The sequence below is a fragment of the Girardinichthys multiradiatus genome, chromosome 14 (genome assembly GCF_021462225.1).
Source record: "Girardinichthys multiradiatus isolate DD_20200921_A chromosome 14, DD_fGirMul_XY1, whole genome shotgun sequence".
Lineage (NCBI taxonomy): Eukaryota > Metazoa > Chordata > Actinopteri > Cyprinodontiformes > Goodeidae > Girardinichthys > Girardinichthys multiradiatus.
The window spans coordinates 30,829,660-30,945,260 of record NC_061807.1 but is presented as its reverse complement, the minus strand read 5'-3'; the positions used below and the strand labels follow the sequence as shown (position 1 = coordinate 30,945,260).

The following is a 115,601-nucleotide window of genomic DNA, read 5'->3' as shown; positions in this document are numbered from 1 at the left end:
AAAATGATGTTTCAACTTCTATGCTTCACGGTAGGGATGGTGTTCTTGGGGTTGTTCTCACACAGCAAGTGGAGTTTAGACCTAAAAGCTCTATTTTTGTCTCATCAGACCACATGACCTTCTCCCATTCCTCCTCTGGATCGTCCAGATAATCATTGGTAAACTTCAGATGGGCCTGGACATGGCTGGCTTGAGCAGGGGGACCTTGATGCACTGCAGGATTTTAATCCATGGCAGCGTAGTGTGTTAATAATGGTCTTCTTTGAGACTCTGGTCCCAGCTCTCTTCAGATCATTGACTAGGTCCTGCCATGTAGTCCTGGGCTGATCCCTCACCTTTATCATGATCCTTGATGCCACACAAGGTGAGATGCATGGAGCCCCAGACCAAGGGAGATTGACCATCAACTTGAACTTCTTCCATTTTCTTATAACTGTACCAACAGTTGTTGCCTTCTCTTGCTATTTTCCTGTAACCCATCCCAGCCTTGTGCAGGTCTACTATTTTATCCCTGATGTCCTTCCACAGCTCTCTGGTCTTGGTCATTGTGGAGATGTTGGAGTTTGTTTGATTGAGTGTGTGGATGGACAGGTGTCTTTTATACAGATAACAAGTTCAAACAGGTGCAGTTAATACAGGTAATGAGTGGAGAACAGGAGGGCTTCTTGAAGAAGAACTAACAGACCTGTGAGAGCAAGGATTCTTACTGGTTGTTAAATGATCAAATACTTATGTCATGCAATGAAATGCAAATTATTGACTTAAAAATCACACAATATGATTTTCTGGATTTTTGTTTTAGATTCAGTCACTCACAGTTGAAGAGGACCTATGATAATAATTAAAGACTTCTACATGCTTTGCAAGTGGGCAAACCTGCAAAATCTGCAGTGTATCAAATACTTGTTCTCCCCACTGTACATACACTGTATTAAAAGACACATAACCTTTATTTTTCTCAATCTCTGACATTAAATCAAACTACAAGTTTTCTGCTTTAGGTCAGTTAGGATAACAACAAATATGTAGATTGCTAAATGCCAAAAAAATAGTTTACAGACATTTCCTTAGTATTTGAATTTAATTAAAATCACATTTGGACTCTATGCCTACTCTCTGTTTAGGATTACTGGAATAATTTGATGTTATTTTGACCTATAATGAATTGAAGATTTAATGAATGATTTATAATTGTTACACACGTTATTGATGCATTCATATGAATATTGATACGTTTTTATTTGGTAAATTTATATTTTACACTTTTATTTAAAGTATGGCCCTTCATTAGAAACATATTCACAGAAAATCGACCGCAAAATAGAAAAGTTCAAGGAAATTACATAAAATATATTGTACAAAAGAACAAAAAAAAAAATCCAAGAATGATGTGGCTTATTTCCTTCTTATCCAGCTACATAGTGCTGCTCAAACTGTTGTTTTTGTTAAGAACTGATGGCTCTTTTTGACTTTTAGACTTAAATACAGTCAAGGTAGTCATGGCACAACATATTACAAATGATATTCTCAACATTCAGCCCTCAAAATGTCCCTGAGATCAAAACGTTTTCGAGACGGAGGTCCTGATTAGTTCCTTGGGCCACTTCTTAGTCACACATCTGTTTTGGATAAGATGATCACATTCCTTATCGTGACGTAGAAATCAATCATAAATCAAATCTACAACATATTCTAAAAGAGACAAACCACAGTCAGAATAAATGACTAAAGAGCTCACTCATCAAAAATAAAAATTTATACAGTTATTAATATTGTTACTGTTTAGTTTCTGGTTGTTTTAAGGAGAAAAGCATCTTATATTTGTAATACTGTTACCCAGTTATATGTCTAATTGTAAGAGTAAACTCAAAACACCTCAATGAAACAACATTTTTGAGTCGACAGCACAAGCCAGGGATTTAATGCCAGCTTGCTGTGTACTCGGCCCTCTGCGGCTGCCAGAGCTCAGTGCCTTCGATGACGCGGCGGATCATGGATGCAGAGCTGATAAGCAGGTGTCCTGCGGCCTGAAGGAGGGTGGAGGCGAGGCGCAGCGCTTCCCTGAAAACACAACCAGTGTCGCACAGTTATCAGATTGAGATTGTGCGCTTGGTGCATGTAAGATTTGTACAAGCCGTATGAATTGTATCCTGGCTTTTGCAATTCCTGATTAAAGGTACTGACCAGAATTCAGGTGAATATTTTAGATCACAAACACACAATAGCAGGAATGAAAAACAGAAAAGGTGACAACATAGACTATTTATCTGGCTCACATTTTATGAGCTAAAACATCTAGCATCACCTACACCAAGAAAGGTATTTTCATCAGTCTAACGTGGATTATCAAATATTTCAGTCCTAAGCAGAATTCCTAAGCAAAGTAGCTTATTTTCCTTTAATAAATTACCCTAATACCCTCTGGTTTGGGAAAGACTTGCAGCAAAGGAGCTACACCTTGACACTGTCCATGACCCACTTACCTGAGGACCTTCTTGGGCCCCAGACACTGAAAGTCGGCGCTCACAGAGTACAGGCCTTGGAATGTAGCCTTCACACTCAGGGAGCCAAACACATCCTTAGGGCTTATTCTGTAAAGGTCAAAGGTGACTCGCGCTATGTCTCTGCCAGTACGAGGCTTGTCGTGGTTTTTAAGAACAATTGAACCCTGTGGAGATAGAAAGGATGGATCAAACCCAGAGAAATGTGGCTGATGGTGGAAACATTAAGAAGAAAAATCTGACAGGAGGCTCTAAGATGGCATCCAACATACCGCCTGTGGTTTCCATGTCTGTCCAGTCTCTAAGGCCATGAGCATGGTGTTGTCCGGTAGGGTCATGAGGAACTCATCAGAGTCCACTTCAGTACCGTCCTCCTCACATACCAGGTACACAGACGCTGCAGAAATGGTCAGCAGCAAAGCCTGGCATACCTAACAGAGGGTAGAAAAATCTCAGACAGAATTAACATTGAGGCTGGGTATAGGCATCAGCAAAGCTCTTCAGAAGATAAACTGCATATACCAGTTAGATCCACATCCATTGAATTAAAGTCAGGCAGGGAAATTACATTCAAGCCTACTGAAATATTTAAAAACATGAAATTTAAAATGTAAATGTTTAGACCAACACTCCTTGTGTGTTTATGTCACTAAAGCTAAATATCCAGCCAACATCCTAAAATTCAGTCTAGCATGGTTGGTGTTGTAAAACCCAGAAGAATGGACTCCAATGACAAAAAACTAAAGTTTAATTATTTATCAGATAATAAAGACATTTGTGAGCCTTAAAAATAATTGAAAAGTGCATTTAATTGTCCTCTCAGGGGTCAAAAGAGTAGGAATAGTAAAGATGGGATGTTTGGTTGTAATAGGTTTAAATTTGTTTAACAGCGGTGTGGAAGCTGAACGTGTCTCTGAGCTTTGAATTGCTGTGAGTGCAGTTTAAACTCATGACTTTTTGTGATCTCATTTGACATCAGCTAGACTCAGTTCATGACAAAACCATGGATTTGACTTTTAGGAATTTTAATTTTGTGGAAAGTATCTTTTGTACGACAAACATTCCTCCCTACAAACCTACTCACGGCTGGTTGTGTGTTCTATATACGGCTTGTTTCTCCAGCTGCATTGTACATTTAATATCTATATATATGATTAATGTTGTAAAAACACACGCTGGCAGTGTCTTTTTCACAGAACTGTATGTTGTAGTTGCAACAAATAGTTTTGAGGTAATTCAAATGTTAAATCTTTCTCTTAATTTCTTTATCATTTCTGTCTATTATTATGTAACTGCTGTTATTGTCACCCTCTCTTTCAGGTCCTCCAGGGTCCCTGCTGTGATCCCTTTCTTGGTCTCCCTTCTGTTACAGCAGACTCTGAAAGGTCGCTGAGGCGGGGACCAGACCCGCCTGGTCACAGATCTGACAATAAACGAGCAGGAAAAGCAAAGAAATCATTTTCATGGTGTTTTTTTATATATATATATAAATTAGGTTCTGACATTTTGACTTCAGTAATTTTAGAAAGCAGAGATCTTTTTATCACATAAAGCCTGACTCTGATCTCCCAGTAAATCAGAGCCATACCTTAATCCTAACATTTATACCACTATGTTTGTTTTTTCAGTACTTGTCCAAAAAATATTACAGACTTACACTATTGTGTATTAATATGGCATCAATCAATAAGAAACAAGTCTTAACAAACTGTGAACTTACTTGAAGAATGAAGATGTGGAATCCATTCTCCGCACTGTCTTCTTCTCTACTCTCTCAGCCTTGTTGGGTGTTTTTCCAGTGACAAAATGTCTGAGCTCCTCTGTGTGACCTGGGAGCTGGACTTTGCCTCAAACCTGTCGATAATGCAGAAGCAGAACAGAGAAGGGCAAAGTTCATGCAGGCAAAATATAAGACCTCTGATAATCGATACTGGGGGGCAAAGCTAATCATGTCTTACAGTCTATGTTTTATTAAAGGATCCCACAAATGTGGACAAACTGACTTCGGTTTTAGGTCTGTTTTCTATCTAATACAACTGCCATGTAATTTGTATTCATTGACAGATCATATCTTAAGGCAATCTGATCAAGCTCTGCTATTGCTGACACCTACATCAACACCTATTCACAGTTATCTGACAGAAGATTATTCCTAAATGAACCATTTATCAAACCATCTAGAACTTCACGTCGAGAAGAAAAAGAGGGATTCAGGGCGCTGACAAATGAATAAATATTTACACAAACAAGTGGACAAGAAATACAAATGTGACATCCTTCAAGAGCTTATAAAGCAAAAATGGATTAAAATCATGCTGTCATGATGATTAGTGGCTGAGTTTCCTTCCCAGTTGTTTATATTCTCTTAGTGTTTCCATTTTAGTTTGCTCGTTGTTTATTAGGTTCTTAGTTCATTCTTGTATTTTGTAGTATTATTCTGTGTTAGCTTTCTTCCCCGTATTCCTCTGTCGGCTCCTGTTCATGTTCTCTTCTCCATCTGCTCACTCTCCCTTCATTGGTCTCAGCTGTTACTCATTCTAACCTGATTACTCTCACCTGCTTGCCATGTAATCTCCTCACTTCTCTGTATTTAAGCTCTGGTTTCTTCTCTCACTCCTGGATTCTTCTGTTTACTCTGCTCTATTTGCTTGCCTTTTACTCATTCTTTGCTTCTCCTGTTTTTCTTGCTGTTTTATTATAATAAAAACGTTCAGTTCACCGTGCTGCTTCCGAGCTCCTATCGATGCGTTTTGGTCCTGCAGTCAGAACTTGGTTCAGAAGCTGATATCCAGGATGTCACAGTGAATTGCATGATTCTTAAAAAAAAAAAGAAGCTCGACATTGTCAATACTGAGACGTTGCGTAAACCTAATGTATTTATCAATAAACGTATTTATGACACTTAACAACATCAACACCGAAATAGCAAACTGTGAAAAAGAATTCCAATGTAAAAAAAATTCGTCTATACCTTTTATTTATTTTTAAGATATGAAGAATTATTCGTAATCTGATGTATTGTTTTGTAAATATTTGTTTTCAAACTTTTTTTTCCTCAAACAACTGCAGTTTGTTACCGCAGCCTGGCGGGTGTCGTTTCTACGTCATATCCTGAAAATTATTTTAGGTGTGTTCGTTTAAAATATATTAGTACCTACCCGAGCGGAGTTTGAAGTTTGACCCATGTTTCGTATAGAGACTCAGGAAGCACCGCCCCTCCGGCACATTTGATATGATGATTGAAGCTCTTCCTGACAACTTAGTGAAGGCGGGAGCCAGAGAAGCGGAACTTTTGACAAAGGCTTGTTTAGTTTGGTTTGGGTTGGATTTACAACGAGTAGCGCCGCTGTTATTTTACGATAACTACTTTAAAGCGTCACATGACACGGTTAAAGTTACCGTAGCTGGATTTGTTAACCAATTTCGCTAGCATACGTTGCTAACTTTGTGTCGGGTTTCCTGCAGTAACCTGACACTGCTAAGCTAACTTTTATTAACGTCAGTTATATTTAGTGAAACGTATTTATTGGAATGGCTGCAAGAAAACCGAAAGAAAATGGTGAGTAGAAAACTAAACGTTTAAATCTTAACCGCTGATGCTGGTTAACAACGTTGAAGTTTTTTAAAGTTTCTCAAACATGGCCGTCCATTTAAACTGACAGGTCGGACAAGGAGGGCAATAAATATAGAAGCATCCAAGATCTCTGGAGGAGATCAACTCCACAGATGTAACAATCTGTTGACAACTATAAGTAGTGGACTCCACAAATCTGGTCTTTATGGAAAATGGCAGCTGTGTTGAGAGGGGTCCTTATGGTGAAACACGGTGTTGGCAGCATCATGCTGTTTGGGTCCGTTTCTTCATCCGGGACAGGAAACTGGTTCAGGAAAGTCTAGGCTCAAGGGGGATGAATATATATGGATGCCACACTTTTAAGATTTTCATTTGTAAAAACAAATGAAGACCATCTGTTGTTTTTCATCTACTTCAGAACTGTGTGCTAATTTGTGTTGGCCGGTCACATAAAATCCCAATAAGATATCTGGAGGGACTGAATTTGCTTGGTACAGTCCTTACTAGGTATTTAGGACACAACTGCTTGACTGTGTTTATGAGAGCTGTCAGGCCTTAAGCATTCCTGCTTTAGACCGATTAATTGTTTGTATCTAACTTTGTTTCCTCTACAGATGCCAGCCTTCCCTTTGCTGCTCTCCAGCTCCTGGCCCCGCCTGTCCGCCTGGTTTCGGCAGCGCTCTGGAAGGTGCTAAAGCAGAGGGATGTGATGCAGTATGGAGTCGTGGAGGAATTTGTGACTTCAGCCTGTGAGACCGTTCCTGGGCTGCTTACTTTGCGACACCAGGGCAAGCTGGCTCTGGGCCTCAGAGCACGGGTGACTATTTACTGAATGATGAGTGAGGATAATTATTCTTCAGTTAAACTACATTTCTTAATCAGTTTTCCTTCTTTCTTTTCAGTTAATATTAGAATTGTGCCTAAAAGACCCAGATGTTAACGTGATTGCACCACATCTGGAGAGGATCTGTGCTCCTGCTCTTCTTTTATCTTCATCTGCCTCTGCTGTGGTAACGTGGAGCTGGAGTTTGGATTCACACTAAAAATGATGTTTTCTGCTAATGGTTTGCTTTCACTGCTTGCTTCCCACTGATGATTGAAACAAAGGTTAACTGTAACCAAGTAGAGTACGAATTGGGTTGCTTATTTCAATAGAAATGTGCATTATTTATTTATGCATTACATTAAGAGAACCCAATTCAAAAGTGTAGAATTACAGGAGCAGATGAGTGTGAAAATAGGTACACTGGGGCCTCGGGTACAAAGACTTGCATGGATTTGCTACTGAAACCTGACATATGCTGAAATCAAGGAGGCTACGGTATTTCAAACTTTACACGTGTGTTTATTCACATAACTGGTGTAAACACAGCATTTCTCTAGGGTTTTATGATGAAATGTACTAAAAATCTTGTTTAATGAACACAAACAAGAACCACTCAGTTTAACCGCTGACAAGAAATGACACAGTAAAGACAAGACAGGCTCAGGTCCCTGGAGCCCATGGATCCTGTCCGCTCCCACAGGTGCACAGGCTCAATACGCATCGGGCGATTTAATATTGGGAGAAATAAATACATTTACTCGGCAAGACATCAGAGATCCCTTTGTAATGAATTCCAGCCTATGTTGTTCATTAGATTGAATAAATCGTGCCAGGCCACCTCATCATAACAGCGGGCAAAACTGAAGGCCAGTCTGAGACGAGCCGAGATCCAAGCAGACTTCTACTGTCCTAAAATGGCCCCGAGCTCAAAAACTGGTTATGGCAAACATGATTTTATGAACCTTTATACTATTGTCATGTCTGCATTGGTCATTTTAATGTTTTTACCACGTTAATATTTGTTTACATGGTGTTCTGGTATAGATGGTGTCCTTTAGGAAGACAAAGGATTTCAGCACAAGAACAAAGCAAAGTTGGCAGATGCTCTCCCAGTTTGGCTGTTTTCGGGTGTTTATATAAATTGGGAAATAAAAATAGGTCAGGCTATGCTAAACTAATACACTTCGTATAAAACAAAATTGTATAAAAGCGAAAAGCTCTTCAACTAAGCGTTCAGGGAAGCACATATTAACACTTAGCTCTAATAAGCAACATGTTTTCTGTTAATTAAAAGGTCAATCATGTATTTAGACAATATAAGCTGTGTTTTAAATCCTGTTTTTGTGCTAATTTTACACTTTAACTATTATGTTTTCATTTGAGTGTTCTTGTCTTATTTGCTTTCAGACAATTTTGAAAGAAAAACAAACTAATGCCTAAAAAAAACAAAACAAGCATTTTAACAACAATAAGACAGCTTTTTATATCCACTGTTGTAGTTTGTGCAGGTTTCGTTGTTGTTTATAAGTCAATAGGTTGTTTTACACATTTATATGTAAAAAGTGCTACTTGTGTTTCTTTGTCTTCAAGAAGAGGGATGTGAAGATTCTGAGAACGGTGGAAAGTTTCCATTCTTTCGTTGAAACTCTGCTAACAAACCAAGCAGAGAGAGAACTCTTCTTTAAAGTGAGTAGATCCATCCACCAATGGCCCACTGAGGGGAAATATCTGAAACGGTGAGCAGGTAATTATCATTATTTTTCTTTAACAGGAACAGTTTCCCATAGATTATGGCCCAAAGTTTGACCAGGAGCTGGAGAAGCTGTTGTGGGAATTTTTGATCCGACTGGACCAGTTGCTCCCGGTTCCCAACCTAGCTCAGGTAGGTATTAGGACACACATCTGTCCCGTGGTGTTGGTGTTTATATATGTTGGAGTAAAAATGATCTGTTTACAGACGGTGTCATGGCTCAGTGATGCCCCTCCTGTCCTGGAGGAGTGTGCACAAGCAGCCACTCAGCCACAGCTTCTCAAGATCCTCCTTCAACATCAGACGTGTCTGGGTCACCTGGAGTCAGCAGGTAGGATCACGTTGAACAGAAAAACTATAAGATTTGTTTTGACTGTTTTCCCCGCCTGGTTTAGTATGGAAGCGACAGCACTATATTTTTCCAAACAAAGCAATAAGATTAGTTATACTAATTTGTACACTGTCACTTTTCAACTCCATCCCTCCGTCCGTTTTGACATCCATCTCTTTGTCCGTCCAACTATCCACAGTCAAATGTTTGCAGATTCTGTAGAAATATCTCTGTTAAATTAAAAATGAACTTTAGATTAAAAAAGAAAAGAGAAGCCATGAAATTTGATTGTGGAAATCTAGGGAACTTTGAAAAAAAAATAAGTAGGAACCCAAAACTCCTTACAAGCCCTCTAAACAGTGTTGTTTTTGTTCACAGCGTCTCTACCCCCAAACATGGGGGACTCTATCCTGGCTTCTCTTTCTCTGCCTCCATCTGGAAAAGTCCCATCCAATCAACCAGCGGGAGTCAGCTGGTCGGCTGCTGAGCGGACAAACTGCTCAAAGCCAGGAGACGGTACACCGTTTGTTACACCTGTAATTAGACTCATTTCTAATGACAATGTTCCAGCCATGGTCTCTGCCAGGAAAAGAACCTTGCTAGGTGAAAAGGACTCAAAAGATGCAACAAACGATCAACAGGATCCAAGCACAAATTTCACTTTGGTCAAACTGAAACCAAACCCTGTTGGAGTGGACCAGGAACAGGTGGAGGAGAAGAGGAGGTCCTCAAATCAAAGTGTTGGAAGGAAACGCAAGCAGCTAGACACAACAGAAAGTGGCTCCGAGGAGGAAGAGATTTCTGAGAATGCATCTGGAGAGAAGAGGATCAACCGGAACCAGAGAATCAGAGAGACGGAGGAAGACGGATCACGAACTGTACAAAACAGTGGTTGCAATAGAGAACTCCTAAATAGTTATATAAGTAAGCTCGGCTTTGAGAAGCTGCACCTACCTGAAGATCCGTCCCTCTGCTCTGTTTTTGCTTCCTGCCTCAGCAGCCGTCCCAGAGTTGTTATCCAGAAACTGTCGGTTGCTTCTGCTAGCACCAGGTTGTCTGGCGGAGGAGGGAAATCATTTTACAAAGAGCAACAGAAGCAGAAGAGGAAGTCCTCAACAGGGAAACAAACACCTGAAAGTCCTGGCCTGGATGATAAAGAGTAAGGCTCAAGACAATGAGGTGCTAATAGGACTCCATTCTGGGTCTTGTTTAGCATCTGATGATGATCTCTGCCATGGATCCATGTTGTTATCACTTAATTACGAATAAATTTATATTTATTGCAAGAATGTGATTACCGCACTTTAGGGCAGTGATGTACAGAGAAATCGACTGGTGACAGGGAGCAAGAGATTGTCGGGATTCCTGCTCTGTCCTGAAGTCGGGAAAAGTGTCAAATTTGCTTTGAGAATTTTTCAAACCGGGATAAGTATGGAGAAAGAACTGAGGATGGAAAAATTTTAGTTTCCAAAACTTATTCCATATTCTGTTATCTGCAGGCTGACAAAAAAAGAGACAATATTCTAAACAAAAAATGAGAAAGTAAAAATAATAACAAAAAAATTAACATTTTACACTAATTACAATTTAAATTGCATATTTTATCTTTGAGGCATGGCATTACCAACATAATGAAGGTATCAAAGGTCAGAAGATCATTTAGTATTTAGCGTAAAATAGTTTTGACAAGTCTGCCATATGTTTTGAATTAAAGCCGGTCTGAGTTAGTCTAGATGCCAAAAAAGGGAAAAAACTGAGAAATGGTTCCTAATCATGGCCAAATCTAAAGCCTCCTTTAGCAACATGTGAAACATACAGACATCAATTAAATGTTTTCTACTCCAATGTCTAGAAATAGATAATCAGCATAAAATGTAGAGCTCTGATCTTGGACAAGTGCTGGATTTTGAGCTGAAAAACGGATTAGGATCCCTGGAGTTCACGCAGGACTACCTCTGATTGGTCGGAAACCAAAAAAAACCAATCCTCTGTCAGACCAGTGAAAGCACCATAATTAACACTCCTCGGGGTGGAAGTTGTTACTGCGTGAAAAAGACTCGGTTAGTTATTTTTGGAATCAGGTGTTTTAAATATGGAGTCAGAGGGAGCAGAGATGTAAGAAGCGGCTTAGAAAGTAAACGATATTTTCTACGGAGGCTGTTCATTCAGGCTGTTACAGGGGGTGGGACTTCAGCAAGACACAGAGGTGTTAGGAAGGCTTCTTTATACTTACAATAAATATAGAATGATTGAACACTTGAACAGAAAATCTGTTTTATTTTTTGTGCTTAATCGGACACAGTTGTCCCTTATTTCTGAAGTGAAAGTGTCGTACCTTGTGATTATGGTGTGCAAACCGGAAAAAAGGTACGGGTATACATTTTTTGTAAATAAAACATGCTTTTTTTTCATTTATAGATGCCACTCTCCCACAAGCTGTAGGATTTCATCGTATTTTTGTAGATTTTCAGCGATGCAGAGAGATCTCTTTAATTTTGGGCTTTTTTTTGGGGGGGGGGGACAATTCTGTCTTTATTTTTCCAGAAACTTTATTGTTACAACAGTTCAGTTTTCAAGTTACCCAGGCAGTAGAGTAATGTTTATGGTACTAAAGAGAAACTGCAGTGGTTTAAATCATCAGCGGTGGGTCAGAGCTTTACAATATCGATGACCAGGAACCGGCCCTAAAATCTCTGATCGGTGCATCTCTGCTTAAAGAACACTTGGAATCCAAACGTGTTGTGATTCACTAATGTTTAGGACGTTTGACAATTTAAGAGTGTAAATTCTAATAAACCAGAAAATAAACAGGTTTTATTTATACTAATTTCTTTGAGCTTATCTTTCTGTTAAAATGGCACAAATTAGATGAGTTTAAGTACAATATTTTGAGCTGGAATAAAAACAGATTCACTGTTTTCCTGCAGACAAATATTAGCTACATGTTGTCTGCAGTTACCAAACATCTGTTTGTGCTCCACAGAAACCGGCCTGTATTATCCACTGGGAGCAGCTCTTCTTCCCAGCAGAGGAGTCATGCAGGTGACTTCAACACAAAAACGTATTTCTATGGTGGCAACATGTGATTAGTTACAGGAGGTTTCAGCAATCCCTTCCATCAGTGTTGGGTTTATCTTGGTGCTTTTGTGTTTAGAGATGGTGGCTGTGTCAGGAGAAGACTACGTAGCAGATTCTGAGGACGAGGCATCCAAGAACTTCAAAGGGAGGGTATGTATGCTCCAAACATTACTAAATTATGCACAGAAAGTGAATTTTCTTGCCTGCTTTATTTACATTTATGCAGTGTTCCTACAGTCGGCTGTTTCCTAGGTGACTGAAAAAGAGATGTTAAAGGTGGATTAATGAGGATAACGGGGAACTGCACCAGATTGCAGATGTCTCATTTGTTGGGTCTTTGAGGAGACTGTGGCTCAGTGGAACCTGAACCTGGGTTCGATTCCAGCTGCCTCCTGCCACATGTCGATGTGCCCCCGGGCAAGGCACTTCAAGTTGCCTTCCGATCTGCATATGGGTGTGTGAATGTGGCTCGGTTGTAAAGCACTTTGAGTGGCCGTTATGACTGGGAAAGCGTAATATGAATGCAGTCCATTTACTTATTCATCTATCTGCTTGTCTGTCCTTTTAAAGTTTGGGTTTTCAAAGGTTCCTTATTTAAAGCCAGATCACTATTAAACTTATTGATAACTGTTGTGTTTACATTTCATGTTTGAGGTTATCAGGAACATCTGGAAACTGAATTCTGAGAAACTGGAATATTAGAATGAGAAGGAACTCTTTACACTGAGGATCCCTTTTTAAATTTAAAGGTTTCTATTACATCCAGACCTGTTAAAATGTGTTTTTCTTATTGCTGATATTCTAGCAAGTGATCACTGTGGCGCTCTGTCATCATCCAGTTTAAACACTTTCCGAGTTTGAACAAAGTCCAACTGTATCTTGTGCTTCATCTCCCCCAGCTGTTCATGAAGCGTTACTACAAGACCAAACACGGCACGTATGTTCCCACCCTGAGGGAGTTCTGGAAACCCGGGATGACCCGACGGAACCTGCTGTCCGCTGCCAGCAAACGCAGGTGATGAAAGGGACCTTGTTTACTGCTGGGAAGCTAAAATGTTACATGAAGTGTGGAGTTTGGCTGTCTTTTTTTTTTTTTGTATCTTATTATGTATAAAGAAACTGTAACAACCGTGTGAAATGCAGCTATCACTGCAGTTTAGACAGTTTTCAGTTTTAGTTTTGAAGTTGAAGAAGCCATCATGGAAAACCACAAATATCCCTGTAGATGTTTTGTTTTTTATTCATATATATATGTTCTCTTGATTTTCTCTCTCATTAAAAATGTAGCACTTGGGAGGTAATTAGGGCCCTCTATGTAATATTTTCAACGAATAAATATTGGAACAAATGCTTGTTTTGTGGTTTTATTTGACTGTTAAATGTGATTAGTCTGCATAAAGTAGAACGTTTACTGGAAGCATGACTACCACTAGTCTTGGAGATGGCTTTAAATTTAACCCATCTGTTCATAAGTACATGGGTTTCAGATCTTGCACAGATTTATCTGTTATTTAGAAACTGTCTGTCATTTTCTACCGCTTATTCCATAGTGGGTCGCGGGGGAGCTGGTGCCTATCTCCAGCAGTCTATGGGCGAGAGGCAGGGTACACCCTGGACAGGTCGCCAGTCCATCGCAGGGCATGAAACTGCAAACTGCAAATCATTATTTGCAATCAGTAAGTTAAAATGTTGTTTACAATTATTCAAGAAGCATAACGATAAGGAATGAAAATTGCACAATAAGCCCTGATCTTGAGATAATTGTTTGTTATTCAAAAACTTCTCATCCATATTAGCTTTGTTGGAAGATCAAAGTACAATAAAAAAAATAATAAAAAAATCAAATGCTCTAAAGCTCTGCAGCTCTGCAGCTGCCAACAGAGGGTTCAGAGTCGACAGCTCATCCCTCCCGTCACTGCGATGGTCTCTCCTGTAATGTAGGAAGCCTCATCAGAGCACAGGAAAGCAATCGTCCCTCCGATTTCTTCAGGTTCTCCGATTCTGAAGCCACAGATGAATAAACAGAAATATTACACAGATTCAGCAGCTTGAGGACAATGTGTTATACCGAACGTCACCTTTTAATGCTCAGCTGCTTTTTGAACTCATCCGCAACGTCTTTGTTCTGCCACAACTGGAACAAAAATCATTGCCCCATACAGTAAGCAAGAACTGTACAGGACTGAAAATCCAAAAAGATTATGTGTTTGTGTCCTCACCGCAGAACTGAAGCGGGTCTTGATGATTCCAGGGGCCACACAGTTCACTCTAATGTTACCATGAGCCAGCTCAGGAGCCAGTGCCTTGGTTAGACCTAGCAGGGCGGTTTTACTCACGCTGTAGGGGCCCAAGGCCTGCAGAGAGAGAGAGAGAGAGGGTCCATGTTTTATTGAACCCAGAAGATACGCTGTCCTCCCAAATATGCCGACATCTCTAGTTAAGTGGAGTAAAAAGCCTCTCTTATTGCAAAACCATAATTTCACACAACAAAAAATCTACGCTTTAATCTCAAGTATATTTATTCAATGTAGAAAAGCTCACACATTACCAAATCACCAGTACACCACTTTCTGGCATCCCTGTTATTTTATATAAAACAAATCTCATTAAGGAGTCTTAAAAAAATAAAGTATCAAGACTGAGAAGGAACTTTTAACTTGTAGCCTATGACTTCCTGTTTCCCTGATAGACACAAAATTTAAACGCTATACAAAGCATTTTTTTCTGCACCACATTAATGCATTCAAATTAAATGGTTGTGTTTTCCTAAATGTTTCAGAGCTGCAATAAAATACGTATTAAAAACCTTTACTTCATCTTTACCAGGGTATCAAACAATTGTGCAGGACACTGGTTCACACCCATATTGAGTGAAGCTATAGGAAACATTAAACAAAAAAAATATTCTCAAAACTTAACAAGATGCCGTTTGAATCTTTAACACCTATATTTAAGATTATGTATCATCTCTGACCTGCATTGGTTGGTATCCAGCTACCGAAGACACAAATATTATGTTTCCTCCTCTGAAAGAGAAACTCAGACACATCAGAACCATCACAGACACACTTTTATTATTGGTTCCACTGTTTCTGGAACATTTTCCTACAAATACTCTCAGTTCAACCCTCACCCTCTCTTCTCCATATGAGGCACCACCAGCTTAGTCAGGAGGAAGGCAGATTTTACATTTACAGACAGAATCTAAAAAGAAACAAATCAAACCACAGGTTTTTATGTTTGAAAAAGAAAAGTTTTTTTTTTGTTTTCAAATTTGACATATAGTATGTTGCAAAATCACCAACACCTCATGACTTTTCTGATATTTTGTCACGTAAACACAAACTTCAAAAGGCTTTTACTGGGTTTTATGTCGAAGGCAAACACAAAATAGCGCATGATCATGAAATGGAAGGAGAAGTTTACATGGTTTGCAACATTTCTACACAGAAATCTGAAAGGAGTGGTGTGCATTTGTCACCCCTCCTTTGACACCCTTGAAAAATCCAATGCAAACAATTGTGTTCAGAAGTCACCTAATTAGTGGGTAATCCAGCATAAATCCATCTGTGAAGGCCTCAGAGGTTTGTTAGAGAACACTGGTGAACGGGAGGATGAAGATGTGACCTTCCATCTAAACTTACAGGCTGGAAAAGGAGAGCTTCGACCAAAGAAGCAACCGTTATGCCCATGGTAACTCTGGAGCAGCTGCAGAGATGCATGGCTCAGGTGGGGAAATCTGTTCACAACAAATCTGGCTTTAATGGAACTGATTGTTAAAAGAAACCCTTAAGAAGTCCTCCATGGAGTTGGCCAAAAGCTATGCAGGGATCACAGAGAACTTGTGGAGGAAGTAGTGCTCTGGTCTGATAAGAACAATAGTTAACTTTATGACCACCATACAAAACAAAAACAATGTGTGGGGACCAACACTGCACATCGCCCTGAACACATCGTTCTAATAGGTAAACAGCAGCTTTCTGTGGGGACCTCTTCAGAAGGGACAGGAAAGCTGGACAGAGTTGGAGGAAAGATGGATAGAGCAAAACTGTAAGAAAACCTGTTAGAGGCTGCATAAGCAGAAGTTCACCTGCCAACAGGACAACAACCCTAAACATACAGCAGGAGCTGCAATGGAACAGTTAAGACCAAATGATATTCATCTGTTGGAATGGCCCAGTCAAAGTCCAGAACAGATACAATACTCTGGTAAGACTTGGAAAAAGAAAATGTCTTACCAGATTTTTAGAGATGCTCTCCATCCTATCCGAATGACCTGGAGCTAACATGCATAGAAGGATAGGCAAATATTTTAGCGTGGTTTGTCTGTTTAAACCGAAGCTGGTTTAGACATCTAGACAAACTGCAACAGAAGTTCATTCCACAAGGTACAGATTTGGGGTCACTAAATACTAACGTACACCATACTTTTCAGATTTTTATTTGTAAAGTATTTAAAAACCATACATCTTTTCCTTCCACTTCACAACGACGCACTACATTGTGTTCCCATCAACTCCCAATAAAATACAGCAAGGTTAGTGGTTATTATGGGACAAAACGTGTAAAACGTCCAGCTGTATGAATATTTTTGCAAGCCCCCTACTTTTGGTTTATAAATGAGTTCTGATGCTTCTTATTCATGGTGTGTACCTTGTCCCACACGTCCTCTGTGGAGTCTAAGATGTTTCCAAAGAAAGGGTTGACCGCTGCGTTGGACACCAGGATGTCAATGCCCCCACACTGATCCACAGTCTAAATGAAACACGGGCTGATGAGTTAAACCGCAGTGCAGCTGACACTGCAACAGGATACAGGTTAAAAATACTATGAAATGCTTTTTAAAATCATTGATATCCAAGTAAACCCTGGCGTAATTCACAAATGGACACATAAAAAGACAGACAGATTTACATGAGTTTGGAAGCTATTAAAATCTCCTTTTAAAGAGATAAAATAAATTTTTTCTAACTTGCAGATAGACAAACTGTCCAACGGCAAAACGCAGAAGACATGGGATGGTAAAAAGGACAAGCTAAACTAGAATGCCTGTTTATGGCTCTAGCATATGTAAATCCATGGAGATGGTTTCCATGGAGACACTCCACTGAGGAGTCAGGTACTCTCCAAGTCAAGCAGAACTGCATGTTTGAGGTTTTCCAGGATGTCTCTCAAAACTCATCTCTGCTGTGGAAAGTTTTATGGGGCAGCCAAGATTAAACCGGAAGATTTTTGGTCATAACAAATAGGCCTCCAGGAATAATTAAGGTGTCCTAAATATGAAGCGAAGGAAACTTGGAGAGCTTGAGAACACCCATAACAACACTAAACAGCAGTGAAACCATCGGAATGTCTTCAGACAAAGAAAATGTGCCTTTTTCCCCCTCATCAGGCAGAATGAGGCCCCTTGGAATGACTTCACCAGAGCTGTCCACATCAGAGTCTGAAAGAAAGGAGCCCAGCTGAAGCTCCATACGGAGGAATGGGTTTCAAATCCCTCCTGAGCAGAACGTTCTACAGGTCTGATCTGCAGCCACAGGAAATGTCTGAGGTTAATGTGGAACAAAAAAGGTTCTTGCAGTTATTATCCGAGAGTTCGGTCAAATCTTTCCATTGAAGGGGCAAATGTTTTGAGAAATACAGAAGGTTGTTTAATACATCTGATGCTTCTTCCTACATTTTTGGACTATGGCAGAAAGCCTGCATATTTCCATGTATTTTATGGAAAAGTACCACCTAGTACACGAGAACTCACCAGCTGAACCAGCTTCTCTCTGTCCTCTCCTTTGCCGACATTACATGTGGTTCCAGTTACTCTGATGCTCTGGCTCTGTAGCAAAGCCACAGCCTTGTCCACGTTGGCCTGCCGCCGGCTGCTTACAACCACATGGGCCCCTCTTTTTCCTAGAGCCCGAGCTGCAGCCAGGCCGATTCTAGTGAAAAGGGATGAGAGAGCCAGCATGAAAAACAGAGGCTTATCAAGAATGAACAGTGCCTTGCAAAACTTTCCAAAGCCATTGTGTCTCATCCCAACCACAAACTTCAATGTGTTTTGCTGGGATTTTATGTAATAGACCAACAAAAAGTAGAACTTTTCTCAACTAATGTAAAAAAAAATTAAGTGAGCATTTGTATTCAACCTGTTTGATCACAGCATAAAATCAAATGCAACCAGTTGCCTTCACAGTTATCTTAGTAAGCTATAGTCTAGTATGAACACAACAGTGCACCTCACCAGATTCCCACAGGGAAACATGGTGGTGGCAGCATCATGCAGTGGGGGTCCTTCGCTTCAGCAGGGACAGGGTAGCTGATCAGAATTAATATTAATCAAAATTAGCAGCTGACGCTACTAGAGATGGCAGACAGGGTTCTGCACATTTCAGTAACTTAAATTTAGACCCTCAGAATTTAAAATTTCAGAACCAAGGGATTTTTTTTTATTTCTCCAAAATAACTAAAGGTAGCTTAAAACATTGTTAAATCATTGTTAACTTTGCATTTTTTTTTTATGATAATAGTCAATTTTGTATTTAATTTCCATAGATAAGCTTTAAATAAAATAATATACAAATTTATGATCAAACAAAGGGTAATTTAAGACCTTGTCAGGAGATTTAGGCTTATTTAAGATCGTTTTAAAGCCTAAAATTGAGATGATCAAATTTAACACTTTTTAATACTTATCAAAGCGTATGTGTGTTATAATGTCTAACCTTTATAAATCTACTTCAGAATATGTAGACAGACTTCAAAACTGACCTTTAAAGAAACTCTTCGTGCAATCTGACTGAGTTTGAGATGTTTTGCAAAGAATGGGCTAAAGATTCAGCCTCTAAATGTGCAAACCTAGTGGAGAAACACATTGTAGATTTTAGTTGTAATGTGGCAAAATGTCCAAAGGGCAACTTTTGCAAGGCACTGGAAGTCAAGAGGCATCATTTGAAACATAATCCTTGATATACTTTAAAAAAAAACCTCATTATATACTTATTTAAATGTGTTCTACAAACAGCTCAGTGAGTCTCACCCATCTGTTGAGGCTGTAACAATCGCTACTTTCCCATCCAGACTGCTCTGAGACATGCTTCTCTGGCCAGAAACAGGGTTGGTCCTCAGAAACCTGGATACACCTCGAAACATTATCTGTGAACAAAGTAGCACGGTGACTTCATGCAAACACTGGTTAACTAGGGGAGAGGTCAAGGACTCTGACTGGACTTGTTGTTTGATGGGATTCAGGGGTATAAACGGGCGATTACAAAGAAAATGCATTTTACATTACTTGTAACTGAAAACGTAAAGACTCATTAATGCATCAGCAATGTAAATAATGAAATACTTGATCGATGTTCAGTGATACGTTTCACAGTCAGTGCACGAAGGAATGCTGGTATACAAGTGCCATAAAGGGGATCATCTCACCATGTAGGACATGCAAACTTTAACGAAGTCGCATCGGTGAAATCTTTCATTAAAAGACAAAACTCGGTTAAACTCTGACTATAAGACCTTTGGTTCTAGCTACATTTACCATCTTCCGGACAGTCGTGTCGATGTCAAAATAAAAGCATCAAGCAAGCACTTCGCTTTCATTTTATAACTTTTGAATGTGTGTTTTTACAACAGCAATTTCAGTAGATAGAATAGCTGGTAAATGTTAGTATAATGACTCATTAGTAACGTCAAGTGTCTGTAATTATTTAAGCGCTAGAAAGCTCGGTTTCCTGATTAACGGACGAAATCGAGGCCCCTGAACGCACCCACAACACACCAGCCAATCATAGAAGAGCTGCAGTTAAAATTGCGTTTAGCTGTCAGATTTCAATGTGAATGGATTGGACTAAATAATTGTGACCAAACTACAGCTCTAGCTTTAAGATCAGCGGAACATCCGAGCCACTGCAAGACGCGGGGAGACATGTCTCTTCATCAAGAAATCATTTTGGCTTCATTGCCCAATAGAAAGGGTACGTGAGCGCGTCCGCCATTGTTTGAGTGGCACTTATTGCTGAAGAACCAGTACCAAATATGCTATTAAACGTGGTTTTCAGAATAATACACGTAATAAAATTTACAATCAACTACTTTGGGTTTATGGTTTTAATACACAATACTGTGTATTCATTGTAATGCTCATAAGAGGGGACACTGAGGCCAAATTGACACAATATCTGCAAATACTTGCTTAAAATGTACTTAAATATACATTCGTTTACTTCTAAATACATACCAAATCACTCATTAAAATGTAATTTTAGTTTTTATTTCTAAACTATATTTAGTTTAGCAATTTTGTTTATTACAATTGTTATTACTAATGACAAGAGACAAATGTCCAACCATGAAGGTCTTATTTAACGCCTAGTTGTGTAGTTTTCCCGACCTGTAAATAGTTCAGTATCCGAACACCGCTGAAGATATGAATGTCTTGACCTAATAATATGCTAAATGTAACCATGTACAGGTCTTTCTCAAAATATTAGCATATTGTGATAAAGTTCATTATTTTCCATAATGTCATGATGAAAATTTAACATTCATATATTTTAGATTCATTGCACACTAACTGAAATATTTCAGGTCTTTTATTGTCTTAATACGGATGATTTTGGCATACAGCTCATGAAAACCCAAAATTCCTATCTCACAAAATTAGCATATTTAATCCGACCAATAAAAGAAAAGTGTTTTTAATACAAAAAACATCAACCTTCAAATAATCATGTACAGTTATGCACTCAATACTTGGTTGGGAATCCTTTTGCAGAAATGACTGCTTCAATGCGGCGTGGCATGGAGGCAATCAGCCTGTGGCACTGCTGAGGTCTTATGGAGGCCCAGGATGCTTTGATAGCGGCCTTTAGCTCATCCAGAGTGTTGGGTCTTGAGTCTCTCAACGTTCTCTTCACAATATCCCACAGATTTTCTATGGGGTTCAGGTCAGGAGAGTTGGCAGGCCAATTGAGCACAGTGATACCATGGTCAGTAAACCATTTGCCAGTGGTTTTGGCACTGTGAGCAGGTGCCAGGTCGTGCTGAAAAATGAAATCTTCATCTCCATAAAGCTTTTCAGCAGATGGAAGCATGAAGTGCTCCAAAATCTCCTGATAGCTAGCTGCATTGACCCTGCCCTTGATAAAACACAGTGGACCAACACCAGCAGCTGACACGGCACCCCAGACCATCACTGACTGTGGGTACTTGACACTGGACTTCTGGCATTTTGGCATTTCCTTCTCTCCAGTCTTCCTCCAGACTCTGGCACCTTGATTTCCGAATGACATGCAGAATTTGCTATCATCCGAAAAAAGTACTTTGGACCACTGAGCAACAGTCCAGTGCTGCTTCTCTGTAGCCCAGGTCTGGGGAATGCGGCACCTGTAGCCCATTTCCTGCACACGCCTGTGCACGGTGGCTCTGGATGTTTCTACTCCAGACTCAGTCTACTGCTTCCGCAGGTCCTCCAAGGTCTGGAATCGGTCCTTCTCCACAATCTTCCTCAGGGTCCGGTCACCTCTTCTCGTTGTGCAGCGTTTTCTGCCACACTTTTTCCTTCCCACAGACTTCCCACTGAGGTGCCTTGATACAGCACTCTGGGAACAGCCTATTCGTTCAGAAGTTTCTTTCTGTGTCTTACCCTCTTGCTTGAGGGTGTCAATAGTGGCCTTCTGGACAGCAGTCAGGTCGGCAGTCTTACCCATGATTGGGGTTTTGAGTGATGAACCAGGCTGGGAGTTTTAAAGGCCTCAGGAATCTTTTGCAGGTGTTTAGAGTTAACTCGTTGATTCAGATGATTAGGTTCATAGCTCGTTTAGAGACCCTTTTAATGATATGCTAATTTTGTGAGATAGGAATTTTGGGTTTTCATGAGCTGTATGCCAAAATAATCCATATTAAGACAATAAAAGACCTGAAATATTTCAGTTAGTGTGCAATGAATCTAAAATATATGAATGTTAAATTTTCATCATGACATTATGGAAAATAATGAACTTTATCACAATATGCTAATATTTTGAGAAGGACCAGTATATACTATTAGATCCTGTAACTTGATAATTGAGAATGTCAGGAAAAAGTTTAGTTATTTCAATCATTTTATTCACAATGGGAAACTCATATTTTATAGAGTCATTACATCGACTGAATTATGTCAAACGTTTATTTCGGTCAACTTTGATGATTATGGATTACAAAATGTAGTTTGTCATAAAATATTTGCAGTTTTAAATCTCCCCCAAACTTTTGAATGATCTTTGTTTCACAATCCTCCCAAGACTGTGCCCATCCCTGATGCGTGTACACCTTTTTCTTTCACACATTTTCATACACTCAACCTCCCATTGGATACAGCAGTCTGTTAACAGCCAGCTTTGTTGGCCATTACCTTTAATTTGTTATGTGGAGGGTGCCGTACAGCTGTCAAGTCAGCAATCTTCCCCATGATTTTGGTGGTCATATCATCCCATTGCTGTATTAATATGTTTAAAAAAATATGTTTTATGTTTTAAATATAAATACATAGAAATAACTGTTCATATTTGTTTTTCTTGTGAATATGTATATATACACACTTTTTACAACAGAGGAAGACAAGGTTGAGTTAGTGCAAATATGCATGGTTTCGATCTGGAAAGTGTTCATCAGAGAGACAGCCTGGGGAAAGAAACTGTCTCTGTGGTGGTTGGTTTTTGCAAATAGCGACTGTAGCCCCAACCTGAAGGTAAACGTCTAAACAGTTTGTGTCCAGAATATGTGGGATCTGTAAATTTTTTACATGCCTTTTTCCTGATCCTAGACATGTAAAAATCCTGGATGGAGGGAAGGTCCACCCTGACGATTCTCTCTACAGGCCTGATGCCTGAAAAACATAATCCTGTGCAACACATCTATAAATGAGTTTCATCTTTTGAATTTAATCACTGAAACAAATTAACCTTTTGATGAAAATCTAATATATTAAGATAACTTAAACAAAACATTCTTGGAACAAAACTGTCTCCTGACGATGTTAGCTTGAGTTTCATCAAAGAATGCCTCTCACAATATGGCGGCGACGTTGACCTACGACTCAGACGCTCATGCGTCGCCTGCTCTCCTACCCTACGTCTGATCGAAACCCAATGGCCAAAGATTTTTACGCCTGGAAAGAAGCCACTGCTCACATATCCCCCTCAAAGGTTTACGTCGATGGGAAGTTCATTGCCGATAAGAAAGAAGCCAGGTATTTATTCAGTATTTTAAATCGACGGGGTTGTGTGTTAGCGTTGATTATGTTGGTAACAGCTGGGATTTTCTGCTATGCTCCAGGACTATTGTTTTGAATTGAGCGATAGCAGCGAGGGGCGATATGGATAACCAGCGTTAGTGAGTGTAATCCAGTCGGTTAGTGTTTAGGCCTCGCAGCGGTTTGCTGCTGTCTTATTAGCTCATATTTGCATGAATTAACATTTATTTTTTGAAGCCAGTCACATACACGCCGGCTATTAACGTGTTAAGCCTCGCTTTTTAATGTACACCGTTCGCTTTTAAATGCAGCCTATCAGGGTTACTTGAACGTACCAGAACCATCGCTTCTAGGACGTTTCAGTGCATATGTGTGATGTGTGATTTTGAAGCGCCTGAACCGGTTTTGGTGTTGTAGCTCATCAACGTGTGAACAGCGTTTCCTCGTGGATTGCAGAATCCGCATAAAGACGGGGGACGTCGAGGCAACCAGACCATTGAGATGAGTCCTGTCCAGAGCCAGCTGTGCCTCGGCACCCAGTGTCTCTGCTGCCCATCATCACATCCGAGAAGACCCCAGCAGATCTGATCTGGGTGGATGGGCTTACCGAACTCAACGCTTAGGTTTACAGTTTCTCTGAGAAATATCTGATGAGTTTGGAGCCATGTCTGTCTCAGTAAGTACACTTCTCACTATATGCATGCATTCATTTCAAAATAAAACTAGAAGCTCACTGTGGTGGACAGATGAGATGCTAAATGACTAACACAAATTGAAACATGATGCATACTCGTTTGCGTTTGTATATTTTCAGTATAGTGTACAAGGATCTTTATTGCCTCCATTACTGTTTTGGGTCGGGGAGGGGGGTCTCCCACATGGCTCATTGGACCCGTGTGTCCCTGAGGGGGGTATGGTTTAGAAAATGAAAGGAGGTCTGACTCTCTGGCTTTGGGTTGGCAATTAAACCCTAAACAGCGAGAGACAGATGTGCCTCTCATCCCCTCCCCCTCCCTCTCATCTTGCTCATTACCATTAAGCTCCTGTGTCCATTTGATCATTGATCCACCTCCGACTGCTTCCCCTCTTTCTTTTGGCCATCATTACCGACCCAGCTGGGGATTTTGAGATTTGGATTTTGTGTATGTGTGGGTTTTTTGTCTACCAATTGTCCTCCGTTTTCATTCAGATCTCCTAAGCTCTTCACTATTCAGTGTAATTTGCTCTCCTTTTAACCGCTCTAACAATTCTGATTTGCAGGCCCATGTCAGAATGACTGGGTCAGCTCCCCACTTAGTTTCTTCATACTTCCATTACTTACCTTAAATCAAACCTTTTCATACCCATGAAACCATGAAATAACAATTTTTTTTTCTTGTTAGTTTATTATTTTGATTCAAATGCACCTATGAAAGATCTGTGGTTGATCTATAGTGTTTTTAAAGCTTTGAGCAGCCGATACCATTGTTAGCCGATTCCAATTTCTATTTAAAAGCTATAATTGAATAAATATCACAAATTTAAAACAAAGGCAAAGTGATTTGGGGTTGACTTTTAAAATAGTCTTTACACACTTGTATTAGCAGTTAGTGTTGTGCGCATTACTAACTGTATGGGTCAGTTTTTGTGTATTAACACTGAGATTTCCAGAAGACAGCCAACATGTGCTAATCCTGCATGTTTACACAGACAGAGGTTGAGACCTACCTAAAAGGACAAAACAGCACAACTTTTCTGTAATATTTTCAGAATTGTTTTGGCTCTAGGTCAACTCCTTTCCCTCATCGATATGACCAAATGTTCCCAGATTGATGCCTCTTTTGTGTGGCCAAGACAGTTAGGGACGAAATGTCTAACACCGTCAAAAAATGAAATGGAGAAGCGGCAGAATGACCAGCACCCCGTGGTTCATTAAGCGCGCAGAAAATGATCAGATTTTTAAGCTTCTGACTGGCTGGGCATCGCTTAGGGCCAGTCAAGCTGAAAATCCTTTGATTCCAGTCTTCAGCCAATTTCTTTGTACATCTCTTACACTAATAAGTGATCCAAAAAATTGCGGAGTTGAATATATTTTATATTTTGAATGTATAATATGTCTGACGATTTTATTGTACACTCTATTCCTGTTTATTGTAGCTGGGATTCATATGAAATCTGAGAGATTATGACCTCCGAACTGAAAGAAATTTGAGTTTGGAGTCATACAACCACTACAGGAATATAAAGAAATATGTAAAAGCATTGATTGTCAAATAAAGTAAGAAATGCACTCTTTGCTCTCCTAAAAGTCAGGAATGAAACAAGAAAAAGTACAAAATGGACAAAAGGGTGAACCAAGAACATCCCAGTATTATCGTTTGTGGTCTAAACATATGAGACAAAATGGTATGGCTACAGATTAAAGCTCTCTTTCATATGCTATTTGGTGTTTTCATAAGTAAATTATTAAGTGTTACAGGTTTCCACAGTTTCTCCTCTTCTTTTCCAGACGATTTTGGCAAAAGCGCTGTATGACAACACAGCAGAAAGCCCAGAAGAGCTGGCTTTCAGGAAGGGTGACATCTTGATGGTTCTGGAACAGGAGCAGACCGGTGGGCCAGGCTGGTGGCTCTGCTCCCTGCGTGGCAAACAGGGCATTGTTCCTGCCAACCGCCTCAAAATCTTGCAGACCGGCCCACCGACGGGCTCTGACCCTAGTCTCGGACCTAAAGAAGACGCTGTATACCTATCCCCTGGCCTTCCTTTGGCTCGGACCGCTGTCAGTGGAAACACAGAAGATGCAGACGGTGTATACTTGTCCCCGCCTGTCACAGGCGAGGGTCGAGGCAGGGGGGTCGCCACTCGGACTGGAGAGCTACTCAGAGTGGAGGCCGGCCGTCCGCGCTCGCACTCTAGTTCTGGCACTCGCCCCAGACCGGACTGGGATATTGGGTTGGCAGGACGACCGCGATCCCCGTCTTTGAGGGAGCGGGGTTCAGAAATGTCTGGAACTTTTTACCAGAAGCCACTAAGCCCTGTGTCTTCTGCAGCTCTGCATGCAAGGCAGTCTGGAGTTCTCATGGCTTCGGAGTCTATTTACCTTTCCCCCAGCGGAGTGCCAAGGGCTACTGATGAACCAGAGGACACTACATACCTTGTTCCAAGAGAAAAACCAACAGAAGACTGTTACTTGGTACCCAAGGGGACGCCGCTTGCAAGTGATGATGTTTATCAGTCCCCAACAGGAACAGGTGGTGGTGTGAACAGTACTCTCTGCGCTAACGGCACTTCTGGGATCAGTGGATCCCCTCAGCCCAAAGCAAGCCTGGACACACCTGGAATGTACCAAACGCCCACGCCTGTCGGATCAAACCTACATCGGCCGCCTGCCACAGTTCTGGCCCACCAATACCCATCTTCGCTGACCCCCACCCAAGTGTCTCCCCGACCTTTACTCAAGGGAGTTCCCCCAAACTCTGCTGCTGCAAGGGGCAAACCTGGCACGGCCGGTCACCGGGGGTCCCCTTTGCTAATCAGAGCAGGGCAGGTTAGGGTTCCAGGATCACCAAGCTTTGCTCGCAAACCTCCTCCGCCAGCACCTCCTGTGAGAGGGGTCACCAGGAAAGACGCACAGCAAACGGCACCTTCGCCAGCCACCTCTGTCCGCAAACCGACGGCTCAGGCAAGTCCTGCAGGCCAGCAGCAACAAGAGGACAGGCAAATCAGAACTTTCCAGGGTAGTGGAGAAAAGTTGAGCAACGGCCTGGATAGAAGCACCAGTGTGCAGAACAAAGCTGGAGAACAGCAGGATTACTCAGACACTGCAGGTGACCAGGTATGGGATGTGTCTTTAACTCTGCATGGTGCTCTTTCTAGCTTTCATATCCAACAGCAGTTGTTTTTCAGACATTATGATAGATGAGCTTATGCAGATCCAGTCGTAACGTGATGTTATCCTCTGCTGCCATCTTAGGTGTATGACACCCCTCCTAGTGGCAGGTGGCAGCAGCCGATCCAGTCTACTCACACAGAGGACGTTGATGGCATTTATGACACTCCACGCAGTGTCCAATCACAAGTAGACCCTGAGACGGAGGTAAAGCAATTATTTAATTTTTCTAGTGTCCTAAAAAACACGTTATATTTTCAGTTCCTCCGTGGCTCTTTAATGTAAAGTCGAAGCCATTCTTGTGGTTTAAGGTGCTTCCAATGAGATCCTAGAGTAGGTTTTGGGAGTGACTGGAATTTTCTGAGGCTGCATGGACCATAGAGTACTCTGACTCTGCCCCTTCCCCACCTGTTGCTCCACACTGCCAGGGAGCTAGCTGAGGGAAGGCCACTACACTTTTCTCTCACTTACAGGATAGACAAACTTGTCTGAAAATATTTCTGGTCATGAAAAGCGTGAATTGTCATGGTGGGAAAACTAAAGGAGCACCACCGGTCACTCTTATTAAGGTGTTAATATTACTATTATTTTAGAAATAAATGGTCATTTCTATTTGGCTTCAGAGGAACTAGATTACGTTTTAACATTTTGTTTTAAAAAATTGATAACATGATGCTATGATTTCCTGGGATTTTTACTCAAGGTTATCATACCCTGAGAATCTCAGACCAGCCCACGCTTAATGGAAACCTGAACCAAGTTTCCAGCTGTTCATCAAACTACCCTCAAGGAGCTGTATATCCAACAATAACCCCAAAGAGACACTGACCCTTTCTGGGACGGTTCAAATTTGGATCTCATTACAGTTTTGTTCTGAAGGTATTTTACTTAATATTGTACTTGGAAGTTGGTGTTTCGGAGTCTCAGGTTGGAAAACGTATTGTGTATGAAGTTGGAGTTCTGATGTGGAAAGTCTGAGTTCCTCACTTACTCCAGGTTTAGATTAAATATGGCTGTCGGTCATTTCAAACATTATGAAGGTTGCAGGGGTAAGCTGTTCATTTGCACTTTTGATGTCTTCATGTCATTAAACCAGTAGCACTACTAGTAGAGTACAATCTCTATTTGTGAGTTCCTTCTGTGTTTAAATTTATAGAATGGAGAGAAGTATGTTTTTGGCCTGCAATGTACTCACTTGTGCCACAAAAATGCCACTTGTTTGACTTTCCACCTTAACGTCCTCAAGTAATTAGAGATGCACAAATTAGGTTTTTACCGGCCAATACGGATTTCTGGTTTTCTTTGAGGCCCGGCCTGTTTGACTCATTCAGATTTTTTAATTGGAACATTTTGGTTCCTCTAAGGACTACTACAAATAAGAGAACAGTTGCTGTTGGCTCACTGGTACAGGTAGTAGTTCTGAATTCAATGAATAATGAAGGAATTACCAGATAGTAGGCACATGTACCTAACCTTTATCTGATTTTTTAATTATATATAAAAAACAAAACGCATGCTTTTGCATGTTCTGTTTTATTGCATTTATACTGATCACGGTTGATCCGGAGCAAAAACTGTCTGCCTTGGTTTGTTGGGCTTTCCTGCCAATTTTCTTTGATTTAGAACAACTGAAAGAACCGTCCAAGACGCTTCAAAATATTTTTTGAAGGGATCAATCTTTGATCAGCTGTGATTTTCAGTGTCTATACATACAAATATTCCATAATCATTATAGTTTGTTTCATTCACTGCTGTCATTAGTTTAGAAATTGCTGCAAGCAGCTTTTGAATTCAAGTCTATACTAGTGCAGTGGGTGATGAATACCCTGCCACCATTTCTTTCCACATTCCACCATTGCTCTGTCTCCCTGCCCCCTCCAAGGCGGAGCCACACCTGTTTCTGTCTGCTGGGGAAGCCTGTCTATCCAGTCCAAATGTTGTTACTATTTTCTCCCTGACACACCCATGTGTGAGGGCCATGCCATGGGTGTCCCACCACCAGCACTACCACCACCCTGACCACAGTGGCCTCCCCTTTAATCTTAGTTTAAAATGTGTGCCAGCTGTGTTTTCCTTTTGTCCTGGTCCTTCTGGTCCCAAATGCAGATTAGAGACACGGTTTCATGTTATTATTGGCTGTAAGAAAAAGTGGTCAATAACATAATAGGTCAGTAAGGTCATAAAATAGGTCAGTAACTCACATGTCGCATATATTTACAGATCATTGGATGAATTCCTTTTTTTTTGTTGCTAATTTTAATATCCTCATCGGTTTCACCAGACTTTATGTTGCTGTCGAAAGTGCAGCATTTTTCTAATCTAAACTGCACAAACAGTGCATCTAATTAGTGCACCTAGCTTTGTTAAAGGGCCAGTTTTTTATAAAGTATAAAAAAATTTTTCCACCTTTTAATGTGTCATGTATCCAGTACAAGTGAAATGAAAAACAATCTGGAGGGAAAATGTAAGAAAAAAAAATTTTTATATTGTATAAATGTTCCCCCTCCCTAAACTAATACTTTGTTGAGCAGCTTTTGATTTACTTTTAGTATTCAGCCTTCCTGAGTTCACACCTGCCATCAGGTAGAGTGTATCTGATCGACCTGAAATGAAGTTCAGCAGTCCTTTTTTTAAAACCACAGTTAACTGGCAGGTTTCATAACATTAAACGAGCTCATTGTGCAAAGGTATCTGCCAAGAGAAGATAAAGAAACCAGTTTAATTCACTAGGAAACTGGTCTTTAACCAGAAGCACCATTAATTTCTGGTAGGTAAGGCTTGTGTTCCATACTGGACAGCAATCTCCTCTGTTCTCCATATGTCTGGACTAAGGGTAAAACACAAAAAAAAACTTACAATACCAGTGGTGTAACATGGTGGTGGCAGCAGCATGCTCTGGGGTTACTTTTCTTCAGATGGATACAAATTCAGTTTTAACCCAAAGCATTCAGGTATCTGCTAGAAAACTGAAGACTGAGGTTTTTCTTTGTGATTTAAGTGAGTCCAACCACACATCTGATTACCACTAGAATGGTTTCACCAGAAGAACATTAAAGTGCTAGAATGGCCCGGCACGGGTCCAAATCTGAGGAGAGGCGTGAAGAGGGCTCTGGACAAGAGATATTATCAGAATCTGATAGGTTTGGACAATGTTGCAGGGTAAAGTGGGCAAAAATGACCAAGTGAGGATAATGCCTGCTGATGGACTCCTACCAAAGAAAACTGAATCAGAAGGTGCTTCAAAAAGGTTTAAATTAAGGGAGGGGTCATTGTACAACCAGGTTGTTGCTCCGTTTTTTTAGATTTGTTTCTCCCTAACAGACTTATTTATTCTGAAGTCCTGAAATGCATTTTGTGGAATTATTGACTGAAACCTGTATCCTATCACATTATCGGGAAACCTTGGAAATTTCATTGAATTTTGCCTAATTTTAACAGTCCCAAGGTGAGAGTCACATGCAATTGAAAATGTGTTGTTTTCTCCACATGTAGGTCTATGATGTCCCCACAATCTCTCTGAACAAACTCACATCAGAAATAAAACCTGATGAAGAAGAGGATGAAGTCTACAGTGTACCCACACTTCCAGGTGTTCCTCTGGGCCCGGCAGAGTCCACCAGCATCCTCCCCACTGAAGATGTTGCACATGACAAACGAGCCAGCGGTGCAGATCAGAAACAAGACCTGTCTGAGCCTGACTGTGGCATCTACGACATGCCTGCTCTGACCATTGAAGTCCTTCCCCATTCGTCGTCATCATCCTCTTCTGCTTCCACGCGTCGCCACTCAGTTTCCAGTAACGGCTCCGGCGACTTTCAGTGGAAAGCTTCGCTGTTGAACCTCATCCACTCACTGCTGAACACGGCCTCCTCCCTCTCATCACGGGATCTGGCTACTTCTCTAGCTGAGATCCTGTCCACCTGGAAAGCTAGTCACACAGGTGACCCTCCCCCACCTCTTCAGCAAGACTGGAGTCTGCTGTCAGACCTGCTTCCGGCGTTATCCGCCATTGGGAATGCTCCTCCCTCTGAGGGGCTCTTATCAATGGTCCAGCGCTCTCTTGAAGAGTGCACCCTCCTCCTACAGACTCAAGGGCGACCTCGTCTGTCTTCCCAGGAGTCTCTGTCTCGCAGGCCTTTGCCAGCGCTCCCATTGTCGGATGGGAAGTCAGGCGGTATGGGTTCTCGTAAAGGCAGCTGGATCCAAGAGCGGCCCCTGCCTCCGACTCCTCAGCCTGTGTTTCCTTTGCCTCCGGCTCCGACCTGTGTAACCCTAACAGTGGGCCCTGTTAATGGAGAAGATGACCCCAGCAATGAGTACGCAGGGATTGGCTTGATCCCAATCCCAGCCCCAGTACCTACAGGAGACAGTGTTGGATATGTCAAGCTGCAGGTCAGTTTGCTGGTATTGTTTATACCACTATGAGTGTAAAAGTATTCATATTGCCACTGACTGTTCTCTGTTCCTCATGCTAGGGTAAACCAGATCTTCCTCCTGATGTCCTCAATGAGAACGGACAAACTTTCACTGGAGAGACAAGAGTGAGTGATTTCCTCAATGTTGTTCACCAATTGTTGAACTTTGCAGGTATTTGTTTCTGCATAGCTCCCTTGAGGTCGCACCACAGCATAATAATCAGGTTGAGGTCTGGACTTTGACTGAACCATTCCAGCACCTTGACATTTTCTTTTTTTAGCCCCTCTGTTGTCGGTTGGTTTGGGATCAGTGATCTGCTGCGTGACCCGCATTGGCCAAACTTCCTTTGCTGGACAGGTGGCCTCACGTTTCACCCTGGAACACAATGTCATAGAGGTCATGGGTGACTCGATCACGCATTATGTCCAGACATCTCGGTTTTGGTCTCTTCTGTTAGAAGGACATTGTTCTGGTAGGATTGTTAGTTTATTGAGATGCAGCTATGTAAATCTGAGTCTCTTACCTTATTCTTTAGAAAATAGAGGGTTTTTCATCAACCCTCCTCAACAAGCTATACATGTTCAGTCTTTTTCTAATAAAAGACTTTAACCTTTCATATGCTTACTTCAGCCTGTGGATTCAGAGATGGAGTTCTCGTCTGTTTCCAGTTTCTCTGTGCATTGCATTTTCTGGAACGTGTGATCCTTGGAAGATTTGTCAGCTTTCTTAAGTCTTTCTCACTGTATATTAAAAGACTTTAAATGGAATAACTTCCCAGGTTGATGGGCTGCAACGGGTGCTTTGGTAAAATCACTGTTGATATCATTCCATCTTGACTCTGTGTTAACAAACTGCCAACACTTCTGCTTTTATAGAGGTGATGCTGATGAGCTGTTGAACAAATATATATGATCAGCAGCACCTGGCTGCTACTTTCCCTTTTTAAAATCTATGGAAGCAGGTAAAGGTGTTGTGTTTCTGTGAAGTTGAGGGTAGATTTTATTAACTTTAAAACCTGAAAGACTTATTATGCCCTGATCTGTAAAACTCTTCAAATTAGATTGTTTTCTTTTCCCCATGACTGTACCATAATCCTGTTATTGTCACTCTGTCTGCTCTCAGAGATGATTTGTGTAGCTCTACAGCACCAACAGCAGCCCCACTCGGATAGGTCACCTATTCACTCTGAGCTGACAGTGCGCTCTGTTTACTAGTAAGCACTGTGACTCATTAATCCAAATAGCTGTAGCTGTTTGCTTTCCAACACAGTGTGAAGACTCACAATATTCCCCCCTCACATCCCGTTGCTTTGCATCGGCTTTCGCAGCCTTGTTGATTTGCTGTGCTAAAGAAATGCACGCAAACAGAAACCTTCGGCAGTTTTTCTGAGCATCCATCGTCGCACTCTGAGGTCTTGTTGTGTTGCACCAAACTGAAGTCATGTCTTGTGCAAGCAGTCTGCATTTTTTCTGCTCCTTGCAGGGTTCCCTTGTCATTGCGGCTCACACGGAAAACAAGAGTCCACTTGTAAGTCTCAACAATCTGGCCTTAGATAGGAAGGAGGCTGCAGGACAATAAGTGACAGAAAGCACGGTCAATCCCTGAGCAGTGTCTCTTGTTTTGATGTACTGCGTGGAGTTGTGTGTGACACTGTGAATTTTCAAACTGTGAAGTTACATGTGTGATTCTCTTAGATTTAGAGAGAGGAATTTATCAGCACGTGGCAGTAATAAGTCCTTTTCCAACGGATTTCCATGCACTCAAATTACACCTCAATAATTTTCCCACACTTTGAGGCAGTTCTCAATAAAAATGCTTGCCTTAAAAAACAGTAGTTGTTGTGGTACAATTCTAAATAAAATGGGACATCGTTGGGACTGTGCCATACAGCCTTGCTTAGACATGAAACATTTTCTAGGCTGATCCCAGATCTCGATCTGAATCCAGGATTTCTTTTCCTCCTGCCCCTTTTTTGTTTTTGTTATCTGCAGTATAAGGCTGTTGGGATGGTTTTTGCTGTTATTAGGAGAGATATTGTGAAGAGAGTATATTGTTGTTGTTTTTTTTTATACCTTGGTTAACTAAATAACCAAGAACAGGTAGGACGCACTTACAAGAAGATATTTTGGAGATTAGAAGTAAGAACACAATGATAATAGAATATATCTAGATTTTTTGTGACCCACTCTGGATTTTCCTTTGGGGTTGTTTGCATTTCTTCCAAATTATGTAATCCAACATTTCTTTGAAGCCAGGAGTACCTTGGAAAATATTGCTGTCCCCTTAAATTCTGCATATTATGCCAATTTACCATAAATTTGAATGTATTTGATTAGGATTTTATGTAATAGAACAACAGCATGTCGTGCATATTAATGTGAAGTCCAAGGAATACCTTGTTTTTAAAATGTTTCCAAATAAAAATCTGAAAAGTGTGGCATGCATTGGCATTTCGACCTCTTGAATCAATACAAAGTATTGACCCTAGAGAGCCAACAGGGAACATCAATTTTCAAGTCCTCCCACAACTTCTCAACTGTTTTATTGTTTGGACTTTGACCCATACTAAAACATAAATATGCTTTCATTAAAATTATTTTTTTAAAGGTCTGTCTGTATGTTTAGGGTTAGTCTTGGTAGAACGTGAAACTCCACTCAGTCTAGAGTCTTTGACCAGCTTTTATGTGACTGCTGAAAAATACCCACTGCTGCTACCACCATGTTTAATCATGGGGATAATTTGTTTAGGGTGATTGCAGTGTCTTTTTACCAAAAAGTTCAGTTTTGGTCTAATCTGACCAGAGCACCTACTTCTACATATTTTAGGCGACCCCTACATGGCTTGTGACAAACTACAAACAGGACTTCTTTTTGGTTTCTTTCTCTGATTTGCTCTCCTTGCCCAGTCGGTTGAGGTGTCTTGGTAGATATGCTGTTATGTCATCCTCTTTCAGTTTTCAGATGAACAGTGATCTGGGAGATGTTCAAAGCTGGGATAATATTTTATAGCCTAACCCTGCTTTAAAGGTATCCCTGCTGTCTTGGGCTTCATGATACTGAGAATACATTTACACATATTTGGACTCTTATTTACTAATCAGGTGACTTCTGAAGGTACTTGGTTGCATTGTATTTTATTTAGGGGGTTTTAGAGTAACAGGGGCTGAACAAAATGTGCACCACAACCACTTTTCAGATCATTTGTAAAGAGTTTGAAAACCATGTATGATTTTCAATTGGGATAAATAATCTTCCAAGGCATAGTGAGTTGAAATCTCCCATTACAATCCATACTATTGTGTTTCCCTGTACAGTTGACCCCGTCCCCACCTCTGCCGGTGACCCTCTCCCTGGAGGACTCGGAGCTGCTGTCCTTCTACTCCTCTCAGAGCCCCGCCCACCTCTCCTGCCTCGCAGACGCCATCGACGTGCTCTACAGCAGCGTGCATGGGAACCAGCCACCTCGCATCTTCGTCGCCAGAGGGAAAAGTCTCATTGTGACCGCGCACAAGCTGGTGTTCATCGGGGACACTCTGTCCCGCCTCCTGATGTCCGCCGACATCCGGTCCAAGGTAGACGGCAAATTCCTGGTTGCTTCTCTCCTTCTCTTCCCATTCTAAATATTTCAACTTCATGTAAGCAACATCATCCTCTCCTCATTTCAGATCACTACTTCTGGAGGGAGACTCTGCCAGGCTTTGAAGGCGGTTGTCGTGGCAACAAAGGGCGCAGCACAAAACTACCCGTCGGTATCTGCCACCCAGGAGATGTTGGACCGCGTCACCGAGCTCTTCCAGCAGGCCGCTGGTTTCTCCACACTGCTGCAGCGTCTGGCTGAAATATCATCGTGATATTTCATGTCCATGCAAAGAAACTGTATAAACACTACCTATATTGTAGTGTTGAAATGCCTTATTTGTCTTGACACTATTATATTTCCTTACCTTTGCCTGTGAGGGAAGCCATACCCTGCACCACGTGTTTAGCCACACTGCAGCTGTTACTCAGCTGCAATGTTATATTGCATTGGTTCTTTCTACAAAGAGTGTGTTTCTTTTCTTTTTTTGTAACCGTTTATATACTGACATTCTTGCTTTGATGCCAGACATTCTTGTTTTTTAAGTGTTAACTTATTGAGTATTGAAACCCCTCTGAGGCTGAAGCAGTCCATGTGGACCTGTTATTTTGGAAGCTTTGTTTTAATATGCCTGCCATATTTCCTTTTCTTCACACATGATGGATGTTTTTCTTCCTTCCTCCATTCATTTAGCAAGACCCCGCTACAAAAATAGTCCAAAAAGGAAGGCCTTGTATTCCGATTCTGGGCTTCCTTTGTACAATGATACCCGATAGGCCTTTGCTCAATACTCTGAAAGCATGCTTACTTTTGTATTTCAAAGCTAGCGCTAAAGGAAAGTTCACCTAGTTTACATCTTGATCTGAGAGCAAAGATCTACAGTATTACTCACAATTCCCACATTTACAAGAAGTGTCACTCGGCGCATTCTTCAGCTTACCGTTATGCAGGTTATTACCATATCTAAGAAATCACTGAGTGCCAGAGAATGACAAATGATGGTTAGGTGAGGAATTACCTAATCCTGTTCTTTCCCACAGTCAGGTGAAAGTCTTGCTTAAAAGAAACCTGTTGACCGAGTTCACCTGTCGCAACACGACTTTGCATGTCTTCTGTTTTGTCGTTAATCTTCATTTCCCTCAAGATGCCTGCCTAAGATGCGTACTCATGTCTACTATAGTAGATTTAAAAACCCCAGCTGAGACATGCGCATGGGCGTTAATATTTCTCTCTTTAGGATGTGTAAATTTTACATCAAAAGGTGACTTTATAAATGGCCAATGTGACGTAGATCTTCACTGTGTTGACCTGACTCAGTGGAAACTGCAATATAAAATTACACTACATCATCAGACTAAGATAAACATCAGACATGTTTTTGAAGACTAGTGTTTGTCTGCTTACACTAATCTTAGTCATCAAGAGTATGACGTTGCTGTATAGAACCCAAACATTTTCACTTCTAAATTTGTGCTACATTTTGTAATCAAGTCAGCACAAAAGGGCCTAAAGTTGGGATATGGTTTTTAATTATTTAAAGGCTATCTTTCATCTGAACATTTATAGTTGACTTAATTCTGCAATTTCTGAGATACAAATCAGGGTTTTTCACTGATTTATTTTATTTTTCTTAAGGGCTATGGTTACATGTTGTCCACCCGCGCCACGTTGTGGTACCTTGAAGTATTGCATAAAGACTACCTGCCTGCCCAGTTTTATGTATGAGTATTGTGATCGATAGTTAACCATATTAACATTTTTTGTTTTGGACTTTACTGTTTGTATGGCTTTAATTTGATTAATTTTTAAATATGCAAATTCTTCATCCGGAAGACGAGCAGTGGATTGCAAAGTTAAAATGTTCCGGGTTTTTTTTTAACAATATTTTACATAATACACAGGTATGGCGACATTCTTTCGTACAGGTTTTTACATTGATAAGAAACCACCTTACTTTGAACACTACATTTGCTGTATATCTTTTGTATTCCTGTTCAGAATACGCAAATAGAGTTTTGCAACAAACCAAACGTGTTTTCTAATGTGACAAATTCATATTTAAATGTGTATTTTACTTTTCATTGAAGTTGTGGTAAGGGTGTTATTTATTGGTTGTTTCCGTAAAGCTGTATAAACCCAAATAAAAACATTTTTCCTGAATAAACCTTGACAAATGACAGCGGCTCGGGACGGCCGAGCTCAGCTACTGTAGATGTTTACGCGTTCCGGACAAGCCGAACGTTTCCGGAAACTGGCGAAGTTTGACGCCGAGCAGCAGCCGTAACGACGTTCGTCGCGAGTTCAGAGGAGCGGAGGGAGCAAAATGGCGGACAAAGATATTACGCTTGATGGAAAACCTCTACAGTCGCTCCGAGTTGCGGATTTGAAAGCCGCTCTGGAGCAAAGGAACCTACCGAAAAGCGGGCAGAAAAACACTCTCATAAAGCGACTTAAAGGGGTAGGTTTTTGCCCGTGCTTTGGGTGTCTGTGTCGAGTCCGGCTAAGTTCGGTAAGAAGGCGAGCGATGGCATCGGGGGAGGGGGGGAGGAGGGTGGTAAACGTTAGAGGCCGTAACAGTGTGTGTAGAAGCGGGAATGCATAAATCGCCATGCACACGATATTACACGTAAACAACAGTGCATTCTATTGGTTCTTACTGACAGTACAACTAAATTACCTACCGAACAGCTTCAGACTGGATTTGTAACAGTTCGCCGAGCACCGTGTTGCACACAGTTGAACTGTGCACCTGTCAAGTCGAGGCCTAAGCTGAGAGTAGCCAACAGCCGCACAGAGTGTACGGTACATGACAGTCCCCGTCCGCGCGCACTGCGTGTCTGCGTGGGGGGGTCACGGGGGCGCGCGTTGCGATGTAAACATGTTTATAGGCGTCACCACCTACTAAGGTATGCGCTTTTTCTGTTGTTTCCTGAATATATCTAGATGATGTTTTTTTTTGAATAGGACTTTTAGCCAATTAGCAACCGGTGACGTAGTTTGTTTAAACACTTTGAGGTTAAGTTTAACTGGTCCCACAATCCTCAGTAGCCCAATGTATGCGCTTTTTTATTCACGAAAAGTTTAGTCAAAGTCTCAGTTTTTATTACAAGAGGAGTGCGGTCACAACCACCTTTATCCAGTGGCACAAATAATATGTTCCGTGCAGGAATGTATATTAGTCAATGCCTGGCATGTTTGCCAGAATAAACAGGCCTCTTTAACTCAATAAATACATAACTGTTATTTGTAAAAAAAAAAAAAAATGTGATACCAGTGAAAGTTTTGAAGGATATTTAAGAAAGGCTGATGGCTTGAATGACCAACAAATTTTATCAGTAAAGGATGTTTAAACTCATAAATAAGTTTGATTATTTGGTGTTTTAGGATGTTTGATACCAGCTGGTGATTTGTTTATAAGTGCCAGTGTTAAACAACTATGTTATTGTATCACATTCATTGGCCGTTGTAGGGACTGTAATGGTTGATTATTCATTTAAACCCCTCGGTTGTTGGTAGATTTAAAGTCATTACAGTTTCTGCAGAAAACAGAAAAACGCCTGGAACAGCAGCGCCGCAAATAAGTGATCTGTTGTGTAATTGCAATTCTTTGAAACAGTTGCAGTCGTGTATGTAAAACTGTAAACAACTGTATAAACTCTCAGATTAAATTTAACCTTTTAACAGATCTTACTGATTATAGCTTATGCCTTTTGAAAAAAACTAAAGGCAAACAGATATTTAACTATCCGTAATGGTTATTTGTCCTTTTTTTTTTATTTTAACAGGGTTTCTTCAGGTTTCTAAACAGTTTAAATTGTATTAGATTTTATTTTTTTTTACAATGAATCAGTTGTTGCTTAAACGGCTTTATTGTATGTTTAGGCAATTCCAACTAAAGCTTTCTGGTTATGTTATCAGCTACCACCTCATAAAGTGTTGACTGGTCTGGCTTGAAAACGGGGATTATAGTATTTTGCTCAAAGCCATAATGAAGCTCAGGACATACTGTAAGAATACGTGGGAAACCTTGGTGTAAAAGCTTTGGACTCGTATATCAGAACCAAAATAAAACTAAATGAAAGTTGACAGGTTTATTTAACTTCTGTAATTCATGTATATTTAAACAGTAGTCTTAAATTTAACTTGGTGAATGCCTGAATAAAAGTGTGTCATTTGTAAGGATTAGATGGAATAGATCACCTACTGAATGATTAATGTCTCATTACAATATTTGTGGCATAAATATTTATAATTGTGCTTCTGCTGGTCTTGATATACAGTAACATCATTACACATGTAAATATTGTTTGTGCTGAAAATATCTGTAAACTGTTGAGCAGAACAGTATGATTGGTTGACAGTGAACACGCAGATAAATGCTGCGTCTATTAATGGTTAAAGAAGAGCTTCGCTGTGATTTGCGTACAGTCGAGACATGTTTTTGTGTTCACATCATCATTGTGACACAATCTTGTTTCATTTAATGTTTTAAATATCTTTATTAATTCACCCCTCTGTAGGCTCTGATGCTGGAAAACCTCCAGAGATCATCATCATCTCACAGCGGGCTGCAGCCAAACTCTCAGGTTGGAGATTTTGTTTTAAACTGGATTAGATTGACAGCATCTCAAGTACAGACGATGTCATCTGAAGCCTGTTTTCGCATTGCTCTGTTTTGTAGATAGGAGAAGAGATGTGCCAGAACAGTTTCATTAAACAGTACCTGGCCCAGCAGCAGGAGCTCCTTCGTCAGAGGCTTGCGAAAGAGGCCCAGCAGGAAGAGGAGGCTGATGGTATAACTCTTCAGTAAAACACTCAAGATAACTAACCAGGCTGGTGGTAAAAATTACTATAAACAGTGTCTTGTGTCCCTGTCGCACAGAAAGCCCAACGGGACCAGAGGAGGATGAAGACCAGTCTGAAGACAATGATAGCCCTCCCTTCATCAGTAAGGTCAGTTACCTGAATAAAGAAATGGGAAGACAGTGGATGTATAGTGGTTCATTTTTATATGGTAGAAAAGAATACATCCACTATGCTTTACAAAAGAATATACAGTCATATTCAATAAATTAGAATATTCTTTAAAACTTAATTAATTTCAGTAACTCAATTCACCAAGTGAAACACATTATATAGACTATTTAGACACAGACTGATGTTTTCAAGCCTTGATTTGTGTTAATTATGATGATTTTCTGCTTACAGCTAATGAAAACATTTAAGATGAGAATATCACATCAGAACATTAATACATTATACCTGCTTAATGGTTGTTTTGTACTTCTTTGTCTAAAAGCATCAAGGCTCCCTGAACCTGGCCTCAGGTTCTGATGTTGGAGGAGAAAATTCTGTGATTGGTCATGGACCTGCTCCTATGTTCCACCACCGAGAGTCTAATGAAGATCCAAGGGGCAGGAAGCAGCGAGCCTCCTTTCAGCAAGGACACAAGGAGCCACCAGCTAGCTCCCCTCCAAGAGCTGTTGCCTCCTTCTTAGTGCATGTCGTGGGACAACCTGACAGCCAGGGATGTCCGCCCACCGTGGCCCCAGGCCAGGAGAAGGAAGCAGCTACTCTAAGTTCTCCCAGAACACCTAATCCAGTGCTCAATCTCAGTCGATCTGCCCAGAGTTCCTCTGAAAATCATGTGCAGGACGACAGCGATGAAGACGATGACGATGACGATGATAGCGATGATGACGAGGACTGGGGACCTGGTTCTGGAGGGGCGCGAAGGAGAAAGGCAGCGGTTCCCTCAAAGCATCAGGTGGCCCCCAGTATGTCATCAGCTGCTGCTAGATCAAAACGCAAGCTTCAGCCTCCTCAGCACATCCCACCTCCACAGGTACACGACACTCCCATGCAGCTGCGGCATCCCACACCTCCTCCCTCTCCACCCCCTAACCTGTTCCCCCTGCCTGACACTCCAAAGCAAAGCCCCCCAGATGATCAGGAAAGAGAAGCTCCACGTGACGCAAGGTTGGTGTCTTTCCCACTTCCCGCCACGCAGAGGCAAGACTCTGATTCCAGCTCTGGCTCTAGCAGCCCTGAACCTCCTGTGAAGCGCAGGTCTGGCCCCCTTTCACTGCTCATGCACAAGATGGAGTCAGAGGAAGCAACCTCATCTCCCGGATTCTCTGGAGAAACGGCACATTCAATTGCCACATGCTCCAGCGAATCTCCCCTTCAATCATCAGAAACAAAAACGCAACAGGAAATCAGAGAGACGGAAGAAGACAGGCAGCTTAAAGAGGGGAGAGAGAGAGAACAACAGCAGAAGCTGGAGAGAGAGGGTCTCAAAACACAGGAGCAAGAAAAGAAGAAGAAACGCTTGGAGGAGGAGAGGGAAAAGGAAAGAAAACATCTGGAAGAGGAGAGGAAGCAGCGTCAGAAAGAGGAACAGGAAAAGGAGAAAAGAAGCCAGGAAGAGGAAAAAGAAAAGAAACACAAAGAGGAGGAGAAGAGAAGAGAGGAGCAGCGGCTGAAAGAGGAAGAAGAAAAGAAACAGGAAAAAGTGAGGAACGACCGAAGAGCGGCAGCTGAAGAAAAAGATTCGGGTTCCTCCTCAGATTCTGACTCCAAATCAGAGTCCTCTGATTCACACTCATCATCATCCTCTTCTTCCTCCTCCAGGGATAAAATGCAGCCTGCCAGTCAGCTGAAGGTTGGTGCTTAATAGGTTGTGGGTGAAAATAAGAAGGTACATAAATGATCTATTAAAGGTCCTGATACCAGTACCGAGGGACACAATACCTAGTGAGGGGAAAAGAAATATTAAACACATTCTTCTCAGTAATAGCCCATTAGAAATGTATTTACTGAGAAACACTTTGGCACTTTCTACTTATTTTCCCGGTAAATATATAAATGTAGGGCTGTATGTATAATGTTGAAAGGAGGAAAAGCTGTCTTGGAAAGCACCATGTGTTGCAGTAAAACTGTTTCCAACATAAGAGAGGGCAAACTCTTTGTGACATGGAGCCCTAATAATAACTTTCAAGAAACAGATAGTTTGAAGTTAGTTTTGCAACAGCCACAGCTCATTGTAAACGCCGATGGAAGACGATGCCACAGTTGGTGTGTATTGTCTCCGCCGTTGCTTTCTACCAGACTTTTCTCAGACCAACAGTTTGAAAGTTGTTTTTATCTTAAATCTTGCAGAGGTTCGAGTCTTCTTTCCTTTTTTTGCATCCTGAACGTAAACCCAACGTTAATGTCTTATTGTTGACATGCTTTAAATGAGCATCGTTTTGTTTGCATTCGTCTTTCAATTGTCCTACTTTCATTCATCTCGCAGAAGGCAGCTGTAGGACAAGAGGCGGAGGGTAATAAAACGACTAAGTTCAGTAAAGATTCAGAGAAACCTATCCTTTCAAAAAGGTAAGTGATCACTTTTAAATAACATAAAGATGATCCAAATGTAATTATGTGTATATTCAGTCCGCAGATTCATTTCAAATCAGTGTTTAAAGAGTAAATCAATCATGTTCACGTTAGGAGTTTTTGACATTTTTTTCTACGCTTTCTGAAAATACATGGAATAACCCTTATTTATGATGACCATGTACCTGGTCTTTGGTCTGTTGACAACGCATGTTAAATGACAGTTCAGTAAAGGTTTTTCTGTTGACAAATCCAAAGTGTGGTTCGATTTAAAAAGATGCACCAGTTCTTTGAAGCCTTGTTTTTGTTCATCATTGCATTGTTATCATTTTCTTGTTAATTCTGCTATTAGATATGATGTAATACATGATTTTGTAAAAGATGTAACTGTAACAAGAATGTTTGTTTTATTTGGTTTATTCCACTACAGGTATGCCTCCCACTGGAGGCATCGCTCTCTGAAATGAGCGTCAGAATGTTTAAGATGTCCCTGAACACAGCTCGGGTTTTTCCACAATGTCAGAGACACAGCACCCGTATTTATGACTGCTTTGCTTTTAATAACATGGGTGAAAACCTGGTGCATTTCAGGTTTAACCAAGTACCGGACTGGAATCCCAGGAGCAGCTGCTTGCTATAAATGGATTAACAACACGCCAGTGCCCCAGTGATTTAATAAGAGTCAGACATAAGAGTCTACAATTAAACCCAAAATTATTCATACCCCTGACAGATTCAGGTTTAAAGAAATTGTTTAGTTTTGCCAGCATGTTTCTTCTGATTGGAAGTCATATTAACATTTTAGAGCAGTCCAGTCTGATTCTAGACTTGAATCTGATAGCGAGTCTTTAGACAGAGCTAATGATTAGGGTGGTGGCAAGGAGGCCTTCCAACCTCAAACACTTGGAGCTCATCACCTAAAAGAAAAGTGATCAAATTGCTCCAACAATTTTAAAAGTTTGATTAGTGTAATGCCAATAAAGATCTTTCTATTGATTAAAAGGGCAGAAACTATTTTCACTATGCCATTTCTGGTAAAATGTAACTATAAATATAAATATATTCTCATAATTGATAGCTGCTTTACATTGATTTATTTTCTTTTGAAAGACTACCTAAGGTAACTGTTACAGTGGCCTTTTTAAACTGAAGAAAAGACAAATACCATAAGATGTCTGTGGGAAACAAAGTCACATAGTTTCACCCAGCTTTAGAGCAACTGTTGTCAGACAGCATGAGCAAACGCATATTCAGACCACTGTTTAAAGATTTTACTAAATGTTATCTCTGTTTCATCAATCGCAAACTCAAAGTTGTTCTTAGTCCATTTTATTCCAGCTGCTAACATAAAAAAATACTAACCATGTGCAAAGATTGTTCACATTCATACACATTTACCCAAAACGCAAGCCTTTTGACAGATAACTGGTGCGTAATATATTATTTTAATATTTGTGCACTGAAAATGACCGTGCTGAAATATAAAAAAACATAATTTCTGAGCCCCCATGTTCCAGCACCGTAACAACGCCTCTCTGTCGAAACGTTATGTTCATGCGCCTAAAATGCCTTCATTACACGTTTCACTGCCGCCCTTATTTTCTCTTCCGAAGGACAAATGTTTTCCTACCTATTAGGTTTTACCGGTTAGTCGTGAGCTAAGGACAAGCGCCATGTTTAAGCGTCATACTAAGCTTTTATTTTGAAAATCCCGAACCGGAAGACGGCCACACTTTCTGTAGGGCTCGCTCGTCCTAGCCAACATGGCCATCGTGCATGCACCGCATCCCTGATACCGACGCAGTGTTACGGCTTGTAACAGAAACGACCGCGCCAGATTTAGCGTTTTATTTTGTCTGATTTCAGGCCTTACATGAGCGAATTAGCCACTAGCCCCACGGTGTCGATTTTACCTCCGGGAGTTTCTATTTCACGGCCGGTCATAATGCTGTCCGAAGGAAACAAAAACGGGTAAGGGTGAGCCAGGAGGCGACGGAAGGCTTCAGGTTGCTGCTTGTACTTTTCTATCGATAATGTAGAAATGGAAGCGGATACGTTTGTCGTTTTTCTCTCGCCGCATGCTGCTGATTAGCCGGCAGCTAATACCTGGCTATGAAATATCGTGTCAAAAATTCACATTGGCCTGGTTAGCGTGTTGCATGTTCGCCCATGTGAGGAAGACCGGGGGTGGGGGCGTTGGTGAAAGCCTTTTGTTGGATGAAGGAGCAGGGAAGATTTTTTTGTTGGGGGAGGAGGGGGTGAGGGTTTCCTTTTCTTTTGATCAGTGCCTCAAATAGCTGCTTATTGAAGGACACTAATGAATAACTAATGGCCTCAGAAATCGTGCGTGGAAGAAAAACACATTTCTCTTCCTTGTCTATTTGTATTCCACAAGGAACACGTTCCTAGTTCTTCATGCCCACAGTGTTCTTGCAGTAGACCTGTACCTAGCAGAATATTTATTTTTGGAGTTTGTGTGGCTATAGCTGGTAACGATCTGTGCGTTGTCAAGGGGAGATCATTAAAGCGGACATCTGCTGGCTGTACAGTGGTCCCTTATGGTGTGATATAATTCTCCAGCTGGCTCCAGCATTCATGATCTTCTCCGGTGGGAGGTCACTTTACCTTATTTCATAGGGTAATGTGTTAGGCCTTATTACCTGGTCAGTCTGGTCATTTGTATTAGATCTGAGGTATTTTGTCAGGCTGCTGTAAGTAATTAACTGGCAGTTTATTTTTATAGTTTGATCAGTAGAAGGTATTTTTATTGCACATTTTACATCGTATGATACTACTCTTCAGTTGCAATTCAATGAGCTTCCTCTTTGCTGCCTTTTCAGATGAAAAGGACCCTATTTTAAAACCAGGACCAGGTGAATTGATTATTCACCTGTTTGCTGAGACCTTTTATTGCTTTGACGCGATACACATACTCTCACCCTGTGTGTGATGATTTCACCCTCTTGCCCTCTCCTGACCATAAAGGGTTGAATCTTTAGTTACACCCGTGCAGGTGTGTCACTAGCCTTAGCTTGAAGAATTTGACATCCAATCCTGAGGAAAACGAGGAGAAATTGTGCGCTGTGTCCCTGAAAGTAAAAACGTTCTTTTGCTGAAACCAAACCTGTGACTACTCCTTAGTGTTGGATGTTGAACAGGCTCTGCTGGAGCTGTAGCTTGATCTTATTACCGTATTTTCCGCACTATAAGGCGCACCTTCAATGAATGGCCTATTTTAGAACTGTTTTCATATATAGGGCGCACCGGATTATAAGGCGCATAGAATAGAAGCTACTGCAGTCAAACGTTTGACTGGGGTTGCGTTATGCATCCACTAGATGGAGCTGTGCTAAAGAATGTCAACAAAACAGTCAGATAAGTCAGTCAGTCAAACTTTATTAATACACTACAAACCAGTGTTCTGATAACTCCATTCACTCTCATGGTAAGGTCTCCTCTACATAGAAATCTATTGAATAGAGCCAACCGCACGTTAGGAATGCATTGGAGTTGAAGTTTAAATCAAACGTTAGTTAAAACGTGAAAGGGAACTTTTCCCTGATTCAGTAAACACGTAAAAGAAACAGTTTGATGCACTAAATCAAACGGAGTACATTCACAATATAGTAGCGTTAACTGTTGAATTCTCTCGCTGCTGCTCTATTCCCATGTTCGACTGCGTAGCTGACAGCCTTGAGTTTGAACTCAGCATCGTAAGCGTGTCTCTTGAAAGGTGCAGTTTTGGGGTCGTTATACACACACAAGTGGTGTTGGACTAGGAGTAAGCACAGTACAAGTGTTTACCGCTATTACTTCGGCGACACCCCTGACTACGGTAGCCGTAATGCTGCAAGCGGAGCGGCTTTGTAGTTTACCAGTCGTACTGAAACATTTTGACAGCGCGCCGTGTACAACCAGTATGGATCAACCAATTAACCAATTGATCCATATATAAGGCGCTCCGGATTACAAGGCGCACTGTCATTTTTTGAGAAAATTAGTGGTTTTTAAGTGCGCCTTATAGTGCGGAAAATACGGTACTATATTTCCGTCCCTCCTCTGAAAGATACTTTGCGTATTATCTTCAAAGAAACAAATACAAAGGTTGACTGGCAAAGCATGTTGTTAGACTATGAAATTCTGTGGCTTATTTCCGGTCTGATTTTTTTTTTTTTCTAAATCTTTGACCCGCCCACTCCAATTTTAATTGATTTTGATTATACTTTAAGGACTGTAATATAACTATATGTAAGAACACCATTCAAAATATATAATATTTTACTTTTCTGCAGTGAGTGGTCATTGAACAGCTCAACATGTGTGAGAGCTGCTGTTGTGAAGCAGGTGTGCACGAATATAAAAAAAAAAAAACCCAAACAAAGACCATAATTACCAAGTTGACATTGTGACCAGTTATTTGCTGTTAGCACAGTTAGCATTGTTAAATGCTGTTTTTGTGTCATCCTAGAGAATCTAGATCCTTACTTTCACTCTGAGATTTCCACAAAGCTGTCATATGCAGTGTAGCCCAGGGGTTGATGGCTAAAAGGATAAAACAGAACAACTACGCTGTTGTTTGGTTTTCCTGCTATCAGTTGATGTTTTGCTCTGTCTCGCTGTCTTGTAGCCTGAATGAAACGATGACATGTTGTAGCAACCTTACTTCTTTTAAAAGCTTTGACATCTTGTGCTTCTCCTGACTTTACTGATTTTGAAAATGCCCATCATTGATTCTTCCTCCCTCAGTAACGGCATTCACACTAAAGAGTGTTGTCAGCACAGTGCAGTAATGTTTATGTACGGTTGATTCCCATTTTTCTGTTTCTAAACAGGCTGTGACCAGTCAGGGACGATTAAGCGGGAATCCAGTCAACAGATTTCTCTATGCTTGTCTTATTTTCAGTCTTTAAAGAAATGCATCTTATTCATTGTGATGGGAAATGTGTTGCATGCTTTAAACTCCCTCATTGACAGTGTAACCATCAGTGGGCTGTAGTTGTGATGTCCTCTGACATCATAATAGGACTTATTTCTTTCTGTTGTACAGACTAACCAGTGCTTGGTTAAGAATAAAAAAGCATATTTCGGTTTGGTAAATATTATTGTCACATTTGTGTTACTGTATTGTATTTTGCATTGTTTTTTTTTTTTGTTAGTTCTTTTAGAACAATAAGAGGATATACATTTCACCAAACTAAAGGAAAATCATTCCTAATTGACCAGTTTAATATGCTTTACATTTCAAAAATACTTTCCGTTGCTTTTCATAGTTTCCCTTGTATGTAAACTGTGACATGCAGTTCCAGGGAACTTCAGGCAGGGAAGGAAAAGGTGGACAGAGATGGGAATGAAGGGTGCTGGAGGATGGGGTTCTCCCACCTACAGGGCGATGCTTTTGTACTAACTAAAACCACAGAGGCAGAAGCTTCTCTGATGATGCTGTCAGAGTGGGCTGATGGTTAGCTAAAAATAAAATGTTGCTTGGGTTATTTTTTATTGTTTTAGTTTCATTGTAGATAGCCTGAAAAGTAATAAAATGCACCGATAGAAGAACAGGAGTGTGTGAGGTCTGGCTTATTGTAAGCACAATGAATGCGTACAGCTGAGTGATCCCCAGATGGATCAGATAAAGACCACCCACAGCCTCATTTATGAGTTTACATCTAGAAGTATGAGTTAGTTTGTGACCCTGGGTGTCAGTTAGCTGGAGAGGTATTTATAGCATCGGTGACCCAGATCACCAGCCTCCAGCGCCCTTCCTCTGACTCGTCCTGCGTTTCCTCTGTCTTGACCTACTCGTTTGTGTCCTGCTGCAAACCCTCATATAGCTCATTGTGAAACATGCCGGTCACCCTTGTTTGGGTTTCAGGAACCACCGGCTGTGGAATGGGGAGGGGTCTTATGGTGGGCGGTGTCTGACATTAGTCTCCACCCTTAAACCGTTTTGATTTGATAGTCCCTCCTCCGTCCCTCCAAATGTGCGGGTTTTAGCCCGCCGTGAAGTTAGTTTTAAGCTAAACGTTCGGCAGAGATTCTCTCCGTGGTTTATTCCAGACAGCGCTGGCTTTTCATGCCACGTGCTGTGACAAAGACGGCGGTCCACGAGACTGTTTACTCGCTCCTGAATGCGTTGGTTCGCTTAGGGACCACCAACAAATTCCAGTCAGTCAAAACAAAAAGCCCGTCCACACCAAAAACATCTGTAGTTTCCTGGTGACCCAAACACTGATAATCAAATTTGAATTGTGCGACTACACCAGCCTAATGAGACACGGATCTCCTATTTTATATGGAAAATTCTGTTTTGTTTTGTTTTTCAATAGCTTCCAGGTCATGAGACGAAAACACTTCAAATTAGTGCTAAACTAAGACCCCAATTTTTATTAATATTAATACATTTTCTTTTTTATAAAAATATTTTTATGGAAAAAAAAGAATTGATATTTTACCAACTTCTTTCAATGAGAATGAAGACAGCTTTGACAACCAATGAGTTAAACACATTTTCTATAATGTTCTTTATAGTCTGCTGTTAAAAGGTGCCCATGTTCTTTTAAGAAAAGATTTTTCATCTCAGAGGGTCATAATCACATTCATAGGTCATAAGAGTTGACCAGGGATTAGTGGAAGCGATTCTAGCAGTTCTATTATTATTTGTAGTGCTGTGAAAAAGTATTTGTCCTTCTACAAAGAGTAGTTAGAGTTGTACTAGCCTACATTGAGCTAAACATGCAAGGAGCTGCTAGCCTCTGCCCAGCGGGATTTTGGTAATAACCAGTTCATTTACCATCATTTCTTGCAGGGAGGTGTCCGAACCCAGCACAGCCGCTGTTACGGAAGTGGAACCAGACTCTGAGAGCTCCATGGCCCAGCAGCCAGCATCTGGAGCTGAGCCAGAGAGCAGTGAGAGCCGAATGGAGGAGGTAAGGTCACTGGGAGGGTGTGGGTGTTTGGGTCTTGACTCTGTCTCCCACTAATATGCATCCTCTTATGTGAAAGCATGTTTCATTAGCAGTGCTCGGGGAGGCTCACTCAAAACCAACAGAGCCCGAAAGTTTTGTCAAACATGAATTATTTTGGCACGTGTAGAATTTTCTCCTTTGGAGATCTTTCAATACAAAAGTAGCTATGTCATTTAAACACAAACCGTTTCCCAAATTATTGAATTGGATCCTCAGATAAATACTGAAACAACGGGGGCTGAGTTGGACTTGGGTTTTGGAGTTCCTGGGAATTAACTCATTACTTCTATTTGCTATTAATGCAACTTACATTTCATAGCAAGCTTGTTCATGTGGACGGTCTCGCACACATCTGTTGTCTGCCTGGGCCATGCAGTGGAAGGTTAAGTGCTGATGCTGCTTGAATGAGAGTGCAGAGATGCTGATCGTGTTTTAAGTCGGGCTTCCATTTTGTGAGGAGAGTGCATGCTTATTGTATCGCTCCTAATCTCTTATAAGGTGGAAGAGGGAGGAAGCTGGTATGCTGCCAGATACCAACTATCGCTTAGAAATTATGTTTAACAATGCTGATGTTTTTTTACTGCAGGGATAGCCTCTTATTGAGCTCTCTCTGGCAGCAGTATTTTTATTTTTCACTGTTCCGGCATTTCCGGCATACCATATAGGGAGAAGCTGGTTGCCTACATGTGCCAGGGTGGGTTTGCTCTACAGAAAGCATAGCTCAGGACTAAATCCTGATTGGATCATTGACTTTATTTAATCAAGACTGCATCCACCATCAGAGTAGGCAGGTCACAACAGTTTAAATAGATGACGATAGAAAAATGATCATAGAGGTAGTGAAAGTTTATCGCTGTACTGTTTGTTTTAAATAGAGATGCACCAATCGGTCAGTCCGATATCAGTCAATTTAACCTCGATTGACTCTGGTTTGTAATCAGTAGGTCAATGCAGAGGTTTTGTTTTGTTTTCCCAGTTTTAATAAATTCTTCCAAACTAAGCACTCCCACCTTTTCTGGCATCAAGCATCAGAGTACATGGTGTACTCTGATTTCTTTCTGGAAACCTCAGCTAAATGTTATGGACATATGCTCTTGTGAATAAATAAGTATAATCTTGCAATTCCACAATTTCTTGTTTTATTCAAAACGACTACCTCTGAGAGGCATTTTTTCTTTCTTACATGGTAAAAATGGTGAAAAATGACAGGTCAGTCATCAAAGAAACAGCCGGGGAGAATCCAATTGGTGCACCTCTACTTTCTATTGATTTTGCCGCTGTCCGTTCAGTGTAGATGCTTTTGCATGTCACACTTGTGCAGAACTACATTATCCAGGACGTACTGGCAGATGGTTTGCTTCTTTACATTGGAAATAGGAATAATATGATGTGCAGATACTAATTGTTCCACAATGAATTCTTCTTAGAGCTCATTTTACATTTAGGGCTTAACTAGTTGAAGAACAGCAGCAGGGATTTAAATGAATCTACATTAATAGAGTTTTGAGTTAAGGATCTGTGTTGTATCAGTTTTCAGTGTATGGCTTATATTGGCTCCACTTGTTTTAGTTCTGAAAGTTCTTTGGGTTTGCATGGATAATGCACATTAACCGTGTGTGCACATTGAGATGCATGATCAGAGCTTGCTTCTACTGTTTCTTTAATATTGTTGTCACTTTGTTTGCATTCCCACTCGTTTCCTGTCTTTTTATTTCCCGTTCCTGCTACTCTCTCTTCTTCTCTCTGTCCATTATTTGCCTCTTTGTCCCATCATGATCGCCTCTCTCTCTCTCTCTCTCTTTTTTCTCTCTCTCTCTCACTATATATTGATGGTGTGATTGCTGTTTTAAACCCCCATTGATTGCTTTGTTATGAAGGTGCCCATGCCTCTTCCATTGCCCCTATTGGTACCTGCTGAGTACTACTACCACCAACACCACCAACAACACCTCTTCCACTCCTACTCCTTCTACAACTCCTGTCCCGCTATGCCAAAGTGCGCCGATGGTACCTGAGTTAGGCCCAGAGTCTGCAACCCCCCGGCACTGAGTAAAACCTGAGCATGGCCCTTCATTGACGAGCTGAGCCAGCAGGAACTGGAGCTCACATCAGAGCTCTGCCGAGTAGCAGAAGCAGCAGCCTTGACAACTGCAGCGGTTCACAGTTGTCATGGTAACCTGGGCGCAGGGGTTGGAAGCCCACTGGTTTGAGCAAAACTGGACTGTACTGCACCACGTGGGGTCGATGTCCCCCTCTCCCTGCTTCTCCTGCCCACCATCTTGAGGAGAAGCACAGGCTTGAGGCGTCGTCCTCAGGGAGAGTAAAGAATGCTTCAGCTCCAGCTTGGATTGAAACTCTGCTTATAACCCCACGCTGCCCTCTATTTGTGCAGTGGAGTATTGACTTTGGACTGAGAATTGATGCGGGGCCTCATACAGGTGTTACAACCAAAGAAAAATACTTCCAGCCTCAAAATATTGGACTATTTTTTATTTATTTTTCAATGGACAATTTAATGAGTCAGATCCGTTCTTGTGGACATCACAGCAGTATGAACCCTTTGCTCCCGCTTTGAAACGTGTGGAATATTAAGTAAACTCGTAAAGCTGATGCCTGGACACATCATTCCAACACAAACTGTTATACACTTTTGACTGTATGTGAAAAGCTGTCAGTGCTGCCATGGGTAGGACTTTTGACTTTGGAAGGACACGCCGTACAACATACCCTGCTTTGATTTTCTGTGGGCGCACAGAGAACCTGATCGTCCTGCAAAACTGAATGCAGTCAACAGGCGATGCCTCTCCAGTCTGAATCCAGACAACGAGCATATTCCACAAATGTCTACATGGAGTTTGTGATTCTCAGGATCCTTCTGCTCGTTTATGTCCATTTGTTGTTGCACCCGCATCATGTCCTCATGCTGTACATGTGGCGTGAGCCCAGAGGCATTCAGCACCAGCACTACTACAAGCCTGGTTTTTTTTTTTTTTTTTTTTTTTTTTAACTACTTCCCCCGATTGTTATTTTTTTAAAGACTGATTTCACCTTTAAGAGACTGGGAGGCAATAGACTGTAATCATTTAAGCTGCTGTTGGATCTGGACACGACTCGAATGACTTGGACAACAAACAAAAACCTCATTGACTTGTTGCTGCTTCATCTTAAAGCCATTTGGGACAATTTTGATGAATTTTGGCAGGTTTTTGTTTTCTCTCCTCCATCAGAGGTACATCACACCTGAGAGACACTAACTCCACCCCCTGCCTCCATCAGCATCCACCAGGCAACACTATGAAAGCTGCGGTTCCTAAAAGACTGAAATGTGACTGTGTGAGCAGCAGTAAGCCCAGAGAAAGTCTTCCCCTGCCCTGTTCAAGTCCGACCCAGTGATCAGTGCCTGCCTGCGGGTTAATCTGCACACTGAAATCGAGCCCTGCACTCACTGCTCTGCCTTCTCTGATTGGATCCTTGTTTCCTAGGCACAGTGCACACTGTCGTGCGGTTGGGCCATAGTCAAGCCAGTAAGGAATAAGGTCTTAAATGGTACCAGGACATGACTTGTCAGTATTCCTCTATTTTAAAAGTCTACAATTTTAACAAAGTGATATATTCACTTTCTTCTTGATCTTAATTTTACCTGTAATTAAAACCGTGGAGAGATCTGGGGTTTTGGTAATGTAGCTAACCTGTTTAAACCACTAGGTATTTTTTATTTTAAAGTTGTACTAAATTTGGGGTTCTCCTATTTAAAGTGAAGCTAAAGCGGTGCTGTTTTGAATTTGGAGAGGGGATTTTTTACCTGCATTATTAATGATGGTAAAAGATGTTTAAACACTCACCTCCCCACCTGTTTGGTGTCTACATTTAGTTACAGCACCAACCTTCTGAGCATCAGCACATCTTTGATTAAAAACACAATAACAGCATCTTTTACTGCATTTCTTGTCAGAATTTAAGATATAACCAGATATTTTCTTCCTGACTCACATTATAATGCACATTTTGTGTAATTGCTTTGTTCTTCATATCAGTCTTAAACAAACACAGTAAAGATATAGCTGCTGAGCATAGGTGGATGACTCTGATCGTTCAGTGGGGATCAGCCAAAGCACCCAGCCCTTAAAGTGACATAGTTTAAGCCTGCTGGTCTCAGTTACTCTAACACACCTTTCCCCACCTCTCCTCCACTTTTCCTTTTCACCTCCTCTGTGTTGTTGCCCGTTTGGGTCTGGACTCTGGGTTCTCATCTTGCCCCACACCCCTGGGGTTTCTGTATGTTCTCTCTGTCTCCCTGTCTTTCCAGAGTACCACTCCGAAGGCTTTTGCTGCCCGCAAGATATCCCTGACTGGTAAGTATTGCGGTTGCATTTTTATCATCTCCAGCATCACCAATTACAGCACAAAGAAACCGCACGTCAAATATAGTTGTTTTTTTTTTTCCCAGTGTTGTGCTTTGTAGGCAGACCCTGCTCTCGTATGTTGCAGCTGGCTGCAGGCAGCACTTGAATAAGCTTTAACGTATTTAAGAACATTTGTCTTATTAAATATAAGAAACTTTTGCTTGCTGTCTTAATAGTTTGGGTTGTAACATTTTGCTTATGTGCAGATGATGTGGAAACTTGAAATCTAGTTTAATGAATTGAGTCAGATAAGGCTGCACAATAAGGTGGAGAAACTTGTTTGCTTTGGGATTTTTTTCCTTCAAACCAGTACCAGTTCTTAGCTGGTGCTAGAGCTTACTTAGCAGCAGTCCTTCATGTTTCCATCGTCCAAGCTGTGGCTCTAGCCTTGAAAAACTGGTGCTAATGTAGCACCAGTTTAGCTTTCATCAGGAGCTAAATGAGGAACATCGGCCAATTAAAACATTGTAGAACCACGGTTAGAACTCCAGGGTTTGTTTTTGAGCTTCTAAATAAAAAAATGGAAAGCTTTCTTAGCCTTTTTGTTTTCATGCTCTAATGAGCAGCAGCTACAACAGGTGATTTTCATAATTACGAAAGATTTCACAGCAGAGATGAGGGCTCCAACTCTCTTTGACTTGTTTGCCAGAGTTAACTGTTTCTTGGACCTAAAATTTTAAACTTTATGCACTTACAACTTAGCTTAACTTGTTTTAAATGAGATCTTGAGTTGATTAGTAGCCTGTCAGAAAGGTCTGGTTTATTTCTTCTACAGAAGGAAACATCCCAAAAGATAATGGCCCAAGCTGGGTTAAAAACTGACAAACAGCATCTAATGTTGAAAGAAAATGTTTGAGAGAATCACAGCAGCCCTGGAGGGCATCGCTTTAACAAACATTATAGTAAAGTTGTTTTCTTTGGAGGGCATGATGAGTGGCCTACTAGTTTAACTAATTGAAACTGCTGAACACTTGGACCTGTTTTCAGGACTTGTTATTTCTGAAATGTACCGTAAAGGAATGTAAAGTTCTGAGCTATGCCGGCGTGTCTCTTCTGACAAACAGAAGAAGGAAGGGTGTGCATGAGTTGTCAATAACACAGGAGAAAACTGACCCTGAAAGGAGTTTGGTGATCTACTTGTCTGGTTATTCAACTCAGTCCTGAACAAACGGCAAATATTTGTCGCTTTTACACGGATTTCCGAATGAAGCAAGGTCAGTGTGTGAGAGTGCTAAAAAAAACAAAACAGTCCTGTGAGGTGTCTCGTGTTGTTTTATAGTAAATTGATTTTTTTACCACCTGTAATCGAGCTTGGAACAGTAGTTTGTCATCCACAGAGGATTTTAACTCCTCACATGGTTTACCTTTAACATTAATCACAATTACTAGCTTGTACACAGTAACTGCATTGTAAGGTTACAACAAAACCCAAACCTAACATGTCCATTCTTCTTTTGTGTCCATATTTGAAGAACATCCCTTTTTCTTCATGCGTTAGCACTGTAGCTGCTAACACAAAGCACAACGAATATTTGAACAGTACATATAGCCTTTAAATACTTGGTATATAGTTAATGTGAATTAGACTCACAGCTTCTGTTACAAATTATTCAAAGTCATTTTTCACAAGTTGCTGCCAATCTTGTCTAAACTATGTGGGTCAAAGGAATCTCTTTCTAATTGCAGGTCGTGGGCTTGCAGTAGCTTGTTTGTTCGTTTCTGTTCCCTGTAGAGTGCGCCACCAATGTTTCAGGGTGGTAAAGTGTTTTTCCAACACCTGCAGGCAGCAAGGCATCTCCGGCCAGCACAGACGGAGGAGCAGGAGAGTCTGAAACGGGAGGCGCAGCAGGGAGGAAGAGGCGATGGGGCTCCAGCACAGCAGTCACTGTTAAGAAACCATCAATCAGCATTACCACGGACTCCTTGAAGGTACCGGTACCTCACTGGGAGAAAAGTACACAACACGTTGTCTCAAAAGTGTTCAACCCTCTAAATATAGTTTCACATATTTTAAATACCATAAATTGCTTCACATGCTTTAAATTGGCTTCTTTGGGGGGGAAATTCGACTCGATTTGCATTTAACCTGCTTTAACATTGTGTTCAACAAGTTTAAATCTCTTGACTAAACAAATGCATTAATTTTAACTGGTTTAAATATTGAGTTTGTCTTCCAATATCTTATGTCTTTTCTCTCTGTCCTTTCCTGTGTTCTGGCTCCCTCCTTCAGTCCTTGATTCCTGACATCAAGGTGAACCAGGAAGTGGTTGTGGACCTTCATCCCGAGGAACCGCAGATGTCCGGCGACGAGGAGAACTCTGACACCGGTCGGAGCGACCCAGACCAAGGCCTCAAGATCCGACGCACCGTCACGCAGGTTGGGGGGAAGCATCTTGTTGCTGCTCAATTTCTTTATTTCTCAGGTATAAAAAAAAAAAAAAAAAACAGTTTGATAACTGTTTTATTCTATCTCAGGTTGTTCCCAGTGAAAGCCAGGAAAATGGACAAACTAACGTAGGAGAAGACATGGAGAAAACAGAGGGTGAAAACCAACACAAGACTTCAAGAGAGAAAAAGAAGAGCGGCCTCTCAGATGAAACGTCCGAAACCCAGATGTCTGTCAGCCTAGATGGAGAGGCAAAGAAAGGTAAATCTTACCACATTTTAATTCTTTTTAGCCCTTCTTTAAACTAGTTTATCTTTTTGCATTGCAGAGTTTTTGTAATTCACTAAATTACATTAAAAATGTACTTTTATTTATTTTATTTTATTTTTTACAAAGGGCTGGTTTCACACAGAATCCAGAAATAAACTTAACATCTATCAGCATTAATACGGTTCTTTCAAATAGAGTCTAAAAGCTGGATCCATTGATTTATCTGTCCACCATCAATCATTCACCTAGCTTTCCATCTGTCCAACATTTATCCATCCATGAATTCATGTTCTCTGGTTGTTGTGGCTTTCCCGTTTAAACTCTGATCATTGTAGAAATATCTGTCAAAAAGACATGGTGAACTTTTAGATTTGAGGGAATTGTCTAAAAAAACAATGACTGGAAATTTGAGTCTAGAAAAGTCTGGACTTTTCACATGGAGAAAAAGGAATGAAGTCGGTTGAATCAAAATCTGGTGCCTCCTCTGCAGCCCTGGAAGATCATCCCTATTTAATCCCAGCTGGACGCACTAACAGTTAAATGTTGAAGAATTAAATATCTCCGTCTTGTCATCTCATGAATCTTCAGTGAATTCATCAATCCAACTCTTTGCACCTTTAATCCACCACCTTCTACCCACTTGACGATTTTACTTCCCCATCTGTCCTTCAGTAACTCCCAGCGACAGTCTGGTGCGGCGCTCCATCAGTCAGCAGAAGTCCGGTGTTTCCGTCACGATCGACGACCCCGTTCGCACAACCAGGCAGCCCTCCCCGCCTCAAGGAAAAGTGTCCAACATCATCCATGTGATAAACCTGGTGAGTTACTCAAGACTTAAAGTACAGAAAAAAAAATTCTTTTTTAGCTTTATGTATAAAATAGAAAAGACGATACAGCAAAAATGAGATTTTTCCAAATACTTTTAAATTTGCTCAGCTTGCACTGGAGAAAAACAGGACATTTTTCATGAATGAGGTGTAGATTGTTGATGCCAGTGGTAACTACATCATTGCTAGACCCGCAATTAGTCAGGAACAATTACCCAGGTGCTCCAGCTGCAGTCAGGTGTAATCTCAAATGGATCGGCACAGGGCATGACTCACCAGACGATGACAAGATGAGACATTATACCTTTAGTCAGTACATTTCTTAGCCCTGTGTCATGGAGGCAGGACTGTAGGGCACATAGTGGTGAGGTTAGGTTGGCTAATTTCAGTCCAGTTAAAGACCTGCTGCAATTATTATTATTATTATTATTTACCCTCAAGATACTAAAACTACCTGATTAAGAAATGGGAATCATAGAAACTGTCTTTTCTTTTTAGTGCTAAACACTAATGAGGACATTTGGCCAGGGGGAGGCACTAAAAGATGGACAGTTTTTATCCCGACCGAAGGCAGGATAGCACTGAGCAACAGGAACATATGAGAGAATGAAACATAAAGCAGGGCTGGGAAGATGATACAACCACAGTTATCAGGTTTTTGTATGTTCATTTTAAGATCTGTAGATTTCAGTTGTTTCTGGTTTTTTAATAGTTTCTTCCTTTCAAAAGAACATAATATAATACCTCCAAAGATAAAATGAAACATCTAAAGTAGATCTTATATAATGCAAATTATTATTTTCAGTTTTAGAGAATACAAATATTTTTCTTTTTAAATATGAACAGATCTGATATTTTCGAATCCACCTTAGTGCAGTTTGAAAACCGCTTCTCTTTAGCCAGGTCTGCTGTATCAGTGACCTGGTCTGCAGATGATCTTCTGAACTTTTAAAGGATTTGGCTATATCAGGAGCATGCATTTATTGTCATAATTCAGCTAATTCAGTCCCTGTAATATTTGCTCTCCTAATGTCCTGTTGCTCAGCGATCTTTGTTAACCGTGATTGTTGAGCATCCATACTCCCACCATTGTCATCAAGCTGCATCCGTCCATGAGCTCCTTTCTTCATCGCTGCAAACGTTATTGGACAACAAATTCTAGCTCGTCTCTTGCTGACTGTGGAGCACTTCTGCTGTAATCCCTGATTATAATCCTGGCTGAGATGTGGATGATGCTATCAGTAACCTGGATGAGTTCGGAGGGCCGTACACGGCCAGAGGTTTCCCACTCCTGATATAAAGAAACGAAGAACATCTCCGACTGTTTCCTCTGTTTGCTGCTGTTGAATGAGCTACAAATCTGTCAGCTCATTCCCCACTAGTTTACATAACGGTGTCTTACCTTCTGATCACGACCTCTTTATTGTAGGTCCGACCCTTCACTCTGCTCCAACTCAAAGAGCTGCTGAACCGAACAGGGAGTGTGGTGGAGGAGGGTTTCTGGATCGACAAGATCAAGTCTCACTGCTATGTCACAGTAAGTAGAAACAATTTAACGCTCGTCATTTGGGACTGGGAAGGCATGGCGCAAAACACGGAATCTATCAGGAATCAAACCGTTACAGATTGTTCTTAAATGGTCTTATTATGATTTTTATAAGTTCTAGTCAAAAAGACATTGACATTCCTTGACATTTATATTGAAGCGGCAGATATTTCTAGATGGAGCTCCACGCCCAGAAGGGTGACGTGTGCTCTTTTAGGCTGACTGAAGACCAGACACGGTGCCATGTTCTGGACCATCTGCAGGACCATAGATTGCACGAGCAGCTGGGTTTGTTGGGTTAGGGATGGCCTGACCTTTATGTTTAGAAATGCCAAGCAGCACCATCGAATGATGGAGGCAACATGATCTTTAGAGGTCACTAATCATGAAAACCAAGTTTTCAGCTACCGTTGATGATATGAGAGACAGATTCAGTTTGGATGCAGATGCTGTGGTGTTTGGTTGGGAAGATGAGCACTCCAGTTTTAGAGAGGGTTTTAGTTGGAGATGATTGGATTTCATTATGTCGATATGTTTGGGAGATTTGTGCTAAGACTGTGTGGTTTTCAGGAGGGAATGACACCTGACCTGTTATAAAAAATTTCCATTTCCCAGAGTCTGTGGTTCTACTCTTTACAGTCCAAGAAGCTGGTATTTGCTGGATAGTCAGGCTGTCTGACAAGGTAGCCGGCCTACACTTAATTCACCATCTGTAGCTGTAAAACAGTGTTACCTGAAGAACAGTGATGGATGGAGCTCCTTTATTCTCCTCACCATGTCTGTGTTTTTCACATCTCTGAATATTTCAGATCAACAACAGGTGGAGGGAGGCTCAGGCTGCTCATGTGTTTTGGAGCTGAGGGTACAGTTTAAAAGTAAAGGTTTTGTTCTGTCCTGTCTTTGCAGTACGCAACAACAGAGGAAGCAGTTGCCACCAGGACAGCTCTCCATGGAGTCAAATGGCCTCCTAGTAATCCCAAGGTGCTCAGTATAGACTTCTGTGAGCAAGATGAGGTAAGGAAGGTCTGAAACACCATCTCCTATGCCGTGCATTCACAGATTAAAAAGAAATGGCTACAGTTTAGTCCTGGTTTCTATTGGAGTTCTTGTCTTTCTGGTTTAATGTCTTGTTTAAAATTGTGGGGTTTTTTACCTTAACAGCTGGACTACCACAAAGGGATCCGGAAGCCAGAGAAAGACCAGGATCATGCTGCCCTGGCTGCTGCTCCTCCGCAGCCCCGGCTGCCCCCTCTAATGCCCGTGCGAGACAGGGACAAAGATCAGGACAGAGACCGGGAGCGTGATCGGGACAGGGACAGAGGAGTGCGGGATCTGTGGGCAGAGCGTCAAAGGGAGATGGAGCGGCGAGAAAGGGCTCGAGGAGAGCGAGAATGGGACCGGGACAAGGTCCGGGAATTTGCCAGACCCGGAGAGGAGGGACGGCGATCTCGTTCTAGAGAGAGGGAGAGGAGGAGGAGGGAGAGGGCCAAAAGTAAGGAGAAGAAGACTGATAAGAAGGGTAAGACACTTTAGTGGGATCAAGTGGAAATACAAAGTGAAGAATGGAAGGGGGATGCCATGTAGTCTTTAGTTTTCATAACATTACCTTTTACTGAGATACACCGGGTTGCAAAAGTTTTCCAACCCATCAAACGTTTTCACATCTCGTCATGCAGCCTAAAACTTAGATGTATTTTATTGTGGCCCCCCGTTACACCCCCAAGCTAGTACTCATTAAAATCTCAGCTGCAAGTTTGCGCTTACACAAAATGTGAAAACCAATGTATCATTTTCCTCCCACTTCCCAATTATGCTCTACTTTGTGTTGCGGTCACATAAATCCCAATAAAATACACCGAAGTTTGTGGTTTAAATGTGGAAAACAAGGGGTGGGGATTTTTTCCAAAAGACTGTGTGTAAATGACATGTTCAGACTGTGGAAGAAAACAAGAAGAATGTATGATTTAAAAACAACTGAACCTCATCCCTAGGATATACTGACACGCAGCTCCACACCTCTCCATTCACTGGTCGTAGTGACGTGTCGCAATGATCCATGTCTGTTTTCTCTCTAACAGAGAAAGGAGATGAACCTCCTGCTAAACTGCTAGATGACTTGTTTCTCAAGACCAAAGCAGCTCCCTGTATATACTGGCTCCCCCTCACTGAGGAACAGGTCGGTCACACCTTTACTTTGTTTTTGTTTTTTGTCTTGCTTTAAACTTTATGGTTAACCTACTCATTGTTTTGCCAATGTAGGCGAACCAGAGGGTCTTAGACCGCGTTGAACGGCAGAAGGAGCGCGAGCGAAGACGCAAGGAGCAAGAGGAGGAGGAGGACAAAAAACGTGACGAGGAGAAAAAAGAGAGGCTCAAGGCCAGGGAGAAGGATAGCGGCGCTGCAGCAAGCGGCGTAGCGTCCGGGAGAGGAGCCGATACCGAGAGGGAGCGGAACCGTGGCCGAGACAGAGAAGGGGACAAGAGGAGGGACAGCAGCCACCGATCCAGGCGACCCTCGCCAGTGTCAGGCGGCGGACGGCGTTCCCGTAGTCGCAGCAACCCTCGGGACAGGCGCCGCTGAGGGGCCGGATGCTGCAGGGAACGATGAAGAGGGGGGGAGGCAGAGGATGTAGCAGACAGGAAGTCATGAGAGGCGAAACGTTTGTCTTGCCTCATGATGAGTGGTCCTCACTATCTGCCCCACCTTGCTTTAAAAGGTTTAATATGACACCAGTGTTGTCTTCTACACACGTCTGTCATATCCCCCTCCTTTTTATTGTTCACAGAAAATCACTTCTGATCAACAGGAAATTGTCCGTTTGTCTTCATCCTTCAGAAGCTTTTTTTTTTTTTTTTTCTCCAGTTGCGACCAGTCCTCTTCATCTCTGTTCTGTCAGTTCTTCATTAAAGAGAAGCAGCGGAGGGCGGTTTCATGCTTCCACCTCATTTTGTCCAGCTGAGGTTTTGGGGACCGCCTGAGTATTTTAGTTTTGCGGCTACACAGTTCCTTCCTCCTCAGAGCCCTGTAATAAAAACCAGTCCAAAATAGATCCCCGACCATGACCCGACATATTTTCTAGAAGCCATTTTACTGTTCGGCACTAAGAGTCAAATATATCTATGTATATACCACAAACTTTACAATAATCCCTTAGTCAAAGTGAAGGTTGTTTTATTTTTGAATCAGGATTATTTTCTCCGCCAGAGATGGTTGTCGTGTTGAAGCAGGTGAGGAACGTTTACTGATCTCAACACTGTAACCATGATAGGAAAAGATGTTGCCCCCAAGTTTGTGTTTAGCAGATGTTTTTGGGGCGAAGACTCGACCGGCCTGACCCCTCATATTTAGGAAGATGAAATACAGAGGATTATCTTCTGATAGAGTAACATTTACAATTTTTAGTAATTTTAATTTTGCTTTTAGTTCCAGTTTGGTTTTGTTGGGTTTTTTTTTTCTCTTTCCAAGTGCTGAATGTATGAAGAATTTAAGAAATTAATAAATTGGTTTAACGCAACATCCGAGTTAATGTTCTTGTTTACTTGCTTTATTGTAAACATGTCAGATGCTTTAAATTCTGGATTATTTATCTCTTTTAGTAGCATAATCTGAACCAGTGATCTTTGAAGATTCTTTTATTAACTTCCTTTCCCCTCGTCCAAGATAACATTGGGTCCTCCTCTGGCCTCGTTTGTCTGTTTCAGATGTTTTAATCATTTCTCTGATTAGATATGAGCTCAGACTAACTAAAAATGAAAACACATCTGCCTTTTTGAATGACATGTACTTGTCTTTCCCATTTTGAATAGCTTCTATTAGTAGGCCTGTGTGACATTTGTACTAGAGGTTCTGTATTATTTTCAAAAATAGGTTCCAGTCTGATCAACCTAACGTTATCAAGGCCTTTAGAGAACAGGCCCACAGCATCACAGATCCTCCATACTTTGTCTACATGAGCTGCTTTTAACCCATTTTCATCCAAAGCCATCTAGAGTGCTTGTTGAAAAATCAAATCTTGGGTCTCATCTGACCAAATTACAGTTTATTCAACTCCACATATTTATGTATGTGGTGGTAGATCAGGAAAAATGGCTTTTTTTTTTCTTGGCTAGCTCCCATTTCTTTTAACTGTCAGCTTTGGAGATTTTTCCCTCTTCACCCTCCTGGTAAGATAAATATGAGTCCTCATCAAACCTGGTGGCTAAGCAAAATCTCATTTATTCCTCAGGTGAACTTGGCCATGGTTAACTAATTACAAGTTCCTAAAAACTCATCTTTTTTCCAAAGTATACATCGAAAAAAAGGCTTCATTTACATTTATTTTATAGGAATTGTTTGGGGGCTCAGTAAGCATGGCGCTAGGGAATTGTACAGAAAATGAACTCCATGTTTATTTATCAGTGAGTTTATGCAGCTGCAGTGAAGTTCTGATGTATTTTGAAGGTTTTTACACATCTCCAATAGGGGTGCCAATACATGTGGGGGCTTCTTGTAGATCCAGTGACCAAAGAGGGAAAATTGCTGTAGATTTATAATGTTAACATTTAATTTTATTGAAATTTTGACCAATATCTGTAAGTACACAATCTGAGCACAAATGAAAAATATTTAACATACAGAAATTACACTTTCTCTTCAGCTTGCACATATTCATGTAACACAACTTACAGTAAAGTCGAATTTAAGTGCAAAAGTTTGCTAGTCATAATGTATATACACAACATAATTCAGCAAAATCCCTTTTGTTCTTCTACAGCAAACAGTAGCAACACTGGGGTTAAAAAGCAGTAGTTCCCTTTTTAACTATAGTACAGTAATGGTACAAGAGGTACAGCAGGCGGCACAAGTGACAAACCAATCGGACGACATGAAATGTGACTACAGAAATGTCTTGACATCAGCAGTTTCATTTTAAAAAGATGCAACCGAGAGAGACTGAGAACATAGTGATGAATTCTTTTAAAAACAGAAAAAGGCACAGCTGATCAGTGTTTGTTGTGTGGGGGAACGTTGTGTGTGCCACACACTCTGCTCATGTGACAGGAGTGGCAGAGCAGATGAGAGTCCAGAGGGAAGCACTGCGAGCCGGGCTTATCAGAGAGCTGCTTGCCGCACTCCTGAGAGACGGGAAGAAAAGAAAATACTCGGATAAGGACAGGAATGCACACAGAGGGGAAGGGAAGTGAGCTCGAGTCCTTTTAACCATTTCAAAGACAAAATTCCTGGAAAAGAGTCCGTCAGGAGAAGCCTTGTGTTGGAGGGGAACTCACCTCACAGTGGTAGCACTCAAAGTGGTAGTCCTTGTTCATAGACACAACCCTGAGGATCTCCTCACTGTCCTGGAAAACAAAACAAGGTGATGTCACAGAGCTCCAATAATCTGGATTTAATCTATCTGGAGAGTATGTGTTTCATGTAGCCTGAATATAAATAATCTGTAGTAAATTTTATTGAATCAGGTACTGTTCACCAGAGCAGAAAATGGTGTTTGGCTCACTACTATAGGCTGATTAAATGAAAATTGAAAGAAGCAAAAGCACAGCTAAAGGTATAATTGACAGGCAAATATCTCAGACCAGCAGCACAATTTAGGGGTCAACTAACAATTATTTTATTAAAGGATTCATCTTCCGACTTTTTACGATTAATAGTCGTTTACAAAAGGTGCTCAATAGATTTTTTACAGATTTTGAACCAGGTGAAGCTAAAGCTATGCACTTTAGTTCTGAATAGAGCATATTTACAGAAAATTATGTTTTTTCCATCAGTTGTACAGTTTTGGCTTAATTACTGCAGTGAGTGGGTAGTTCTTTCAGTAAATGGTGTGTTTTAGAGTCTGGCATACTCCAGTTAATGATTATTTGATTACTAAATTAGTTCATCTAGTTTAATAGCTTTATCTGTATTTAGATTTCTTTTCAACCATGTGTGTCATTAGTTTGAAATGACTTTTTAAGACAAAATGTTGCACCGATATGACTGCTACCTGAATGTGGCCACAATGGTTTTTTTTTTTTTTTGAATGACCACTTTTGTAACAAGCGTTTATTCACCACTGTGGCAACTTACAAGCAGACCGGGCTCACCAGAGAGAGCTTTTAAATCCCTGGGTACGGTGCCAGTTTGCTGGGTCACTACACTACTGATCTCAGTGTTTTCTCCCAATTTTGCCTTCCCCCTTGAACAAATCACCGTATAATTCCAGCTAGTTGGACATCACTACTTTTTTTTGGTTGGCCATTTTGTTTCACACTAATGCATGATTTCAGCATTTCAAATGTAACGCCGTCAACTTTTAGCAACTTTGAGCTGCCTTGTTTTTTCTTTTTTATATATATATATATATATATATATATATATATATATATATATATATATATATATATATATATATATATATATATATCACAAACTATTGTGAGCTACAGCCCTGAACACAACTGAGTAACAGCAGTAAAAATGATTAAAATGCTCTTTAAATCGGCATACAGGTTAAAACAGATAACGGATTACTCATTAAAACAGATAAGAGGCTACTCACTTCAGTCGGTAAGATGGGTTGCAAACAGGCAGCACACTTTGGAGCAAAAGTCCTGCAAATGTGACAGAATAGCTTTTATTTGCCACATTAGCCTCTCTAAGGAAACAACTTGACAGCATCTCAAGTATGTGAAACTTGTGAAATACAATAAACTCTTTTGTGTTTTTTATTGCATGAGGTCTACTTTGCTGTTAATGTATAGCATGATCCAAAGGCCAACAGTAAAGCTGAAACTGTAATCCTCACTTGTTGTAGTCCGCGACGCAGTATATGTTGCTGTTCTGGTCCACAGTGAAAGGGACCCCGTCCAGAGCCTTGGAGCACACCACGCAGCGGAAACAGCCGGGATGGTAGGAGTTCCCAACAGCCTGCAGGATCTGAACACAAACATGAGAAAACATTTAAAAAGCCTGCATCATCGCTGGGTTATTCATAACCTGTACAAAACTGTAGAGGTATTTAGGCTTTACTGGTTTTTTTCCAATTCATTTCCTCCTTTTGACCACTTTATGTGGTGTTTAGATAAGTATGCACTCAGACGTACGGTAACCTATTTCATTGATCATACTTTCTAAAATTTCCCTCTTCCTTAAGCAACTATTAGAATATAAATACAGCCTAAATGTATTAACAGCTACATTTTGTCAGACAACAATATTAAATGCATGTAGGGTTAATGGGCTGGACCAAGTATAAAAGGTCAGGATTCCTGAACATTTTTCCATGTTAAAACGTCTGAACTTTAGGCTCAATTTAAATATTAAAACGAAGGTTCACTATGAATTCGTGGCACCTATTTCTACAGAAGCCAGGCTTTAAATATAGAACCTGGAAATGATGGATGGATGGAAAAAGGGAGAACATACAGGAGAAGGAAAGTATTACATAAAGAAGGGATGTAGAAAGGACAGACAGAACAAATAAAGGAAAGACTAGAAAGGACCCAATGAAAATTGGTCCTTCAATCCCAGGAAGTCGTTGAGATAAACATCTTTAGTTCTCAAACTTTGCTCCCGATGTGAAGACTGGTTCCCGTAGGTCGTCTATTTCTAAGTATGATGTGGTTCATATAGGGTAAAAAGTCTAAAGATAATCACCGCACAGCCTTATTTCTTTATTTACCAAAAAGCCAAGGCAAACATTCCAGGGAAAATCTTATCGTGGGAAACCAAAGAACTGCCAACAGAAAGACGTCAGCACATTTCTCCGTCCTCAGGAGAGGTCTTCCAAGGAATAATGGGAAACATGGGATGTGTAAATTCATTTAACATACTTTACCCAAGACTAGATTGGTGGAGCTTGAGCAGGATTTTCTTTAAGTCTAGCGTAATTGTTTCTGGGTGTGAACGTGGAAAATCCTCACCTGCTCCAGAATGAGGTGACCACACACGCTACACTTCTCAGCAGCTGCCTGGAATCCCGAAAACTGTAATTAAAACAAAAGAGATTATCGGCGGCTCAAACAATCATCCCGACTCCGATCGGGAGGATGACAAAACACGTCTTGACCTCAACTCTTACCATGTAATCCTCTTTACAGTACACAGAGCCGTTGACATTGTAGAAGTCCTTGTTTCTCAGGGTGCGTCCTGCAGAGGGGTCACATGGTAAACATTAAAAAAAAAAAGGGTATTATTAAGGAAGGGTGCGGCAGCGATTCGGCAGCAAACTCACCACAGGAGACGCAGGTGAAGCAGCGAGTGTGATAGAGGTGATCCAGAGCCTGGCAGGCATTATCTGCCCCGTACACTCCTTTCCCACACTTCACACAGGTACCTACAGTGCGTTGGAGAAAACACACACACACACACAATGGACACAAACAGGCGTTTAGTGACGGCTCCCCCTAACACTCCTGTTTACGACAGCATTCCAGGAGGATGTGTCCTGAAATCCAACTCCACACAAAGTGTCAACACTTGTAAATCCTCTCATTCGCACTACCTAGGGGATTTTCGCGCAGCTAAACCCAGGCTCCCCATGCCAGGCTGTTTGCTCATCCACTCATGTGTCTGTTATTAACGGGGAACTCCACCGGATCCGACTCTCCGGGCGCAGAATAGAGCTCCCTTTCTTCAGGAGTTTGGAGCTTAGACGTGCCTTTGAATTTTCTTTTTCAAACCCCCACATTTAGAGCAATTTGGGACGTTTCTAATGACAGGGTTTCTATATTCGCTTCAGGAGCCAAAAAGCGACTAAACATGTTAATTTTCAGCAATCTAGATAATATTTTCTCCAACCAGTAAAGTTTTTTTCTTTTTTTTTTCTTTAAGGTTTCTTTCCAATAAAGAAAAACGTTTGGAGGCGTCGGCATGATGGCAGGGGCACCATCATTCTGAGGACCTGTTTCACTGCCAGTGGTGTGGGTGCACTGCACAAAGTGGGTGGAATAATGAAGATTGTTTGATGAAAACTACTTTCATATTCATCAACCTACCCTCAAATATGGACAAAACTGAATATTCTTAAAAAACAAAATGACCCAAAAACACATTAAAACTGGTTTTGGAGTGGATGAAGCAGAAGCTTCACCGATTACCTGCGTAACAAAAAGCTAAATCATCAACATTTGTAGGTCAAAATGACCAGAAGTTCGGTTCCTCCTGTTGGAAACGGTGATGCATCTTAAGGCAACATTAAATGTAAAGTAGAGGCCCTGGTGGTCCAATAGTCCCTCTTTCTGTGATCTATTTAGGGGTGGTATTGAGCTCTTTTTCCTCCTGCTTTTAATGTGGTTGAGGGAGTGCCACACAAATCATGAATTCCTCCTCTCTGCTGCCTCGGGCTTTAGACGACCTCTTTGATGCCTCAGAGCAAACACCAGTCTGTGCCAAAGCCAAAAAAACCAACGGGTGGCTGAAACTTTAAAAACGTAATGTCTCAAATAACTAGATGTATAACAGAGCTGGAAAACAACAGCCAAGGTCAAAACGGTCGAGGTACAGTGGCTTGCAAAGGTATTCATACTGCATTTTGACACATCACAACCACAAGCTTTAATGTAACACAAAGCACTTTATACCTGTGGACCGGAAGGAAACCAATACAGTATTTTAAAAAAAAAAAGCATAAAAGAGGGGGTGGATTTGTTCTCAGTCCTTTTTATTTTAACACTGCATAAGAAATATTGTTTGTTGTTTGCCCCGACCTCTGTGAGGACACAGCAGGCATATCAAAGACGGAGTTCTGGTCAGATGGGACCAAAATTAAAACGTTTGGCCTACATGCAAACTTCTGTGTGTGGAGGGAAAAATAAAGTGCGTGGTTGGATAAAGCAGTGGCAGCATCATGCTTTGGGAAAGCTTTTCTTCAGCAGCAGCAGTGATCATGGGCGGATAGATGGACCAGAATACAGAACCCGGAAGAAAACCTGTTAGAGGCTGCGAAAGCCTTGAGACTGAAGCGGAGGTTCACCTTCCAGCAGAACAGCCACCCCAAACATACAGCCAGAGATTAAATGGATTGGTTTAGATTAAACCATGTTCATGTGTTAGAATGGCCCAGTCAAAGTCCAAGAATCTAGATGTACTAAGCTGTTAGAGACATGGCCTAAAAGACTTACAGCTGTAATCAAAACCAAAAGATGCTTCTACAAAGTACTGACTCGGGGCGGCTGAATGCAAGTGCACGCCGCACTTTTCAGATTTTTATTTGCGAAAACATTTAGAAACCACCATTTTTCCCCCCACATGACACTACTCTGTGTTCGTCTATCACAGAACCACAAAATAAACTTCATGGAAGTTTGTGGTTGTGACGTGGCAAACTGAAAATATTCAAGCGTTGTGAATATTTTGGGCAAACTGGTCACTTTTTAGTTTCCACACGAGCCTCAGAATTATTAAAAAGGCCAAACAGAAGACGTGTCTCATTCAACCTGTTTTTCCCCTCGTTTTACCTCCGGCTTTGTCTAGCCCTGACTTTCTGTTTCAGTTAAGGGGGGGCTTCCCTGCAGGTGTGCCGACCTGAGCTCATAGCATCTGTCTTTAATGGCTGAGAGGAGTACAGTATTGTATGTCCCCTCTGGGCACACATACCTGAGCAGAAAAACAGGCTACAGCACTCCGCCCCCGCACACGCCAACACTGCATGAAACACACACAAACACACACTGCATTACTGTGGCCTAAAGTCACTCGAGGTGGGGGGAAACACACCCTACCACACAAAAAACACACACAGAAAGACTGAGTCCTAATCTTCCGTGACTCAGTAATGACCGGAGTTGTCTTTATAGGGAAGCATGTAATTTGTGTTACAGAGGAATGTTTTGTCGTATAAAGGCTGTGTTGATTCAGTCTATTTAGAAACGCTGTGGCAAATCTGCAACACCAACTTCACCTTTAAGTCACAGATAAAAGCCTGAACTATTGCTTATGCTCGACTTTAACTTTTGTCAGCGCTGCACTTTCCCCCCCCTATTTTACATCTTCAGCCAAACTCGTCTCCTTGTCTGGAGTCGTTTTCTGAAGCCTGAGCCCTTCTTTCTTTTCTTGCGCTTGATGCGCTATGACCCTGCATGTCTCTGCAGGTTCTTGTGGCACCATCCATCTAACCAGTATGCTCTTTTAGCTATTAATCTGTCCATCTCCCCATGCAACCCCTTCATTTAGCTGGAAACCTGTGATCCGACACCAGACAGCAATAATAACACAGCGAAGGCAGACGCTGGATGACCCAACACAGAATTGTGGGAGCAGTGGCTAAAATAAGGGCTGTGGTTTCACTAGAGATGCACCAATCAGAATTTTCTGCCCAATACAGACTTCCCATTTTTTCTTGAGGTCTTAGATCCCAACTCCAATTTTTCCTAAAGAATATGATGCATAAGAGATGAAGTAGGGGTATGATGCCTCGGGTAAAAACAAAAGGATTAACAAAATAACGCCCTTGCGCATTAAAGCACCTTTCCCAAATGTTTATCGACATTACTAAACCTTTTAAAAGTCCATCAGTGTACCTGCTGATGGTGGATGCACTTATGGACAGAAAATGTTTGTAATTCTTAGTTTTGATCCCTTAATTAAAGTAGGAAAACTAAATTCTGATCTCTGGGCAACTGATTGGTGCATCTCTAATGTGTGTTAACAGTTATACAGAAATGGCAGCGTGTCTTTTTCTAGTGTAGTTCAAAGCTTTAGATGAAAAACAACCTCACCGAAGTACTCCTGCCGGTTTTCCGTGGTCTCTCTTCCAGCTGCACCTCCCGAGTCCTCCTGAGGTCTGACCAGCCCACCGGCTGAAGAGGACCCCTGCGCTGTTGTGCCTGGTTTAGAAAGTGAGGCCAGGGGTAGACACTGATCCTTAAGCCTCAGGCCCTCCAGTAGCCCGCCACCTTCTCGAGCAGCATCTCTCAGGAGAAGTCGGGTCAACTCTTCCTGGTAACGGGTGCCGGGCAGGTCTGAGTATCGGGCCCTCTCGCCCATCACCCCTGTATCTTTCCCTCTCGCCCCTGCCTGCTGATCCTCCCACCACTCAGGCCCTCCCTGATAGCACGCTGCCGCTGGACTTCCCACTGCAGGTGGGTACGAGTGGCGGCTGTCGTATGCACCTGGGCGCACCCCTGCCTCCAGGTACTGAGTCCAGGGCTCTACGGTGATCCCCCCGGCTCTGCCTGAAGCCCCATAACCTGCCGAAGACCCCCCAGTCTGCATGGGCTGCTGCTGGCCAGGGAGGCCACCAGAAGCAGAGTACCGGGAGTCATATCCTAAGCTGATGCCGCTGGTCCTGTTGCTGCTGCAGCGGCTCCCCATGGGACTCCCCCCGCCTCCGCCGCTGGCCGTGCTGGAGGCAAAGCTGGACCTCGGGCTAACCAGCACAGATTCCTGGAGGCTGAACGACGAACATGGGCTCAGGGTTGGACCAGGAGGGTAAAACAAGCCTACACTCCCCCCAGGTATATCAGATGGGCGATGAGGTGGATGAGACAGGGAAGCAGGCCTAGGGTTGTCCCACACTTCACTGCCCGTGCTGAGGCGCTTGTAAAACAGGGCCTCTTGAAGGGAGAAGCGCTTGTGCCTCTCGGATTCGGAGTTGTAGCCTTGCTCTGCCAGTCCTCCTCCACCACCTCTCGGAGCAGATCCATATCCGGCAGCAGCGGGGTACGGCGGTGGGACAGAGTGAGATGGCGGCTGGGAGAGAAGCTGCTGTCGTCTTACCAGCTGCTGGAGCTCCAAGGAGTAACGACGCTGGTTTAGGGAGGCCTTGGAACCCAATGCTCCCAAAGGATCAGAATCAGGAGTCAGGCCTAAGTGGGAATCAACTCCTTCGGTCAGGTACCAGGAGGCTCGCTGCTGGGAGGAGGGTCGTCTCAGTTGTGCCAAGGTAGAGGGATGGAGTGGCTGCTCACCATCTGGAGGTACAGTGCCCAGCGTAGAAGAAGGTGGTGATGTGAGGAGCGGAGCGGGAGCCATTCCTATTCCTCCTCCTAACCCACTCGCTGGAACACATGCATCTTTCGTGGTCGAGGAGGCAAGCGAGAACTGGCCGGGTCTTGGGGGTGAGGCGGCTGCAGAGCTGGGAGCAGACGGTGGAGGGGGCAGAGCTCCAGAGACGCCAGCATTAGCGTTGCTGTTGTTAGAGTTGTTGGCAGAATCATGTTTTTTCTTGGAGCTGTTGAATTTCACACTGCCTGCATCAGTGAGCTTCAGCTTCCCCAGTAACTTGCTTATTGGCCTGTCCATGATCAAAGCCTCCCTGTGCCTTCAGAGTCAAGTCTTACAGTGTCTTCCTTTACGTTAATTTACTCGGATACAGTGTGAGGGAGATGTACAACAGAACAAAGATGCTCAAATAGGTGAAACCATTTCAATCAAACCCTAACAGAGCTTTTTAACAAAGAAATATTCTTGAAATCACAAGGACAACATCTATACACACAATAAATACAAAGGAGATAAATTAAGAGGAAAATTTAAGCCATTTCAAAGCTTTACCATGATTTAAGTCTACGAGTGAGAAACCCATAGGCACAGGTAGGCTGTGGTGAGGAAGACTCCATGGAAATAAAACAAAAGATTCAGGCCAGTCCAGCCAGGAAATAAGAGAAACATGGACACTTTGGAGTGACCTATGAAGGCAGAGGGCTTCCTTTGTCGACCCACCGCATCGGAAAGGTCTCCTTCCAATTAAACTCTCTGAAATCCTCTTGGCTAAAGTCTCCTCAGTGTCCAGGGTTTTTCTTTCTTCTGCTCTCTGAAAACACAAAGCAGAGACGTTCAGCAGGATGCAGACCGTCGCCTCTTCATGTGGGTCCAGTGTAGACGAGAAAATAAACCCGCTTGTGCTCAGAAAGTCGACTCAGCCGACGTCTGCCGTTCATCTCATGTGCTCACAATAACATTACACCGCCTTTAAAGAGAGGGAACACACGCAGGACACTAACTGGCTGGACTCCGTCCGCACGTCCATCCGCTGGGCTCGGACTCGGCTGCTTCTATCATTCCCGATTCAAACAGAGGAGAAGAAAAAGAATCCAGTTCGGGACTCGTTGTAAAGTTTGGAAACAGAAACGGAAATGATTTAAGCCGGCGCTCCGTTACTCCTACTCTCCCAGCAGGCCGGTGCTGAGCTAAACCGAGTCGGTCCAGATAAATAAAATCCCTCCCCGTGGGCACCGCATAGTCCAACAACTTTGTCTCTTTCTACCCCCTCAATAACTTACCTCCCCCTCTTTCTTTTTATTTTATTTAGTTGGTAACGCAGAGAGGTGTTTCCGGTTAAAGCTTTTCAAAATAAACGCCCTTTAGACAACATTTAGCTTTAAGCACTCGAAATCGCGGAAACAAAAGTTTGAAAACGTTGGCTCAGCTTTGCATATAAAGAAGCGTCGAATATTTACAGCACAAAAAATACAGCATGTTGTGTTTTCACGATCTTACCCGGAGTGCGTTTGCTTTTATTTTGAAGGAATAATAGCAAGAGGCTGTTAGGTCGCATAGCTGTTGTTTTGTTCAAATTGACGCGCATTGTTCTTTCATCAGCGGCGGCTTGCCCCCCCTCCCCCTCCTGCCCCCCAGCAGGCCGGAACACCTTTTTTACGGAGCCCAACAAGTGCCAGGTGACGACATAAAAACAAGAGAAAATATGTTAATTCAATTCAAACTGTGAACAGGAAGTTACAATTCGTTCGTTGGTTTCATTGTTTTAATAATCGTAAATAGTCTGTTTTCATCCATGGTACCACAGTTATGACCATGGATAGGGGTTCATTTTAAATTCTAATGATGGGTCTGTCTAAGAGCTAAATTTGGCCCAGGTCTGATCTTGACAGACATTTTCGTAGAACAGTAGAACAAGAAAGCTTGGACTGTTTGTTACAAAGAAGGCTTTAAGGTACGCAGCCTATTGAGCGGGACCAGAGAAAACCACAAAGTTAAGTTGATTGAGTTGAGTTAATTCATTGTTGAGTACAGGTAAAATAATACCTTCACTAGTTTTTGCCATTTTAACATAACTTTATTCCACCCTTGCCTAAGTCTAGCTTCTGACAGAGGTCTAAAGAAAGTGGAGGTAGTAAAAGTTTTTTTGAACTTGGGCAAATTTTCTATATTGAACTGATTCATCTTTGTAAATAACTAGAACATGTATATATGTTGTATGTTCGTCTTTGTTTATCTTGGCTTTGTGCTCTGAAAACAGGGAGCTGGCTAAGGTTTTAGTGCTCCAGGGTCAACGCTCATTGTGATTCATCTCTGGATACAGATTAGGCTTTTGACTCAAATTGCAAAACAACTACCAAGCCAGACCACCGTAAAAAAAAAAAAAAAAAAGTTGCTCTTTGTTTTCTTTGTGTAACTATTGGCTTAAATGTTATTTTCTGTGTTATTGGTGATGGCTTTGGCTGTAATACAGGCAACTTGTTATGTTTTAAATCAATTGATCACCTGTTTTTTATGTTCTCTGGTGTACTTAAACCTCTCCACTTGAAGGAAAAACTTTGCTTTTCCCTCCAACACATTTACTTACTAAACTGAATGTGATTCATTGATTGTTAAAGTTACTGGGAACCTTCAGGAACCTTTAGAAATTGGCCCCAAAACAATCTCTAAAGGTTCTAGAATGAAAGTTCTAGATGACTTGTTGAAAACTCTTAACAATATATCCTAATTGGTTTCAAAGGGTCAGATTTAGAAGAAATGTACAAACTAACTTTTAGGGATGTGTTCCATGGATGTTCCTTTGGGAATGTTGCACTGCTCAGCATAACCTTTAAGGAACCTTCATGGAATGAAAGTTATACACTGTGCAATCTGTATACACCCTTTTTTACATTTAGCAAATGTTCCCCAAAGGTTCCTGTAAAGTTAGCATGTGCTGAGAAGTTACCTATTTACATGTTACACATGTGTGCCATGATTATAGGGCAGTTGTTTTAAATATGAAGAAAAACTTCAGTTCAAAGTTTTACTATTTGATGTTACGCTTATTAACCAAAAAGCTACAAGATGTGTATATAATTCCCCAGAAACACGGCGTCGTTTAGGCAACGGGACTACTTTATAAGACCAGGCTGTGGAATGTGCGCATGAACACCCGCTGTGGCTGTGATGGGGCTGGTGAATTTTTGCGGCGTGTCTTGAGTTCTCCAAGGACGATTCAGAGTAAACATCCCGCCACTGTGTGAGGGCCGCCCGGCATTAGTCAGGCCTGGTTCCGGTCTTTTGATGGCAGTTAACGGATACACCATAACTCACCAAGCGCTGATAAAGCACAAACTATGTCCGGCCTGGTGTGTTTGAATAGGCTTGTTGGCTCTCAGTGTCCCCGGAGCTCTCATACAGAACGGGCCTGCGGTACAGCGAGGACGCGGCGGCAGCCTCAGCCGACTCGAGCGTTCCACCCCGGGCTGCGAGTGGGGACATGTCTGAAAAGCTAACAGAGAAATTCTTCAGGGCTTAGTCCCGCAGCTGCTCATTCAAAAACAGCACTTTGAAGAGCTTCGACAGTGGCAGGCCTCTGTCAGTTATTGTTCAAACACAATTCACCCAAGAACATAATATTTGCAGATGAAGCGCAGCTTCTTCCACCTGCCTCCGTCTCTGCCTGTGGTTCTTTAATTATCTTCAAAGGGCATTTCTGCACGCACAATTTAACTTACCATCAGGAATGTTGGGTGTTTTGAAGTAAGCTTTCATATTCCCGTTTGTCAATCAAAACTGAAGTCATTTTTTTAAAGCTGTTTTATATGCATTTCAACTTTAATCACCATTCAGAGACTGTTTAAAAAGAAGCACAGCCTATTTTATTTCTCACTGTTATCAGACAAAACTTTTACATCATTCAGGTCAGTCAGAATTGCCTAAATAATTTCTATTTATATTTTATACGTACAAAAATTCACATTTTGTGACAGAGTTGTTGTCCTTAAAGCAACTTGGCACTATTAGTGGTATAATTAGGGTCATTGTCCATTTGGAGTATATATTTGCTCTCAAGCTTTAACTTACTGGCTGAGGCCTTTAGATATTGCTTCAATGTTCTTTCCTCTTAATGTTGTGTATTTTGTGAAGTGCACCAGTCTTTCCTGTAGCAAAACATCCCCACAGCATGATGCTGTCACCCCTGTACTTTACAGTTACAATGCTGTTCTCAGGCTTGCAAGATTGCCCCTTTAACTAAGTAATGATGGTTATTATGGCCAAACACTTTAATTTTAGTTTCATCAGATGACAACCTGTTTCAAGAAATCAAGTTATTTCCCAATGAGTGTATTTACAAAATGTGATTTGGCTTTTTATTTTGCTTCAGGAGTAATGACTTCTTCCTCTCTGAGTGGCCTATTGGCAGGTTTGTACGGGACTGATTCCACTGTAAACAATTACCCCCTCTTACCAGCTTCAGCCAGCAGATTCACAGAGTTTTTCATTGTTACTCTGATGTTCATACACACAACCCGGCCCCTTCCTGTTCAATATCTGATGCTGGATTTTTAAACAGGGAACTAAGACGAGCCAGGATCCAGTGGGCCTATCCCTCAAATAAAGGAATTCCTTGTCAGATGGTCTTAATAGACCTATACTCCTATAGGTTTCTACAAATAGGTATATACCTATAGGTATATATGAGCTCATCACAGAATAACACTTGACTTTTTAATAAAGATAAATACAGTCAGACGGCACCATAATGTGATCCAAACCCATTAAAGGTATCATTTGCACCTGCATCTTTGCCCTGTAGCTAATGGGTTGACATCATCACGACCTTTAAAAACCAAGCTTTGACATTCAGAAACTCAGTAGATTCATATTGGAATAAAATTTAAGCTACAATTGTCATCGGCTTTCCCAGCATGTCTAAATTTCTTCAACATTTAGTTAGGAAAATTCACTGTGAAGGTGCAATGTTAACTAATGTAGTAAAAGAGGTGGATTTGCAAGTTAAACGCAAATACATTCTAAGCTGAATTAATGATAAGCAAATAGCCACAGATGTGTCAAACGGCATGGTTAGAGTTAATGGATGCTATAACATTATATTAATAAGAGAACATCTAAGCTCCTGGACCAAAGTTTAAATGCACCCTTCATCATCATCTATCTAGCATTAGGTTTGGGGTTTTAATGATGTTTTCTGTGATAGTGTGAGTATACAACCTGCAATTTCAATAAATGTGTATTTAAGCACATTTGAATTTATTCTTGTTAATTTAATTTATTTATCAAGACAATGTCAAAATGATACATACAGGCTAAAATATTCACATCCTCGTCTGCTAGTATTCATGTAAACCTCCATTAGTAGGAGGAACCATGCAGCTTCTGGAGCCATCAGCAAGCTAGCATAATACTGAATGGATCTTCTCGTCAGAATTTCTGGAGCTCATTTGAATTGGTTGATTTTCTGTCACATACCCACGTTTTTAGCATAAAGCTATTTTTTATGGGGTTCCATTAGTGCCCAAAGTATGTATATGTTTATGTATCTATGCACATGTCTATGTGTCTATGTAAACTGTACATGTAATGTGTCTATGTCCATGTAACACGTCTATGTGTCTATGTACGCTGTATATGTTAAGTGTATATGTGAGGTGCTTATGTCTATGTAAAGTGTATATGTTAGATGTACATGTTAGGTGTTAGAGGTTTTAGACCCACCCTTCTAAAAAGGCAGCTAACATGAATAACACTGTACTCTCTACAGGACATTTTCAATTGAAACATAAGATAACATAAGCACTGAACATATACACTTAACATAAGCACCTAACATATACACTTAACATAAGCACCTAACATATACACTTAACATAAGCACCTAACATATACAGCGTACATAAATATAAGCACATTACATATACAGCTCACATAGACACATATACATATTTTTGGCACTAATGGAACCCCATAGTTTTTATATGGTTAGGGTCATACTATGAGCCTAATGTTACTGTGCTATATAAATAAAAAAGCAGTTATGATGTGCGTTTGGGGTCATTCCCCTGCTGGAACACTCAGCTGTGTCTGATTTTCAACCATCAAGCCGATTATTTCAGAATCAGAATCAGCTTTATTTCCAAGTTCGTACATACAAACAAGGAATTTGCCTCCGGTACACTTTGATCTTTTGTTCTGTTTTTGCATTACAGAATATACAAATTTACAATTTACAATGTACAATTTGAGGTGAAGGTGAAGTATTTGGAGGTAATCGTACATCTTCAGCATTGACAGTAAAACAGCTTACCAGCATGATACTACCAGCACCATTTTTTAGAGTTTGTTCAGGATTCTTAAGTGTAGAAGCTTCACATCAACTCCTTCTTTTGTCGTTGTGGCCAAACAGTCCAGTCTTTTTCTCCTCTGACCATAAAATGTTTCTGCTTCTGTAATGCTTCTGTAACAGCCTCGACTTAACTCAATCAAAAATCTTAGCAGTATGCTTCAAAGCCATGTTTGGGTACAATTTCGACTTTGTGTCTGTGAGAAAAAATCCACAATAAATTCAGTCTTTTGCACCCGGTTCTAGTGTTTAAATACTTGATTCTTTTATTATCCATCCAGCCTGGAAAAAGAATGGTTCAAAGAATGGCCCAAAATAATACGACAATCATTTCCATGATGAGTATATGTAACCCTCTCAACATTGAACCAAAGCTGTGTAAAAGGTGTAAATACGTGTAAGTTTAAATAAATAAAAACATTAATATGTCCTTTTCCCACAGAGCAGTTCGTCAAACCTACATCAAAAACCATGTAAGACCATCTTTCAAAGTTTCTTCCTAAATTTAGTTGTTTAACCACTTTGTATCACTTTCATTATTCATATATTTGTAATATTTGTAGTTAATTCGGGTTTTATTTGTAACATTATTTGATTAAAAAAATGAGTTAAAAAGAGAAGATTACAAATTACGTAAACACCAACCAAAGGACAGTGCAGATATGGATACAATAAAGATTATTTATTTTTTTACTCTTTACAATTTAGATTTTGTGAAACAGATTAACGGACAAATAGGACCTGAGTGAGTCTTTAGCACCCCCTAGTGGTCAATACTGAGTTGTACAGACAACATGGCGGCGCCCATCAGGACTTTGTGCTGTTCAGGTGAGACAGAGGTTAACGTTTAAATCTGTAGTCTGTGTTCTCAGCGCAATGTTGAAAGAATAGTTTCGTAGTCATCAACAGTTCTGTTAATTGGTAGTTGATTATTATACTTTTGTATTTGTAAACAGTGGAGGCTAATGCTAACGCCGATGCTAACAGCTTGACAGCAGGCTTTCACTGATGTGTGTCAAAAAGCAGCTTTTAGAGGGGTTCACTGTGGTGATTTTGGTTTCTGCTTGTTCTTTTTGAAGCCTTGAGACTTAACAGCCGACACTTCAGCTCCACATGTGGAGTTCAAGCTGGACAAAAGTGGAGGCTAGAGTAAGTTTTACAACCTCTGCCAAACTGCTTTGAAATTTCCCTAATTTTTAAAGAAAGAGGTTCGGATATGCAACATTGTTTGGTTATTTCTTTCTTCACACACTTAACCGCATTTACCATCATGTTTAACAAAATTCGGCTGAGTAATTGTTTTGTAAACTCGATCTAAAGCGCCGAGATGGGCCTGAAAACATTATTAAATAGCATCTATAATATGAAAATATTCATATTAGACATTAGTTTTTCTGTTCAGCCTTTTGTCAGTAGCAGAAAACATTGTTACTCTTGATATTTGTGGATGCACTCTCATCACTAATTTTGTTTATATGCAAAAATGCTTAAGACACTTGCTTTAAATGTACAATACTGGAACAACCTGTCAATATTCTTGTATATGTATATTTTCCACCTGCACAGTCCTTATAACTTTTTTATAACTTTTTGTAACGTTTTATAACTTTATAACTTTTTTTTACTTTTTAATATTTATTTTCTTTAATTTGCACTACTTGCCAGCACTGTTTTGTTCTGTTTTGAAAATTTCGTTCCACCCATGTGGAGCAATGACAAATAAATAATTCTATTCTATTCTATTCTATTCTATTCTATTCTATTCTATTCTTAAGAATTAGACTACATTGACACCTACATGGCTATATTGCTGATTAGTTATCTTTGTGCATGTGCTTGCAGACATGGACTGTCCAGAAGCGGCACAGAATATGGACCTCTAACAGATCTGCCTGATTGGTCTTTTGAAGGTACTTTATAATAACTCTTTTGTTGATCTAAATGGAGACTTTCTGTAAGTGGTGATGCTGAGGCTCATTGTGGGTGAAATGGGAGGTGGTTACTTGGTTCCTTTGCCACTGTGGACATCTGCAACTTTAGCTTCTTCCCACTGGACATTTTGGGGTCTAAAAAGAGCTGCGATAGATCTTTTGGTACACACCATTCATCTTTTCTTACGCTGCTTGGAGTCCCATTACACAGGGTGATGACAAGGAACAACGAACGGTAGCACTTTGCACAGCATTATGTGTATTAGATGACAGCAATGTTCTTTGATTTGTGTTATTTTCGAATTCAATTTTTACTGTAAAGGTGTTTCAACATTTTAAGCAACAGCTAACTAGTCATTCAGCCACAACTTTGTAATTAAAGGTAATTACTGGCTGTTCGATGAGTTGTGAAGGTGTTCATAACCCCTAGACATTTTCTGATTTTGTCACATCACATCTACAAACTTCAGTTTATCTTATAGGAATTTTACATGATTTTTTACACAAAGTAAAGAATTTTACACAAAGTAATGCTGATATCTTTTTTTTTCTAGACACACTGTTTGATATGCATTTGACTACCTTGTAGAACCACCTCTTGTTGCAATCGAAACTGCAAGTCTTTTTGTGACATATTTCTACCAGCTTTGCACATCGAGAGATTGAAATTTTTGTGCAATTCCTCTTTTGAAAATAGCTCAAGCTCAGATTGGATAAGGAGTGTCTGTGATCTCTTTAAATGACAAATTCAAGTCTTACCACAGAATCACAATTTGATATAGGTCTTGAGTTTAACTGGGACTTTCTAACACATAAAGATCCTTTTATCTAAACCATTTCTTTGTTGTCCTGCTGGAAGGTGGACCTCTGCCCCAGCCTAAAGTCTTTTGCAGACTCTAAAAGGTTTTCTTCCAGGATTTGCCTTGATTTCGTTCCATTCATCCTACATTTAACTGACCAGCCTCTCTGCTCCTCCTGAAGAAAAGCATCCCCGCTGCATGATGCTGCCACCTCCATGTTTCACAGTGGTGGTGGTTTGGTTAGGGTGATGAGCATTGTTAGTTTTTCGCCACATGTCGTGATTTGCAGAAAAGCCAAAACGTAGCATTTTGTTCTCATCTTACCAGAGCCCCTTTTTCCACGTGTGTGCTGTATTCCCTACATGGCTTATGCCAAACTGCAAATGGGACTTCTCTTGGGTCTGTTTTCACAATAGTTTTCTGCTCCCCACTCTTACAGAAAGGTCAGATTAATAGAGTGCATCACTAATGGCTGTCCAGGCAACATATTCTCCATCCTGACCGGTGGACCTTTGCAGCTCCTACACAGACTTATCATAGGCCCCTTGGCTACTTCCTTGATTGATGCTTTCCTCACCCTACCTGTCAGTTTAGGTGGATGGCCATATCTTACCAAGACATGGCCATCAAATTTCATTCAAACGTCTTCACAACTTTCTCCATGACCTGTTTGTTGCGTTCCTTAGTCTTCATGGTGCTGTTTGTTCCCTGATGTTCTCTTAACAAACATCAGAGGCCTTCATAGGACAGCTGGATTCATACTGAGATTAAAAGGAAAGATATGATCCACATTTTGTTGTATCATCCCAGTTATCTTTGACCTCCGTTTGTACTCAGATGGGCGTCCAGCACCTCCACTAAAAGGCCAGCTGAGAAGAAGACAGGAGAAAGAAGTTTTAGCTGTAAGCGTCAATATTAATGTTTCTCTTCATCGCTCTATGATTATTTAATTGTCCTTCACACTCATCAGTCCTCCGCTGTCTCTTTTCAGAAGCGTATTGTGATGCTGAACTCAGAGGTGGACCGAGGCATGGAAGTCTGGAAAGAGAAACAGGAGGAGGCGAAACGGTTGGAGGAGCACAAAAAGTCTCTTTTACTCAAGCCCAAAGGAAAGCTGTTAATAAAGAAAACGCAGAGCTAGAAACTGATCATTCAATATTCTTTTAATAAATGTCTGTTTTGTCACAAGTGGTTTTGTCCCTTTTTTTTCTTGCTGAGGGGAGTAATCAGGTGAAAAAATGATGCAGTTTATTCAATGTCTGAATTATACTCTGCTTCCACAAGATGGCAGCGTTCCTCCTTCCCAAACCAGCTTAAAAACATTATTTGGCTCCAGAGGAGTTTTGTTGTTCTGGAAAAAGACTCACTAACATGAAGCATCACTTATTCTGGTCCTCCTTAATGAAGGCTTTACTGCTTCATGTATTATCTCTTCTGTGATGCATGAATTTTTCCTCCTCAGGCATTCAGCTTAAAGAAAAAAAGAATTGCAGCAGAGAGGAGCATTTCTTCTGCCCGATGTCTCTGTTTAACTGTGGCTAGCAGGAAGTTCAATCTCACATTTTCGGGCTTCATCGTGACTCTTTAGGTGGATAAAACTCGAGTGAAGCTGTTAAAATATGTTTTAAGAAACCAGCTGTATAAACAGGGCATATAATCTGATTGGATTATACTTGGTGTCCTTGTAAGAGTTTGTATAACTATAAAATGTTCGGTATTTCTGAATAACCCCGAACATCTGCTTTCACAGACAATCCGAGAGCAGAAGAAGACGGCCCAGTTAAATGAAAGGAACCAAACACGCCAAGCTCAGTCTTTTTGTTTAAGCAAAAGAGAGTCTGATTTTTGCAGCATTTGTTTTTATCATGCATTGAGCAAAAGGGATTTCTAAGAATCTCAAAAGAGCTTTGGAAGGCTATTAATTCGACTTTAAATGTTTATAGAATTTGTATTATGCACAGTCAGATTGATTGTATACATGTGGGGGGGAACTTAGGACGACTTGTGTTTCTCCAGGAAGGAAATCAACAAGCATCAGTCAGAGAACATGGTGAGAGGAACCATCTCACTAACATCTCACTAAAGGCATCTCACACTAAATCATGTTACATTTAACCTATAGGTAACAGCAATATACTTCAGAAGCAGTTGACCAGTTGATCTGCAGTTTGACCAAATATTGTTGTTTATCTTTCAAAATAAGTGTTATGACTTCAGGGTAACAACCCTTTTCCAGCTGTGAAATACAATGATGGTGGTAGTATTATGGTATGGGCTGGTTTTGATGCATATTAGTCAAGAAGACTTGCTGGCATGGATGGTATGGAGCAATGAAGGGTCAGTTGTGAATGAAATGCTTCATGAACTGAATGGTAGCAGAAGCTAGATCTTGCAGCAAGACCTTCCTGATCTTTTCAGGACAGAAACAGTTCTTGGACAAGGTTCATATAATTTTTTGCTCAAGTAAAAAAAATGGTTTTAGATGAATTACTATGTTGGGACTCCAGCAAACCATAGTAAGGACTTAATATGCACAGATGGAGTGAACATGGAACAGTTTTGAGCCTTCCCAGTAATGGCTGGTCCACCAAAATGACTCGGAGTGCTGTGACAACTCATTCAGGAGGTCAGAAAGAACCCAGAACAACATCTACAGCACTACAGACCTCACTAACTTCAATTTATATACTCTTATATACTCTTAAAAATAAGATAAAGACTGGATGAAAATTGCATCCATGGGAGAGTTCCAAGACCTGACCCACGAAGGCCTATCTCACATTTATCAAAAAACATCTTGATGACCCTCAAGACCTTTGGGAGAATATTCTGTAGACTGAAGAGACAAAGTGGACCTTGCAGAAGGTGTGTGTCCTGTTTCTTTGGTCAGTTCCTGGACAACTTGCTGTAATCGATGGAACCATCAAAATCTGCTCTTTATCATAAAATCCAGAAGGAGAAGGTCCATCTGTCAGTGTGTGGCCTTAAGCTAAAGAGCACTTGGGTTATGCAACAGGACAATAAATGGATGTTTATTGACTGGTAAAGTCTGCAATGTGGTTGAAATAAACAATTCTGTGAAGAAGAGTGGATCAAAATAGCCTCGGGTCAAGTTAGTACTTTTCCATATTGGGTCAGGTTGGTTAGGATGGCAGTTTTCCTTTAATAAATCATATAATTAAAAAATTTTGTTCTGTATTTTATAAGCTTAACTTGGATTTTAAAATTAGTTGGATGACCTAAAACATGAGACAGAAAAGCAAAAGCTGAAGAAATGCCTCTAAAGGGGCAAATACTTCTTCGCATCACTGTATTTGTAATGTTCAGTAACAGACATGTAAGAAGGTCACACCACATACTGAATTATATTTCTGGGAGATGTAATATTGCATAATTTCTTCAATAAATTAATAACTAAGTATTTGCGTTTAATTCTCCAGTTTTTCTATTAATCTTCTGTTAGTGTTTCTTTAAAACTCAGATGAGGTTTTTGGGAATATTCGCCTCCAAAAGGGTAAATTGTGCAGTAAAGTTTGCGGGGGTGTTGCTAAGCTGAGTTTTCGTGGAGTCAGCATTAAATTGATGTGACTTTAACTCATAAACTCACTGTTTACAATCCAAACTAACCCTCTCATCTCCACCACTCTGCCCCCAGACTGCTCACCCTGACTTTCACATTTCTTCACTGTTTCCCGTGGTTTTCTCTCTCTTTGCCCTGACTTTTTGTTGCAGACTTCAGCAAAGCCCCACTGTAATTAGGGCTGCGAGCCGCTGAGTTGCAGATTCTTTTCTGTGGATATGGAAGTGTTTTCTTCCCACCTACCCTCCCCCTTATTTCACTTTTGTGGTCATACAGTTGACCTAAAAGAGCTAATTGTTGCGCTACAGAAATAAAGACAATGATCAGACCACAATAAAGACAAAGCCAGAGTTGTCACAACTGCACCTTTAAAGTGAGAAATGCAACTCCTCGTTCTCCCCCCGACTCACTAACTCTTCATACGTTGCTTTTCTGTGAAGGAAGGAAGGACCTTTCTCTCAGCAATCCCCCGACCCCCCTTTTTCCTCTGGTCCTCGTGTTGTTTTGATTTTGGGGAAATGAGAAGCAGATGTTGCTTATTGTGCAGAAATCAGTGCTGAGGGGAGGTATAAGGGCAGCGGGTGTTAGGTGAGACTGTTCTCTAGGGCGGAGGATAAAAGAAAGGAGGGCGCTTAAAGGAGGACACAGATGTGGCTGCATATGAGGATTAACCCACAGATCCAGAAACAGGGTGGCTTTCCTGGTAGATCTGAGGCTGTGTTTGGAGAGGGTGCTTGGTCATAAAGGCCTTTTTGTGACCTTGGCGTTCCTAGAATAACCATGGGGTAGCCTTTGTAGCATGTCTGATGAAATGCAGAGTCTGAACACTTTGAACTCTACATGACTTATGAGTCTGCAGCCTGTAATTATCCCTGTTTTCTGCTTTTAATACAGTGCTTTGCATCACAATCCTTTTTTTGAGCCACGTTTCAGTGACAAATACCAAACTTCTTTATAATTTTCTAACGACATTTTAAATACAATCAATGTTTCCAGTCTGTAACTGAAAATTACCTCATTAACTGCTGTGGCTCCAATGCAAAATTGTTAAAACACGGCTAAACTAGCTAATAAAATAACAGCAGAAAGTATGCAGTGTCATAATGTAGATCACCCAATCAGAGTCCCAGGTTGAATTACAAGCAGCCATCCTGGCCACTTCCTGCCTGGCATGGAGAAGGATTGCTGAGCCTAATGGTTGTGCCTGCGCTGCCCAGCCACATTGGCTGGGCTCAGAAGTAAAATGGCCGACAGCGACAGAAAAGAGGAGGATGAAGAGGGGAAAAACTGATGGCATGTTGGCTGCCAAATGTCTCATTCATGAAACAAAAAGCAGAGCAGATGCTTTCAGGAGGATGAATATCGTTCCAGATGAAAACAGACAGAATAAAGAGAAAATGTGATTTTAAAATGAGTTTTATGTAGCTCATCTTTCACTGTCAAGATATAATAAAATGTGTACACCTCATATTTAGCTGCTGCTCTTTAGATCTAAAGGCAGGAGAGATATTATATTTCACTTCTACTTGTGAGTTTGTAAACAGAACAGTTCTCGTAATGCTATCTAATGCATCCGCTTTCTCTCGCTGTTTAGACCGACTGTCAGATGCTCTGGCAACTGCCTGCAGCATCGATGTATTCTTGATGCTAAGACCGATTCTTGATTTGCAAGCTCTTTGTAAATTAAATCAACTGCACACACACTTCACAGCTCTGCCTGTGGACCACAGGCAAACTGAACCTTTTCTTCTGGATTAGTTGAACTTTATTTGTAACTGAGCGTAAAAACATATTCCAGTTAAACGTGACAAACAATTCATTTTCACACGGAGGTTAAATACCTATGTCGACGTCTTTCCCTATAATTTACTGTGATAATAACACACCGCAGGGCTGGTTGTCAGGCAGTGTGTTAGATTTTAGGGGTTGGATTTTATTCTAAACCAAAGTAGGGTTAGATTAAGCCATATTCGATAGGGTAATAAGAAGAACTAAATGCTAAACTTAAAACTGAGGTTCCCTCCAAATTGGTATCATTTTTCATTGTTTTTAACTAATTCAAATTGTGAATTCCAGGTTTTGAGTTCCCCATCAGGTATTTGTCTCCGTCTGAACTGTTGGCATTTTGGCATTTGTTCCTCTAAAAGGAAATCAAAACAAAAATCTAATAGACATTAACATTTCAGAAGTGTCAGAAGTGAAAGTACTTGATCAATTAGAAATATATTACTCTGTACTCTGTGGAGAAACTTTCATTGACAATCACAACATAAGGATGGTTCCTGTCAACAGGTTGGCGCTCATCTCAGGAGGAATTTAGATCCATTCCTCTTTACAGAAGATCTCTAAATCCTTCTGTCTCTGGAATCCCAGTCGTTCAGATGGTCCATGGATTTTCTGTGGGATTCAACTCTAGACACTGGGTAGGCTGTTGCTACTAGATTGAAGATGATTCTCCTCCTAGAAATGTTCCATGGCTCCATCCATTGGATGGTATGTGTGGTGAACTCATCCAGGACCCTAATAAGAAAACCAGACCCAAATTATAATACTTCCACCTCCATGCTAGACAGTGGGAAGGGTTTTCTTTGGGTTAACTCAACAAATAACTTTTAATCCACATCATTCAAAGGACTTTCATTATCTAAGGTCGAAGAATAGAAATATCACTAATAAACTAATTAATCAAGAGCACAATGAATACTGCACTAAGTCTTACATTTTAGATCTAATTGATGTTTACATTTCTGTTAGTTCTGCACCCTTAACTTGTTTATCGACTCATCGATTCATTGATTTTACTGCTTGCATTTTCCATATAATTAACAACTAAAAAGCTTATATCAATATAGTTTCTGTTTGATTCCCCTTTCCCATCACAATTATTGCTTTGTTGTTACCTGCAAATGACAAATCTGACTAATGAACAAATAAACAACACAAACAGAGTCATGTAGTGTAATATAATTAAAACCCATACTGGAACTTTGATCATTTTTATGATAATTTCCCAGAGATGATATTTGTTAAATTTATTTAGATTTTATAATTTGATGTGGATTTGATTTAATCTGATTCTGTTGACAACGAGAGGCTCTCCCTACATATGAGAACCACTAGTATAATTCATTTAGAATATATTTTTTAAAACAATAACCTATGATGAATGGTTGAATGGCTGTTTTAAATTGAAAATTGTAAATATACCCTTCAGTATCTCATAGTATCTCTACAGAGTATAAAGAACAGTATTACTGACAAATTTCCCATGAGACACGTCCACTGAAACAAATGGAAATGCCAGTTGACAGAGAGAGGAAGAGAGGGCGGGAAAGAGGTAAACCAGATGCTGAGAGAAACAAAGGAAATGTACTATATATGGTATAAAGTATAAAATTGAATTGCATGTACTGAATTTAGCTGCAGCCTTTGTGTTAGAGGTCACCACATGCATATAGGTGCAAGGTGCTGTAACCCTGTTGTCGTCACTGTCCACGCTTCACGGCTTTCACACATTTACTTGTAGATTTTTCTCATGCTGATAGATTAAGCATCAGTTTCAGCGCAGGTGACACAAAAACCACTGGGATTTTTTTTTAGGTAAGTCTGTTGTTTCTTGTCTGAGGAAGTGATAAAAAATGTCGTAATGGTGTTCATGTGATTGTGGTATGACTGTCAACAGGAATATGTCCTTATTTGTGTCTGTGTCATCTGAAATGAAGACGGTTGAGTCAGCCTGTGTTCAGGCAATGGTAGGATGGACTCAGCTTTACAGACTGTGCTAAAAAAAAGATCTATGTGAAAACACTATTAAAATACTCTGCCTGGAAAGTATATGTCGTCTTCACAGTTTCAAGAAGATGCAGTCATTCATAAAGGGTGGGTGTTTTTAGCAGTGGTGGTTCTTCCATCAGCTTCATCGTTGGTGAGCCGTTCCGAAAAATAAACCAGATATGATAATTTAATGGATAACACCTTTAACATCATTCCTTCCAAAAGCCTTCACAAGTATTGTTCTCCAGTACACCAAAATCAAATAAATGGCTTGTTGCCAGGTCTCTGCAGAGCTGAATGATCTGCTGATGAGGGAAGTCAGCAGTTTGATTCAGGTGTGTTGGAGAAGGGATGCATATAAAAGTTGCAGGATTGTCGCGATCAAGGAGTGGATTTGGTCCCCCTTTGTTTAGTACCTCGGAAGAAGAAATCAAAACTTTTTTCAACATTTACAACATCACACTGGTATTCATTGTTAATGCAGTGTTGGTGACAACATATTGTCTCAAACCAGCAGTTAATACTGACTCCAATTAAAGTCTCTGAAAGCTTTGCAATAGGTAGCAAAGTCGTTTCAGTTCTGATTATGTAATTGTTTAAATGATTCTGGCCCTGCAGCTTTCTCTCATTCAAACCACAGTCTTAGTGTTGGTTTTGAACCTGATGTGATTTTAATAATGCAGACTGTGTATAATCTTAGTGATTTAAAATTACGTCTGTCATCAGCAGCATTTCACTCTTCTACAGGAATGCAAACATGTGCAGGTTACCAACTCTAAATTCAAATCTTAGTTTAACATTTAAAACGGATTTCTACAGCATATTAAAAACACATTATCTCATGCTTTTAAAGAGCTCCAAGTGTGGAATCAGGTCAACAATCAGAGCAAGAAACACCCAAGAATTATTTATGGATACTTTACATATATCAAATACCATACCACTAACATTAAAAGACCAATTTGAAGCTCAACCACAACCTCATTCTTCTTTAAATTTGTGGTTGTTTACCGCTTCGTTGACAGCACATCAAGAGTTAAAACAGAAAGGAATGAAGGGAAGGAGAGAGGCAAAGAAACAGAGAGCAAAAACAGACAAGACATAGTTGCGGATGGAAGGAGTGGTTTGAGGCTGAAGTTCATAAAGGGAATCATTCTGCAGAGGGTGAAGAAATAATGGAGGGAGGGAGATTTGGAAAGAGGAAACTATCCACGAAAACTCTAATCTCTACCATCCTCAGTAGTTTTATTCCACAAGATCTTTTCACCTGTTTTGCTTCATGTCCTCCAACCATAGATTTGACACACACACACACACACACACACACAACACACACACACACACACACACACACACACACACACACACACACACACACACACACACACACACACACACACAGGCAGTGCCAGATGAGTGGCAAAGATGTTTTTAAAATACCAGATGCTTGCTGGGGAGCATTTTTCTGGAGCGATCCCTCACTTTTTCCAGCTCGGTTCTCCAACACATGACTGCTGGCTCGGAGTGAAGAGCTGCCTACAGTGTAAACTGTGTCCAGACTGCTCCTCTGTGGGCCACCTTCATCTGAGAGCAGCAGCAAACCGACACCTGGAGACAACCTGCTGGGAACTCACATGTGAACCCTTGACCTTTGACCCACAGATAACTGGAGGTGTCTCAACAACACCAACCATATAATGCAATATGGCTACATTGGATATAAATCTCATTTAATCTTTTATTGACTGTACATATGTTGCTATAGTGTAGTGTTTGAAAATGCAAAATGCTGAGAGATACATAATTAGATTGCTTTTGGTATGGCTGTCCCAAAGCCCAGACCTGAACCCCATGTTAAAACTATACAAGTACAACTTACTACAGCTCAATATCAGGATGTTTGTCCGTACTTCAATCTGCATGTGTAATTTTGAGCCTCCACATGAATTATGCTATGAAAATTAACACGAATTGCACCAGGTTTCAAATATATATGTTGGGACCCACAGCCATGAGTTACAACAGGAAATGCGGTACGGACTTTTCTGGAACTTTCAAAATAAATTGCATTAACCTACTTCCGGCACAACTTAGGAATTGGGGGTAACAGCGAACTTCCAATGATGCCACTGTCCACATAAAAGCCCACTTTCCAATGGTCCGATCTCTACCACCTGGACTCCGCTGAGAGACTGGCTGGAGAGGCAGCGTGCTAATGTCTCTTTGCTGGCAAACAGACATAAACTCTTCAAACTGGATCCAAGGTTGTCATACGATCATCGATCATATGCACTAAGTTAAGTACGGATGAATTACTGTTGAAAGAATCCGGTATTCATTCATAAAAAGGGGTAAATTAAGGTATAAGCATTGCTTACTTTCTCTCTGAGGCCTGCAGAAGCAAACTGTCCCAGAGAAGTCCCCAGTAGAGACGCTGTCTCTACAAGCTGAGTGAAGCGGTTTTCCCTGTCTGAGAGAAGGACAACAGGAGTTGCATCCCCATGGTTACGGTAACGTGCAGTTTGGCCGGCCGACAGAACAGCCGCCACTCCCCACAGCTAAGGAGGTTAGCTGTTGCTGACCATTTAAAAACTGTGGACGTTTCTTCAAACTTCGCCGCCTTGGACAACGTTCCTCACCACAGTTCATGAGGTTAAGTGTTTGGGCAGAAAAACATAGAAGTGATTTAGATTGAAATGATCTAAACGTTTTTCATTTTCTGAAGTTTGGTTTTGTTTGTGTTGAACTCAGTTATCTTGGTGCTAGCAGACTATCTGCAGCACACGTGTTGAGGTTGTGTTCTGTGTTTGTGTGTTTTTAAAGTTAAGACAAACCTTATTTAAAGGGTGATTTTAAACAGAAGATTGATCATATTTTATTGATGGTATTTTTAAAGGTGTGTGTTTGATTCTGGTGCTAAGCTATTAGTCTCCTTTATTAGCTTCAACTGCTAACAGCTAAGGACATGTGCTTGCTGCCAAATAATATTTACCCAGAATGGTTTAGTTTTCAATCCAGTAAATAATATGTCCCTAACATCATTTTACTAAATCTGATAACTAAGTAAACACCATTAAACCTCATTTCCCCAGAAAGATTTGGCTCTTTTCCAAAATATTCCCTTAAATATTTTACCATTTCCCTTAATAATATTTCTTTAAATATTATTTTAATAAATACAGGCAGCTAATGAGACCCTGTTGAGAAATGGTCATCCAGAAGGTTGGTTTTATTCAGCAGATCATTCTTAAAACATTATTTTATTAAAATAATATTTTATCTGATCTTGCATTGTGAATGGTTGTCTAAACGTTTGCTGATTATTGCCTAAGTTAGTTCCGAGACTAACTTAACTTCACTTCCAGATTCTTCAAGATAATCCTTGGTTCTCAAACATAAACATTGCATGATAATGCATCACTCTTTTTGTCATAATTTCCAATCACCTTTAATCAACTTGTTTATATTGTACATAGTCCATTAGTCTTCCCTATTCTTTAATTCTGCTTGGTAGTTTAGTTGGATTGTTTTGGCATAGTAAAGAGTTTGTTGATTGAAATATGTGTGACTTTGAGTTGACTAAAGGTTTGCTGATTATTGCCTAAGTTATTTCCAAAACTAACTTAACTTCACTTCCAGATTCTTCAAGATAAACCTTGGTTCTCAAACTGTATTCACACCAGGAAAGTCCTTTGGTCCGCTTGTTTGGTCCAGACCAAAAGCTAACTTTTTTTCATTTGGTGCGGTTTGTTTTTACATTGTACTTTTTGCAAGTGAACTATTACTTGTAAACAAAGCCACGCGGGTGACGATCATTGTTCCCATTGGACAGAAATGACGGGGGCGGGACAGAGCACAGACCCGGAAATTGAGGAAAACATCTGTAGACGTGCTGCGTGCAGCACCTCTGTTCTGTATATTTGTGTCGTTATTAAAGATGTAATATTATTGTGAGAGTGAAGTTCAGCTCATTCAACACAGACTTTGAGATGTTCCATTTATAATGTTGGAACCCTGTCGGAGAATGCGTGCTGAACGCTGACGTTCTCTACGTAACTTGTCCCACAACAAGCCAGTAGCGTTGCTAAGCAACACACAGCTTATCAGGTATGATTACCTTACAAACACACACCTTTGCTACCGGCTACGGTGGCTTTTTATGTCCAGAGAGACGTACGCTTTTTGTAGTTGGTTCGGATTTTGTATTCAGACCATAAGCGAACCGCACCAGCGTCCGTTTGGAAGCGGACTGAGACCACCTGAAAAAGTGGGTCTCGGTCTGGTTGTTTGGTCCGGACCAGGGTTCGCTTGAGTGTATTCACACCTGCTCAAAAGGTCCGGACCAAGGCGGGAATCGAACACTGGTCCGTTTAAACCGGACCAAAAGTGGCAAGTGTGAAATAACATTGAATGGTAATGTTGCATCACTCCTTCAGTCATGGTTCTCAATCATCTTCAATCAACTTGTTTATTTTGTAAATAGTTCATTAGTCTTTCTTATTCTTTAATTCTGCTTGGTAGTTTAGTTGGATTGTTTTAGCATAGTAAAGAGTTTGTTGATTGAAATATGTTTGACTTTGAGTTGACTTATTTTTGTTAATAAATTCTTGTATTTTAAGAAATTGTGTGAATTTATTCCATATATGTGCAGAGTTTATGCTGTTCAATAATGTCAGAGCTCGTCTCACACCTTTCTATTTTGTCCTAATCGTCACCTTACTCGGTTGTCCGGTATTCACAGGACAACCCTTAACAGACCGAAATATTATTGGATAAAATATTAATATTAAATATTAAATAATATTTACAGATTCATAACCCTAACATATATGTTATCTGTCATTTGTGTCCTGGACAGGTTTTCTATTCATGTGGTCAAAGGGGAGATGCAGCCCTCTCTGCTTGATGCTCACAATAGGTTCTCAGTGGGGATATGTCCCACCCAGACCCATTTAACTTCCTGTAATATGATGGGTTTGGGGGGGACACCCAGGTCACCATCCATGTATTACTGTACCGATGTACCACTGTCTTGCATGATGAGTATGGAAACATTTGACATGTGCTTTATGATTTTACCTTAATGAGTCAGATGTTTTCTAAATAAATGTAGCATTTTTTCAGTATTTTAAAGTTTTGCATTTATTAATAAAAAGTTTATAGAATTTCTCTTGATAGGTAGGTTTATCCTTTTACTTCTGTTGGTACGTGTCTGGTGTTGCATTTAAGGGCATTATAAATTTAGATCTATTAACTGATATCGTGTTCATGTGCTGCAGTACTCAACTCATTGATTGTTAGAGTTTACACTGTGTTTATGCTGTTTTTTTTTTTACAATAAATATCAGCTGCATGATTCTTGTAACAATGATGGCTTTTGGATGATGAATGTTGACTGACTTCTTACTAGTTAAAACCATGAGAAATCTATTCATCGCCCTACTCCCTTTCTTTTGACTGGAAATGCTGTCCTTTAATGCAATATTAATAATACAGTGAAGTTTAAGTCGGCGAGCTACATCTTCATCTATTGAGCTCCATGTTATATTTTACACTAGAGGTAGTTTAAGATTAAATCGACCAGCTTAGTTATATCAGGAGCAAAACTTGATTCTGGCCCAAAAGATCTGTCTTGACCAAATCTACAGTTTATATTTCACACTGATGCAACATAGTTTTGTAAAGACATCAGTGAAACTATGTGGAAAAACCAAGGGTTAAATCCGACTAAACCATTTGTGTTATTGGACCTAAACTCTTCTCTTTTTTTCTTCTACCAACGTAATTCTATTTCAGTCAAGTAAACATGTACCATGGTTGTTCTTTAAGCCACAAGAAAGAATGCAAAAAAAAAAACCATTGGGAAATTTATCCAGGGCTATTTGTGAAGGAGTGGAGCCATTCACATTTAGTGTGAAATGTGTTGCTTTTCTGGAGAACTTATCTTTTATTTCTCAGAATCCTTTTTTTAGGCCTCTTACTCAGAAAACATGTTTTGGAAGTTCATTAAAACCAGAACTGGTCATTTCCATAGTTCCCATTTTTTAGGCTGTTTATTATTTCTTCAGCTGCTTCTGCGAGGGAGCAGCGCAGTCTTGAGGCAATTATTTGATCCGTTTGCAGCGTCCAACAGCTGGGAATGTAGCATGGAAATACAGCAGATGTTGATCTAACTGACAGCCCACACTGAGGTGGGAAGTGAACCAGAATGATGTCAGTTGTAAGTTGTTTTTTACTGGTTTTTGTCTTTTCCACTGCAATACAAAATGAAAGATATAATTAAGAACTAGTTCAATTTATTTTGATCTAATAAAAAAACAGACCAGTGAAAAATCTCATTTCTTTTTATTTATATGATCATCACTATAAATATCATTACCATTATCATTGTCATTGATCACCTTCAATTCTAATTGATGTAAAACAACAACAAAAAGAGCGCCATCTGAGCTGAAGTTCATAAACAGGATGTTTGATCTTCTGTGCCAACATCTGAGTAATCTTCAGGTGTTTCACTGTTACAGAAAAGTCCCTGACCTCACATCATCTGATCTGAATGGAAGCGGGGCTTCATTTCCATCATTGTCATGTTAATTGCCTCTGTCCAGCAGGACTCCTAATGACAACACAAAACCAAAACAAAAATCAAAAAGTGACTCAGAACTTTTCCAAAACAACAATAATAACAATAATCATACTTATAATAACAATTTAAAATAGAAAATTGCACCATATTGTGGAAACCATTATTAGCTCTGCACGTGTTTAACAATAAAGAGCGGAAATTTCAAGTTAAAGCATCACATTTAAAAATCATTTTTCCATCTGACTGCTTGCACTGACTCGTTTTTATTGTGCACATTTTAATGCCTGAAGTTTGAAGCACATTTTGAAAGACATAAAGAAGGATTCCTGAACCAGTAAAAGTTTATTTTTATTTTGTCCTCTGGATTCATTTGTGGGATTAATTATCTCCAGCATCTCATATAAAGTCTGATTAAAAAAATTCAAGTCTGCATAAGGTAATATTAATGTCCATAAAAGATAATATGTTACACATAACTCCATCAAATTCATCTATTTTTTATAAATATTTACTTATCATTATGACGATAATAATAAATGGGCATTTTATTACCAGAAAAAAGAGAACAGTTATAAAACAAATGCCTCGGTACCGATACTGAAACAAAAACTCATTTAGTACCTTTTTTGGACAGATTTTATTACTCAGCTTCTTGTCAAAACATAGGAACAACCTCTAAAACAATAATTGTTGGAGAACCAACCCTTAAAACCTGGACCAAATACCTACAGTTGAAACCAGGTATTTACATATAGTGTATAAAAACATGCAAAACTGTCTTTTTATTTCTCACTATCTGACATTAAATCACACTAATATTTTCCTATTTTAGGCCAGACAGGATTACCAAAATTATTTCCATTTGCTAAATGATAGAAATGTGAAAGAGAGATCTTGGCCTGAGCTGAAAGGCTGTGCAGTCATGAAGAAGCCATGACTCCAAAAGTCAAATTACAGATCTTCATCTTGTGGTCTGGAAGTTAAAACTTGGGCACCAATGGGTCTATCAAATGGACAATGACCCTAATCATTGTTGTTTATTAAAACCGAAAGTTATTATGTGAATTAGGCCTGGACACATTGGTATATAATGACATCTTCTGATTCAGTATCTGACCCTTTTGAGATTGTGTGACACCCTGATCTCAGTCCCTTAGAACATGTGTCGGTGATCCACCTGACTTATTTACTGCAGTTTTGTCAAAATGTCTGCAAACCTTTTTATAGTATATGTAAACATCTGGTTTCAACTGTGTTTCTGCAACTGATTGGATGAAGAATGCTAACTAAAGTAATTTTTCTGTGGATTTAATATTAGGGGTCTCATTTTAAGCCTTATAATATTAAATTAAAGCGACAGTGTCTAGGTAAAACATTTCCTTGCAAAAAAAATTTTTTAAGTTGCCTAACCTCTGCATAACAGAAGCAAGTACTTTGAATGCGAAATGAATCAGAAGGCAGTTCAGCTGGAGTCGTCGAGATAAAAATGAAGGGTAGGGGGGGTTTTGTAGGAAATTGTCAATGAGGAACAGATCTTTGATCATATAGGTCTGAATTTCTCAACACAAACAGAACATGTAAATAGTTAAAATACATATATACTTTTCCTGATTTCAGTTTCATGGGCTTTTTTGTGTGGCGCTTTCAAACCTCCCAACATGTTGTCCCCCTTTAATCCCCCAGTCAGTCATTCTTTCCCACAGTTGCATCGTTCGTCTTTTCTCCCCGTCGAGTTTCAGTCTTCGCTGCGCTCCCAGGTCTTTCAGACTCCTCTCCCTCTTTCACTCTGTCCCTCTTTGTGCAGTCTGTCTGCCAGTCACCCGTTGGTCCGTTTACACCTTGTCCAGCAGCGATCTCTGACAGTAGAGGAGGCGCCGGGGCGTGCCGTACTTCCTGAAGAACAAAAGCGCTCCCAGCGTGAGCAGCACCAGCACCAGCAGGAGGAGAGGAATCACCACACCCGCCACCCAGGAGCCTCCCTCTGTTTCCTCGATGATGATCACCGTCCGACCCTTCTTGGGCTCTTCGCTGTCGCAGCCCATCCAATCACGCAGCACCGACTTGGGGTAACCAGACTCCACCTTCATGTGCTGGTTGTTGAACTTCCAGTACTTATTGGCCTTGTAGAAGTAAGTGTAAGCTGTAGGAATACAGACAATGAAGAGGACCAATGAAAATTTCCATAGATTAACCTGTTTTGAACCACAGGAAATTGGTTAAATAGATAATAGTTATATGCTTGGGCAGTAAAATGCCCACAAACAGATAGTAAGGTACACTCACATTGATCTTCACTCATGAATGCAGCCTTAATATTATCTGGGGCTCCACTCCACTTGCTGATGGGCTTTGGATAGTCGTTGTGCACCCTGAGAGTCTGCTCGTTGAAACGGTAGTATCTACATGCAACAGAAACAACACGCTATTAATGCAAACTCTCAAACGGAAACAACTATGGTGAAAACAAAAATGCTTTTTTTGAGATTAAATTAGTGTTACAGACCGTATTGGGGAAGTAAAGTGACATTAATGCAGGGTTCTCACCACAAATTTTTATGAGCGTGGGGGAGGGGATTTTGTCTGACGGCAGAGGTGGGTTGGGGGTGGTGGGTGGGGTGTGAAAGAGACAAGAATAGATTTTCTTCTGCAGGCTTGTCATGATATGACACTGTTTATACCCACCGTGTGAAGCTAACACGATTTTAGAAAGCTTTACCGTTAGCGGACGCACAGGGTGAAAGGAAGTGGGAACGGACTCAGCACATGCGCTACAGCCGACATAAATCCACACGGAGGGAGGCCAGTCAAAGCGACGATGCGCTCATCAAAAATGCCCTGGTGTTTCAAAGAGTTCATGATGACTTGTGCTCTAGCAAGGTTCCCAGTGTCTTTGGGAGAGAAACAGGCCCACAGCATCACGGATCCCCTACCATACTTGAAAGAGGGCATGAGTTGGTATTTCACAGGTTCACCCTATGCTTTACTCGAAACTGATCTGCAGTTTGTTGATGGGAAGCTCAAAAAGCCCAGGTCCATTTCCAGCAGTATTTAGGAAACTCCCAATTACTCCTAAACAATCAGCTGACTTGTAGATCACTGATGGTTAATATGAAAACTTGCTAACTCCAAGAGGCCACTCTGTGCTGCGGCCTTCTAACAGTAACTGTTTGATTTTTTCCTCCTCCCTTGCCATCCTGCTCCCTGTGTGTGATGACAGGATAAATACGGTCCCTGACCCAGTCTAGTTAACAGTTGTTACAGCAATGGGTCTTAGTGCCACATTATATTTATGATTTAGGGAAACAGTAAGTCATGGATTAATTTGCAAAAGTTAATACGTCAAGGAAAGTATTAATGAAACTTTATCTACAGTCATTTTAAATGCGTTGTTAGGGATGCCAATAATGTGTGGGGGATTTTGTTAAAGATCATCTCAAAACGACTTACCTTGTAATCAAAATAAAACTTGAACTTTTCTAGATTTTTGGGGAGAGATGAAGCTGCTGCAATAAAATATTAGTTCATTTTCCATTAATCCACATCCTTACATTGTGCCCAATTTAGAAAAATCTATTTTATAAAAGTCGAGATGTGGGATCCTGCTTTTAGAACATTTGGAGAAGAGCTTTGTAAAACGTCAGTTTACAATAGTTCACTGGAACTACGCAAAAAGACCCCATGAAAACTACTAAAACTCACTGAGTTCCTTTGAAGAAGAATGTCTGTCCAGTTGGTGAGTAAAAGAGAGCAGCATCAATCTTGTCTTTGGGTAAACCAGCGCCCAGGTCTTTCAGGCTCTTTGGATAACCCTTGTCTAAGGTGGCCTCGCTGTAAACCCAGTATCTGTCACCTAGACACAAACAAGTAAGATAACGCAATTAAAACATAAAGACATCAGAGATGGAAGGAGTAGAGGTAAACTTTCATCCTGATCCCAGGAGGAACTTACCCTTAAAGAAGACAAACTTCCCATCCTTCCTCTCATAGGCTGCGTTGATGTTTGAAGGAAGGCCTTTCCAAAACTGAGCTACGGGTCTGGGATAACTGGGCAAGACCTTGTTGTTACGCAGGCGCCAAAACCACTTGTCCTGCAAACGCATGCAGGTAGATATGAAGAAGTAGTTGCGTCAGTGATAATTAAAGTCTCAGAAGAACCACAATAAGCAAGAGTTGATACATCTTCAAGTTACAAGGCAATGACTTCACACAAGAAATTACACCTACAGCTGTGATAACAAAATTAAATACTTCCTGTACCTTAAATACAAACTTTTCCCCTCTAAGGATGGCAATTGTGTCAAAGTGTCCCTCACATATGTCGGGGCCTTCATCGGGTTTTTCAGGCTTGAATGGCCTTGTGGGACGAGGGGGAGGAGGGGGAACTCCAGATTTGGCACCTGTGAGGAAGTAATGAGAAATAGAAAATAAATAGTTAGTTTGATGAATTCCTAATCAATGTATTGAAGAGATTTATTTGCTTGACAGACAGACAGACAGACAGACAGACAGACAGACAGACAGACAGACAGACAGGAAGGAAGGATGCAAGGAATAAAGTAAGGAAAAAAAGAAAAAATTGAGAAAGAAAGTTGACAAAGAAGGAAGAAAAAAAGGAATGATGAAAGGAAGGAAAGAAGAGGGAAAAGAAAAGAAAGGACAGTTACAGAAGTTTGGATGCACACAAGAAAGAAAGGAAACAAAGAGGGATAGAATGAGGGAAGAAAAGAAGGGAGAAAAGTCAAGAAGGGGAGGAAGGAAGGGCACAAGGAAGGACATAAAAAGGGAATCACACAAGTAATGAAGGAAGGAATGAGCAGGAAGAAAGTGAAAAACACAAAAGAATAAACGATGCAAGGATGTAAGGACATAAGAAAGGACCCTAGGAAGAACGTTTGCAGCGAAGGACACAAGGAAGGAACAACACAAGAAAGAAAATAAGGAAGAACAGAAATAATGAACAATAAAGAAAATGAGGAAGACAGGACACGTAAAAAAAAAGGAAGAAGGTGAGACAGTGATTAGACAATGTTACAGGAATGAAGTCTTTAAATAAAAATAATTTCAATACTCTTGTTTCCTTTTTCCATATTTAAATTACTAAAATACTAAAATTAAATGTAAAATGGACTGGACCTATATAGCGCTTATGCAGTCATAACGACCACTTGAATTTCACACTTTTCCAGACTGTGTAATAACCCTTCTAGTTTTATATTTTGATGCTTAATTCTAATATCCTCAATATTAACTCATAAGTGCATCATTCTATACTTAAACCACCAACCATAAATAGCCTGAATCCCTAAGAGGTCATCCTCCGGCAGCTGGAAATGTTCTGTTTCAAACCACTGATAGAAGGGGGCCATGATAGCCGAAGGGTTGTCTGAGTGCTCCAGACCCAAAGCATGACCCAGCTCATGGACCGCCACCAGAAAAACATCGTTTCCTGTAGAGAGAGAGAGATAAAATGTGAGAAAGTAATGGATATATTAGCTTTTACAGCAGAAGCACACTGTTTCTCTCTTACCTCCCTGATCCACGGTCCCGGTGGTCCATGGTTCGGCGAGGTCAAAGTGCGTGTCTCCCCCGATGCCATTCCCGGGGAAGTAAGCGTGTGCCAGAAAGCCGCCCTCTCCGTCGAACGGGGTGCTGTCATCGTGAAAACCTTCAGCGAAGGACAGCATGATGTCTGCATACTTGTCGACTTTGCCTCTAATCTGGCTGAAGGGGATCTCTCTGAAGGTCAGCTGGATGGCGTTCTCCCACACTCTGAAAGCCTTTCGGATGGCCTCATACGTGGCTTTCTCGCCTACTTTGGGGGTGTAGTTCTGTATGCTGTGAGGAAGAACAGAGTAAAGATGGTTTAAGATGCAAAGGAGCAGCAAACATCAGAACTTGAAAATGTTTTAGTATTTGGTTGGAGGGAAAGTTGTGTTGTCCTCCACTGCTAAGACATCTTTATTTTACAAAACCAATTTCAGTTAATAAAAAACACAAAATAAGAAGATAATCAGCATGATTTCTGACCTGAAGGTGACCTCAGACTTGTGCCACTTCTGACCTTGCCTCGCATATCTCTTCCTCCTCAGGTTGGTTTTCAATTCTGGACCGAACTTGTCAGGGACGCCACACCGCGGCCGACTCATTGCTCTGGAGACAGCATAAATAATGTTACTCCTAACACATTCAGATGACTCACACTGATTTATATATATATATTTGGTCATAACTTTCCCAGTTCCTTGTACAAAGGATAATGTGACTTTAAAAAAAACAGTCAACATTTCTCTGAATTACTAAATAATCAAAATCAGTCAGCACTCACTCTAATGTGTTGGTATCTATGGTTCCAGTGACAGTCAGTCCGTAAAACCTCTGCATGGCTGAGATTGCTGTTACAATAGACTTGGGTGAGCGGATGGCCTGGGCTCTGACATCACCGGGAGGCAGGTAGCCATACTGCTGCAACCACGCCTAAAAAAGTGAGGCATCAACAACAAAGCAAAGACAAGAGAAGGACTGATAAGACAAAAATCCTGGACACCTTATTAAACATATTTTACGGGCAAAAGACAATCATTTGCCTTCACCGTTGGCACTAGCTGAAAACAAATATCTATCCCCAGTTGGGGAGACTTTAGGGAGTCTCCAGTTTACAAATAAACAGTTAATGATCCCCAAATAATTTAGAGAAATATTCAATAGACTGACAAGTTTCACAAGACACGTGTTGAACTTTTTGAAAGGCATGCTTCCTGTTATATCTGGTGCAAAAGTGACAGTATTTCAGAAAAAGAACTAAATACTGAAAGTAAAACATTGTGGGGTAGTGCAATGGTCAGGAGCCTCTTTGCTGCTTCAGGGCCTGAATTAGTCCTTAAATCTGATTTAGATGCTGTGGCATTATCTTAAACAGATCGTTCATGCTCAAATGAGTCCGATTTCAAGAAGAATGGGCCAAAATGCTTCCATAATGTTTTGAAAGACTGATTGTTAACTGACTGTTGCCTCCAAAGGTGGCACAATCAGTTAGGGGTCAATAATGTCTGGTAGGATATTTTTGTCTCTTAATAAATTAAAATATCCATTAAAAACTCTATACACTATTTTGCATTTAATCAGGTTACCTTTGTCTGAAATTCTATTTATTTTGATGATCTGAAACATTTAAGAGTTACAAAAATAAAGAAACAAACAAATACATTTATTTTTAAATTGGACATTTGTTTAAAGATGACACTTTAGTCATTATATTCATTTTTATTTGAGTGTCAAAACATTTCGCAGATCACCTTTAGAAGGGGCTTGGACAATTAAATAGTACATCATAGCCTTATATCATCAAGAGGTGATATCACATACTACTGCTTTTTACTAAAATATAACACATGTAGGATCTAATTTATCATGACTCCTTTTAGAAAATGTTCATATTCCCAATTTAAAGAAGTTGTTGCCTATTTTATCTTGTTAACATTGGGTATTTAACATGACAAACACCTAATGTTACCATACAATAGAGACCTGAATCCTACGAATTATAATTTCTAACTTAACAGCAGATAAAACACAGATAATTACAGAAGAAGCAGGCACACGCCAGTCCTTTAAACATAATTGAATCAGATTTTTTTTTCAAACTGTAAAAGCAACCCTACATTGGCATGTGTGTCACCACGACATATAAAGTGTTCACATAAATCAACACATTATAACATCTGGAAACTATAGTCTTGCTCATTCAGAGAGTACTTGCAAAGAAGTTGATCAGATCAATACAAACAAAACTAAAATATCAGGTTTCTGTCATTTTGATATTTATCTTTTTTCCATCAATCACCGCTTTACAATGGAGAAACACCTCCTGAAACATAATTATGTTCTTTTGCAGAAAACAGAAGGATTTGGCCTCATAAGTGAAAAGTGTGAGCGTTTGTGTGATTTCCCACAGTTCTTAGAGTTCGTCTGGACCTGCTTCCCTCAGCTCAGACATACATTACAAACTTTATGGAGATACAAGGAAACAACGTGTTAGTGTTGAAATAACTCGCTAACCAACATTATCATATTAACTTAGAACGCTAAATTAATAATCTTTTTTCTCTCTTGTGATTCAGACATTACCCAGTTTACAAACTCTTTGAAGCGACATCAACTGCTAAAATGTTCCTCTGATGGATATTGAACTTGTTGAGGGAAACTTTAATGTGGGTTAGAATGAGACAGAGGAACTAAAGCCAAATTAAACAAACTCTGCAAACACTGATGTCATTTTAGTCACTGTGACCCAGAAATCTGTGCAGACAACCGTTGCCAAAGACAACAGGCCTTATGGCGGTGGAAAAAGTAATATTTCAGCAACATTTGAGTTCTTCAAAGCTTGACGTTAAGCTCCATCAGCTACCATCTGTCTGCTGTCCTCTGTCAATGTGTCAGCTAAAACCACAACTATTTTTGTTTGCACATGGGTAGCCTTTTCTTTCCATTGTTTATTGCTGGTGGGCTACCAAGACACTGTCAAAGAAGGAGATTATTTCAGAAAGAAATGTACAATTTTCCAACTCTGGGATCAGTCAGGACACAGTTAGCTTAGCATAAAGGTAGATTATGCAGATAGGCTAATGTTTAAGTCTCTTAGAGTGATATGTTATATCTAATTCTGTTTACTCTGCAAGTCTTAAAAGTAAAACAAATGGTTTTAAAGGGTTATAATGTGGGCAAGCTTAATTTTATGCATATTTAGCTAACCTGAAACCACTAAAAAAGCCTTGCTAGCTTCTTCAACACCTACATTCTATAAACAACTTACTGCACCTTGGGAGGAAATGATACATGGTTTTCACATTTTTAAATATATTTTTCAATACAAATCTGAAAAATGTGCTGTGTATTTGTATTTAGAGCCCCAGAGTCAATGCTTCTTAGAACTACCATTTGGTTTACAGCTGCAAATCTTTTGGGGCATCTTTATGAATTCTGCACATCTAGACAAAAAAATATTTGCCCATTCATTTTCGAAGAACAGCAAAAGCTCAGTTAGATTTGACAGAGAGAACCTGTGAACATCACTTGCCACATATTCTCAATGTGACTTAGGTGTAAACTTTGACTGGGCCATTCAAATAGATGAATATGCTTTAATCTAAACCACTCCATGGTAGCGTATGCTATATGCAGTATGATGTTGGCACTGCAGATCTCAGAGCAGTGGCAGCGTCATACTTTCTTTCACAGGTTTGCTGTGTTCCTTACATGGCTTATGGGAAACTGCACACAGTACTTAAGTGGCAAGCGTATTACTCTTCCATTACTGGCAGATTTGTGGAGCGTTTCCACTGAGTTAACACACATTTGCATCTCTACCACAAACTAATTGGTGGGGTTCCGATGAATTCCTTCTTTAGCATCATCTAAACCTCAACTATCTCTCTTTTTCCACCATATGTGCTGCTTTTCTCTTCAGGCCCATCTCCATAAACAAGAAAGGTGAAGCAGCAGGGAAAGGGATGGAAATATAGAAACTGACTCGGACTACCAGGCCAAAGGGTACACAACCTGTGCACACACAGCCACTGTTAGTCATGTGGTGGGAAGCAAGGACTGAGAACAAGGTTCATTTATGACAGACTGCAGAGGGGCACCTAATCCCCCTTCTCTCCATCTCTGCTCATTCAGTCTAACAAGATCTATGGGATTTCTCAGGATTATTTAAGCACCAAGTAAATTTATTTAATCCACTGACTCTCACAAGTTTACTTTCTCTGTCACCGAGCTGACTGCACCTAGTGTGTCCTGTGGCTCCTGTCTGATGACGTGTTCGCTTCTATAAAAACACCCTTCCCACAAACCATCAAGACCTCCACTTCTCTCCACTGCTCCCAAACTACTCTGCACACTGCCGCCACCTCCGGTTGGCCTTCCAGGTATCCCAGCATGCCCCCCTCTCCCCACTCTGGAACTCCCAGCAGCCTCCGTCAAAGCTCCTATTTATTCAGACTTCTACATGGCTGCCATTGTTGGCCAGATAGCTTACTACACAGCCATGTGTGGTCAAAGGCCTGACTGCTACTTTTGTAAACATAACGCTGGGTCCTACTCTGACGTGTGGTCTGATATATATAATGACCCAGCAGGAAAAAGAGCCAGTCTGAGGTACAGATACTAGAAGTCACTCAGCTGTGTTGTGTATAGATTATTTAATCCTGTGGTAATTTCAGTCTAATCAGAATAATTCAAATAAACCAATTTTTTGTCCCTCCACAAGAAACTCTAAATCTGAATTACTGCAGCAACACACAAAAAGAAAAAACCAACTACAAAAACAAATAAAACTTTACAAAACAGAAAAAAGAAAACAATACAAGTACTCAGAATTAATATAAAGGTACAGAATATTATTTCCATAAAAAAAAGGTTTAAATACATGCTTCTTTTCGTGCAAGACAGAAAACAAAAACAAACTGCCGTTTTAAACCTAAAAGTAAAACTGTTGTGTTTTTTCAATGAAAATTGAACCTTTGATTTTTTCTGACCCTTTAATATAAAATATGCTACTTTTGCTTCCTTAAACCTTTGCCAGATCAGTAATTCTTGGGTATGGGCTGACAATGACAAAACTGACACTGTCTATCATTTTAGACAGTGGTTTCCAGTGCATTGCAAGGCCTGGTAATGGTTTATTACCAGGCCTTTGCCGAACTTCATCATGTTCTGCGGAGCTAATTTGGTTGTTTGAATCTGGTGTAGTGGAGCTGGAACACTCTCAATCTTTCAATGCTCACTGCCAATCAGCTGGCTGAAGGAAGTCTACTACACGTTTTCCCCATTTTACAAAAAACTAATAAAAAAACTAATAAATTAATAAAAATGTGGCTGTTTGAAAATGAGTCCGGTCGCAAATATTATGATTAGTCATTGTTTGGAAACTAAAGGAGCACCACCCATCACTTTCTTTATGGTAACATAGTTTTTAAACTACAGCAGACTGCAGGCTGGTTACTTGAGCAGATTGCCCAGCTAATTAACCACTTAATATCAGCTTGTTATACTCCTAGTATTACTATATAAGGAGCAGAATGTAAAAAAAATTATAATATTAAATGCAAAAGTCACTTAAAACTACTATTAACTTGAGCATGAGGGTTTGCTGCAAAGTTAACAAGGCGTATGGCCTTATTAACTTTGGCTACAAGCTCGTCCAGGAGGAGTGATTGTGTCATGATTCCAGCCCTTCAGCTCTACCTTGACTGTGCTGATTACTCATTACCTTCACCTGCACTGGGCTGCTCCCTAATTAAACAGCTGCTCATCAACAGCTCAGTGCGAGATCGTCTGTTGCCCCTGTCACAGCTTTCAAGCCTTGTTTCATGTTCCAAATGAGTTTTCTGGTTTTCTGATCCTGCCTGCTTTTTGACCACAGATTTTTGCCATGTCCTTCTGCTGTCTTAGGGTCTCCCAAGCCCAAGCCAGGCCCTCAGTTACTCTACTGTCACTCCTACAGCTAACGCTAACATTGAACCTAAGATCCCCCCCCCTGTTGACCATGACTACATCCTTCCCTCCAAGACCAGGCTGGCTCTTGCCAGTATTGAGAGCTTGTTCAAGAGGAGTCATCAGAAACAACCACCTCCGGTTCAGTGTCCTAAAGGTCTTCTGTTTGTTCCTGAAGAAATTGTGTCTAAAGTCCTTCAGTTCTGTCATGGCTCTAAACTTTTCTGTCACCCAGGTATAACAAGGACTCTAGCAGTGGTCCAGTCAGGATTCTGGTGGCCCACACTCAGAAAGGACACGCGAGAGTTTGTGTCAGCGTGTGCCACCTGTTCCAGAGTAAAGCCCTCCAGCCGGTCTACTGAGGCCTCTACCTATTCCACATCGACCATGGTCCCACATCTCAATGGATTTTGTCACCGGCCTACCTCCCTCTCAAGGTAACACTGTACTCCTCGCTGTGGTTGACAGATTCTCCAAGATGACCCACCTCATTCCTCTCCGTAAATAGCCCTCAGCACCTGTTCTCGCTGATGTAAGTGTTCAGACTTCATGGCATTCCCCGCAACATCGTTTCTGATAGAGGACCACAATTAATTTCCCGTTTCTGGGGTGAGTTTTGCACCCTTCTCGGCATTGACGTCAGTCTCTCTTCAGGTTTTCATCCTCAGACGGATGGCCAGACAGAGAGGATTAATCAGGAAGTTGAGTCCAAATTGCGCATCCTATGCATGGATGCTCCCAGTCGCTGGTCCCAGAACTTACCATGGGTAGAGTACGCCATCAATGGATTACCGTCAAGTGCCACAGGTCTGTCACCATTTCATGTTGTTTATGGCTATCAACCGCCTATTCTCTCTGTTCAGGAGGGGGCTACCCAGGTTCCTGCTGCACACTTAACAGCACGTCGTTGTCTCAGAGTCTGGAGAAAGGCCAGAGCGACTCTCTGCAAGACCTCTGCTGTCTATGCCCGTAATGCCAATCGTCACAGATCCCAAGCCCCAAGACACCTGGTGGGTCAGAAGGTGTGGTTATCCACTAAGGACTTGCCCATCAAGGTAGAGAATCGCAAGTTGGCACCCCGTTTTGTGGCCAGTTTCCTATTGCCAAGGTTATTAACCCAGTAGCTGTGCGTCTCAATCTGCCTTCTTCATTGCGTGTGCACCCCAGCTTCCATGTCTCCAACGTCAAACCTGTGAGGTCATCCAGGTTTTTTCTTTAATTTATTATAGCTGATCCTGATATATATTATAAGTTGTTAATTTAATTTATTTAGAGTTAACTTTCAATTCAATTTATAAAATTGAGGCAGCAAAATTTTGTCACAAAAAAAGAAAATAACTTTTAGTTTCATTAACAGAAATTAGCTCCTGCGCAGTATCTGTACAATGTGTACCATTTTTCAGCGCAATAACCCAACATCGCTTCATGACAATATTATCTTTCTCACTAACAAGCTGTAGCAAGTCTATTATAACTGAGGGGAAGGAGACATTCTTCAGAAACAGGCCTTTAATCTGTCTGTGCATCAACCCTAACAAAATATTTCAAAACCACAAAAAATGGTATTGTGACCTCGATCCCGTGCAAGAAAAATGTATTTTCCTTGTGTATTTTCCATTTAGGCAGCTGCTATACTGTTAAAAAAAGTTACTGATGTTGTAAGAATGGCAGGTTTTCCAGCTTCAAATAGAGAAGCCAATCACTGCAAGCTTTCTACATTATGAAACAAAAAAACTCCAAGCACATTTGTAGTGATTGTGGTACTGAAGACTGTGCTTTAGAAATAGGCGATATGTGGGAGGTCTCTATTTGTGCAACATTAACCAAAAGAATATGATCAGAGATGAGATAGAGATTAGCTAAACACTTTTCAGCTCTTTTTCTGGATCTCACTAGGTCTTAGAGAAAACATGCATAGACAGGAGGATCACAGACAGCAAAAGATGATCTAAAAAACAGAGAGACATCGGAAAGAAACAGAAGTAAAAGCATTTTAAGGAAGAGTGGACAGAGACAGAGGGGTTGGGATTAGGGCTGTGTTTAAATTTGAGGACCTGAATCAGTTGTTCCTCTCTCTCTGTGCCAATGGAAAAAACACAGAATATAGCTCATGAGTGGCTGACTTTTATATTACCCTCATTTCTTGGCATCATTCAGCTAGTTAGCACTCACATCAACACCGTCCAACACGATTTCCAGTTTCTTTTTAATATATACTGGTAAAAAAAATCAAATACTACAGTTCCCTTGATGATTCATTGCACACAATGTGAAACAGCAAATATTAATACCCCAAAAACTCATTTTTATACATTGCCTTTAGAAAACGGTTTCTGACCTTTTTCACACAAATACTGCAAGTAAACACAACTTAAAGGAACTTTAGGTGAGTCCTTTTAACTTTAATAGATGGAAAACAATTTTTTACACCTGTTTCTTCCAAATTAAGTCTTGTCTTTCTTTTAAAGCAAAGAAAATATTTCCCTCTGCAACTATTTTGTCTTTCCTCGATTATGAAGATGTAGCTTTTCTAAATGCCTCTTCATTATGCCGAAATGCTCAATGACACAGTTTTTCAAGTAGCTTTGGGATTCATGACAAACCTTAAAAGCTAGCATATCCTCACTTCTCAGGTATTCTTGGCCTTCATCCCTCATATCTAACATCCTACCACATTCTTCACATTCACCATATTCCCTCAGCTGGAGCTGTACCTACTGATGGCGGCAAATATCCTCCTCCTCATGCTAGGAACTGGCTGCAACTTTTAAAGCAGATCATCACAATGATTTAGTTTAAATCAATATGAAACAGTTTAAGTAGCCAAACATCTGAATGCAGCAATTCTGATTGATTTATTTGATTACACTGTTGAACATGTCACTTGTACATTTTTAATTTTGCCTATATTACAGTGACCTTTTATCTTTTATAACGTGTACGATTATTGTAGGTTGTGTTTTAATGCTGTCTTGAGCTGCTCTGGTTTTGACCCGGGCAGCCCTAGTAAGTTTGGTTTTAAATGTCTGTGAGTCTTTCCTGATCAAAATAAAACAAAAAGACTTGGTAGGGGACTAAAAACAAGATACTGTTAACAGAGTTCCACCATTAGAGGATCACTGTTGGGTGCTTTGTAACATTTTTTTATTACAACCACAAATTACTGATATTTATGATCACTAATAACTAAAGCGTTGCATATGTGTAATAAGCAAACACATTTCTAACACAAAGCAGGATAACCTTTCCTACCCACTTCTACAAGCTTTATTTAAAGTCATCTATAAACTACTCATGGTCTACTGTAAGGAAATATGGTTCTATTTCTGTATCAATAATATCTACCAGCAGGAGGTTGGTCAGATTTGGTTTGATTAAATTTAGCTATAAATTCTATATTTAACTTTATCAAGTGGGGTCAGAACTCCAATCAGTGGAAGTAGGATGCAATATAAAGTCTTCGAACATTAATATAGAGCTCATTGGATTATACTTGAGATTTACACATGATGTATGATGTATTCAAAGTCTATATAAGTACTTATGTGCAAAGAGAAAAAAAGCTCATGTGTAATAGTTAATTACGTGGGTATAATGTGGTTTGTTTACTGGTAGGAAATGGAAGAAGGTGGGTACAAAATAGAGGTATGACATAGCGAAGGGATGACGTGACCACAATCAATTTATGTTTCCACCATGGAAACAAATGTTGTTTTCCGGAGATAGTTACAAATAACAGTCCTGTGCACAGCTAGTGGTTGGCAATATAGGACAATTGTCACATCAATTTTTTTACAGTAAAATCACAAGAAAAGACAAATACACACCAGTGGACTTTGGCCAATTAAATATTTCTGAACCTTTTGTTTACCAGTTTGTCAAATTCTGTCAGAAAGAGTGGAGAACAGTGGACATTTTCATAAGTACATTGATTTATTTCAGACTTGAAGTAAACTAGGTCTCAGTCTATTTTGCTTGATTATTATTATTTTTTTTACAACATTCAGATAAAGTCCCCTGTTGCCGCAAAATGCCGGTTTCTCATGCTTAAGAACAAGGAAGAAAATAAGCTCAATATCAAAAGAATAACAATTTCACGATTTCTCTCTATCACTAAGCCTTTAAAACCAAAAGGAAACAATCCTAATAGCCTGGTTAACAAACCCTGAAAGTTCAACATGTCCACTTACTTACTTGAGGATGGATTTGTCAACCAGTGTCTTCCATGTTTGAGGTATTCTAGAAGCTGAGGCAACTAATGAAAATTATCATCAGACATGAACATTATTTTTTTCAGTAATCACTAACTTGGATTTACTTCGGTTTTGAGGATTCACTTTTTTCTGTTAAAAGCTATTTTGAATGTAAGGCACAAACATATACAATTTTATTTGCCTGCATTTAAGCCAGACATTGTGTGAGTACATCTGGTCACTTGATACAAATCTAATCAGCTGATAATCTAAAACTAAAAGCCCCCCTGAATGTAGCTTTTGATCAAAATTGTGCAAAAAATGCATCTCTACATGTATTACAGTCACGACAGAGGCTATTTCTCTTTCATGTTCTCTGTAAGACTGAACTGGACTATTTTCCTAGAAACATATGCAAAGATAGACCTCTCTTGAACTGCATCGGTTTCCAATTAAGCCAGATGCAGATGATTATTTTCACAAAGTGACAGCGGTTGCCTGTCGAATCAGCAGGCAACAGACCCTGAGCAAAGCTTTCCTTTCATGCTACATCACCAGTTGTGATAAAAGCGATGCAGTCCAGATGCAGTTTGAACAAATCCCTGTTCCACAGCTGGGATCATAATACATCGCCAAATGCTAATGGGGAAATCTCAAACTTTGTGTTTTATTTTGCTAAAAAAAGTCAGGTTTCTGCTATGAGACGTGTTGTTTTCATGGCTGACCATTTCCTTTGCTCACAAGCTCCAACCAAGCATTTTTCAAAGTCAAGAAAGCTTACAGGAGGCAAAACGTTGAATGAAAACAGATGCTGGAGAAGCTTTTTTTTAATTTCTGAGAATCCTGGAAGCCTAAGTTCTCTCTTGGTGGAGCTCCTCCTTTCACTCAACATGGATTAAGTCTGTTTACTCATCACGATGAAGTCAGAGAGGGAATGTCTGATGTTGAGAAACACTGATAACCGCAAAACCTCTCTGCCACTTCAGCTTTTTAATCAAAATTAAGATTTTTGTTCCTGTACAAACCAAATTGAGCATCACTTCTCTTCAGTTGAAAATTTATTTTCCTGAATTGTTATCTTGTCGTTTCTTCTATCAGTCCAGCTCAAACAGGGATGCATCTAACCTTTGATTACAGGTTTCATGGAGTGATGTAATCCTGAAGCCGTAATTAAAGCTTTTCTTCTTTCTGTAGCAGCACTAAGTGCAAATTCTGCAGACAAAAAATTCCATTTTCATCCGATATGTGCTTGAAAACCTGTCCCAAGCGTTACATCCAACTGAGATGTGTTGCTGCAGGGATGGTTTCAGGTGATGTCCTGTTGCCCAGAACCAAGCTGTTTTTCTCACTCTGTTTACAGACATCCATCAGTGTGTCAGTGTGTTCGCCTCAGGCCTCTTGTAAACTGGCTGACTTATCCACCTCGTCTGGCTTGACTCACACGCCAGCCGCTTGCGGTCAGTGACTAAGGTCTCTGCAACACATCCTCTTGTAAATGTGTCCAGTAATGCTGATTTTTTTGTTTCCAGCAAATTAAGTTTTTGGTCTGTGAGCCAAAATGTTGTGACATATTTTGTTTTATTTGTGCATAAATGCTGCATGTTTGGCCAAAAAAGCTCTCATTATCTGCTCCATATTATCACACCACCCAATGACTGACGTGACCCAGTTTCAGGGTTCCCCAGCAGTCTGGAAATCCATCCATCCATCCCACAGTTTGACCTTTTGTATTTATGCTTTAACAATGAGTGAGAAAACTGAACGAGAACTCTGGATGTTTGAGTCTGGAAAAATTTGATATTTTAAAAGGAAAAATATTTACAGGCACATAAACATATTTCATGTCTGTTATTCTTACCTCTTTACGTTATGAAGTTGAGAGACCCTGATTGGAGACAGTGTCTATGGTCAATCATTTGCAACATTACACTTCACCTGATTGCAGAATTACGTTTAAGGGGAAACTAAATTAACTAACTGGAATATTTTTAAGAGGGGACTAAACTGCAGCTTGGTGTCTCAAAGCTGAATCTAAGACATCCACGTTGACTTTGCATGTGAAGGCAGAGCAGCTTCCAGCCCTTCAGTTTATACGGTCTAAGAAGGCAGATGAAACCCATTACCCCCCCTTCATTTTTAGCAGAACAAAGCAGCTCAGCAGAGACTTCCGAGCAGACGTCTTCAAACCCAGAAAGCTCACTGCACAGCGTCAAAATCCGAAAGTACAACTCAATACATGTAAATACAATAAGACATTGTTTGACGTGTACATTTGTTGCATTTTTTGCGCCACTTACCTCAGCTTTTAGGACATTTGCGCTGACAGAGTGGAAGCAGAAGAGACAGCAGGCCAGGCTGAGCAGATGCGGCAGCATTCTGGAGACTGCAAACGACCTCCCAGACATAAAAAGTTCAGAAAAGTTACTCTCTGCAGCAAACTCTCCCAAAAACACAACGAGGACTCAGGATAAAAGAAAGTGAAATGGACCGAAGCTGCTTCAAAAGGTGGCAAGAAACTTTGTCGTATCCGCATGGACACTTTGAGCACACTACACAGTTACCCTGCGCAAAAACACTCCACTGGAGTCAACACATAGAAAACAACTCACGATGCGCTAAAAGCATAAGGTAGATGCTGTAGCTGCTGTGTGGACAGAAGCTTCACAGTTTGGCGTTCGTTGTTTTCTCTAAGACTGCCCGCAGTTTGTGTGGACGTCGTCCACAGAGAGATGAATTTTCCCTGAAAGTCCTCCTCCAGATGTGCGCACATCGTTTGCGCATAGGACATCTTAGGGAAACTTTTGTTTTCCTTCATAAAATCCACAGCAATAAAATACTGACTAAAAGATACTTTTTCTATATGTGAGCATGATGTAATCGTTAAAAACTCCTCGACTGAAGTGTTTTAATTATTGTACATTTTGATTAGTGATATTTAATGAGACCCCCACCCCCCATGAGGGTTTGTGACACTCTTCCTTTTTCAATTCCTCTCTGTTTAAAGCCTTGTTTAGGTCTGATTAACCGTTCTGACTGGAATCCATCCACCCATTTGGATTTAGCGTTGGACTTTGACCGGATCTAACACTATGCTTTGGTCTAACCCATTCCACAGCTCTGGTTGTATGTTTAGGGTTGTTTTCCAGTTTGTAGGTGAACCTCTGCCCCACTGTCAAGTGTTTTTCAAGTCCCCTAACATGTTTTATCTTTCTATTTAGCTCAGTCCATCTTCCCATCAACTCTGACCAGCTTCCTGGTTCTTGTTGAATAAAATAATCCCCACAGCATGATGTTTCCACCACCATGTCTCACCTAGGGAATGGTGTTTTCTGGGTGTTAGTTCATCACCACACATAATATTTTGCAAATAAGCTTTTTTTTAATTTTTTTATCACATTTGACTTGGGCACCTTCTTCCATATACTTACTGTGTCCCCTACCTGCCTTGTACCTTGTAGTAGTACTGTGGTTGTACTGTGACAAAATTTTAACACGCTCAAGGGATATGAATAGTTATGCAAAGGCACCAAGTGTCATAAAACACAAAAGGTTTAAGAGTTTGGTTAGTTATTTTAAAATGAGAAATTACAGATGTATTAAACCAAACAATTCTTTAAAATTTTAATGCAATGAAAGGAATTTCTGACGTAAAATAGCCTAAATGCATAGGCCGCCTGTGTGGATTGTAGTGCCATGATGTCATAGTTGTATTAATTTATGTTCAGTAAGAAAACTGAGCTTGAAACTGCAATACACATTTATTTAGTGGAACTTTCTAATTGCTTTACTAACAATGAGGAAGCAGTACAGAAAATAATGTGACAGATGAAGAAACATATATGGGCTAGTAAATTGTTATTAATACTATTTTTATTTTAAACTTCCTTAATGCTACACTGTGTTTTTAGTGTTTAATGCATATTTGTTATTTGAAAGACTGGGCCTGGAAGAACCATTTATGCCCAACCTTTAACTTCCTGGCTGATGTCTTGAAATCTTGATTTTAGTGTCATCAGAGCACAGAACAAGTCTCCAGAGATTTAAATCTTTTTCTTTGAGTGCATTTGCAAACTGTGATCTGTCTTATTATGTTGCTTTTGGAGTAATGACTTCTTTCTCTCTGATTGGTGTTTCAGCTCAGAAAAGTACAGGACTTGTGAAATTAGGCTCTCTAACGAGCTTCAGACAGCATCTTCACCAGGTCTTCTGCTCTTGCCCTAGGGCTGATGTGCACATTTTGTACCAAAATCAGTAGGATTCTGAACAGGTCTCGTTTCCTGAAGAGTATGTTGGTTAAAATTTTCCCATGGTGTTTATATTTGCTTACTAACATGGCACATTCAGGCATGGGGAAAATTTGCCCAAGGATGTTCTAGACTTGTGGAGGTCCACAATTCTCTTTATAATATCTTAAAATAATTTTTTCTTTCAAGAAAATGTTTTTTTGAACAAATGCCCAAAGAATTATCTCTAAATATTCTTGTATTTAATAAATTCAAAATAATTTTGGTAAGCCCGAAGTAAATTAGGAAACGTTAAGTCAGACAGTGAGAAAAAAATGTTATGTGCTTTTATTCAGCACATGTAAATATCTGTCTTCAACTGTATCTAAGATTCTGATAAGATTGTGAGACTGATGTCTATCAGTACTCCCCCCTACAAAATATGGACAGTGACCTCACAGAGTGAAGCGTATACTCTGTTACCGCAAGTTGAAACCAAAATATGAGAAAACTGGCCAAGGTTTTGCTTCTCTTTGAAGGTGGGTTTTTGTTGTCGTTAGTTTGAACATTGAAAGTAAATGAACCAAAAAATGGAACTTCAGCTCATCTGTTATTGACCACAAAAAAGAAAAAAAACAGATTGTATTTCAGTTTAATAGTCTGCATTTTATAAATAGCTCCTTGTGTTGCTGTTTATTTGTCATTATTGTTTTTCCTAGCTGATTTTTTGACGAGAAAGGCCAATTACCAAAACAAAGCATAAATCTTTTTCACATACCTTTTCAACTATTCTCTCCAGAACCTACCTAAAGATTGCCACTTCACTGTTTAT

The 115,601-nt window shown here is 40.5% G+C and overlaps 8 protein-coding genes across 16 annotated transcripts; 4 read left to right on the top strand and 4 right to left on the bottom strand.

The window, feature by feature from the left end:
* Positions 1-1,220: 1,220 nt before the first annotated feature.
* Positions 1,221-5,585, bottom strand: cideb (cell death inducing DFFA like effector b). Of its 4 annotated transcripts, none has more exons than XM_047386765.1 (7): positions 5,473-5,585; positions 5,058-5,317; positions 4,222-4,355; positions 3,810-3,924; positions 2,774-2,932; positions 2,484-2,668; positions 1,221-2,061 (listed from the first exon to the last, which is right to left on the bottom strand). In XM_047386765.1, the coding sequence occupies exons 3-7, from the start codon at positions 4,245-4,247 to the stop codon at positions 1,920-1,922; spliced, it is 627 nt and encodes a 208-aa protein (XP_047242721.1). In that variant the 5' UTR covers positions 4,248-4,355; positions 5,058-5,317; positions 5,473-5,585; the 3' UTR covers positions 1,221-1,919. The 4 variants fall into 4 exon arrangements, with proteins under 4 accessions (XP_047242721.1, XP_047242722.1, XP_047242723.1 ...); XM_047386766.1 differs by having other exon boundaries at positions 5,221-5,317; XM_047386767.1 differs by lacking the exon at positions 5,058-5,317 and having other exon boundaries at positions 5,473-5,491.
* Positions 5,586-5,695: 110 nt separating this feature from the next.
* tinf2 (TERF1 (TRF1)-interacting nuclear factor 2) lies at positions 5,696-13,409 on the top strand. Of its 2 annotated transcripts, none has more exons than XM_047386759.1 (10): positions 5,696-6,060; positions 6,690-6,892; positions 6,978-7,085; positions 8,492-8,587; positions 8,673-8,783; positions 8,859-8,982; positions 9,361-9,498; positions 11,966-12,024; positions 12,139-12,210; positions 12,960-13,409. In XM_047386759.1, the coding sequence occupies exons 1-10, from the start codon at positions 6,033-6,035 to the stop codon at positions 13,077-13,079; spliced, it is 1,059 nt and encodes a 352-aa protein (XP_047242715.1). In that variant the 5' UTR covers positions 5,696-6,032; the 3' UTR covers positions 13,080-13,409. The 2 variants fall into 2 exon arrangements, with proteins under 2 accessions (XP_047242715.1, XP_047242714.1); XM_047386758.1 differs by having other exon boundaries at positions 5,705-6,060; positions 9,361-10,141; positions 12,137-12,210.
* A 401-nt stretch (positions 13,410-13,810) lies between these two features.
* On the bottom strand, positions 13,811-38,019 carry dhrs4 (dehydrogenase/reductase (SDR family) member 4). 3 transcript variants are annotated; one of them, XM_047386762.1, is made up of 10 exons: positions 37,833-38,019; positions 19,091-19,206; positions 17,816-17,993; positions 17,435-17,587; positions 16,714-16,815; positions 15,194-15,264; positions 15,035-15,086; positions 14,280-14,414; positions 14,139-14,194; positions 13,811-14,061 (listed from the first exon to the last, which is right to left on the bottom strand). In XM_047386762.1, exons 2-10 carry the CDS (start codon positions 19,201-19,203, stop codon positions 13,947-13,949), a joined length of 975 nt encoding a protein of 324 aa, XP_047242718.1. In that variant the 5' UTR covers positions 19,204-19,206; positions 37,833-38,019; the 3' UTR covers positions 13,811-13,946. The 3 variants fall into 3 exon arrangements, with proteins under 3 accessions (XP_047242718.1, XP_047242717.1, XP_047242719.1); XM_047386761.1 differs by lacking the exon at positions 37,833-38,019 and adding an exon at positions 19,486-19,643; XM_047386763.1 differs by lacking the exons at positions 17,435-17,587; positions 37,833-38,019 and adding an exon at positions 19,486-19,642.
* Positions 22,989-37,311, top strand: efs (embryonal Fyn-associated substrate). 2 transcript variants are annotated; one of them, XM_047386755.1, is made up of 8 exons: positions 22,989-23,287; positions 23,747-23,966; positions 25,779-27,104; positions 27,243-27,365; positions 30,651-31,550; positions 31,634-31,699; positions 34,889-35,146; positions 35,240-37,311. In XM_047386755.1, the coding sequence occupies exons 2-8, from the start codon at positions 23,955-23,957 to the stop codon at positions 35,423-35,425; spliced, it is 2,871 nt and encodes a 956-aa protein (XP_047242711.1). In that variant the 5' UTR covers positions 22,989-23,287; positions 23,747-23,954; the 3' UTR covers positions 35,426-37,311. The 2 variants fall into 2 exon arrangements, with proteins under 2 accessions (XP_047242711.1, XP_047242712.1); XM_047386756.1 differs by having other exon boundaries at positions 23,708-23,966.
* On the top strand, positions 37,447-62,442 carry acin1b (apoptotic chromatin condensation inducer 1b). The gene is made up of 17 exons (XM_047386754.1): positions 37,447-37,609; positions 39,672-39,737; positions 39,833-39,944; positions 40,034-40,104; positions 40,451-41,815; positions 42,449-42,531; positions 49,337-49,457; positions 53,803-53,848; positions 55,683-55,828; positions 56,130-56,276; positions 56,375-56,546; positions 57,228-57,373; positions 58,812-58,919; positions 59,835-59,942; positions 60,090-60,447; positions 61,007-61,104; positions 61,188-62,442. Exons 1-17 carry the CDS (start codon positions 37,475-37,477, stop codon positions 61,506-61,508), a joined length of 3,603 nt encoding a protein of 1,200 aa, XP_047242710.1. The 5' UTR covers positions 37,447-37,474; the 3' UTR covers positions 61,509-62,442.
* Positions 62,443-63,449: 1,007 nt separating this feature from the next.
* ajuba (ajuba LIM protein) lies at positions 63,450-73,130 on the bottom strand. Its single transcript, XM_047386757.1, has 8 exons — positions 70,625-73,130; positions 67,141-67,242; positions 66,988-67,055; positions 66,830-66,892; positions 65,713-65,843; positions 65,467-65,518; positions 64,196-64,264; positions 63,450-64,042 (listed from the first exon to the last, which is right to left on the bottom strand). Exons 1-8 carry the CDS (start codon positions 72,147-72,149, stop codon positions 63,911-63,913), a joined length of 2,142 nt encoding a protein of 713 aa, XP_047242713.1. The 5' UTR covers positions 72,150-73,130; the 3' UTR covers positions 63,450-63,910.
* Positions 73,131-78,901: 5,771 nt separating this feature from the next.
* On the top strand, positions 78,902-82,111 carry mrpl52 (mitochondrial ribosomal protein L52). Its single transcript, XM_047386252.1, has 5 exons — positions 78,902-79,020; positions 79,272-79,341; positions 80,035-80,102; positions 81,761-81,825; positions 81,915-82,111. The coding sequence occupies exons 1-5, from the start codon at positions 78,987-78,989 to the stop codon at positions 82,062-82,064; spliced, it is 387 nt and encodes a 128-aa protein (XP_047242208.1). The 5' UTR covers positions 78,902-78,986; the 3' UTR covers positions 82,065-82,111.
* Positions 82,112-94,603: 12,492 nt separating this feature from the next.
* Positions 94,604-113,349, bottom strand: mmp14a (matrix metallopeptidase 14a (membrane-inserted)). Of its 2 annotated transcripts, none has more exons than XM_047386588.1 (11): positions 113,156-113,349; positions 112,844-112,940; positions 101,189-101,337; positions 100,891-101,013; positions 100,391-100,698; positions 100,148-100,309; positions 99,121-99,260; positions 98,813-98,951; positions 98,563-98,713; positions 97,147-97,262; positions 94,604-97,003 (listed from the first exon to the last, which is right to left on the bottom strand). In XM_047386588.1, the coding sequence occupies exons 1-11, from the start codon at positions 113,332-113,334 to the stop codon at positions 96,696-96,698; spliced, it is 1,872 nt and encodes a 623-aa protein (XP_047242544.1). In that variant the 5' UTR covers positions 113,335-113,349; the 3' UTR covers positions 94,604-96,695. The 2 variants fall into 2 exon arrangements, with proteins under 2 accessions (XP_047242544.1, XP_047242545.1); XM_047386589.1 differs by having other exon boundaries at positions 112,844-112,929; positions 113,156-113,277.
* Positions 113,350-115,601: the final 2,252 nt, after the last annotated feature.

Excerpts from the sequence above, each read along its gene's own strand:
- ajuba (XM_047386757.1), bottom strand. The coding sequence starts at position 72,149 with ATGGACAGGCCAATAAGCAAGTTACTGGGGAAGCTGAAGCTCACTGAT. Across the intron at positions 67,243-70,624 it reads AAACCGGCAGGAGTACTTCG|GTACCTGTGTGAAGTGTGGG; the intron begins GTGAGGTTGTTT and ends AACGCACTGTAG. Across the intron at positions 67,056-67,140 it reads CTTCACCTGCGTCTCCTGTG|GACGCACCCTGAGAAACAAG; the intron begins GTGAGTTTGCTG and ends ACCCCTCTGCAG.
- dhrs4 (XM_047386761.1), bottom strand. Across the intron at positions 15,087-15,193 it reads CCTCATATGGAGAAGAGAGG|AGGAGGAAACATAATATTTG; the intron begins GTGAGGGTTGAA and ends TTTCTCTTTCAG. Across the intron at positions 14,415-15,034 it reads CTGGATACCAACCAATGCAG|GCCTTGGGCCCCTACAGCGT; the intron begins GTCAGAGATGAT and ends CTCTCTCTGCAG.
- mrpl52 (XM_047386252.1), top strand. The coding sequence starts at position 78,987 with ATGGCGGCGCCCATCAGGACTTTGTGCTGTTCAG. Across the intron at positions 79,342-80,034 it reads GGACAAAAGTGGAGGCTAGA|ACATGGACTGTCCAGAAGCG; the intron begins GTAAGTTTTACA and ends ATGTGCTTGCAG. Across the intron at positions 80,103-81,760 it reads GCCTGATTGGTCTTTTGAAG|ATGGGCGTCCAGCACCTCCA; the intron begins GTACTTTATAAT and ends GTTTGTACTCAG.
- tinf2 (XM_047386758.1), top strand. The coding sequence starts at position 6,033 with ATGGCTGCAAGAAAACCGAAAGAAAATG. Across the intron at positions 6,893-6,977 it reads CTCTGGGCCTCAGAGCACGG|TTAATATTAGAATTGTGCCT; the intron begins GTGACTATTTAC and ends CTTTCTTTTCAG. Across the intron at positions 8,784-8,858 it reads CGGTTCCCAACCTAGCTCAG|ACGGTGTCATGGCTCAGTGA; the intron begins GTAGGTATTAGG and ends ATCTGTTTACAG.
- efs (XM_047386755.1), top strand. Across the intron at positions 31,551-31,633 it reads TTGGATATGTCAAGCTGCAG|GGTAAACCAGATCTTCCTCC; the intron begins GTCAGTTTGCTG and ends TCCTCATGCTAG. Across the intron at positions 31,700-34,888 it reads CTTTCACTGGAGAGACAAGA|TTGACCCCGTCCCCACCTCT; the intron begins GTGAGTGATTTC and ends TTCCCTGTACAG.
- cideb (XM_047386765.1), bottom strand. The coding sequence starts at position 4,247 with ATGGATTCCACATCTTCATTCTTCAA. Across the intron at positions 3,925-4,221 it reads TCCACATCTTCATTCTTCAA|ATCTGTGACCAGGCGGGTCT; the intron begins GTAAGTTCACAG and ends GTTTATTGTCAG. Across the intron at positions 2,062-2,483 it reads GGGCCCAAGAAGGTCCTCAG|GGAAGCGCTGCGCCTCGCCT; the intron begins GTAAGTGGGTCA and ends TTGTGTTTTCAG.
- acin1b (XM_047386754.1), top strand. The coding sequence starts at position 37,475 with ATGGCGGACAAAGATATTACGCTTGATGGAAAACCTCTACAGTCGCTC. Across the intron at positions 37,610-39,671 it reads TCATAAAGCGACTTAAAGGG|GCTCTGATGCTGGAAAACCT; the intron begins GTAGGTTTTTGC and ends ACCCCTCTGTAG. Across the intron at positions 49,458-53,802 it reads GTGAGAGCCGAATGGAGGAG|AGTACCACTCCGAAGGCTTT; the intron begins GTAAGGTCACTG and ends CTGTCTTTCCAG.
- mmp14a (XM_047386588.1), bottom strand. The coding sequence starts at position 113,334 with ATGTCCTATGCGCAAACGATGTGCGCACATCTGGAGGAGGACTTTCAG. Across the intron at positions 101,338-112,843 it reads CAAATGTCCTAAAAGCTGAG|GCGTGGTTGCAGCAGTATGG; the intron begins GTAAGTGGCGCA and ends TCACTTTTTTAG. Across the intron at positions 100,699-100,890 it reads AAGTCTGAGGTCACCTTCAG|CATACAGAACTACACCCCCA; the intron begins GTCAGAAATCAT and ends TCTTCCTCACAG.